This window comes from Calonectris borealis, chromosome 12, assembly GCF_964195595.1.
Source record: "Calonectris borealis chromosome 12, bCalBor7.hap1.2, whole genome shotgun sequence".
In the NCBI taxonomy this organism is placed as follows: domain Eukaryota; kingdom Metazoa; phylum Chordata; class Aves; order Procellariiformes; family Procellariidae; genus Calonectris; species Calonectris borealis.
In genome coordinates, this window is record NC_134323.1 from 8,414,793 (window position 1) to 8,558,971 (window position 144,179).

Below are 144,179 nucleotides of genomic sequence, written 5' to 3' on the forward strand. Positions count from 1 at the left end.
CTCTGATACATGAACTGGAATTGCAACTTCCTGTGCAAACTTCCATCCCAGTGCACCTACGTAACATGCCAGTGTCAGAGGGCTTTGACCCACCCATACTCTGCATACTGACCTTTTTTGCAAGCTGACTATAAAGTTAAAATTGCCTGTGTATTCAGTTCTTCTGGCCCCTTGCATGGGCCAAGGTAAGTTTAATGGCTGCAGCATGCTAAGCTCAGGTTCTGCAAAGGGAGTGTAATGCCAGCAGGGGAAGAATGGTGGAAAACATGTAGCAGCAATTGAAGCACAGTTGGCTTATGCATTTCAAGATAAATTAAAGGTGTTCTGACAGCACCTCTTAGGAGCTCCTAGAATCTCTGAAAAATAAATCTAAGTAAACTCTAGACTTTAAGCTTTCTCTGCAGTGAACTATAGAAGGGTAGTGTGTTAAAGATAGCAGGCATTTTCATAGTTCTCTCATTTTTATCCTGTGTGTATAATATTATACAGCTGTCTGCAGCTGGTATATGAGCAGAATATATTGAGTATATTTTCTTAAGAAGCATTTTATGTTAACATATTCTATCTCATCACTAATTCTTAAATCATATTGTTTTCATACTTGCTAGAAAGCATTTAATAGTAATTTAATATGCAGATTTCTAAATATCATTGCTCTTCTTGAATCTTGATTCACACTACAATATGTTGATGGTGTAATAATCTAGGTTAGGACCTGATATTTACTCTGCTTGGCTTTCCAGTTAAATGAGTTTTATGAGATTTTACCCTCTTTCAGCTGCTTTTCAAGTTGTCAGCTTTCACACCATTCACACCACTGTCCAGTTTCTACCAAAGTGATGAAGGTAGGGTTTTTTTCTTACTGTATTTGTGACAGTAAGTGATGAGATGCCACAAGTGCTCAAATTCCAGACAGGAGGCTGGACTTGATTGGTTTTACTGCTCACAGAGTGAATGTTTGTTAGTAATTATGTTTTCTTCTCATACCAACAAAATGCCTAATGTAAACAGCTGCACTAAGTGTCGAAGTATAGCTAATATAACTTGCAAAATTACTATATGGTATAACAGCTCAGCCTGCCTTTCTAACGGACCAAGCCTTGCCAGGACTAAATCTTCACTAATGACGTAACCTTTGCTAATGAGGCTTCAAAAATATCTAGCCAAATAGTGCAAGACCTTACATTAATAATAGTGAATAATCTGAGGTAGCTAACAGTTCATTATGGTGTGGCAGAAGCTTGATAGAGTGCTGACAAATGGGTAGCAAAAAAGACAGACAATGTTTCCAGAAAATGTGAAGTGGTGACATTGTTTTCTATTGTGGATTTGACTCAGAAGATTGGAACTTGACTTCTGGCCTTCATATCCAACACTTGTTGGCAGCATATCACTGTGTAAATAAATCCATTTAGTTCTTTTATTCTGGTTAGTTTCCCAGATCATGTCGAAGTACATGAAATACACGGTAAAAGGAAAATACCTTTTATCTTAATAATAACAATAAAAAACGCTTTAAATATTCTTCAATCTGACATATATAAAATGAAGAAACATGCATTTGATATGGTTATATTTAGTTTAAACAAACACTCATACTTTCTATGGGAAAGGTTATCTGTATCATAACACAGCTGAATATTTCTGCTTTGTATGATGCTGAGAGATTAGGTGTTCTTGCATGGCATACTTTAATCTATCCTGATCCATTTTGAACCCTTGACACCCCACCCCACCCCACCACCCCCCTTGTGAAAAGAATGCTGGAAAAATACAGAAGAAATAAAAGTTGTATTTTTGGGGAAAATCGGAATTATGAGATATGATTCAGAGATTTTGATGACAGATGGGCAGATAAAGTTCACTTGTAGGCATTTTTTGCACTATAAATTGTGATACAAACATTGGCAATCTCATAAATTTCCACCATGGAGCGATATATTAATTACAGGATGTGAGCATGTTCACTTGTAACTTGACTGATGACATAGAAAGCACGAAGGATGATGATAATGATAACAAATCAATACAGAGAGTTAAAATAAGATGATAGCAAGTAATATAATGCTCACAAAGTCTTTGTCTTGATGGATACTGCCTCCATGTTCCCTTGAAAGCCTAAGAGGATTTGCTTATTGTTCTGGTACATTCAAACTCTGACTTACATTTTAAAGTTTATGTTGTGGCCATTGTGTGTGGGAGAAATTTGTTAGTATGACAAACGTGTTCTTTGAAACATCACTGAGTTGTTACCCAAGAAGTTACTAATTTGTATTGTGAGCTGTTCCATTTGTAGGGGCTGTAAGCCAATGTAGCCAGAAAACTCTGGATCTGTTAAACTGGAGAGCACTATTCAATAGTGGGAAGTGATTGCATTTATCATAATCTCATCTTCCTGTGTGAGCTATATGAAAACATTCCCTCCATCCTTCATGATTAATTTACACATGTGCATTATATTTTACCTCTCTAGTAATGAAATTATTTCAGATCTTACTGTGGATGAAATTAGATTGTGATCACTGGAAAGGAGACCACATTCAGCTTATATGAAGTCCAAAACCTTATTATTTAATAATTTGTAAGTTCTTCAATTGTGTTTTTAAATAGAGTATTACTTTTCTATTTAGATTATGCTCTAGGCAAGAGGTGCAGATGCTACCACTGTTCTCTCTTTCTCAAGTAATGAACCCAATGCAGGTTTGCACCACCTTGAACAGAGGTCTTGGAATATAGAGAGAGCATATATGGTCTATCCGTACAATGTCTTGCTCTAGCTTAGAAACTCCTTTCTCGCTGTGTAGACTCTCATACGCTATTCTCCAAATTGGAACTTGCCTGCAAAATCCCCATATAAGGGTTAGTAGGATAAAGTGAAAACCTGGATGTTGACGATGATTTTAATTTCCTGCTGTGCATATCCAGATATACGTATTAGTGGTCCCTTCTATTTCTTCACAAGTTCTCCTTGCTTCCTTTTTATCTAGTCAGGCTTTTCAGTAATATGTAGAGGATAAGAGAAGCAAATTATGATGGATTGTGCAGTAACTGAGGGAGTTAATTCATAGCCACTTAAATGTATGGCTTTAAGATATATTATTCCCCTTCTTATCCTTTACTTAATTCCTGTAGAGAATTAAGGCTATGTGTACAGTTAATAAATTAAATTACAGGTATCAATCTCTTTCCAGTTGAGATATTCAAAGACTTGAGCAATTAGTCTGCCTGTTAGGCTCAAATCACTAAAGCCATGGAGATTCTAACACAGGCTTTGTTAGAAATTCTCCTGAAAATGGAAAAGGTTTAAAGCAGTTCTCTTGCCCAGGTTTCAGTAAAGGAATACAATAAAACAGAACTTTTCCTGAGGACTATCAACAAGTACTAGGGGAGCTCCCTGAAGATCTGATGCCTGACAAATTGCATCTGTGTTGATGCAGATCAAATAGGATTAATGCCCAAAACTACTGATGAAAATTGTAAAATAGCTTAACACTTTCAGCCCTTCTCTACCAATTATTGAAACCTGTGGGAGATTTTCCATAAATTATAGCTCAGGATGTTGGCAGATATGTACAGAAGAATTATGACAGCAGTTTCCATTCTCTCACCACTGCACCATCATCAGAGGGACAGAAATATTAATTTTAAATGCAATGTATGATTTAGCCTGGGAGATCCATTTGGCTATAGCTCAGCTATTCATGCTTGGCCCCCAAATCTTTCTGCGTGTCTGCTGTGTAGACAGTAAAGGGCTGTGCTCCCACAGCACGAATGGAGTACAAATGTTTCCTGCCATTCACACAATTTTAATATTGTGGGAATTCCAAGGCCTTTTATAAGATGGAATCAGTCCTGTGTAAGTTCATATATGTAACTCTGTTTATACAGAAGCATAAGCATATGACGATCTTCTTGGGAGGATGAAACTCAGGCTAGACTTTCAGCAAATGGGAAAGGCCTAACACAGTTTCTTAATGAGATCAGGATATAACAGAAGAAATAACCTAATCTTTTCCCAAACCAGAGAGAGGTCTTCTGGCTAAAATGGATCTCTCTAATGAAGGTCTCATGCACACCAAGCATGAAAATTACTCCTTACAGCCAGCAGAGGAATACAGTGAAAGGCAGCAGATGCTTTGCTGTGCCTCGGGATATAAAGTAACAAAGAAGAAATGGTAGGACCCAGAGAAAACAGAAGCCTTGTCTTACTAAAAAACAGTGGAGAAAAATCAGTAAGCCGTCTCTGTAAGTAATGTTATATGGCTGATGTGGGCACCTCATGAAAAATGGAGTGTGTATAAGTGAATCTGTGTGTAAGCCAGTGGTGATGCCAGGGGATTCTTCTGTTTAAACATGTAGCTGGAGAATGTGAAATGCTTTCCAAAACCACATTGTGAGGATTGATTCTCAGTACCATAATTCACTACTTCTCAACAAATACAGTAAGTCAGCTAGGAAAAAAAAAAAGCTGTATTTCTAAGGTTCTGTATCTGTGCTTCATAGTAAATGAACATATTCTGGTACTTCTCTCTGCTGATATCTATCTTGCTAAAATATGGTGTGTGGTGGGTTTTTTTGGGTTTTTGTGGTTTTGTTTTTGGTTTTGTTTGGGTTTTTTTGCCAACACAGCAACTTTGAGAATAGGATCCCTTTCTGGGGTCATGTGCTTCTGGTTTGCGTATTGCATCAAGCAAACAAACCATCTTCCTCCTTAGATCCATTCACAGCCTCTCCATTACTGTCTGTCACCTCTGAATGGTACTGAATGGTTAAATCCTTCCTCCAATAACATCAACACAGTAGGATCCATGTCTTTTTAGTTAATTTCCTCAATTAAAATATTCACATTTTTCTATGCCACTCCTCATGCTTCAGAAAAGGGTTTTGCACACCTGCAAAACTCTGTTATTTTCATTCAAATCCCTGTAAACCTTTTGCCCCTCTCCTCCCCCCTTTTTTTTTTGGTCATGCCTACAAAACAGAGGATAAATATCAGGATGTCAACATACTGTAACTACTTCCTATATTACTAGCTTTTATTGTCTTGCCACTTTCTTTTGTCTGTATTCTCTTTTCTCTCTCCCATCTTATACAAAAGTCTCTGTGGGGCAGGAAGTGTCCTTCTAACTTTATGTTCATTGAACAACTGGCATACTGAAGCCCTGGCTTATAATTATGATTTATAGGCATGGATGCATTTAATAAAAGAAGCATTACCTGTGTAACTTAGCCTGGTGCGAAACTGGACTTGATACTATTAAGGCTATGTAAAGGGATCTATGATCAAAGAAAGATCTCTGAAAATCCAATTGACAGGTTTTTACCTAATACACTTTAGTGTCCTGTAATTTGAAGAAGTGGTCAGTTGCAGTTTTTATAGAAGAAAAAACCAAATTCAGTCTTCCATCACAGAAACTGAGCCAACTGTGTGTGGGCTGCATATGTACGCCTTAGCCAGGGGGCTTGCTTGTAGGTAACTTCACTGCCTTTTCCTGTATGTTGTCTCAGATGTGACATCAAAAGGTTGAGAAGTTGTCCGTCAACATTCTAATGTCCTGGCTGTTCAGGAGGGTTACTCCATGAACTACAGTCATGAAGAGTTGGATTTTTTCCTAGTCCTCTTGTAGGTACTGTAAGGGTGGTGAATCAAACATATCAGTCTTTTTATGCACACATGAAGACAAGGAAAAATTGTAATTGGGGAAGTGCAGCGACTATTCCATCTTCCTCCAGGACATACAGAATCTGCTCTTGGGAATAGAGACACAGGATTTCAGGTCTTGTTTTGCTTTTCTTGTTATTTGTCTGAATTCACGGTATCCTGGAGTATGAAAGATTGGTACTGTTTGTATTAAATATGTACAAAAGGAGACATTAGAAAGGGTATTCCCAGGTTATGATTGTCTAGATCAATCTTGGTAGATTACTAACACAGTATAATGCATACATTACTCATAGTTTATGTTGTAGATAATGTAATCCTTTTGATGTAGGAAATAACATCTGTCAGATCTCCAAAACAGTAAATGATATTTTTCCATTAGCCTTGTAACTTGTCTGTATGGGTAATAGTATGTAGTTATAGCATGTGGTCTAAGCTAATCTCTGCTGGTGCACAAATAAAAAAATGCATACAGCAACTGATCTGAAAGGCAGAGGAACCAGCATTTCTTAGCCTACTGGCCGAAATTAGTTATTTGTGTAGTGTTTTAACATTCTTAAGTCAGATCACAATATTTACATCTCGGTGTCATTGTAACTGCAGTTCAAAACTCAAGGTAAAAACATGATAAACTGGCAATGGCTTAGAAAAGTGCCTCACCAAGAATTTTAGGGGCAAGATTAATTTTTTGCTTGCTTTTTTCCTTCATCAGCACAAGAGATTGCAGTTTATAACCTCTCTGCTTAGTTTGTATTGATAATCTGCAGAGATTTATCTCTCTTCTAGGCTACGGTCTTTTCACCATCCTCTTTGGAGTAAGCAGGTTTTGGGGGTAGTGTTTTAAATACGGTTACAGGTTTGACACATGCAATCTTAGGCTGCTGAGACCGTGTATTTAGCAGTACTGACATAAACAGGTGTTTCCCTGCCACCCAGTTCTCATTTGTGTTGGTTGTCAGTTTGTACTCTATAAAATCATGTTGAAAAAAGTTTTGCATAGTAAAAGGATTTTGTTATGGTTTCATTAAGTGCCATGTTATAACAAAGTTACAAAACTAGAAAGCTAAAAAGATAAATGAAATTTGAAATAGTTTGTGAGGATTTATGATAAGCATGTACATACTTCAGAAGGCCTCTGGCCCTAATAAGCCCCAGTGTCTATCCCCTAACTAGATTAAATTCATTTCCATTAGAATTCAGCAGATGCAGCAGCCATGGGTTGTTTTTCATTCCCAGGGGGTACTTTCTCCTTGATGGAAACTCCAGATACCCTTTTGCTTTTCAGTATCTAATTGTTAGACAGCAATCAGGAAGGTGACAATAAAATTGGGAGCTTATAGTAAACACCAGTTAAAAAAGGAGGAAAAAGTTAAAGTGGCCATGGCTTAAAGTAGTTTCTAATGGACTTCCTAACTAAGGAGAAAAAGGAACCCTGAAAAACACAATGCACAATTCAAAAAGTTGAATCTGAATAGCAGAATAAAACTTTTCAAGAGAGAGCAGTCATTGTAAAAGGAAGCTAAATTGTCAAAATGAAATTGGAAATGGGGAAAGGTGGCAGATTTAGCAGTTGGAATCAGGAAGTTCTTTCCTGTTTTCCAGGAATACACTGAAATTTATCTCTGCCTCAAAAAAAAACCTCCACAAGAAAAAAACAAAACTTTGGATGCAGCACTATAGGAATTCTACGGTCAAGGATAAGGAGAATTTTGTCAGGGTAAATTAGAGTTCATTCAAAAAATCCAACTAATTCCTTGTTAAAAGCAGCTTTACAACTGCTTTGATGTGCAGCTAGGGAAGATTCTGCTTTGGTTAGTTACCAGGATAGGTCACATTCCAGGACTTCCCGTTGTAATACACTTCTAAGGACTGTTTATTGGAAGTTCATGGATGAAATCTATTGGTTGTGAAAATTATTGTCTGCAATGTGATGACTAAAGGGACAGACGTGTTTGTTGAAACTGTTGGAATCAATTTATTTGAAATCGGTCCCCAAATAGTGTAGTTTAGGATACATATAGAGATGATTGATTTTATTGCTATGACAGTAGCTTTCCCTACCACCCCTCCAAACTTTCTAAACGTGTAGGATGCCCAATAGCAAGAATAGTTCTGCAGCAAGAAATTCCCATATTCTAGAGCTTATGTTCTTCTGAACAAAGTAGGGATTTTTTCCGTTACCACTCTTTTCATAAATTTTTAAGGAAGCATGTGTTACAATAACATATTAAGAAATAGCAAGACTGAGACTGTGGCAGGCCTCTGCTTGATATGACATACCTTCAATTGCATATTATTTAAAATACAAAGATGGTGATATTGTAGGTTTCCTTCATACTGTATATAAGGCCATGCAGGCAGACAGGATTATAGTATTTTATCATGTCTTGAAGTGCCGCCCTGGGGTGTGCCTGTTGGAATCCAATCCTAGCCTGCAGGATCCCTGTGATAATGGATGCACTATGCAATGCTTTTCCTTATCCGCACTGGGCCAGCCAGGGCAGGATTTGCTCCATAATTATGAAAAAGGATGTGTATTTCACTGTGCAGGTGTTCAAACTATGTGCTTGCTTTCTTTCATTTAGAGAGAAATAAACTTTTTAGCAGTATCACAGTGAACACAGGCATAGCTTGCAAAGGATTTCTGTTTAACGTCTTATTGAATGTTGTTACCATGTCACCCAAAAATACTTTGGAAGATGATATCTTTATGCAGCTGACAAGCTATAAATTTTCTCTCAGGCAGCTCTGTAAATGTGTGATCTTCCCAAGAGCTTTTCATTTTAAGCTTAAGCAAATGTACAAAGTAATCAAAACAAGTATGGATTTATTTGTAACTACCTAAGAGATTTTACATTTAATTTTGGGCTTACTTTGGTGTATGTGCTTAAACTTTAACGAATCAAGTCTAATAATTTTTAAAAATGAGAGCCTTTCACCTTAGCCAGGGGGCTGTCCTCTCCACACAACTGAGAGAAATGACAAAAAACAAAACAACAACCCCAAAAACAATAACAGGAATTAAAACCCCAACATCTTCAGTAGGGAAAATTATGGTAACATTATTGATGGTCAGTGTCACCATGCTAATTGGGATGGCCAACCTATTCTTGTCATATTACATTCTTTGAATTATCCTGTTGCAAACCAGGCTGTATTTTAATTTTTTTTTTCCCATGAGACCAGGGATGATAATACTATTATAATAACCTCACTGAATAAAAGGAAGCCTGTGACTCAAAAGCTTTCCTGTGCAGCACCGGCAATCTAGGGGGAGGGCTGGAAATGAGAGGTGCTATAATGGTAAATAATATTACAGTAGAAAGGAAAAAAGATGTGCAGTATGAAATAGGAATTCATATCAAAGAACATTATAATGCCTCAAGCTTTCTCTGTACTCAGGTGTGAAAAACAGAATGTTGTCTTTTGTAATTTTCCCTCTTCTCTGGTAAATCAGAAGTGTCAGGGATAATGCACATAATCAGATTTCTTTGTGGCTGACAGCTTCTTCAGTGAGGCGCCCCCTCCGATTTTATAATCCTCATTACACTCTGTGGTGTCTGCTCAGACTAACTCCCAGTAAAATTAACAGGAATGTGGCATGACAAATGACACCTGATAAAAAATATCTTCACTTTGTACTGTTTCCAGAACACCTAATGTAAGGTGTTATATTTAGCCAGTACATGATTTGCTGATATATTTCTTGTGGCAAGACTTTGTTGACAATGATAATGATTTTAAAATGCATTTTAAACATAAACAGGAATGTGAATAAAGTGGACCCTTACTGTACTGTACGATCTTGCTGCATTTATACCTTGGTGATCACCAGAACTCTGCTGAAAAATTACTAACAGGAGGAAAAATCAAGACTCTCCAGTCACCCTTCATTTAAAGCGGAATGCAAACCTTGCTTCTTTGTCCAAGCTTCTCCACAGTAGTTCTCTCATTCTTACTGATTCATGCAGAAAATGAAAACCAGGAGACGTTTTGTCCCTGTTTGTATGGATAGAGGAAGAAGAGAGGAAAAAAAGGGTGGAAGCATGATCATTTTCTTTGGAGGTGTTCTCAAAATGCTCTTTTTCTGGCAAATGTTTGTGTCTGTGCTCAGTCACAGGCCTGAGTACAGTCAATAAGTAAAAGCTGAATAGGGGAACAATGAAACATTCATGTGTACTGAGAGAGCTAGAACAGTAGGAACTGGTAGATGTGGCAGGATCTGAGCAAGGTGTTAATCATGTGCCTCAGGAGATTGGTTGCAAGTATAGAATTGGGGATTAGTATGTGTTTTCTCATCAGAAAACTTGAAGAGCAGCCATTAACTTCTGTCAGAGGTGCTTCTCAAAAGCAAAAAAAGGAATTTGTAAGCAAGGGAAGTGTTGCCACTCTCCTTTTCCCTCCAATATGTTCAAGGCAACTATTTCATAAATAAATAGGTTTATGCCAAAGACATACCTAAATCCTTTACAGGCCTCCTCCTGATTGAAATGTTTTAGGAAGGCTCAAAATGTTGGCTGTTTGCCTGAACTATGAGTAACAATATAATGAAACAAACTGTAAGAATTTAGATAGGAACTACCTATAATGCACTTGATATGGGACTCTGTTTGTATACTTCTTGGAAAACTAACTTATTTGTGCCAGCTACAGGTGTTTGCATACAGTCTTTGCTGTTTGTTTCTGTATGAAACTAAAGATGTGTTGAGTTTGGTTCAGAACTTTTAATATAATGTTTAGGCTTTGGCTGGCATCCAATTATTTGTGTATACAGATTATCTGTCAAACTATTATCTGTCAAAGGTAATAGTCTCTGACTTTTTAAAAAAAAAAAAAAAGAAAGAAGAAAAAAACCCCTGTTTAATGGATGACTTATTACTTGATAATGCTTCTAATTACCTATCACTGTCCAGTTATGTTGTTCTTCAGGGCATGGTGTAAGAATAATTTCTTCCACCCAGGCATAACCTCCCAAAAAACTTGCCAAAAGAAACCCCTCAAAAACACCTTCTTATCTTGTTCAACCTTACAGACATGCAAATTTCAAAACTGAAAAACTTATTATGTATGTTTCACACTATTTTTAAATCAGATTTTCATCTTGTAATTGACTTACTGAACTGCTAAGTAGTCATTAATTTATTTCTGCATAGTATCATGTGCTACATGTCCACAGAATTTTTCCAATGTTATACCATTTTAAATGTTATATAATTACACATTTCATTTTCGACTCAGAAGGAGTTAAATGAAGACCACATATTTACATAGTAAGAACTGGATGATTTAGGAGATTTTAATTGATTTTAAAGGCTTTTAAATTTAGTTAGTTGGAATCTAAAACAGGTCAGGGCTGACTGGAATTGTGTTTTGTCTAATGACTAGTTATGGATTCTTGCAAAATAACTTGGTGGTCTTAAGCCTCTCCTTGGATTCATACTGATCTTCAGGAGGACAGTGCTTGTGCTGGCTCTTTCTTTTGCTAATAGTGTACTACTTCTGTCTTGAAAATTAGAGCTTGTTGTTCTAAAACAGAATTTAGATTAATTACTTCACCCACACTGGCAGACATTGGCCTCTTGCTTCCCTCCTAAAACTGCAAGGTAATAATTGTCTAGAAATGTGCTGATCACAAATATTTCGGTGGAGCATCGTGACCTATCAGATTTACTAGATAGCCTACAATTTGTTGATAGAGTGTTAAAATGTATTTTCTAAATAATTGCTACATAAAGAAAAAATAACCTAATCCTATGATTCCTGTATGCTAGGTTATCCACAAAATGTCAAGATGTTGGCCGTTATCAGTAGGGATGAAGCTGGGGAAGAAGGAAAGTCTTATATTAACTTATATAGTCCTTCTGAAGAATTAGTAGATTTGGTATTGCCTAAAATCTCCAGTTCTGAAAATGCTTCTGTAATATACTTTAATATATTCATATGATTTAAAGGGCAATAAGGCACCTTTTCGCACCCAGAATAACTTTTAAAAAAGAATTTAGTATCTTTTTCACTTTAAAAAGATTCTTTTTGTTTGTCTCCCCAACACTGTGTCTATTGCTAAAAGAAAAATCCTTCTGTCTTCCTAATCTTTCTATAAAACCTGTCTTCTGCCTCTTCTTTCAATTTCAGCTTCTTTTAAATCCTAAAAAAGGACATAAGTGGTAAATAAATCAAATGCAGGAAGTTCAAACAAAAACAAAAATGGAAAATGTTTCTTTATGAAATAACTGAGATCAGTTAAATTAGTCAATTATGATAATTATTAAATACGAAACATCAGTCTGATATTTTTTCAAGGCTGTCTGTCTTTTAACTGTTTGAAGACTTAGTACATAGCTGCACTATAATTAATAGTAGACTATAACATACAGTTTCTATGAGCATATCCAATGAAGTCAACTGGTACATCAGGACCGTCAAATCCAACCAGACTAATGTAACATTAGCTTAAAAATGAAATATTTATTATTTTAAACATTAAGTTTTGGATTCTATTTATTTGCCTTCTGAAACTTTAGCTTTTACTTTTGAAGGGTTTGTTTGTTCACTTTTTTAGTGGAAACCAAATTTGAGGGAATCATTTGAATGCTGCAGGGTTTAGAGGTAGCATTGCATGAAAAAATCCCCAAGCCTTTTGCCATGTAAAGTATTCATCAATAAAATTACTGGAGTCAGCAAGTCCTGTATATGTATGAGGCTTTGCAGGTTAAGAGTGGGATATCACACATATTTCAGAGAATCTCATGACTTTCTTACAAACTAGGTATAGTTCAACAGTTTATATAAGAAGGTCTTCAGTGTATCCCAAAAATGCTTTCTCGTGGAATTCTTGTTAGCTCAGAATTTTGTTACTATACAAAATGTGTCGTCCAAACATATGAAACAGCTATCAATGTTTACCTGAAAAAGTAAGATTATTTTTTAATGAATTGCTTTAAGTAGTTTTGCTATTCTTTCACTTTCTTGCTGTCAGAAAGTCCCTAAATAAACTGTTTGGGAATAGAGATGTTTAGCAGCCTAGGCAGTGAAGAATATAAATTTAAAAAACCAAACTCATCCTACTGCAGGATTAAGAGATCAGTAGAGATCAGCAACTGATCTTCCATCTTAATCAATATTACCGTCTTTAAGAGCCCTCCTGGGTGTTTGAAACAAACTTTGAAAGTTTTTTTTCTTCCTTTCTGTGATACTGGGAAATTGTGGACGGCAAAAATCATTAGTAATGCATCTAAAGTGTTAATATGTATGGGGAAGTTATTCACTGGCTAGAAAAAATAAGGTAAAAATAATTTTATTTGTATTTTTGTAAATAGAATGTATCATTTTGCATATGAAGAATAGCCTTTTTCTTGTAAAGTCATACTGTATTTAGTACTTTGAGGAACAATTATCTTAGATGTCCTTTTGTAATTTGTGTAATCACTAATTTGTAATTAGTGTACTATGTTACCTTCAGCTACTTTGTTTACACAAGTCTGAAAGTAAGTGTGTTTTGTTGGACACTATGTATTCATTTTTCTTAAGGCCTTACTGTTCTCATTTCGATGCAAAAAAGTAGTTAGAATAGGATACTCAAAACTGGGTAAAAATGAATTCTTCATTACTTTTGGAGACTTTTAAAAAGCTGTAAGTAGAAGATTCACTTAAGCATGCGCATTTTTGCTAGCTTCAGTGTTGTTACAGACAAGCTTAGAAATGAGTTTATGTTTGGGTGCTTTGCTTAGGATGTAGGCACTTAGCTACCAGGATCAAGTGTTACTATGAATGATCAGAAGCAGTGTTTCTGCCCAAGAAACCAGATCCAGCCATAAAATTTGAGCATCCAGTTTATCCATTTATAATCATATTTCTACATCTCAAGAGAATGCTGCTATGTGTTGCTAATACTCTCTTCATTCTTGAAAGAATGTGTTTTACAGAAACATATAACTAATGACTTTTCACTTAAAATCTCATGTATACTATAACAATATATATGGACTTTATAAAATATTACAGCAACTCACAGAAATAATGTGAACAAGTTTATCCCTTTTACTAAATGAATATGAAATAACAGTACTTTTAAGAATGAGACTACTATCTAAAGTTTAGAGGAGAAAAAAGTATTTTATTACATCTTAATATGAAACTGAAGACTTACAGGTATTATTGCCTAGTAAGGAAACACAGTAATCCATTAAACTACAGGCCTACATACGTATAACTTTATCAACCACAGTGGTATTACACACTGCCATAGTGACAGTAGGTACTTTTCCTACTAAACAATGCATACAAAAGTAATGTCAAATAAATTAATAATTAGTAAAACTTGATGTCAAAGAGACTAACTTCATTTTGCAATGATTATATTGACTGAACTGCTAATTTAATGGCATCCCCATAGAGTCAGCCTTTATTACTCAGCATTAAAAAGGGCCTCAGTTGGAGCACTGTGTCCAGTTCCCAGAACTATAAAGAATAAAAGGAGCAGTTGCAGAGTATGTAGAGAGAAAAGACAAGAATGATCAGAGGCCTTACAGTGGTAACCTATAGATGGAAAGGAATTTACTGAAGATTAAAGTCTTCAAAAACAGAGAAGGGAAAAAAAGTTTCTGTGTTCACTGAAGTGTTTCAAGAACAGGCTAAAATTATAATGGGAGATTTAGGTTATATATCATGGGGAGAAATAATGTAATGGTAAGGACAGACAAACATTAGAATAGGTTTCAGAGGATGGTTTTAAAATTTCTACGCAGGAGGATTTTTATGAGCTGTTTAGACAAACATCTGTCAGGAATAATGAAGGCATAGCTGACTCTACCTTGGAGCAGGAAAATGGATTAGATGACCTCTTAACATGTCTTTAGACCTTTTAACCCTCATTTCCTACAGTAATGAAGCTTGTGCAATCTTGCTATAGGGTCTATTCCAGTCAGCCCTCTCTACTAACTTTTGAACCCGTGGGCTAATTTCCCCCCAGTTTGAGGGAGGAATGAGTCTCAAAGACACTGGAGTTCCTGCAACTTTTTTGAAAGGTCTAATGATGGATAGTGGAGGAAGACTGAGATAAGTGGCCCTATTGAGGGAAGGAGGGAAATGTGAACGCTTTGGTCAGCCAGCTGGAGAGCTCGAAGATGTGAACTGGGTGATGGAGCAGTGGGTGTGTGCACACAGCTGGGAAACACCTGCATTGGGTGCTCCCTCTGGGGCAGCTGTCAGTTACAGGCATGAGTGCTGGGGTGCTACAAAGGGTTAAGGCACATGGGCAAGCTGGAGGCATTTCAGAGGTGAGGTTAGCAGGAACACAGGAGTGAAGTGGGAGGTTCCTGTGGTGAGGAGAAAAATCCATTAGAAAAACTAGGCTTAATTACTTTCAAGGAACTAGTTTCTATTCAGTGAGAGGCACATGCTTGGCAATACGGACCAACTAGCAATGCATTGATCTGATATAGGACTTTGAGAGAGTGAGACCCTGTCAACTTTTCTTTTTTTAGCAAAAAGTTAGTGTGTGTTTGCAGGATCAAAGCCTTAACCACAGACGTATTTTGTAAGAAACCACAGAGATTACCGGAACTGATAAGCATTCTGGTTTTCATATCTAAAAATACTACTACTATTAAAGAAGCTTTTTTCCTTGTTGTCTACAGGAGACTAACTTTTATGAAGTTGCCACTACTGAATAGATTTCCATATGTTTAAAAATACATCACATTGATTGGCCCTACTCTGTACTAAAATCAAAGGTGGAAAAAAACCTCTAATATTGATAACATGTTGCTTCAGGATTGTGTCCTTCCTATCCAGGACAAAAATAATACTTAATCATAACTTATTTCCTTAAGTATTCAGTAAGTCAACCCAACTATGGGTTGGTAGTCATTGCTGTGTGTATGGCTCCTCATGAATACTTAAAGAAAAAGGCTCAATAACCACTGCAAAGCTACAAGGTATGCAGGGAAAAATTATGTGCAAAGAAGTTACACACCTGTAGTTGTCATCCTTTGACAATAAATAATTGATATTATCTGTACTTGGGAGGATTCTTAAATAGTGGGTTTGGTACATATTGTACTGCATTACTACAATGATGTATTTTTGAGAAGCTGCCTTAAAACTAATCCCAAAAATCTCTGAATAAGAGCAGACTTGGCAGATTCAACGTAAGAATGTTATAGAAAAAGAAGTGCTTTCTGGTCATCAGAAGGAATGAGGAGGATATTGAGAACCATCTGGATAACCAATTAAACTAGCCAAGAAAATGCTTCAGTCATTCAAAAACTGAAATAAGATAGCAAATACATATTTTTAAATATTTTACTGAAAATAAAATAAACAGTGGCTCTCCTCTGGCAAACTTCTGAATAGCTTCCGTAGATGAACAGGGTCCTAATCCAACAAAGCATATGTAAGCACACTAGTAGTTACATTGATTTAATCCAGTTTATGTGCTCAAAGTTATGTATGTATTTAGGGCATTGCTGGACTGGGGCCTAGCCTGAATTATGCAAAGTCTTTGAAGAGGAAGAGACTGGAGGAGGGGTTTGTTGTTAGCAGTCCCTTAAAATCACCAGAATGCTCCTGTGCTGGACGTTACCGGCCTCTGGAAGAAAGGCCGCTTTCGAGGGCTCTTTCATTTTTTAAAGTAGAATTAATAGTCCTTGTGACAGACCCCGGTTGGGCCTTTGAGGCCTTGACCCCGCAAATGCTGGTGTGCCAAAAAACTCGCTTTCAGCGCGGGAGTGCTCCCGCTGACCTGGAAGGGGCCGCCGTCTCGACCCACCGGGCGCAGGAGGGTGAGGGCCGGGCCTGGGCCTTCTTCCCTGCCCCAGGATGCGGCGCCGCCCCGGACTCGCTCGCTCTCGGGGCCGCGGGGCAGCCGGCTGACCCTGGCGGGGCTCGGCGGCGGCACAGGTAAGAGGCGGCCTCTCCCCGGACCCGGGAAACGGGTGAAAGCATGGAGGGGCCTGAGGGCCGCTGGCAGCTGGGCGCCAGCCGCGCAAGTTCCCCGCAGAGAGGAGCGGAGCGGAGCGGCCTTTGTTCCCCAGCGCCGCCGGCCCGCGCCGCGCCGGGAGCGGGGCAGCCCGGCTCGCGCGCCGCTGCCGGGTGCGCGTGCGCGCTGCCGCCCGCCCGCCTCGGGAGCGCGCCTGGCAGGCAGCGAGAGCTCCGCCGCAGCTGGCGCGCCCCCGTGGCGGTGTCTCCTCGGCCGGCAGCGAGAGGGAGGGAGCGCGCGGTCGGTTCGAGCGGTCGGGCCGGGCACCGAGCGTCTCGGCGAGAGCGGCGCAGCCAGTCGCCCCGCAGCCCGCACGATCGGGGGAGCCAGGCCGCCTCAGCGGGGTCCTGCCCAGCCCAGCGCCCACAGGTGAGCGCGCCGCGGACGGAGGCCGAGCGGCCTCGCAGGGGCGAGAGCGGCTCGCCCAGCAGGGCCCTCTCCCCGCCCGGCCTCTGCGCTGGGCGCCCGCCCGCCGCCGCCCGCAGAAGGCCCCGGCGCGGCCGCGAGGGCGGCGCGGCGGCCGCAGAGTCGGGACAAGGCCCCGCCGCGGCCTAGGCGCAGCCCGGGCGTCCGGTTTCCTGCTGGCGGCCGGGCCCCGCACCGCCGCCCGCGACGGGGTCTGAAGCAGCCTGACCCGAGGGAGCGAGGCGCGGCGGGCCCTTCTCCTCCCCGGCCGGGCCTGCGGGTCCCGAGGGGAGGAGGGAAAGGGCGGCGGGCGGCTCCGAGCGCTTCTGCCGGGCTATTGTGCGCCAGGCTGACGCGGCGGCCCGGCCCGGCCGGGCTGCTGTGGAGGGCCCGCCGCGCGCGGGCCTTCGCCGCCTCGGCCGCGGGGCTGCCCCTTTGTGGGCTCGGCCTCGCCGCGCGGTGCGCTTTGTGCTCGCAGGAGCGGAGCGGGGCCCGGCGCCGGCTGCCGGCGCGGCGAAGGTCAGCTGGGCCGCGGGGGCGGGCGGGGGCGGCCTGCCCCTCCGGGCCCCCAGCGGCGCCCCGCTCTGCGTGCGTCCCGGCGGGCCCAACCGCCGCGGGAAACAGGTTGCCGGAGTAAATGGGCCGCTGGGTGCCCCTCTGTGACGTTTCCTGGGAGGGCTGCTGTATCCCTCTTCTCTAATCCGGTGAGAGCAAAGAGTGGGGGAGATTCTTGCTCATCCCACAGGTTCCCCTGCGGAGTTAAAAGGCTGGAGACCTTCGTTCTTTCCCCTTCTCCACGGTTTTAAAAGGACAGGAAACAATAGCGTTTGTAGTGAAAGGCAAAGCATCCTAAGTATTTCTTCAGGAGAGGAACCAAGTTTCTTTTCCAGTGGTGAACTGGTGGCACTTTTATTATAAGCTCACGTTTCATTTGTAACTGTAAACATACAGTATTTCTCCAATATTCTCTCTTCAGTCTCTATTTCAACCAGTATTCTGGGTGAATACTACCTTTCCTTTGTAATAAGCAGTTTACTCATATGCTAAATAAATAGATAAAGTGGCTTAATTTGTTTAACGTGGTAGGTGAGTGGATATTAGGAAGCTCGTAGCTAATTGGACTAGGTCATGAAGGACATGGGACATTCCACGCACGGGACATAGTTTCAGTTGTCTGTTTATCTCCTTCTAAACTCTGCAGCTAGCATGGTACATTCCAGAGGGGGAGGAAAAATGGAAGGGACTCTTCTCAATCCTGAGTTATTCAAGCTGGTCTTCAAGAAGATTTGAGGTATTGGAATACAGGTAGACTAATACAGAGGCTTTTAGGATAAAACTTGGCTCTCTAGACTAGTCATCTGTTGCAGAAAATAACTTTGGGGAGTATACCTAAAGAATAAATCGATTAGTTCTACTTTTATCATTTGTTCTGCACTGTAACATTGATGTAAATACTGATTCCTAGAAATTATAATTGCCTTAACTTCAATGGAAACTAATGCTCTTAAATAGCTTTAGCACTTTTCACATTAGTGAAAAATTATACAGGAAAGCACAAGGATAAAAGTCATCCATCCATCCATAGTTTTAGGAACCTGTTGCGACCCAAGAATTCTGAATCTGATGAAATGATGAGCATTTTGGTCCTGAAAGTGCATGTCATGACAAAGTATCTTGTCCATTAATCTATCATTCCTGTTGGTAAGGTTTTAATGCTATAGTCTAATTAGACTGTACTAGAGGAGTTAGCTCAGAATTTTAGTGGCTCCAGCTAAGTAGATGTGAACTAAGGAAAGTAAATATTTTAAATAACACAAGTACTTTCCATACTTGGGTTTGAGTATAGTTGCTGCTGTCTGCTTAGTGTGAATTGAGAAAGAGGTACTGCTCAGATGTCAGACACCTGCCTCTAACGCGAATAGGGGGCCATGTTCATGTAAGAAGCAACTCTTTTTGGTCTGAAAACTCAAAGAAATCAAGTAGGGCAAGAAATCAAGTTTTATGGACTCTGGTCTTTACATGAAACATTCTGGAAGACTATACATGCAACTCCTATGAGAAACACGATGTTCTTAATTTTAAGTTAGAATTGCTTTGCTTTATTTTTCTGCTTGTAATAGTGTTTGTAGTCTTGTAACTGTCAGCTTTAAAACTTGGACTGAGTTTTGCCAAATAGATTATCAGTGTGTGTTTTGCTTCAATGGTTGTCTCATTTTCAGGAGCTAAGCTGAACCATAATAGTTGAGGTAAATCAATGGTATCTGAAATTCTGGACACATATAAGGAACTCAGTTCTGCAGTTGTGATGCATGTACCCAGTCTGCAGAAAGCCAAAGTGAAAATTGTGTTTCCAGCTGCTGACTGTAGTTACCTGAATCCCTGCTTGGTGCTGGTAAGTGCTACCTGCTGCAGAGAACAGTAGCAGTGAAGTAAAGGACGCTGGCAAGCTCTAGTTCATCTCAACCATCACTTAGGGCCTAAAGCTTAGGATCTCTTCTCTAAAGCTTACAGTCTTAAACACCATGAACATCGTAGATGCAGGAGATTGTTTTTACTAGGTTTTTTTCTTTTTTGTTGCTTTGGTTTTCGAAGGAAAATCGGCATTAAGAAAAGTGAAAACTAGTTGTCAAAAAGAATAGTAAGAGATATCTCTTTTGACTCTAACAGGAGTACACGACAGATAGAGACATATTTGTTATCTTAATAAAATGTTTTGTTTCATTAATAAGAAAGTTTGTTGTAAGCAATTTACTCTTTTTCAAAGTATGTGTAGTGTTCATGTCTTAAATGTACAACATCATGGTAAAAATGCAGTTTTAGTGTGTGTCTTCTGTGTGCAGTATCACATCGTGGACTAGAAATGGAGAGATGTGTGTAAATACTGTGGTGTTACTGTGAGATGTTACTGCAGGTTTACATGAGTTTTTCCTATTAGCACTTAATTGCACGTAACAAAAATCTTGACTTGGGGTTGTTTTATACCATGCTATAGTGTGTTTAGCTGTTAACTGTACTAGGTAAAGAAAGAAGACAAAAGCTACCCTTAATGCCCCATTAATACTCTCTAAGTTTTATGCCACGCTTCATATATGTATATATTTTCTAGTTCTAATCCAGACTACATACTATATTTCTGTAATGCCCAGGATAACTATTTTAAATATATGCCCATTTGAGTTAAGCTATAAAATGGTGATTCTTTGTGTTATCACAGGAATAACGAGAGATTTGGTTGCTAATTCCACAGTACTTTAATCAGATAAAGTGCTAGATAATTACAGTTAACCAAATGGTGCGCTTCTGATTTTGACTTGTTTCTCTTTGTAGAAGCTGCATACGGAAGCCGAGGTTGGCTGTGTTTTCAGTGGGGAAGTAAAATATTATTTGAATGGTGAAGACCGTATTTGTCCTTTTGCATCTGGAAATGCATTTTTAAAAGTTACTGTGGATGTATTCCTACAGGGAAATTGATGTAAAAAGAGAAGCAAATTCATCTACAGACAGTTTTTGTTGACCTTTTCCTTTTTTGTTTGCCTTATCTAGAAACAGGTTTGTATCTTTTCTTGTAACAATTGATGACCTTGCTGAGACATGAAGAAAAACAAGGACCCTGTAGTGATAACTTCTGCTGCTTAAAGAATTAGTTGTCAGCTCCTTTAAAGTGAAACAGCAGTTCTTTGAACTTTGGTTTGTGTGGCATGAAGTCTTTAAGTTAATATTTTGAAGTTCTTTCCTACAGTTCTTGCATATAGTACTAAATGGAGCAAAAATTCATTTAGTCTTTGATGAAAGACCACAGTGGCTTTTCAGGGTTTGTGGTTTTTTTCTTTGAACACTGTCACAGAGGAGCATTTAGAATGCCACACTTCTTTTAAGAGTTATTTTCAAATACGTGTTCAGATGAAATATGTAAAAGGAAAACTATATATGAAGGAAAACTGTATGTTAAATTTTGCTAATGTACAGATTGTCAAAAGGTTGAAAAGGTTTTAACTGGAGTAGGAGTATTTTAAAACAATTTGGTGTTAAATCAGAGGAGGGAAAGCTTGAAAATAAATTTCTTCACATAAAAACTGCTAGAGCTGCTGTCTAGCTTAGAAATGTAGGTGTTTCAAAAGGCTTATCTCTGTTGTTTTTGTTTACTCTATTACAGATCTTTCATAAGGGGAAGGTTCTATGTCTTCTATATTTTGCAAGGGGATGACAACTAAAATACGAGGTTTCTAAGTTCCATTTTGTAAATCTTAGTACATGTTGCTTTATGCTGAGATGTGATGTAGGTACTAGTTTGAAGTGGGTTTTGAAAGTTAGTTTTTCCTATGATTTTTCTAAAAGTCAGTTAGCATTATTTCTAAAATATGTGGTTAGTTGCTGTTAACACATCAGTGTTAGGAAAAACGAAATGATAGATGATGTAGCCCTGACAAGCGGTAGCACATCTAGGGTACAGTTCTGCAGTAGCTAAAGACAGTTTCTGTCCGGGCTACCAGTGACAACTTGCGGTGTTGCTGTCACCAATGTGAATGTGAAATGGGCCAGTTTTAGTCCTAAGTTTAGTTGAAAACTAATCGCCTGTGAGGAATGGGTAACTATTATCTGGTTCACTTCCCAGAGCAGCTTGCTGCGTGGTATCGTAAGAGCCAGTGCTGCTGCAAGAGATGTCATCCTCTGTCATTGTGGGTGCGCTTGGGATCAGTGTAAGTGCAGGCTTACAGCTAAGAAAGAATGGTCTCACCCTCCATTGCCAACTTGTTTTTGGTGTCTTCCTGGTGTGCCAGTGTAAACACTCATGTAGTTGTGCAAGACTGATCTTGCTGAATACGTTACCTTAAAGAGAAAGAAAACTAGTGGGTAAAAGGCAGGCAGCACAACCATTCATTTTGGTGGCAGCTTGCTTTTGTTTGTTGTAGAAATGGTGGAATTGCACTCTGACATACTGTATGTGCATGCGTGCCTGGAGTCATGGAGCCTGTATCTGGTGGATTGTTCTTTTTGCTATAGATGAACCATTTTTTCAGTTGTTTGTAATGGTGTCTGAAAGCTCTTAAGGAATACTATAACTCAGCAGTGCTTAAACGTGCTATTAAAATATTTAAGAACCTTTAAAACATGTAATGTTGCTACTTTCTCTTTGAAAGATAGTGACTGTAACTCCATGTAACAGCTTAGAACCAAGACCTTAATCCTGTCCTCAGATCTGTGAAAATGGACTCTGTGATTTTTTTTTTTTTTTAAACCTCACTACCTCCTGTCATTTTTTTGACCAGATATAAGACTCAGAATTTGCTACAGTCTTATGACCAGATATTTTAATCATCTTAAATTACCTAATGTTGCTTTGGAAATCATGTTCGAAAAATGCTTTCATATGCCTTTGTGTGTTGACATATATATAACCCCACTTTAAGGTGTAAAAGATAAACTTCTCATGTTTAACTAAAGCTAGTTTTTAAATTCATGTAAACTTGTTCACTTTTGCCTGTATATGAGCCTTAAGTCTTGTTCCTTTCTTTCTTCTTATGTGCATGTGCAGTTGTCTTCCTGTAAAAACTGTGAAAATGCTCTGCTCAACTAATCTTTTGATTTCTGAATGACTGTTTATTTTGAAATATATATGCATGTATATGTGTGTTTTATATATATGTAAAATTATTAGAGTAACAAAATTAGTTTCATTCACAGGAATTTTTCCCCTTTTTTGTGCATGGAGGTGTCAACGCAGTTGAGAGTTAATTTGTGTAGGGTTCATCTCTACATGGCTGATATCTGTGTGATTACACAAGTACATTAAGGATGTAATTTGAAGACTGGTTGCACAGGTGTGACTAGGGAATAATTTGGCTGGCAGATGTTGATGGTGTACTATAAAATTTTCGTCTGGCTTTGTGCTAGGTCAAGTATAATAATTAGAAAAGAAATTTCACAAATAAAAAGTATGCATTCTGTAATAGAAGTTGAGACGGACGTTCTTCTAAAACAGCACCTGTAAAGCAGTAATTTTGAGAGCACTTTTTTGCACATTAAAACCAGCTGCTGCCCTAAAACCAGCTGCTGCCCTAAACAGCTCTATTTTAAAATCAGGTGTTCCATTTAAGGAAAAGTTGTTGTTCTTTGCACAATCATAATTCTTCCGTGGACGTACAGGTGCTCATCTACTAAAGGAGTTGAGTGTGGGGAAAAAGATTATTTCATGAAGGCTGTTCCTTAATATGCATATGAGGAAGTAGACTTAGGGTTGCTTGTGAAACTTTAAATTTTTTATTTCCTAATTTTTGAATGCTTGATCTTCCAACCTAATGTGTTTTTGTAACACATCTGTAAAAGAAAAAGGCTAAAAAGTACTGAAGTTTACAGTTACACTCTAGATAGTGAGTCATTGTTAGGATTTGATGTTCGAGATTCAGCACTGCAACTGCTTAAGTTTTGGTTTAACTACATAACAGAAGAGAGGACAATATTTTGCGGAGAAGGATGTAGTGATAGGTGTTGAATTTAGAAAGTGCTAATAAAGAGAGCATGAAGTAGCAGAAAGATACATCTAGTCCTGTCATTTCCAAACCACTTATAATATCTTGTGTTTTATTTTCCGATGCAGACTCAGGCCTGACTTCAGAGTGATTATGGCTGAATTTTAATTTTGTATGAAGCATTTCCCAAGCAATACAAATAAGAGAAATAGTGAGTGCATTTTACTTAGCATTTGAGATATACCTTATCAGAATTTAATGGCAATAAAAGAACATATAATTCTCTTGCCCAGGCGTTCTTTTTCTGCTGAATTTGAATCACTTGCTTCAAAAGCTGGGTAGTTGGATCTTCACAAAGAAAGCTGAGGGAATTTTTTGGTAATACAAGGTTCACTCTAAAGAAAGGTTACTTTATTTGCTTTCCATAAAATGTCAATATGGAGTTGATGTCTCAGAAGGAGGCCTTCAGATTAGATACAATATAATTAGTGAGAAGGGTGTTGCCAATGTGTCCCTAATTTGTCTCTTTGATGTACAAAATACTGGAATGAATATGTGAGCAGAGTTGGAAAGTAAACTGTGATTGATGTTTGACTATTGCTGACTGTAAAAACTGAGACATTAAATAATTTAACATAGTGTCCTTTAGCGTGTAATGGTATTTAGTTATTACTAACCTGAAGTAAATTTGAATAGGGTCTATAGAGTTAATTTAGTATCTTTATCAAGATAATTAATTCCCTTTTGCATTAATGTCTGAGACTCATAGCTACTTATGGTATTTTAAAACCTGTAAAAGGCAGGGAAGTACTTGCCTGTGGTGACTCAGAAACTTGTGACAGAGCAGGAACTAAACCAAGGTCTCCCATGCCACAGACTACTGCTCTAGTACCACAAATTTTTTTTTTTTTAAAGACTGCAAGGAATGCTTAATCCTTTCATGTAACATGATGGTCTTTGGAGTCAGCAGTTCAACCCATTTCTGTTTGCTATGCCTCAGGTTGATAATACTTGCTGGAAGAGTGCTCTTTTTTGTGAGATAAAGCCGCATTCTAAAACGGATGTTTTCATATAAAGCAGTAGAGCGGTTGCTCTGTGCAGGAGTGACCATGGTAGACTTGTCAGTAGCCAAGTCTGAGAATTTGAATAACATTGTAACAATGATTTTAAAAAAGATTTTTAATGGTGGCAGTTGAATCCTTGTGCAACAATACTACAGAAACAGTTGATTCAGAACTCATGAGCAGGGAAAACTTAAGTCACTTAAGTAAACTGTATTGGTTTTAATGGAGGCACATGCACTTCAAAGAATGGATGCTAGAAACACAAGACATGTAGAAGATGGGAGTTTAAAGAAATGAAGTACTGAAAAGTTTGGAACCATGAGAAATGTGAAAATGCCACTGTGTTTTTGCACTTCTTTTACTAAGGGCTTATATTTGTTACAATGAAAATAATTTCAGTGCTCTTTATTTTCTACCTGCAGTATATCAACAAAATACAAAAGCCTCTGTCCCATCTTAGATTTCTATAGCTTTCCTTTTGAATTAGGTATCCATAGTAGGAAAATCTTACTTCCAAAATGTAGAAATGTCCATTTTAAAAATATGGACTTCATCTTTTACATTTAAAATGTTGTGAGTTTTCTTCTCTTTGTGTTGTGTGTGTGATAAAATAAGGACATTATCTTTATCCGACATTCTTCTAAATATTTTTGCTTCTGAAGATTAAATATCTGGATTTAAAAAAAAAAACAGCTTGTAAAAACTCTCCCTCAAAATGACTAGAGATTCTATGTAGGTTAGTACTAGAAGGTCTGAAAAATTAGTAATTTCTGATGAGTTAAAAGTTAGGCTTCCAATGTCACTACTCTGTGCTCTGTGATGCTAGATGTACTTATGTGTAGATTTCATGTTTGACATACCTTGGGGCACCAAGATCTGTACTCTGGAATCAATATCTCCGTTCTCCAAGCCCTCCCCTACATGTTCACCCACCACAGGTCAGATTGCCGTTCTTCACAGGGCTCCACTGTCATCAGGACTGCATACAGGAATACAGAAGAAATTAAGGATCGCAAGAATAAATTATTATTTAAGACAGAAATATGTATGAACCTAAGCAGTGCACAAGATGGAGAGATCTTTATAAAAATAGTCAATGTACGTAATCCTGTCCTGACTCCTCCTACAGAGCGGCTTTCTGTGTCATGATCAGTCTCTTTTATAGGCCAGGTTCTCCTTGATCAGGTCTGGTTATTTTGATGATCTGCTCCCTAGTACTATTTAGTTATGCAGGAAAAATATTGAGCATAAAATAGGTCTTGAATTTGAGTTGGAATAGTTATCGCAGAAAGACTTTGTATGTGAGGACGCATCAAAGTACAGGTACTTCTTTCAGTTTAGCCTTATTGAATTAAGGTAGGCACTTCCATGCCACACCCTCTTCTCTGTGTCTGCCACAGACACAGGAATGGTGATGCAATATTGTGTGGCAATTACAGTATGCAGTGAAGAATACAGTTTTTGCAAAATCAGGCTGAGGAAAGAAACACAGCCCCCAAATTGTCACACTCAGTAGGATTTGCTGTTAACATTTACAAAGGGTTTTTTTTTTCTTTTTTTTTTTTTTTTTTAAGGTGTAATTGTATACAGAACCCATCTATGATATCTTATAGAACAGAATTAAGTGCTTCCTGCTTTAGATACTTACGAATGGTAGTATATGTTACAGCATGAAAAACAACTTGCTTTTTTTTCTGATGCTGTTACTAATTCACTTTGTAGCTGATCCTCCTGTATGCCTGCCTTACTTTTTATTGCAACATGCTGTGTTTGGAACTTTTTAAGAGTTAACTGTCTATCTGTGTTTATAGAAATTACTGGGCTGAATTATTGTTGGAAGATGATGCTGATGCAGATCATTTCAGTGTGCTCTGTGCACAGTGAAAGGAAATTAGATATTACTAAAAAACAAAATCAAAACTTTTTGCTGTTAATTTATTGTTTGCATAGAGTTGTCTGTATTTTCATATAAAGTTTTTCTTTATTTTGTTAGATTCTGTGGTTTCTGCCATCTTTATTTTGAAACCTGTACTTCTGCTTTATCTCAGTTAGCTTTACTGTGCTCAAACTATGGCAGGCTGCAGAAAGGCACGTTCAGTTTGGTATCTGAGAAGGCTAGTGTGGGACAGCTGCTGTTCTGAGTTCATACCATAGTTTATCATGCTATAGGTTCCATGTGTGGGTATGACAGAGGTTCAGGTGTCCTATGTCAAGGAAGGCTCTGGCTGTTGACTGACTACCGATACTGGCACTGAGGAAACAGAGCTAGTGAATGAAGAAAAGAGAAGGCTTTTGTCACAGAGCACGGCTTCAGGTACAGGGCAAGAGTGTGCAGTACACAGCTTTGAGCAGTGTTTCTGTATCATCATCTTCACGCTGCTGTAGTAGGTGGGATTCGGCAGTGTCAGCGAGATAAGTTATTTGCTTGTTTTTAAAAAGGAAAAATATGGCAAAGTCCAATTTGCAACTGGTCCATGATCTTTTTAATGCAAGTGTTTGGTTTTGGTTTGTATTTAAAGAATGATTCTTTTTCTCTGTATTTTTGTTTAACTATATATAATGGAAAAGGTTGTTTCACTAGCTAGTTTGCGGCTTAACTTTCTTTTATTACAATAGATTACCAAATATCAATAATTTTTGCTTTTGTTGCTTATACCAGTTTATTTAATGTATTGCTGCATTTTCTTTTTCTAGCGGTGGCATTTGATCAATCGTTTTTAGTATAGTGTGAATTTTCAGGAATTTCCTTTATAGTTCCCCTAGCTTTTGCTTTCTGTCCTGCTTCCTCTCCTTCCAAGCTCAAAAGATGGGAGAGATAAACATCCTGTTTTGCTTTATAATTTGTTGATGGTATGAATTTACAAAGAAACCTGTTTTCTTATTTAATGCTACATATAAATAAGACATGTGAAAGCTGGGATGTTCTCTGATTATATAGTATACCAAGAGGGTGGTCCAAACTCAGGTTTTTGCTATTGATCAGACATTTCTAGTTTTCATTCTAGAATGAAATTCGGGGTTTTATCAATTAGTCATTCTTTTCTCTGAACTTTGTTCCTCTGCTTGTCTTTCTTTGCAAGACTGGAGTATCATAGCAGTATAGTCTCCAATATTCCATGCTAATTTGGATCTTGATTCTCTAGAATATGGGAAATTCTGGTTTGTTAGAGTACAGGTTATTCACTTTTTTAAAGTGAAGAAGTTCTTTGTTGCATTTAAAAATGAATGCTATAGTCATGGTAGTAGTTGCTTGCTAATACGATTTTTTATGATAATATGATCATATAAAAGATATATATGTTGTATGTCTTCTATAGGACACTGTTACTTCTTAATTTTACATTATGAAGTTGTTGGAAAGAAAATACTTGATAGCTAGAAAAAAACACCTCCTGGGTTGATGTTTAATATTCTGGCATAGATAGGCAGGAGAAATAGTTAATGATAGTGATGAAGCAGAAGTCAAACAGCACTAGCCAAGGCTCAAGTTTTTGTATTGGGTTAGAAACAGGTCACTATAATTTGATGGGCATAATAATACTGTTTGTTTTTACATAGTGATGTTTGTATCTGCATCTGGCACATAGTATGCGTTGAATTTGAAGAAGATCTGGATTGCCCACTAGCAATGACTCAACTGGTGATCACATTGTGTACAAGAGAACATACATGATAGCATCAGAAACATTGAGTGTTAAAGCCTGGTGGTTCACTGCAGAGGTAGCCACGAAGAGGATGACTGATTCCATGATTATATAAATCCATTGGGATTTCCTTTCCTGATGATTGGAAAGAGGGGTTGGCAGGGAGTGTCTTGAGGTGCAAGAAGAAAACTACCTGCGATTTCAGGCAGGCTGGGTCACTAGAAGGTAGTGGAAATTGTTGTAATTTTGTATGAAAAGGAGATGAACTGGACAGATGACATATTGGAAAAGGAAATCATCATGAGTCTTGCCTCAGTTTTGTAAATTTTTTTTGTCTTGTTTTATAATGTTCTGTTACATTGGATTGTTCTGGCTTTTGGTTATTATGCAGCAAAAGAGAAGCCCTGAGGTGCCTGAAATAACAAACTGCATACAGTTAAGGGCACTAAAGAAAACAGTGTCTGGAAGGGTTGAAAAAATTCATAATTCATGAATCAAAACCAGAGTGTATAGAGACTAAATTGTGTTATGTAGTTGATTAATAATTTATGTCATGAACTGTCTTCTAAAAGTTTTGAAGTAGGCCACTAGGTACAGAGTCTGTGTATAAGCAAGGATGTACATTTCTATGTCCAGTGTTGTCAGATTTGCAGGAGCAGGCATGCATTTGATATTAACCATGCCAGGCCTTTGTGATCTAACATCTCCCAAGAGCTGCGAGAGATAAATTGATAGACTTCAAAATGGAAAAACCTTGGGCCCTGAAATGTCTTTTAAAATTTAAATAGAAAGTAAAAATATTAATTTAAAAAAATATTCACAAGCTATTCTTTGAGACACTTGTGCATAATACACTTAATGTTGTATATGTTTGATTGCTGAAATGTGGTTTTGGTGGTAGTGAGGGCAATATATAGTATTTTCACTAGAGCCTGCTAAAAACCTTTTTCGCTTCTGTTTTGCTGTACATTGATGATTATGAGTGCAAGAGGGGACAGGGGAAAGGTAGATTCCTTGGAAAATTATTTTCAGAAATAGTAAGTACATGTAGTTGAAAAGCTGGCTTTTCTGTAGTGCTATAGATGTTGTCCTCAGCATAATTGAGCAGTTATGGTACAAAAATATGGTATCCTAAGAATTTTTAATGTAAAATTAACCAAATGTTACTTTAAAAATCGCAAGAAAGTTCCCTACTTAAAATACACTGGTGCCCCTTTTTAATCGGAACAAAGTGTGCTTTTTAATTACCATCATTCTCCAGATAATATTCACTTGAACTTCTGTATCAGTAACACTTGCAGTTTCTTGGGCATGATATTATGTACTTTGTGTATACTTGTATATGTGGACACACCCTCCCCCCATTCTTGTTTATAAATATACAAACACTTCTTTTTTCTGTTGCATTCATAAAGCCTTCCTTCTGCCACCAAAGAAATATTGGTGACTTTAATATTTTCAATTTATTGTTTATAATATTTTACAGAAGTTATCAATATTGAATTGTACAAATATCTGATGATATTGGCTAATCTTTCTGTGTATTCTTTTAAGTTCTTATTTACACCTGTTTAATGAGTATTTTCAACAGTTCATTTAGCTTTCGGGTTTTGACATTCTTTGGCTTATATCACATCTTGAAAAAAGTAACCTGTCAGTGTTTTTCACAACTTCGAACACTGTTGTGAAATGTTCTCATTTCCAGTGCTCTGCAACAGGGTATTGTTTTTTAAAAAGTCTCATTTTCAAATATGATTGTACAGTTGAAAAAGTTGAAAGATTTTGTATTACTTTGTTGATGACTGTAATGCATTAAGAATGCATTTTGAGTGGAAGTCTTTGAATTCAATTAGTTCTGAAATGTGATTGAAAAAAGATTTTATTGCATCACATATAGACATTTGTGATAAGGCATTTTTTTCTGTCCTTGCATCACTCTTCAGCATTATATAATGAGATCTTTTCCCCTTCCAGCCATTAAGATGACAATGCAGAAGTTTTGTGTGTTTTTTTCCAAGACTAATATTCGGTTACCCTCTCAAAAGCAAATTAAAATGTTAAACCCAAGTCTAATCTATTTGATATGAGTGAAGATTTTGGAGAAGCAGATGGTGTTAACTTGAATTTGTGAAAGGTGCCCTGTGTTTCAGTGAAATGCAGGAGATGTGATTTCTAGAATGGTGTCTGAAGCTAACGCCTCTGGAAGATGAGAGGCTGGAAAGGGTATCCTAGATACTGTTGTTAATTCCATGGCACGTGGGGTACATCATCTTTTTGAACTTCTCGTGAAACTGCTTTTCTTATGTCTGCACCTCAGAGCTTTTTAAACAGTGAATTGATTCGCATTCTCACTGTAATTTTTTTTACCCATCTGGGGTTTCAAAGGCTTTCTCTCTTCAGGCATTGTACATTATATCACAGTACAGCAAAGAGCATACAGCATTAGCTAACTGTGGAAGGGCTCGTGGTTTTGTTTTGGGGACAGCTGCTTTGCTGCCAGAGAGAGGCCTAGGGCATGTTCCAGACACTTCAGAACATGCTCTTCGTTTCTTGAAAGCCATTTCTGTGCTGGTTTTCTTCAGCTTTTCTGTTTTGCTTGGAAACTTTCTTGACTTTTAACTGGTGGGGATGTTGTATATTGCACATTTGGGGGTGAAGCTGAAGCATATACTTTGTATCGAGTTAGTAGTTTTTGTTAATAGTAATTGGGCGTTATTTGCATGTTATAGTGCTGATACAAGCTTCCACGGTCTTCCTTGAATAGGACTTGAATTTCAAATAGTAGGAAAGCATTTTTAAAGATGGTTTTCTTTACTCAGATACTGTAGCCTTACTTTTTATGTGACCAAAACAATTCATTGCAGTGTGTTGTTCTGTTGCCTCCAGTGAAACTTGTACTTCCATGATCTTATCATCATTACATCTGTATTCCATAATGCCTAAGCTTTTCTGAGCCCAGCGTGTGCATCATGCAAGCATGTTGACTTGGTTTCCAACTCCTTTATCCTTAAACTGTTAATTTTTTTAATAGTCCATGTGGATATTCAAATATGCCACATTGTTCCAAATCTGTTGGTCTTTTATTTTCCTTGAGAATTTTATGCGTTTGCTTAATTGAATGATCTTTACACAAATGGAGAAAATTCCTGTTGAATGGGTACTTTATAGATCCGCAGTGGAAAATGCCAATTTGAGCAGTATCCTGAAACAGCAGGAACAGGAAGTGAAAGCCATGTAGTAGAAGAGTTTTGAGTGGAATCTATAGCTTTTAAAAGCAGTTCTTTAGGGAAGATGGTCAGATCCGTCAATCTGTAAGTCTCTGAAAAAGCTGGTTGTGACACGCGTGCAGCACATACTGTTGTTGTTCCACATGACACTGCGGTGACACGCGAAGGGAGCTGCATGTACGAGCACGCAGGCTTCCGTATGAGCGTGCGGGAAATGGAGGCGATGCGGTGTTCTGAGGCCGGAACGCGCTCTGCGGGGAGGCTGTTCTGGGGCAGAGCCGCTGCCGGCGGGAGGGATCAGTTCCCCCGGTTCCGCGGACGGCTGAGCCCCTGGCGGCGGCGCGGCCGGGGCGGGGTCCCCCTTCTGCGGCCGGGCCGGGCCCTGCCCTGGAGCGCGGACTGCCGCCGGCGCCGCGCCCGAGCGGGGCGCCGCGCCCCGCCCTGCGCCCCCCCGCCCCGCGCCCCGCGGGCAGCGGCGGGGCGGGGCCCGCGCCGGGCCGGGAGCGGGGCCCAGCCCGGGGCAGCCAATGGCTCGGCCGCGTCGCGCGGGGCCGGGCCGGCCCGGGCCGGGCCGGGCCGCCGCAGCCGCTGGCCGGCAGCCGGGCGCGGGGCAGCGGGCAGCAGGAGCCGGCCCGGCCTGGCGCGGCGCGGCGGGTGCCGTTTGGGGAACCATTTTGGGGCGCCGGGCCGGAGCGTGGGTGTAGCCGGTGGATGCGGAGTGTGCGCGGCCGTAAATGGGGGGGACCGGGCCCGAAGCGGTAACAACGAGGCGCGGAGCGGCGCGGGGTCCCGCTGGCGATCGCGGGGGCGTTCGCCGGGGGCAGCGCCCAGCCTGCGCCCCCAGCCGCCTCACGCCCTCCGGGCTGCCCGCGCCCAGGAGGGGCCGCTGCCCCGGGCCCATCTCTTCTGCGCGGAAACGCGATGAGCGCCTTCACTCCCCATGACGGGGAGATCTGTCTCCAGCTTTCTGCATTCGTGGAAGGGGGTCTTGTGTGCATGCTTGCCGGGAGGTAAAACCAGCAAGGGGAAAGGTAGTGACTTTTAAATTGCGTTATGCGCAGTGTTTTAAGCTGTTCTTGTAGGAGCTGTGAAATCGTGTCCCTGGGGAGATCTCGGTACGCGTGTATTTCACCCTTCCCCAGAATGGGGTTGAGAATAGTTTCATCAACAGGTCGGTGCATTCTGATGTCATCAAGGACAGTTTTTCTCGATCTAGAACTAGGAAGTCTTAAAATACATTTTTCCCTTTCCTCTCTTTCTGTTGGTTAAACTTTTTCAAATTTGTACAGTCTTTTGAAGATGACACCTAGTGTACCTTAGTTTGTCACTGTTGCTTAGAGACTTATTCCCCATGTGTGCGAACAGAGATAACATAATAACAAATATTGCACATAGGGATTTTTACCCATAGTAAAGTGTTTGTAACTAGAAATATCTTTAAACTTTATTTCCAGTTCTGTAATTGTTTTTACTTGGTTTGTAATTTTACGTTTTTGATAGTTTGTTGGATTAAATGTATTACATTGTTAATGCTTTTACTTGTGATTAACTTGTAGGTTTTAAGATAGCTATGAAAAAAGAACAACTCTGACTTTTTCGTCATGATGCATTATTCATCTTTGTGTTAACAAGAGTGATGAAAATGTAGGCTTTGGGCAAGTTTAGGCTTGGTAAATTACAGTTTATAGCTTTATCCAGTTTCTTCCTTGCGTGCTAATCTCAATGGTCTGGTTCACAGATTCCTGCTCATTTTCCTTCCCTGCTCATTTGGATGGTCCCCGGTTGTGGAAGGTGTGTGTGAAGGCTGGTCACATACAGAAACGGTGATAACACAGGGCTGCACGGTTCTTTTCTCTAGTACTTCCGTAGCTTAGAAAGCCTAAGTGGGAAGTACATCTGTGCATAAGGTCTTCTGCACAGTTTGTAGGTTGCTTAATTTAACGTTGAATGGGCTCTGAGAGGTGTAATTAGAGAAACCAGAGCTCACCCAGCTCGTCAGACTGCCTAGGGAACTGGTCTAACGCAGTGGTTTTCACCAGTGTTATCTGTGGGTTACTGGGAATCCCTGGATCAGGACATATAGGTTCAGGTAAGATGAAGCACACACGAACTTTTCTGAAATGTGTGTGTTTACAATATTTGAAGGGAAACACTTTTATAATTTTACATGTGAATACGCATGTGATTTCTAAGCTCTTTCCAAGCGAACAGCGTGATCAGACTTTGTTCTCCCGTGTACAATTATTCTCTGTGTATAATTTGTTCTAGAGCGTAGAACTGCAGTGTGCCATCATGAGCCTCCCACCTACGGGTGTTGGGGGAAAAATAGCAGCAGTGCTCAGTTGTCACAGAGGCCTTGTCATTTGAATCTCCTCGCAACAAGCTGGTGTGGCATCACTTCCCCAGAACATATACTTGATTTGTCACAGATATCTTAAACTTTTCATCTAATCTGGAATTAGTAGGAAAATGAGGCCAAAATATACAAACATTGCTGTCATATCTCTACGGTATCAGTTAAGGCCCAGCATTGAAAACTACTGTATGGTTTTTTTTCTGAAGATGGGAACTGGATATTTCTAATCCAACAAGCCTGAGATGAAGGAAGAGACTTTGGAGGGGTGAGATGATGCTATTATTGGGCATGTGAGACTCATAAAATCAGTGACTGAATACTGAATCTTAGATGCTCATGTTTTTCTAGACTGGGGAGAGGTGCTTCTGTAGAAGAATTTGAAATTTACTGTCCATGATTACTTTTTGAATGTCAAGGGATAAGTTATTTTGCATGTTGGAATCTCTTAGTTCCTTCGCTTCGTGCCCTGAACAGTGCATGTCTTGCAAAAGCATGCACAATATGCTGCTTTGAGGTATCTAGTCCAAGTATGAGTAAGTTTGTGGGTGAAATGATGCTAAATATGGGAAGCTTGCCTATTGCCTAATATTCCCATGTCAAATAGCAAGGAGATTAAAGATGAGGTTTATTTTGAGAGTTTTATACAAACGTGACAGATACAGAGCTGGTGTACTTGCAGAGAAGCACGGTGGTTGAGAATTTTACTGTGTAACGGAAGCCAATTCTGGATAGCATTTTACTTAGCTTCCCTTAACCTACGAAGGTAAGGTGTATTTTTTCAAAAGGGATTATTTATTTTTTCTGGTATTACTAGTAATTCCTTTTGCACAAGAAGGAGGAGAGTTAGGGAGTGCAGGAAAAAGCGTAGCATCCGTAACATGCTAAGAAATATGGTACTTCTACCGTATCTGTTGAATGCTTGAGCAAGCTGTTTGGTCAGACAGCTGTTAACTTTTGTCTGGGGACATTTGAAAGAATAGAACTTCAGTGTAAACTCCACTGAATATAAAACTTCATCAACACTGCCTTTTCAAGTTACTGGAAGTGTTTGAGTACTTATATGCTGAAATTAATTCTCAAATTTAATCTTTTGAATTTCTTCTCTTATTTGGGAAATTCAATAAAATAATTGCTTTGTTTTTCTTTTCTGGTGTCTTCACAAATGGTTTAGTTCAGGAAGCTGAAGCAATGGATGCACTTTACAAGCTATGGGACTTCGTAACAGAGTAATGAAAATGAAGAGTCACTATCCTATCCTGGGAAAAAAGCAGTGTACTAATCTTCTTAGCTATACATTTCCTTGCTACCGTTTTTCCGTTTTTTTTTTTTAAATTATACAGTAAACATGATTACTGAGAAGGTCATGTCCAGAAGTTCATTTTTTCATTAAAAATGGCTAGTTTCTTATCTCACACAACGATTTAAAATTCAGCCTTAGAATTGTTCCATAGTGCTCCTAGTTGTTACATGCAAGTGAGCTGGGTGGAGTATTTCATAAATGCAATATTAAAAAAAAAACAAACCAACAACAAACTTTGAGGATTTCAATTACATTTTTAGCGTATCTTCACTTATCTCCTTTGCAGCTTCCAATAGGTAAATTCCACTTCAGAATAATTAGCAGAATTTCTTCACTTGTTAAATTCGCGTGTCATACAAGTGTCTGTATTGTATGCAGCACAATTGATATTCCACATGTAACATATCCACAGTTTGCATTACATTTTTTTTTTTTTGCTTTTGTTTGTATCTATTTTCTTTTGAAGCTTTTTTGTAAATGCAGAGGAAAATTAAATGTGTTTAGATACTCATTCTTTTTTCTTTCTTCTGTTACAGAAATGAGCCGTCAGACTGCTACAGCACTACCTACAGGTACTTCAAAGTGTACGCCATCACAGAGGGTGCCTGCACTGACTGGCACTACAGCTTCCAATAATGACTTGGCTAGTCTCTTTGAGTGTCCTGTATGTTTTGACTATGTGCTGCCACCAATTCTTCAGTGTCAGAGCGGCCATCTTGTTTGTAGCAACTGTCGCCCCAAACTTACGTGCTGTCCAACTTGCCGAGGCCCGCTGGGCTCCATTCGTAACCTGGCTATGGAGAAAGTTGCCAATTCTGTACTATTCCCATGTAAATATGCCTCTTCCGGATGTGAGATAACTTTGCCACACACAGAAAAAGCAGACCATGAGGAGCTGTGTGAGTTTAGGCCTTATTCCTGTCCATGTCCCGGTGCTTCATGTAAATGGCAAGGTTCTCTGGATGCTGTAATGCCACATCTGATGCATCAACATAAGTCAATTACAACACTTCAGGGAGAAGATATAGTGTTCCTTGCTACAGACATTAATCTTCCTGGTGCTGTTGACTGGGTTATGATGCAGTCTTGTTTTGGCTTTCATTTCATGTTAGTATTGGAGAAACAGGAAAAATATGATGGTCACCAGCAGTTCTTTGCAATTGTACAGCTGATAGGAACCCGCAAGCAAGCAGAAAACTTTGCTTATCGACTTGAGTTAAATGGTCATAGGCGGCGATTGACTTGGGAAGCAACTCCTCGATCTATTCACGAGGGAATTGCAACAGCCATTATGAATAGTGACTGTCTAGTCTTTGACACCAGCATTGCACAGCTCTTTGCAGAAAATGGCAATTTAGGCATCAATGTAACTATATCCATGTGTTGAAATGGCAATCAAACCTCTTCAGGCCAGTGTTTAAAACCGTTGCATTTAATTTAGCAGAAACTAGGGTAACGATCTTTGACTGTCAGACAAATTATTTGGTAGATGGAGGGTAGACATATATGAAGGTAAATAAAAGGAAAGGCTGTTAAATTACAGGAATCAGTTGCATGTAGTAACACTAATATATTTAAAATAAGTCAACAGTAAACCACTGAAAATATATATACACCCAAAATGGGCATCTTTTGTATTAAGAATTGATTCTACAGGAAATGTTGTAAAATAATTCTAAAAACTCGTTTGTAGATTGATTGTACTGTTGAAAAGGATACTGTTTTGTGTTTTTGTTTGTGTTTTTTTCCTCCCTCCTTTGACTGACAAGCCATGTTGAGCGGTCTGGTCTCTGGCCGCTGCTTCCCTTCCTCCCCCCCCTCCCCCCCCGTAAGTCACTACATAGTATTGCTGCTGTTTGTGTATATTTTTTGTGTATTTGCTAATTTTTATTAACTTCTAGTTTTTCATTAAATAAATATGACTTTCTTTTCTGTAATTCAGGTTTTCCTCTTTTTTGTATCTTTTTAAAATTAATTACAGGTGTCATCTTTTGATATGCATAATTGCTATGGTAAAACTTATATTTCTGTATGTTTGGTAAATTTTGTCTCTTTCCAGTAGTCAATTCATTGGTGATACTGTTCTTAATTGAGCTATTTTGTGAATGTACTGAACTCGAAAGGAGTAATTATGTTCAAAGATGTATCAGGAAAGAAAGCTCCTTTAAAAACAGGTCTAGATGTTGTTGTACTTTGAGTTACCTTCTAACAAAAATGAACAATTACTAAGAATTTTCTGAATTAAAAAAAAAAAAATTCACATTTCAAATTTAGAGATGCTTAGAAACTTGATTGCATCCTTGTATTTGTTGGTTTTGCAGTACAAAGAAGGTATTGTCTTACACAGTATTTGTAATTATAAAGACGGACCATTTGTTTTTTAAAAAAAAAAAAGGCAGTCAGAATGAGATGTTTTCAGTCTTTTTATATTTGTCATTAAAAGAATACCTGGCAAATTAAAAAAACAACTTTTGCTTTTTGCTTTAGCTCAAAGTTTGACACATTGATGCTCTTGCTCAGTTTCTTGTGTTCACGTCTTTTGGTTGTTACTAAAGTAACTGTCTTGAACTGATTTTTGTATATCATTTTAGTGACATGATACACATTACAATGCAAATAATCTCTTAGAGGTGTGATTCACCAGCCATAAAGGCTTTTGAAGGATATTGGGCTTTATGCAGACTGCCTGTATGTGAAAAATTTAACCATGAATGTGTATGGTCTTTGTGTTACAGAAAACATAGACATGGAGATAGAAAAAAAGAGTAAGGTGGAAAGCTGGTTCATCTCAAGCTACTTGAAAGAAATCTTTGTCAAACCCAGTCGTAGTGGGGATCTGTTTGGAGAGGTAGTCTGGCTATTAACTACTTTTGTAACACATTAAAATACAGTTTATTTACTGTGCACTGTCTTAACTTTCTTACCGGAAGTTGATCTATTAAGACAACACTTCTTATTATTTTGATGCATGATGAGGTAAGTAGTTCTACAGGTAAGGAACATAAAATCCATCAGGTTGGATTAATAAAATACTACAGCAATAGTTGGCTTCATGTAGTGAAAACAAAAAGTTTCATTTAAAATTTGATATTTAGGCTGTTCGAACTGTGCACAGATTTCATTTGAAAGCTGTACTGGTACCTTGTGACAGCAGTTAAACGCTTCAAAAAATCCTGCAATCTAGCATTTTTTCCTTATGAATATACAACTAATTGTTTGCAGTCTTCTAAATTCAGTAATTATTCTCACCTAATTAAGCTCGTCTACATTTACCTCAGGTTTGTCTTCTGGTCTTTGACAGAAACTTGGCTAAATACTTAGAGGAATACACTGACTCACCACCTCACTTGCACTTGTGCTTGGCTGGCTTGGACTGAAGCTTGTCTGCCAAGGTGATCTGATTTTCAGGTCTCCAGTTTTGTTAAGAAAAACTAGCTAGGAACCTGTAAGAACCCTCAGCACTCTGATACTTACAATTAGAGTAACAGGGCTGCGTAAGCACGCAAGTTGCATAAGACTGTTCTTTGCTGCTGCTTGTACTTGGAATGGGTCAACTTGTGTCCCCAAAAGAACTGTGCATCTTAAAACCTTGTTGTGCTGATCTGCAGTGATTTTATTTAGGCTAGAATGGGCTGAAGATCGAGACTATACTTTTGAAGGGGACTTTAAAAATTGCATTTGTAATGACCTTTAGAAGCTAACTGGTATGGTCAGACAGTTTTTTGTGTTTTACAGATGACAAATGCTATAGCATAACTAATGTATGCTGACTTATGTAATGTAAACTAGTATTACTCCATTTGGTGTTTTAAAAAAAAATCTGTATAAAACATTTGGATGTCCATCATTAGATGGAATAATTAATAAATTATACTTAGGCCCAGATCCTCAAAAGTATAAGAAGCCTAATTCAGTGGATCTCCTCTAAAGAGTTTGAGGATCTGGTAAGTCAACTATACTCTGTTACCTATGAAAAAAGAAAACATACCAGAAATCTGTACAGTTTACTACCTTATCTAAAATAAATGGTGTATTAAAGCCTGGCACTGTCTTAACATTAGCTATTTATTTTAGAAAGTACTATTTTACTTTGCTGTATTGGGAAAGAGTATTCAAATTTGTCTTTAATAGATGAAATGCAGTAGATCTTGCATTTGTCCACTAGCACTACCTCCATTGTTTTTCATTGCCCTTTAAAAAAAAAAAAGCCTTCAAAGGAAAATGTTTGACAAACGTGGATGTTAATATTTGGGTTCCGTTTTGACATTTCTTGCTAGTTCTTGTTTGCAGTGGTGCTTAAAAATTAAAGGAGGTGAACTGTTTTGTATTGCTGCCTATACTGTTGTATTATCCGGTATCTTTTTCAAAGCTACTATGATTAAAGCATGAATTGCACTAGTGGGATAGTCGTTATCTGTTTACAGTGCAGATAGAGGAGCTACCACTGCTTGCTTTTTTACCTTTGATAAGCTAGTTATCTTATTAAACCTGTCCCTCAGAATATACCATGTCAGGTCTATTTAACTGTCACTTGCAAACCAGAATAATCCCTAGTGTATTGAAATTACTTTAAAAGTTCTTTACTGTTCTGGCTTGCTGCTGCACAGATTGTTACTCTTGACAGTGTTCAGTGAAAGCAAAAGAAAAGGTACTAAAGTGTGTCTGTAGTTTCTGATTTAATGGATAATGCTTAAGTTTTATTTTAAAAATCTCAACAAAGTAACATAACCAAGTGAGCTCTGCAAGCAGGAACATGAAAGGCTGTAAGTAAATGCCTATTAGTATCTTCAGAGTGGCATTAAAACCCTCCCCTTTCAGATAAAGTCCATGTGGACAAGACTTACTAATTGGAGTGGTGTGGCAGACAGAAAGTCATTGCTTAATTTTTCTTGGGAGCAACACCCTGTTCTTCCTCAGTGAAATCGCTGTGGAAACTTTCAAAAAAATGTTTTTTCTACATGTATAAACAGACTGCGCTGGAATTCCATGCATGTCTGTTTTCTCACTAGTGCAAAGTAGTGCAGGATTGTTATCTGATCTGCATTAAGTTTGTTAAAGAATTTTTTTTCCCCTTACTGGTTTTGATTAAAGGCAAAGCAGCACATTAGTGATCGTACCTGGTGTTTTACTGATTGTCTAGTTTCTTTGCGCTTTTTGTATTCAAGTAAGGCAGAAAGTATCCTGAGACTCTGTGTTTGTTGCCTCTTACCCTTGGAACTTGGCTAGTGAGTGACCAAGAGTAGAATTCTTAAAATAGTGAAAAAAAAGGGGGGTTTATTTTTACTATTTTATTAGATGAAGTCTTCTGGGAAAGTTATAAAATCTTTTGTAAATCAGGTGCAGTGAATTTATTACTATCAGTGCTATTATGTTCCAGGTAAATCAGCTTTCTATCTATGGAAATGAAAGCAAAACAAACAACTATTACTTTTGATTTATAGGCTGCTTCTATAATAGGCTTTTGTCACTGATACAATTTGCATTTCATAAGCACATTTGAGTTTGTTTCAGAAGTAATGAGCAAGAAGGGAATGTAGCATGCTGGGTTTTCTCTTGTGGTTGACCCTAGTATAAAACAATGAAAAACTCAAGGATCTTAAATTACATAAGTAAGTTTAAATTTCTATCTTCACTAACATTCAAGGGAAGAGACAAAGCTATCAACTGAGATGGGATACTGACAGACTTTCTTAACCCTTAAATTATTCAGAGTATGGAGTACCTAATGCAATTTAATGATCCAGTATTTTCTCGGCATTGTTTAAATGGATTTAATTTTTATAGGCTAAACTCCGAACGTAGGCATCCCAGAATCAAGTTGATTTGTATCAGGTAAGAATGAAGGACGTTACTTTGTCCCTCCAAAATGTTACCAGGCTTTTTCATAAAGTCTTCAAGTATGCTCCACCTACTTCTGGTGCTGTAAGTACAACTGTGCATACGTAACTTCAGTGCATGATCTCCCTTCCTATACAAGAATTAGTGCATTTCAGTTCTTCTGGAGTTGCTTCCTGTATTTAGGTTTGAAACATGTCTGCATTGACCTTGCTACAGACTAGAACTGAGTGCTGAAAGGACTTACTAACTTAATTTAGACCATATTGCTTCTGTTCAAATCCCTTAAGCGTATTTTTTAGATTTCAAAAACCTTATTTTTCCTGTGATGCTACGGCTCCTTAGTATATTGAAAGTTACTTCCTAAATAAGTAAACTCTTGCGCCAAGTCAGTTTGCTTTTCGGTAACAACCCCATCTATTAGACTCTTGCTGTGCTGTGTTTGCTGCCATTCGTGTTCTCTGAATATAGCTCACAGAATTGCACATTATTCCCTGTTTGTGGGTGTGTCCTTTTTAAAGATGTAATCAGCTGCTGACATTTATATACATACATGCCAGATAAGCTAAGGAGTTCTTTCTCAACAGCTTCAGCTTTCTCATGCTTGAATCTATCAGGAAATGAATATTTTTTTCAAGATTCTTTGCTGATGATAGTAAAAAGCAGCAAATGCCCGTAAAATGTGGTTTCAGGTTGTTAACCCCTGAAGTAATATTTTTATTTTGATTGCATTTACACCCACATTTAAACAATCAGGTTTAGCTCACAGTTATACTTGATACATATGTAGCTGATAGTTATTGATCTCTATGAAATTTGATACAGAAGTAGTCTCAGCCTGTCTGCTTAAAGTTTACTATTCAAATGCTCAACTCTGGGCTTAACTGCAAAGCCTCCATCAAAAGCTGCATTAAGAACTTCATCTAGACAGCTTGCCATAACAAAATTCAAATCCTGCCGTACATTCACTGCAATTTCTTCAAGATCTTTTTCATTTCTTCGAGGAATGATAATTCTCTTCAGTCCAGCTCGGTGTGCTGCCAGGACTTTGTCTTTAATTCCCCCAACCTAGTAAGAAGAAATACATATATGAAAAAAATCCGTGACACTAATCTAATACAGTAATTATTGTAACAAATCACATCAGGAGTTAAATTTTAATGAAAGATTCTCCCTCCCCCAATCATTTAGGAAAGCAATTAAAAATGCAGCAGTAGTTTTAGCTCATTATATGCTTAATGAGGGAAATATGTTAATATGCTACAGTACCCTTTCTCTAACAGTTAATAGCAAAAGGAAAAAAAAATTAAAAATAATATTGTTGTGCAGGTACAAGAGTATCAATAGTGGAAAAGTCATTACTTCTCAGGATTTTTTTTTCTTAAGAAAGATGGCCTTAACTCAGTTTTTTCATATGATGTGCTGAAATCCTGCACCTACATTAGAACAGAAGATTTTCACAATAAAGGCAGTATTAGGTTTAGGGGGAAAATAGTCTTAAGGATGCTTTATCGTACCACACAATAAATAGCTTGAGTTGTACAACAGAAAATGCACAGAAAAGCAAACCTGTGCTCCAAAACTGCAAAGATGGCTTTGTTGTAGAAAAACAGGCATCACTTCAAAAAGCCACCTGTTTGAGTTTGTAAGGAGATGTAAAGAGGGGGTTTAAATTAGTTTTTCTTTTAGTCACAGCTGTAGCTTCTTCCCCTTGAACTCTTTTCTAATCCTATTTAAAGACCCTCTTACAGAAGAAACTTGTAATTTTACAATGCTTTAGAGGAAAAGAAAGCCTTGTATTACAGCACAACGGGCAAAATTCAGGCTGCTCTAAAACAAAGTAGTAGTGAACCTAAGTCCTCACGGTGATCAGTCTAGTCTGGACAATGCTACATACTTACCACATTGCTTGCTTTCAGGCAGCAGGTGCAGTTAATGGCATGGTCGTATCAATTAAGTTACTAATAATAGTAAGATTCTAGACAACATTCAGCAAGAAGGTAAACCTGGCTTAGTATTTAGAGATACCTAATTTTTGCACCCACCTTAAACAATAGGAAAAACTCGGTCGCTGGTGCAATAAAGGCAATTTATTTGGAAAGCTAAGATCAGAGTTAGTGCAGTGTTTGTTTTTCACTAGAGCCTTGAACAGCAGGCAATCTTGTCAGTCTAACTGCCACCAGAAAGCTATTTCAGAGATCCTTCTAGTCTGCTACCTCACCATGTTCTCTCTGGTTTACTCTCTACTGCATGAAACAAAATACTATTTTCCAGCTTCATCCTTCCTTTGTCCATCATTTGGTATGAGATGATAACTCCCACATCTGCTTAATCACTTATGCCAGGCTCCATTTGATACTTAAAACTAAACCTGTATTTGTCTGAAAACTTTCCTTTGCCCTCATGCTTTGAAAAAGCTTTGTGGGAACACCGTTCAGCTGAACTATATACAAGGAACAAAATTTAAGAAGAATCTAAAAATACATGTATAGAGATGGTTTCAAGAGTAACCTATAGGCAATTACTGAAACTGGAGATACTTCTGTAGTAATAGCTTGAGGAAGCACGTTTAGAAATTGCAATACATATTTTGAACCATCTTGAATTTTAAGATTTCTAGGTTTCCTTTCTAACTAGACATTGTAATGTGCTTTCCCTGAAAACAGCATCAAGACTAGCTTTAACATTAAATGCAAAGCAGACAGGCGTGGTACAGTACTACAGCAGGCTGGCTTCCATCAGCCTCTTACAACTGCGCCAGAGGAGATGGGATTGCTGCTAAGGAACGATCCAGCGAGACTTTGCTTTTGTAAACGGCTATAAACAGATTTTATATCCAGAATGTGGAGAATTAATACAACTTAGCTCTTTTCTCAAATTACACTTACTGGAAGAACAAGGCCTCTTAGTGTAATTTCTCCTGTCATGGCTACATCTGAACACACCAGCCGCCCACTGAAGAGTGAAGCAAGACAGGTTACTATGGTAACACCAGCAGATGGTCCATCTTTTGTGACAGCTCCAGCTGGGAAGTGCAGATGGATGTCAGTGTTGTCAAGGAGATCAAAACTTCCAGAAGCTTAAGGAAAAAAAGAATGGTTTGAATGTGAAAAATCTAAACCCATTTTGTTCCTGGTCTTTATTCTTTAAAGCCCACCAGAGAACTGAAAGTCTTAGCACTAGTTTTTAACAGTAGGCTGAAAAAACAACACTATGTTGCAGAGGCCCTAGAAAAACAAACAGAAAGAAAACCCAACAAGCTTTCCTACATCCAGATTCCCAGACAAAACCGTAACAAGTTAACCCATAAGGCTCAGCATTTGCATGTGTTGGGAAATTCAGAGTGGGGATTAAGGTAGAAATCAAGGAATTCCTACATGGAAATTTTAGGTTTTTTATGTCACAAACCATAAATGTCAATTTTCAGAGAACATACCATAAAATCAACACTCCACAGAAACCCAGTATTGACCACTATTAAGAAGTAAATATCTCATTTACATCTTTTCACCTTACTTAACCTGTAGGACATAACAGTGTAAACTACAGAGGTAAATGCATATACAGGTAATGCCAGCAGCATTCATACATTGATTCAATTTAGTTTTTTAACTATCTAAACTTCCATAAATAATGACAGATACTGGACAATTACTTGACTATTCAGCAGATGATCAAACTAGAAAGCACATTTCTAGAACTCCTGGGAGGTTCAAACAAAAAACAAGAGTTACAAAAGAACTGTTACTGCAGTTCAACAGCTGCCATGCAAACCCAACTAATTCTCAAAATATTAAAACTTAGACTACGAAAACCTGCTTTTAACAGAAACTGTGTCTTAATTTTAGAAGACGACTACAGACTTGTGTATCCATATCTACATCAGAAAGTACTGCTGTAAAGCTTGAATGTAAAAATGAGTAAGAGGCAGTGTCTGCCACAGCTAAGGAGAAGCACCTCGGCACAGAGGCTGTCCACAGCCTTCCGGGTTGTTGCAGGGAGGCACCGGCCAGGGTGGGAGAATCTGCAGTGACAACTCGTGTTCTGCCTAGACTGACCTGTTTGCAGGCCACTATCGCCTCAGCTGGGCAGGAATCAGGAAAAGAACTACAAAAAAGGATCTCTAGAGCTGATTTCATCTTCAGTGCAGCACTGATTGCTGGAAAACCCTTCCTCGGTTAAGGCAACACTTCATACGTTTCCACAGTGAGTACAAGTAACTTCCACTGTTACTCAGCAATGTTACAATCCGCTGAATTATTGAAAAATATCAAGTTTTAGGACATTTAATTTCCATACAATATTAATGCTTCCTTTATGTGCATCCCGGCAGTAAGAGGCCAATGGCTGCATACAATCTCTATGATGCAATACAGCTATGCATGGTTCGTCATTTTTTCCCAACCTACCGTTGGTTAGCTGGTATCTCTTTGCATTGCTGCGCAACCAGCTAATGGCAAGATGCGCCGACTCCTTCATAACATCTCCGAGCTGGCCAGTCAAAGTAAGCTGACCTTCTCCATCCATGCGACTAGCTTCTACAAACATGATCTCTCCCCCTAAGGGAGTCCAAGCCAAGCCTATGGCTACTCCTGGCTGACTTAAGCGTTCAGACACCTGGAGGAAAATAACAGAGGAAACAGTTTAGGAAACAGTCATAACAAAACTATTGCAAAAACAATTTGGTAGTTGATTTTAAAACAACTGTACCCATTAAAACACAAAAGTTAAGCCCCAGTGTCTGATCTCTTTTTTTTTTTTTTTAATGCAGCAGTAATTCTGCCTTATGTGTAAACATTAATTACAGAATAGGAGCCGTATGTGACTGCTTAGCTTAAGGCAATGGCAAACATCTGGGTATATCATTTTTGAAACCCTCCCCACTCCCAAAAGTTCAATGAGAATCTTTCTCTTCAACGGACTTCAAGTATTTAGTCAATCCTGACTGAATGCTTATATGACTTAATCCATCTGCTAGAGGTATATTTGCCCTACTCTGTTTGTTACTTACACAAAAAAGCCAGTTTTGCTCCCGAATGTTACCTAAAAGCCTTTTTAAAGGAGGTTGCGTTGCCTGAACTAGTCAGACAACGCACTGATTTTTGTTTATTGCAAACATTTATAAATAATTTTGTATAATGAAAACACGAGTCTGCTAGCAGGCTAGATATGAAAGAGGATGGGAAAACTCACTGACTCCCATTAGTAATTACAAGTAGTTAAGCAAGCTCTACCCCGCACAAGACTATGATCTACTTATCTAAAAGTCTGCCTATGCCCAGTTACTGATGAGAGTAACGGAGGTCTCTGAATCCCAGTCTCTGTGTTTAAGAGAAGGAAAAAGAGGCAGGATGTCTTCCACGAAAGGTCCAGGGTTTGATTTTTTTTTTCCTTTGTCTGAGAGAGTCTTTTAGAATATACAGAAAGTCCTTTTGTCTTCCTGAGCTTCAAGGAGATGAAGAAACCCCGATGAAAGATCATACAGCTATTCAGCATGTTCTGAACTACTAAGTTATGTATTTATTACGAGGCAGAAAAGAGACTGGATGAATTTTTACTGTGTCAGGCAGTGACTAGAGCAAAAGACAAATACTCCTTTGTTAAATAAAGCGATAGGCCCATTTTAAAATAATTTTGTCTCTTACTGAAATGCAGAATCGGAAGTTAATTTGATTCATTCCTGAAAGGGATGAATTCTTCATTAAACTGTTTAGAGAATTTAAAGAAATGTTTCATTTCTTGGATAGAAAACAAGTCAAAGGAGCCTCACAACAGAACCATAGGAAAAGAATTCCAATTCTGAAATCTGCATTTCTAGTTACATTAACATTTCTCAAACTATTTTTTTCCCTTCTAAGCACATTTAACATTCCATTTTATACTACTTGCAAATCCAGAGCAATAGACTGGGTTTTTCCCTCTAGCATCAACTCATTCTGCACTGCACAGCCTACCATAATCTCAATGCTTTCATTTTGTTTCTTCCCAAGAGTTAGCAGAGAAGTAAACTAATCAGACTTTGTGCAGACACTGAAAAGGCAAAGCTCTGTATACACAAAGTTGACTTGCTTTTAACCATCAGCGCAGCTGCAAGATCAGAGAAATCTGTACAGAAGCCTGCACAGTCGTGTACCTTAGGTCCGGAGGCGGAAATACTTGTACAGCTCTGCTGTGAGCTGGCTGTGTTAGAAATACTTCCATTTGTGAGCTTCAAAGATAGATAAAGTTATTAAATATTCTAGTCCCTTACTAAAATGCCTCTCTGTAAGCCCACTAGAAATGCTGCTGCGAGTCCCCAAGTAGTACACGGGCCTGAAGTTTTGTAAGTCAAAGAGCAGCAGTGGATTACCTAAGCAGAACAACATAGCCTCCCATGAGATTATCAGAATAAGAACTCTCTTCCTAAATAGGAGCCAAACATTAACATTTCAGTATTAGGCTGAAATCCATCCCCATCATAAAAATAAAATAAAAATCAAGACCATAAAATTCTTAATGCTAGTTTCTCTCTCCTGTTTCACAAATAGAAAACGGCTTCCTTTATGCAGTAAGAGTGAACAACTATTCACTCTACAGCTGGTACCTCTGGTTACTGGCCAAAAAGAGATGCACATTTTAAATAAATAAGCTCATTTACAAACACACAAGTTGTGCTACTTGTAGCTGTAGACAACTCAGATATCTGACAGGAACAACTTGCTCATGCAAGAGAATTGGTGAAGCAAAAAAAAAAAGCATTTAAAGTCCTACAAAATGAAATTAAATATACATGCTTCTTGTTATAATTTCTGGTTTTGTATCACATGCTTTGCCAAATGCTATACTGAACAATCAAATGCTGTCTTCTAAGTTTGATGACTAAGATTCAAAATGTGACCCTTGCTCAGGATCTCTGTTTCTTGGTTTGAGGGAAATTAGCACACCGCAGAGGCGCAGTGCAAGTAGTGCCAACTCTGGCTACAGCAAAGCTATGCTGGTACAGGAGCTCCTGGCGCAACGAGACTCCAGCCCTCAGGAGAGACCAGCAGCAGAGGCCCGTGGGACTGGTGTTACACTCCCGGATCTGGCTGCCAACCAGGTAAGTTAGTAACTATACTGATCTCACGCTAAAGCAAAGGAAGCCACACAGCCCCTCTCCTTGGTTCTCTTGTGGCTCTCAGTTATCTACATATTTTGAACGACATCATGCCATTTGCTTTTATTAGCATAATTTAGCTAGAACGGCTGTTTCTTTTTCTAGCATTTAAGAAAATTGTACATAATAGAGTGTTTCACTTTTATGATATCAAAATACCTCATCTTACCAAGCATTTTCATTTTTGTTAACATAAGTTTCTATATCCATTCCCTGTATTTTATTACTTACAGTGACTTACTCTGATTAGCTTAGTAATTGCTTAGTAATTCAGGTTAACAAAATCAATTCATCCTGCTTACGCTGAAATCCAACAACATTGAAGCATTCTCCTTTACACGTGAGATAATCCTGTATTTTGGCAACCTCTCATGGTTTCAAACATTTCGAGTATAATGAACAAAAGTAACTGTCCGTACCCTCTCCCATCCCAAAGTAGCCATCAACAAGGTTTGTTGGTTTGGGATTTTTTGTTTTCTTTTCCTTTTTTTGGACTCGATGTTAGCACTGGCTCTAACTGTGTATCAATTCAAAACAGTTTACAGACTAATTCCACTGTTTGAGAGCTCAGGGGCAGAAAATAGCGAACATGACTAAAGATCAAAAAACAAGTGGTTCTAAAGACTCATAATTTATCTCACCTCAGCACAAACTCCTTCCTCTACCCTCAGACTAGGTAGGTACCTCCTCCTACTTTCACAAGTAAGTTGAGATCTCGTAAGAGAAACTAGGTGTGTAGTAAGTGTTAATCACCTTTCGACCATCGTTCTTCGCACTAACTGGTAGACTCAGAGGCCAGCAACTTCTCTTGCTGTGCTACTAGAGACTGTTCTACCCCTGCTGCAACCTCCTCACCTGAACGTTAACTGATGCGTGTTGACAGGCGTATGTCTAGAGAACGCCCTGGCAGCTTTGATAACCATCTTCAGAAAAGACCCCTGAAAATCCCTAAAAACACACACACACAAAACCCCATACAATCATACAATACCTAGTGGAAAGTGCATTATATTACATTAAACATACCTATGAAGTGTTACAGTGAGCTCCACAAGACTCAATCACTCCTGGCACCTCTGAATAATTTCTTCTCACAAAAAGTCAGAAGAATTTAAATCAGAAAAAATCCTTACTTATACTTTTTAAACAACTTCAATTAAAAATGACCATTAGAATCAGCTGATGACTGGTCAGGTCTGTCAGATGATGAGAGAAGAGGTCACTGACCTGCATAAACAATCTTGTTTTTTGAAAATTTTTGTAGATGAGACCAACCCAGCTACGATTTAGCTGTAATCTGAGTAGACGAACATATTGTCAGATACTTTTTAGCTGCCTGGACACCGCAAAATTAAAGTCTTAACATTTAGCGCAGTCATTCATTTTAAAATATTTAAGGTTATTCCAAGATAAAGGAAAAGAGACATCCGCAAGTCCGCAGTTTTGGAGTTACTTTGTAAGTCAGCATAACTGGCAAAAAGCTATTAAGTCACTGATTCATAATGGGAAGATGAGAACCAGTCCTAAGTTACTTGCTGGCCTTTAGCATCTTTGTTATCCTTCCACAGGTTCTCCCAATCTAACTGTACAAACCTTTTTTCTAGTCTACTCTTCTGATGCATTCCCTAGCAAACCACTGCAGGCAAAATATATAACAGCAGCTTCCCTTTAAGGGAGGAGGATTTCCCAGAAGTATCACCACAAGACTGGTATTTCTTAGATGAAAATGCCTATCTAAACCCGTGCTTTGTACAGGTTTTGCTTCTAAAAGATAACCTAATTCGTTCCTTAATTAGAATTGTGTATGTCCCATGAAATAGAGCTTCTTTTATGGCATCTGCACTTTCAGTTCCTAGAATAGGTAATTTCACTGACCTAGAGCTTCTGTCACTTCAACTTCACTCACATTATGAGGATACCGACTAATTCTGATGGGCCTTCCTGTGGTGCCAATAATGTTGTTGTTAACTGAACAGAACTAAAGGTTGAAAGAAAAGGGGGGGGGGGGAGTTAAAATCCAAGTCAAAAGAGAAATACTTCATTATAAACACTCTGGATATGTTATAAATCCTTTCCCCCAAAAGAGTGCTGTGCTGAAACATTTCATTAAATCTTTTACACTTTAAACTACTGTCAAGATTATTCTTCCAAAGCTTTACTGTGTGATCTATTCCAACATTTGTTCTGTACGGTGACACATAAGATTATTTATTTGTGATAAATGAATTAATCCTACAAGTATGAGCCGAGTCTTCTGTCATGCCCTTCTGCTGGGAGACCTCTGCAGAAAATATACAAGCAATGCACTGAAAAGGTGAAAGATGAATCACTTATTTTAAGGTATTCCCTGAAGGACAACATATCAATTAAGTCATGTCATGTTTTCAGTTGTATTTCCTCAGTCTCATCCAAATTCTGACATGGTGGCTGCCTCCGTTGCATCTTTATTTCAACTAATTATAAATGGCAAAATGCAGGTCAAAGGTGAAGCTTTAAAGACTAGATATTGAGAGAGAGACACACTGCAGACTACAAAACCAGAAAAAACACCAGTAGCCAATCTGAAACGCCTGTCATTGAGACAGGAGCGATACTCTTCATTTGAAAGAACTTTGGGGGCACTTGAGAAAATTTGGAGAAATAATAGGTTAGTTGGGAAAATTCATTAAAACAGGAGTTATGTGGCTATCCGAGCAATTTACATTGAAAAAATCATAAAGTGTGTACTGAAAAATATTTACTCATTAATAAATACAGCAAATAGTACATGAAAATAAATCCTGAGCTGCTGAGGGAATTGATGCTGTGTGGATTCATTTCTAGTTCTATTTATACACTACTTAATTTGCCTGCTAAATATGGAAACGTTTAAAAAACTTTTGATACACAAGTCAAAAGCTTCAGTCAGTCTTACTTCAGCTTATATAGGCCAGCAGATCCATGAAATGCTTATATGTATATTCATGGCAACTGTTCATGCAAAAAAACCTGCCCAACCCAGCACTCATGTATTTGTGTATTTGGAATTAAGAACCACACTTTAAAAATTTTACTTGCACTACTTACTCCTGTAGAAAAAGGACAGAATAGCAGAAATTATTTGCCAACACAGCCACGCTACCAAATTTAAATGAATAATCAACTCCAGAAAAAGTTCAAAACTAGGCAGAACATCTAACGAAGGTCACATATTAGCATATTTCTTGGCCTACAATCTAAGTTTTAAAAAGTATGATAAGCTCATATTTATTTAATTCTACTCTTGATTGGGAAGTAGGAGTACAGTTGCAAGTGACCAGAACTTTTGTACAAATCTACAAAATTCAATTTATTTTTTAGCACCTTTATGAAACTAATAAACACCATTTGTAGAAATCAGAGTAGTGGCTTGAATATTAAGTTCAATTTACTACAATGGCTTTATGTGCATCTGCAATTCAAGCACTAAAAAGCCAAATGATCCTGCAGTGCTTTAGCTCCAAAGACCAGATATCTGAAGGACATAACATACCTCAAAATGAAAATTTGAATAGAATGTTATTTCTCTGAAAAAAAGTCCACATGCTATTTTCCAGTAATTGTTTCCAAAAGTCAGGTAGCGAGAAAAAGATAGACAGATTAGTAAAAATTTCCATAGGAGTATTACAAGTGATCTGATGGCTACAGTCATTCCAAATCAATCTTAAGTATATCCACGCTACCTTCTTAATTAAAATAGCCTTGAACTGTCTTGTGTGATTTTATTGTTGGGTATAGCGACTTCTGACGGATGAAAAGAAAGAACGTAAGTTGCTTACAATAAAGTCATTTGCCTAAAGAGCAATCTCTTCTAATTTCTGAAAGTAAAGAAAATAAATCAGAACACAAATGACCAATATGAAAAAACTCAGCCAAGAGAGTCGTAACGTCCTGCTCTATTGATCACTTGATCTTCCTTGCCTCCCATTCCCCCCAACTCCCACTGCTACCATCATCCTCCTCTAACACAATCAATAATGCTGTCTTCCTTCAACTTGTTTCCTCATTTCTGTCTCTTCATTAAGAATCTCTTCCACGATAAAATCTTCGTATCAAAAAACCTCAGTTCAGGTCTGAAAACTGACTCATTCCTTAATGATCATTCATTTTCTCCTGGTTTCCCCACATATCTTGTCCCCTTTTTGTCCTCCAAATCCCACTGGAGTCTAGTTCTCTCATCTAGGAGAGAAGAATTATCACAGGAAAGTTCTTAAAAGTTTGAATTTTGTCTCTTCTGGAGGTTTTTCCCTTCATTTCTATTTTCTCCATAACTTACTGGTTCACTGATCTTTTCTCCAGGATAAATACAGAAAAAATTTAGCGTTCCATCAGCAACTGGTTTCCTGTAATAGTGTTATATATGCTACTTATACTTGGTCAGTTCACCTGGACCTGAAGTAAAGCAGAGAATAACTGCAATGTAAATGGTGAAAAGAGAATCCCAAACTAACAAACTATTTTAATTGATGGTATTTTCACAGAATGTAGCAAAATATAGATGGGGGAAAGAAAAAATTCTGGAATATGCCTACTGAGGAACAGAGCTGGTACTAGGAAGCTGGAGGTGCCTGACTGATCATAAAACATTTTTAATAGCTAAGAGTCACATTAATCTAAAGAATGTCTGAGAACTTCTGGTGCAAACTGAAGTGGTTTTAATACCCAAAAATGCCGACTGGCTTTAAGGAGGTATGTGGGACAGTCCTTAACACAGCTGCCTCAGAGATGGGATTCCTAGGTTCTACTTTTGGCTTCTTTCCCAAGACCACCAAACATCCCCCAAACAAAAGCAAAGTTGTTATAAACTAAAAAAACACCACCACATTCTTAAGCACTGCTGCAGGCATCTTTGCTAACAGAAAGTCATGCCATTATGTTATTTACGTACTCTGAATTAAAACAAAATAAAACAAAAACTTCTTTAGGTGAAAAAACACTTGGTGGAACACAAAGAAACACAGTTCTGTTACTAATACATTTTTTAAGAAGTTAACATTGTATAAACTCAGTCAATAGCAATAAAATAGACAACTAGTCAAACCAGACAAAAACAGCAGCCAGGCAGAAACAAATGAGGATGTTACCTCCATTTCATACATGGGTGGCCCCAGGATATCTTTTAAAGCATGGAAATCAATTAAAATTGGCATTTCAGGTGGCAGAGCCAGGTCAGCTGTGTCACTGATGGATTCTGGTTTTGCGTCTTCTGTGACATGCTCTTTGCAATCTAAGAGAAGAAAATCTAATTTAGTATTTGTGGCAGTCTTTCTTGACACAGGAATTAAAAAAAATCATGACAGAAAAATAAAATACTCAAAGAAATGCTCAGAAAGTTCATGAAAGTGTGCTTAAACTATCTTTCACAAAAATCTTGTCAAATTAAAGATAATATGGCATCAAATTTAATTATTAAGCCTAAACATGTTCTAACTGTTCAGCAAAGATAATAAATCTAGAGCACTGACAGAGATGCAACTGACTTGCTTAAATGCATTTTGAACTAAGTCAAATAGCAAAACACATTAAGTTCATTTAGGACTTTGCACTTTTCATCAGATTGGTGCACAAAAACAGTATTTGTAGGAGATGATCATGTTTAATGTAGCGTAATATAGACTATAGGGCTGAATGTGGAAATACTGAAAGTTTAGTAACTACTGTTCTTTTTACGTACCTTTACAACTGTGCTCTCTGTGGTCTCTTTCCGCAAGGATTTAAATGCTTAACTTCTGACACTAATAATTAAGTCTGTCAAATAAAGTAGGAGTATTTTGGCCAGATTTACATACATTGCTTTGCCACATGGCTGCATGACTTATAGCTAGCTTGCATCACATTCAGTAACATCTCGTTTCCCAGTATCCAACAAGGATAGCGTAACTTGCTGCTCTGTAACTGCCTTCCTCTCTCCACACCCCAATCCCTCGCACACGTACGCTCAACACCAGCTGACCGGGCACTGGAGAACCTGCTGCATGTAGGTCACACAGAAACCAGCTCCCCTGAACCCTAGCTCACCCAGCCCTGGTGTGCCGCCTCCTTCCAGGCTGTCAGATGGAACCACCACCCCAACACAGCACAGCCCACCTTCGTTGCAGCCTATGCAGCACGTATTCTGACATTACGCATTTTACTTTGATTTTTGTCTCTTATGACTATTATGGCTTTACTCAATCATACAATGGTTTGGGTTGGAAGGGAGCTTTAAAGATCACCTAGTCCAACCTCCCCCGCCATAGGCAGGGACACCTTTCACTAGGTCAGGTTGCTTAATTCACAAAATTGACGTCCCTCATTTGTTCAACAACCAGTTCGGCACACAGCATATACAGTCCTTGCTAGTGGAAAAACCTCAAACAATTTCAGTACAACAACTTCATCTACAGCTTTTGTCTTGAAATATTATGCTTACACAGGGCTCTGCTCTTCTCTTTGTTGGATGAGATATTTCTAGGGTGCTTGACGAATAACCCCTAGCAGCAAAAAATTCCTCAAAGATCAAATTATTAGGCATTTTCAGAAATACCTACAGGTGTGATATACTCTTCAGGAAGGGCTATAAAATCTGACACTTTTGAATGCAATATACTCAAGCATCACCCAGAAGGGACCACATAATTAAAGCAATAGTTACGGATTCAAAAGTGTGCTCTTTCCTTCCTCCATTTATAGTATGATTGTATTTCTTACCTATACAATTGTTTCCCTAGCAGAATTTCCTTAAAATTTCTGTTTTCTCTACAAATGTGTTTTCGATACAAAAGTGAACTGTAATGGGGACCCTATAAATATCAAAGCCTCAAAATTGTTTTAAACCAGACTGCACAGCCAGTTGTTTGCATGAATAACTTCAAGAACTTAAACATCATTTGTACTAGGCCTACACTGCACATTTACTTAAGCGACTGTATACAGAAGGAGAATGTAAGCAGAGTCATTTCCCCACAGAATTTGATCCAGATGCAAAAGGCTCATTACCATTTTCTTGAAAGCCCTAAGCAATATTTTAGTGAAACATATATCAGAGAAATGAAAAATACTTGAACAATCCAGATGTTTCTAAGGTTCTGTGGCAGTTTTATGGCAGTGCCTCCCAGCCCTGAGGCTGCCATTATGAGAAGCATTGTACACATACATATAGTGAAGATATTTCTTCCCACCCCAAAAACACAAGCCTAAGATACATTTAAAGCGATAGCCTATCTTACGCAGGAATGTACACTGAGCTTCAAGACTTCTGCACCATATCTTGGGGAATTACCCGCTGTTGCTTCCTTTCTTTGAATTCTTTTTTACTTTCAACGAAGAAGCTGTCTTCCTTTGCATATTAATGCATGCACAATAATTGAAGATCCAGCAACTTAAACAATTATAGAAAAACACAAATCACTGATCTAACCTATTTAATATAACATTAAGAGGTGTTCTGTGCTGCAAAAGTAATTCTTGGAATGGATGAGGAGAGAATGTCTCCTTTCACAAGATACAAACTATCCTTTTATTAACCCTGATATATAAAGGCTTTTTTACAGTTAATTTTGTTGCAGTGCAATTCTCACTAATGCCTTCATACAGTATCAAGGAAAACATTCTACATCACTATTACCATAATAACACCAACTCAATTTTCATTCACGACTCAAATCTAATAGTTATTATCCAACAGACACTAATCTTTCCATTGTACAACTCATTGCTCCATGCATAAATCCCATTCCCTTACTGTAAACACTGCCTTAGTCAGATGGCCCTCCTGTTGTTCCATCATGTCTCTATATTTTTGTTGAACTACTATTTCTGTACATAATAAATTCAAATACATAAATACTAGCAAGTCTAGGAAACACAACCCTGCATGCTATTCTTGCAACTCTGACTGCAATTTCAACACTACGGATTTTCAAAACCTGAGTAATTTGATACGTCAATTCATATTTTAAAACAAAACTGAGTTTAAAAACAACTGTTTTTGTTCTATACCAAGATTTTACTGCCTAACAAACACATTTTTCCATTTCCGCTTGCTCTTATTTCGCCTAGTTCTACGTATACAGCTGAAGGAGAGAGATGTCTCATAAACAAATCAGCAGGTAATTTTTGAGGCCACCGGCCCTATTAAAAGAATCAGAAACTCTTTCTTTAAGTTTATGTAATCTAATTAGTAGACCCCATTTTATAAATATGTAACAATAACAAAGTCCAGAATTTTTCTAAAAATATTAACCTAAATTCTGACATTATCTAATTTTCTATAAAAGCATACAGTGATGTTCCAAAATATAATTACATACACTAACTTTTTCTTTGAAGGAAAAAACATTTTTTCGTCACCTTTACAGAAGTGCTGAGTATGAAGAATCTATAAAGATGCAAGTAATTGAGATTTCCATTAATGATGACAAATACATGTTCCCTACCTATGCCAGATGAATAGCCATACAAGTTAAATGACACATTTATCTAAAACAAGACAGTTAAATTCAAGTTTCCGTAAACAGAACTTTTGGTTAGGACCACAGGTTAATCATCTTACATTTTGAGTTAAGTTGGGGAAATAAGCTAAAATGTCAAAGAAGTGCCCTTAACAGAGCTCCACACTGCACTGGGGGAACCACCTGCTGATCTACTACTACATTACTGCTTAAACAAAACAAGCATGGTACTGAGTTGTTTTAACATTTAAAAATTGGAAAAACTAAAACAAACAAACAAACAAAAAACCCCCCACCAAAAACCCAACAAACACCCCTCTCCCCAAAAAATCTAAAAAGCAACCAATCAACCACAGAACATTAAGTTTGTAAAATTTTCAGAGCAGAATCTGCAGCTACTCATCAAAGATCACGACAATGTTCCTCAGGAATTTGCCTTTGCAAGTTCCCAAAACAAAACAAAATCTTGCATGTAAATACTGGATTTGTAAGGAAATGGACTCCTAAGAAAACATACTGACAATGAACTAATATGTAATTCAGGATTTAATCTAAAAAGGAACTCCATGGCACAAAGACAAAGATTTAAGAATTTAAGACTGCTACTTTCTTCCAGAGATATAATGGAAATGAGTGAATAGAAGAGCCTAAAACTTCCTCAACATGTAGCAATTTCTCAGCTCCTCATAAAATGTATTTAAATTAAGCACTAGTAATACATAAGTCTTAAACCTAAAGATTTCTAGCCATACTTACTGGCCAAGATAGAAGAATATAATAGAAACCTAAAATTTTTAAACAGCTTTTAACATAACATATTCTGATTTGCTGAATTGCTATGAAGAGGTATAAAAAAAGAACATAAGCATGAAAGAAAAGGTTTCAAGTTTGTTGGCAATTAAAGGGAAAATAGCATGTTCTTTTTTCTCAGCTGATTTACTAGCAGATGCTTCAGCTAGTAAATCAGACCCAGAATTATTTTAGCCCCTCCAAACTGACTTACAAACTCCACAAAACTGCAGTTAGGTAGGAAAGAATGAGATTGCCCTTGTTGGACCACAGTCCACATTCAAAGCCAGGGATAACATGAAACTACATCTTAAAAGCAACTTTCCATTGTCCAACTTAAATCTTATGCACTACATACTTGGGAAGTGTTACTTCCCAAAGATTTTCTTTTGGAATGGAACTCCTTCCTGGGACCCCAATCCTACTAATGCTTACTTGTATACTTAAATTTAATGCTATGTGCTTTATTCCCCACAGGATCAGAAAATTTCTCTTTTCACAAAATAATTACATTCCATCAATTTTGATCTAGAATAACAACATGTACTTGAAGCACTTGAATTTGAGGTTTTCATGCAGGAATATTTAGATAAATTAACATGGTAAAAAAATAGTTTGTATATAAACCCAACTTTTTGTAACATTTATGCCTCTTTGGCCTAAAACAGAAAAGACATTCCAAGCAATTTTTAGAAAGAACCACATATTACAGTCTGCAGAACTGATAAGTATACTAACGCCAGCACAGCTGAGCTCAAACTTGAGTGCCCACAGTCATACCACCACAGGATTTATGCTGATCAGATTTCATAAACTCATTTCGCAGCACTATGGGAGATCCCATGCTCTGGAAGTGCTGAGTTTTGACTAGAACATCGAATAGGTCACTTTTTGCAATAGCAGTCATGTTAGCCCAGCTGTATTAAGGCCCTTATACATACTAAAAACAAGCGAAACTCCCCACAGTCATGCATAATAATGTTTTGTGAATAAAATGCATTATGCCCAAAAGTTGAGGGAGGGAGAGTAAAGACTACATGTTTCAGTTCACAATGACCACTTCAGTCAAACTTGCATTTAAACTCAAAAGCAAGTGTTGTTTCATCCTCAAGGAGTAGAACAAAGTGTATTGTATTACTGGGTTATGGAAATGTTTAAGTATTTTCAAAGCCTTGGTTTCAACATAGACAGAATCCTCATTTAATCACTTCTAGTTATTAAATATTACCTGTCCTAAACCTCCTTTCAAGTCTGAATTAGACAAATCATTTTTCACTCTGGGTTTCAACTGTCGTATCATGATATGATGCCTTAGTGCACAGTTGCTGCATTGTATTCTCAAGGCAGTTGCACTAAAATAGGAAGGAGAGTTTCACATATTTTTGTGACTCCTAGAATTTCTTCTAGTGTCAAAGACTAGATGAGTGTCTCATAAATCTTAGATAGTGTTTCAGTAAAATATCAGATAAAATATCAGTGTTACTGTACACAAGGATGACTCCCTGGAGAGGTCTGAAAAATGACTCCATTTGCTTTTGCTGAAGTTCACTGTACAAATTCAACGACTGACGCAAACTAACACTCCTCCACTTGCCAACTTCATCATAAAGCGCAGGAGTCAAAGGAGCGAGAAAGGCAATACAAAGCTGCCAGTGTATTTCAGTCATGCATTTTTGGAAAGTGCTAAACACAGCTTGACAGCATATCTCCTAGCATCAGTTCTGCTATAGCAGGTATCCTCCATTTTTAGAGCCTACTATCAAACAGTGTCAAAAGCCTGATGTTTACAAAGCCTTGAAAACAGATGCTCCACTTTGAGTTAATAATCTGATATAATCAATATAATGATGGAAATTTTGCGGTTCTACCACCTAATGACTTTCAACTTTTATTACAAACCCACAAGCCAGAAGGCACTCAGCTGAATAAACACAATAGGCACCATGTTACTATTCTGATATGCTATGAATCATATACAAATTATGCTTTAGCAAGTTAGAATCTACAAGGCAAGCCTGTAGCTTGCTCTCTCATATTCACAACTCATGACATGTGAATGCACTAACTGCAGAGTCTCAATCCCACATCAGTAACTGACAAATGTGTAAAGCAAAAATGAATTATAGGTCTTTCTATACAGATAAAGAAAAAAAAAAATCAAGAAATAATTCTAAATGAAACTATTAAGAGACAACAACTTGATTAACTATTATTCCAGAGTAATTCATTATACGAAATAAAAATTCATCATCGCTATGCACAACTGCACAAATGTCCACTGATCAACAGGAAAAAAAAATTCCAAAGAAATAAATTTAGGCTACAAATCCCATTACTTGCATCAACTTGCAAATATTTGGGGATATTTCTGGGTTTTAAATGCTTGGTTGTTTCCAACAGACTGAATGAAAACTAAACAAAAATATTTTTTTAAAAGTGTCCTACTCTCATATACTGCCAACAAGTGACATATTCTGCTAAAAATACGGCAGGGTATAAGCGCATTATTAGTACAAAATAAAACACATGTGGCAGACTCCACCATTCTATACATGTCTTCATAATATCAAAGTTTAACTATAGAGCCACCTGTCTCTTGGACTCCCTTTTATTAACACAGCTTTTTCTTATGGACAGTTTCAATTCCAGAAGTACAAAGGCTTCACAGCTCATTTCTTCTGGGCTTACTCCAAATTGTGCGTCAACCAAAAATGCTAGCATTTTGCCCTCTTTTGAAGCACTTAGCTTGCTGTTTTCACTTAGCTTTGGTAAGTCGCAAGTCCAGTACTAATTTTAACAGTGTATAATTTTAATAGTGTAAATACCTAAGTTGCAAGTACAGTGCTAATTTTAACATTGTAAATACCTCTCTCACTGGATTGAGATGTCTAATACAGTTCCTTTTTGTTCTTTGCTTTAATAGCAAAATGTTTCTTCTTATAGTATCAGGAGTTGTGCTCTGAACCTACTTTTCGTTTATTTTATCAGAAGGCTTGAAGAGCAAAATGACAATTTTTTTTATTCAGCAATCGCATTAGATTTTTTAAGCACATTTTAGACACAGCTACCCTTCAGTGCAAAGAAATACTTTAAAAATATGACATGCTCATAAGCCTGGCCACCACAGCCCAAAGGCTCAGCATTCTCCTTCCAAAGCAAGTTCAGGTATCACAGAAGTAACGACAAACCCAGTGTTTGACTTCAGAAAAATCCAGCACAGAGGAGAGAAGGTAGACAAGATGCACATAATATAAATGGAAACCATTAATAAATATGTCTTAAAAGCTCTTCCTTCTAATGTAGATGGAACAATTTAAACTGCACAGTCATTCACACATGCACAGCCACTGCTACTGTGAGAATTCACTTTCTTTAAGCCAAACACTCAGAGAAAACTGAGCTGAATCCACTTAAGCAAACACTAATCTGTAGACCAAATTCAATCTTCTGATACTACGGTTCCTACAGACATTATGATGATCTTAGAAAACTCAACAAGGTATAAAAGAAGATTTAATTTTCAGAAAGGAAATACTGAGTTAGGGAAAAAAGGCAAGGTAAAGCTGAAAGACCTTCAATAAACAGATTTCCAGAGACAAATTACAAAAGTTTTTACTATGGGTAAAACTCTTCTTCATATACTTTTCTAATTAATACAACTGTTTTTACAAATATTGGTTATATTTCGCCCCCCAGGATTTACTCTCTGAAAGTGGGGGGGGCACCATTCAGACTTGTAAGCTGCCTTATTTTAAAGGAACAGATAACGAGTCTCCTTATTTGTCCTCCTCCAAACCGGTCTGGAACTATTGTAGCTGTACAGATGTTAAAACTGAAAGGTTTTTTCCACATCAGCTTAGTTGTGGAATCTTTCAAAACATCAAACCAACAGGGGTCTGTTTAGTATTTTAAGTTTGTGAGTATTCTGGAGCAAAAGTAAGCAGCCATTCTGCAGTTTTTGCTTTCCGGTGTCCTCTGGCATACAGTTGTTCTCTGACAGACTGGCAGTATTTCTTGTCAGAAAGTGTCCACTGGATTCACTGCAGTCTTTAAAAAACAAACAAACAAAACAACCGACACCCAGTTTGCTAGATTTTATTGAGACTAAGGACTATCCACATTTTAGAAGTTCAGCTTCAGATTCAGATTCTGTCCTTTCACATTTCTCATCTACCTTGAACTGTGGGCTCCTGCAGAAATCTAGGGCTGCAATGAGCACTCTGAAGCCTTCAACAGAAAACTGCGGTGTACAGTGAGATCTTCCATCAGCAACTGGCTGGAATAAAACCATAACCGTCTATGCTCTGCATGGTATGTTTCACCAAACACAGTATGGATGTTCATTCTTATTAAGAGAGAACATTGATTTGGGGATAAAAAGGGAGCAGTCACCAGTTGTGTGTTGCACACGAATTGGATAACGGGCCAGACTCATTCCTTTCCCGCTTCTATTTCAAGACTAGAAAGAGGTCTACCTTTACTGGTGAAGCAGTTACCTGAGTATTTTTGCTGTTTGAGACTTTTATGTTCAGTTTTCATACAATCTGTTGGATGACATGTCTGTATACATGGGTAACAAGGACAGACTTACTGAAGTTGACAAGTTATCAAAGCTCTAAGAGACTTAGAATAAGCGCAGTCTTAAAAGGCATGTAAGAAGAGCCCCTAAACCTTTCTAATTTCAAAGCTCTTCAAGCAGACATTTATTTTAGAGTGCAACAAAATAACCTGATTGAGTTCTGAGCTTGTAGAGCATGCACAGCACAGTTAAAGAACCTTTTTAAAAACAATAATTAAAACCATGCTTAGTCTTTTATTAAAGAAAAAAAAGTGAAAGATTTGCGTAAAAAAACCTAGGAAGACATAAAAAGATACACAAATCGTAATTGCATATCTAAGATATGAAACAGATCCACTGTACTTCTCAATTACCAACCTGGCAGGTTGAAATTACTCTACTTATGTATCCCAAGCCATAATGCAGCACTACTTGAACCATGCATAATAAGAATGTCACTCTATTTGCAAAGCTTTTAAAAACAGAGCCCTTAAAGAAGCATAAAAAAAGAGAAAATGTTGATAAATCAGCCTCCTAGTGACTACGTTAGAAGTTTCCTTTTTAATAAAACGTGCAAAAGATACACACCTTCTCCTTCACCCACTTCAGCACGATCTGGCTTTGTTTCTTTGTGCTGTCCTTCTGCCACTTTCACAGCCACTGCTCTGCAAATAGCTCCCAGCTTCCGATCCAGAGAGCGGACTCCTGCCTCTCTAGTGTATCTAGCGTAGAGACAATTGTTTTATTGGTGAATATGCTTTGTAAGAGAGATTTCTTTTGAATGTAAACACACTTTCCTTTTAAAAATACATCCAAATAAAATGAGACGTGAAAGCCAGTGAGACCTTGGGCTACTCTAATAAACAGGAAAAAAATGTCATGTGCTTTTATCAAAATAATTGTGGTTTGCTAAAAAATTGTAAAGAAAGACAAACTACTGAGTGGAAAGAAGACACGACTAACACCTGGTGTCAAACCTTAGCGAAATGCTAAACAATGCTCCCATAGCACTGAGCTCTTCTCAGATGCATAAAAATTAAAAGGAGGAACTATTTTAAAACTCAAAATACAGTTCACTGAAAGTTGAGGAACCGATTGTAAAAGAGTATTTTCTTTTAGTCTATGAATTAAAAAGGAACACCAGACAGTAACACTCACTAAATGCCAAAATGCTGTTCCTGGTCATAAAATACTGATACACTTTGTCCGTTGGAAATAAGCTAGTTTCAAGTCCAAAAGATGTTCTGATCAATATCTTTGCTTTCACATCCAGCAAAAAAAGTAGTTCTAATTAATACAAGCTATTTAAAAAAACACATTTTAATTTTTTTACCCTAATTCTGATTTTTAGATAAATGTGGTCCATCAAGTCACAAGAAACAAAATGGTAATTTCCATTTTTTCTATGAAAATGACAGAAATAAAACTTCATTCTTTAAAATAAAGGTTGTCTGCTGCCAAGATCATAGCTTCACACACTGAACACTGCAGCAATACTAGCGTCAAGTGTTTCTATTTATTCATAATGCCTTGCCAATTGTGTCAACACAACTGATTGTGAGCCACACTCTGAGAGCTAGAGCAAGGAGTTCTCTAGAGAAGGAAGGATGATTCAGTTTAGACACCAGAGCCAGACAGAGCTCAGGAAAGAGCAGTTCCATAAATCACCAATTGTTGAACTTCTGAAGTTATTAAGGACAATAGATCTTAAGAAATGTTTTTTGTTATCACTTTATAAATGATTTACTAGTTACCAGAAAAAGAAGTTAAACTTAAAGCAATGAACAACATACTTACCTGGTAATTATGTCCAAAGTGGTTACTTGTGGAATCTGTATTTGCTGTGGAGTCAGGCCATGTTGTTCAAGCTGTTTAGGAATCAAGTGTCTATGTGCAATTTCAATTTTTTCTTCTTGTGTGTATCCTTCAAAAGAAAAAGCATATGTTTACTAATCTTTTTGCTCCTAGACTACGATATAATCAAATTTCTTACCATTTATAATTGTACCTGATTGAATTTAACAAAAAAACCCCAGCTATAATTTAAAAGGCTGTTGGTATGATACTTCGTGGTTATTCATAACTTCATGTGAACAAGAAGAATAGAATTTTAGTGTTTCAAAGATCCCTTTCTTCATTGGAATCTTAAAAAGATGCATCAGCCAACAGCCAGTTAGAATACAAACACATCGATTAGTGAAAATATTGTTATAGAATGTATCGATGTTATCTCCATATACCCGGAACTGAATTTTCCTAAGTGCAATGCTAAATTTCATTCTCATGACAGAGGCCATAATGGAGGCATCCCGACTAGTCTCTTTTAACGATTCTGGCCATTCAGTCTAGATTCCTGGCAGGCTTACCTTAAGGAACTGCTTTTCCTTTCAGGAAAAACACCCCAACATTGTTTAGGACTTGCAATAGCCACTTTAATGAAAACACTGTAGCGTTACCTGGAACTTGAATAATTTCCATTCTGTCCAGCAGAGCAGGTGGGATAGTAGCTGTAGTGTTGGCTGTTGCTATAAAAAGGACTTGGGACAGATCAAAAGCTACATTTAAGTAGTGATCGGTGAAACTGTGATTTTGTTCTGGATCCAAGACCTTAACAAGAGTGAACAGAAAATTGATGCAGTTGCTCAATTAGAAGTAAATAAAATTTTTATATTCCATTTGGATCTGTCAAATCTGACTTTAGATTCATAAATATGTTATGAATATTACTAAAGCCTGACCCTCAATATCCTGCCTCGGTCTGATTACTCTGCAACTACATTCCACACCACATGCAAAAAAAAGTCGTTTCCCCATTAGTTCTTTTTACCCTTTTCTAAAGATGGCTGCAGCATTTCTCCAATCATCAAGTACCTCCTGCAAGCTACATCCATGACCTTTCACAGACAGTAGAGAGCGGCCTTTTAAGGACTCTCAGCACCCTTGGAAAAGCAGCCCATGTGGTCCCATGAACTTGTATGAGCAGAATTCTCTCAAGTAACCCCTGACTCCAATCCTCATCTGCTGCTGGTAGCTGTTCTTACTCTAAGCACACCAACCTGAGAGATGTCTCTGTGAAGACCAAGGGGAAGAACATGGATTATCTCAGCCTTACCTGCTGTCACTAAATCACCTGCCCCACTCATTCAGCTTTGTCCAGCCTTTTACTCCTAATATAGTAGAAGCTCATTGCCCATGACATCCCATGCAAGTCTTGACTGTAGGTGAGCCCTGGCCTTCCCAACACAATCTTTGCATTTTTCTTTTTTTCCCCAAATTTTGTGATAAAAAAAACAGAGACAAAATTAAATAAGCACTGAAGAACAACAACACACAGTCTGACCAATCTCAAAAATTTACTGCACAAGTACAACTACGGCTTAAAATATCAGTGTTGTCTTCCTATTGCTTTTAGTACTACTTATGTGTGCTATTACGACACTTGCATATATTTAAGCTACTACTTGACTAAGCTATTTTTCTGCATTAGGTGATAAATATTCTATATATGTGGATCATGAGTGTACTAAGGTGCTGTCTTGTAGTTTTTTTAACAGTGCTGAAAATTGTAAGTTCATTGTATATAGCAATCTACACTTGGCTTCTATATCACCACCTATGAATCACCTTCATTCCACCCCCCCCTTAAAGTACTGCCACACTTTTCCTTCCCAAATGATGAATTATCAATGCTACACCGACATGAATAATTCTCATGTTACAAATAATGGGACCTATGCATCTCCTGAGAAATAGCCCACTGCTGTCAAAATAATTTATCTGCCTATACCCAAATGAATGCACCCCTTGTCTTAACAACTTGAATTATAGCCAAGAACAGTGTTGATAATTCTAAAAAACTGAATTTGAGCACTTCTTAGCTGGTTATGAAAGAAACAATTCTGAATTTTCATTACTCTCAAATTCTGTTCAGTCTTTGAAAAGTTAAAAATCTTTAGAACAGAAATGTTTATGATCACAACAAACTAGTAAAATACTTTTTTATGGAATGCCAAAAACACAGCAGAACTTTTAAAAACAAAGAACAATTTCTGATTTTATTTTGAAGTACTGCACAGATTTAAGACTAATATTTGGAAATGTATTGCGACTGTAATAAAATACAAGTTATACGTTCCCCTTAGTAGTGAAATCTTAAAACATACTGAAGCATATACCTAAATTCTAAAACTAGGGTTGGAACTCAGTGAATGCTATTGTTCATTGGCAATAAGCTATTCAAAAGCTGCTTTTCTTACCCTCTTCAGCAGGCAGCTGCTATCATTTACTCCCTTATGTACTGATGAAGGCAAAGGCCTTGAAGTATCTTGACTAGCCAAGTACACTTATGCATAATTCAATCAGTTAAAGATGTCTCTTACCTCAACTAGTCCTACAATCTAGCCCTAAAATGTAGGGGGACACAACAATAGGCAGTGTTTCCAAGCACAGCATCTACAAACTTCAAAGAAAGTAGATCTACACCAAATATTAATCTCCCATTCAAAGTCTACTCTTGCAAATTTTTCAAAACTGATTTAAACAGCAAATCCTAATTCAACTTACCCTTTTTTTTAATACTGATAACACAGTATTTCCACAAAATTCCAGTCTATTAGCTGAAGCGTTTGCAACTACTTCCAAAGATGTTGAAAAACAATGTATTCTGACAGACCAAGTTGTTTTTTTATAACATTTATCTACACGCATGTTTATCTCTTTGTCCTTCCAGTCTGCAACTAGAAATCCTTACGAATCCCACTAGTGCTAAGCTGGTGATTATAATATTATTTACAAAGATACATAAAATGCATGCACAAACAATACTATCCAATAAAGGTAAAGGAAACTGTAATCAAAACAAACTTGGATTGTATCTAAAAATGTGAATTATCTGAGATTTTCTACAAAGGCTAGAGTTTCTCTGGACTAATAATTCTTTGTCATGGTAACTATTTCTTAGAATAAGACATAAAACAATATCACGCCTATGCATTTAAAACAGATTTTCCAAAGCAAATAGAACTGTTCTTCAGCTAGGTATCTCTGCTAAAGTTCAAAAGTTTTCAAAGATATTCAACTAATACAAAAATATTAATTACAACAAGAACACTCAGGGAACAAAATATCTTGGTTAATTTATGGCCGACAGCTCACATGCACACAAAGGCTTCTCTGTACCAGCTTTTTATTACCACAAAATCCAGAATAAGTTCCACGAACATTTAATTGCCTGGCTATGCTCCTGGTCTAATTTCCCTGCATACAAATACTCACTATCAGGCACTTGGATCCATTTCTGTTTTCTTCTCTTTTAAACAGAGGTCATCTAAATTTAGACTAAAACATTCCCTTGTTGATGAACAGTAACTGGAAATAGGAAGACATTCTGTTTTGCTTAAGCAACAACTCTGCAGAAGCACTGGAACTAAACATATATCCGGCGATTATAAAACATCAAGCTTTGCTTCCAAGCTTACAGGGTATGGCAATTTTCTTCTTGAATATATCCGACTGTAGACAGTCAGTGAGAATTTAACACACCTACACATTAAGGAAAAAAGGATGTGCCTTTTATAGTTAATGATGGCACTTACCAACAAGAAGCAGCAGTCTGAAAAACAAATGTGCCAGTTAGGTGACCACTTACTATTGTTTGTTCTCCTACATAATAGCCACCTTTGCTCATTCCAGATGGACTTTCCAACAATGTAAACCACAAAAAGCAGATGAAAATTAAGCTAATATGTCCAGGCATGAGTTCTCCATTAGAAGAGGTAAAGCACCTGCTTCAGGATGTTTAGACAGCAGTAGAGGGATATACAGATCTCACATGGGAGCAGCCCAGACATGGTTAATAGAGCAATTACTTCTCCAGATGCAACTAATGGTCAATTAGCAACGAGTTACATAAAGACTGCAGCCCAGGCAGACAGTTGGAAGCTAACCTGACAAGCCTCAGCTGGAATAATCCATGGCAGGAGCTGAGCTGAATATCACTGAGACTGGTTTTAAAATATGGAAACCAGAAACATCCCAAAGCAGCAACAAAGTATCAAAAACTCAAACACAAATAATTAAAAAAAAAATTAATTTCATTTGCCCTCACACACTTGTCACGACAGAAGAAGAACAGAAATGCTAATTCTCTACTGCAAGACAGGGAATGAAAAATAAATTAGAAGAAACAGAAAAGGTTGAGTAAAATTAATATTAATGTACAGATCTGGATTCATGATTGGAACACTTCCAAAAAAAGTTATTCTCTTTCCAAGAAAAGCCAAATCATTGCTTCATTACTGACTCTGACTGCCTAGCAAACAACATTCAGCTAGCTAACAAAATTTGATTTTCAGGTATTTTTTACCCATGCATTGACTAGATTTAGGCCAGTTTAGTTCAATATCTAAGGGAGAAATGACGGAAAAAATATCAGCAAACTCAAAACCAGAGCTCATTACCATTAACAGCAAAGAGTAAACAAAATCCCACAAATGAAAAGTACAAAGAAAATGCATTTGAATATTTGTTACACTCCCCTGCTTGTCTTCCTTGCACTTAGAGGCTTTTCATGCACTCTAGAAATGTGTACTACACACTTGAGAAATATGCAGGTAAAGGACCATAACCGTCATTTTTAGAAGCTAAAAAAAGTGAAGCCATGGTATTTTCTAGCACATTTAAATTATTACTAGCTCATGTTAACATGCAAAGATCAAAACAGAGCTCTCAAACCACAGCCTGTTCATATGCTGATTTTCAAAGAACTAGTTGGCCTTGTCAAAACAGTAATTTTACACTATCTAGCAGGAAGAAAATCATGACATTTGTAGAATGTCAATTGACATTTCATTTGCAGAAAGTCATACAGCATACAGATGAGCTCAAGTCACCTTAATTTAAGTAGCATTTTTCAAATTCAAATCACTGTATTAAGCACTGTCAGTCAAAAAGAGTCACTAGAATGACTCTGTAGGCTAATATTACCAGAACTACTTTCATCCCCACCCAGAACCGCCGAGCTACAGAAGTTACCATACCTTAAGTCTGACAACTGAGATGCTTCTAGGATTATGCCCTGAATCATTTCAGTGAAAGTGAGCCAGGCTAGCTCAAAAAATTTGGATAAATGTCGTTTACTAACCCAACTCCTTTTGACTGAAACAGGTAAAGAACAATCACAGAAGCAGTTCAGCTGAAACAGTCATAGGATGATAGCCCCTACAGCCAGAGAGAACATAGAAGAGAGGTAGGCAGTGTAAAAACACAGCAGTATAAGGAAATTCTAAATGCGCACAATACCAAAACCATTAAGTGCACTAGTTCTACATCTGATCTGGACAGCCTCAAGCGTTTCAGCCTAGCCCAGCCTTGCTGTGCCATTACTTTCCTCATTCTCTCCTTTCCTCATCATCAGTGCTAGCACAGGAAGATGTACACAGCCTTCTGCACTAAGATGCTGGAGAAGGGCAATGCTCTTTGTCTTTTCCCCATACAGCAAACTGCTAGAATAAAACCACTGAATATGCAACTCAGTGGAAGAAGGAATTGTATTGGGATATCATCGTGTGTCATACTCCAGGGAAAAAGAAGGCAGAAAGGAGGTTATGGCAACTCATTACTGTTCTCTGCTGCAGAGTCCTCTGATACATGAAGCCTGCAAGGCATAGGTCTCAATTCATATTCTTCATAATCACTCAAGTTTTAGCCTCCTGAAATCCCAACAACTAACCTAATTAATAGCACCTCAACAGTTGATGGATTTACGAAATATTCCAACAGTATCTCGTTCACCACAGTCCTTACTTGTATCTCCTCGATTTTACTTGTGTCTTTAAGCAAGTCAACTTTAACACCTCTAAACTCTTTGTGATAAAATAACTACACCACATACTTCAAAATTAGATTAATTTATATCTTGGTCTGAGTCCCAGAATTTCAGAAAAAACACACTTAATAGCTGACTCTCATGGAAAGTGAACACTCACCACATCATAATCAGTCAAGGAGCAGGGATCTGTGACTTAAATGAAAAACTTAAGTTCAGAAAATTAATTACAACACTAATTAAAGAAATGCTGCTAAAAGAACATGAAACTAGTCCATATTACATACTAGATAAAATGTTTAGTTCCAATATAAGCTTATACCATGAAAAGCTTCAAAAATATATTGAAATTGTTCCAAGAAAGAAAGGGAAAACTTGAAAATGTCCAGCTACCATCTGCCGCCTCTACAGTTCTTTCTCATAGCTAACAGCATTTGGTCATTAAAAATCTGTGTCTTGAAGTCCCCCAAATACGTAATGTTTAAGGCTTGAACAGTCTTTAAATATACAAAACACTTAGCACAAAATACATCCTTGTGTTTAAGTACAGATCACTGAGATTAAAGATATCTTAGCATAAACAGCATTTGCGTTGTGCACAAGTAATTGACAGAAATCCAACAATGTCAAAACATCGCAGCTGGTATTTGAATAAAAAAGCTGACACTGTCATGTTATCTTTTGTCCAGTGAATGTTCCTTTCTGAGTCCAGTATTATAATTCTTTTTAATTACAAATGAAGCAATGCTTGTAATTTAACATCTTTTACCTCAAGCAAGGCTGCTGCAGGATCCCCCTGCAAGCTCTTCCCCAGTTTATCAACCTCATCTAACAGGAATACTGGATTGTTAACCCCGACAGTCTTCAGTCCATTGATTATTCTGCCAGGCATACTGCCAACATAGGTGCGCCTGTGAGAAATAAAGAGGGGACAGATCCGTGTAACAGGAGTAGAAACACCAAAACTAAACTGAAAGAAAAATGGAAAAATAAGCGGCATTGTAACAATTCTTGCTTTTTTTGCAAAACTTTTTTGAACTAGTTGATAAAAATATGGAATATGCATCTGAACTAATATAAGCAATTATATCAGCAGATGAAAATTCCAGTTCCATGGTGCACTAGTTGGTCTGGAAAGATAAACATATGCATTAAAGTATATGCAAACTTTATGGCTTGCAGGCATGATTCAGTACAAGCATGAATCTCATTAACACTAACATTTTAATAATGATGATACTGGGTTTTTGTCATCACAACAGAGTTCACACAGCATGTTACAAATTAGGGCAAAATTCCAAATATGCTGAACCGTCAATGTCCCCTGTATATACAGCATGCTTTAATTAATACTCACAAAAAATAATTGTATTTACTAGGTCATTTCAACATGAAATAAAAAAAATAGAACAGTGCAACGGTACAAAAAAGTTATGAGTCTGAATTCATTCAGCAAAGATGGTAAAAACTTTTTTTCACAATGCATAGAGCAACATTTTACATGCATATACATCCCTTGTTTGCTGCATTTGTCATAGCCTTTTCTGCTTGTGCCACGACTAAAAAAAATACTATAATTAAGAGTATGAAATGCTGGTCACTCAAGAAGAGAGAGATACATGAAGTGCTGAATTACAGTACCTATCTCATGACCCTCACAAAGCAGATATGCAGAACAGGCCTGCTTTGCCATATGATCTGTTTTAATACAGTCCAAAATAAACAGGATGACATTTAGAAAGACGAAACCAAAAATACCATGGGAGTAATTTCAAAAGATACTAGAGAAGACTTTAAATATAAAAAAAAAACCCAACTCAAACCACACAGCAATGATGTTAGTTCCATGTAATATTTAACCACTGAGGGAACAAATTGCCATTACTGTATTTAATTCTCGATCTGAGCAAAAATAAAAGTTTTTAAGATCTTTTAAATAGCCAGAAATGCAACTGAATTTCAGTTTGCCTATTGCCACCTTCATGAGACAGCTGCTAAAGACTGGAGCAGCCAGCATGCAATAGTTTATCAACTCACTGCTTTTGTGTAGAGTCTTTGCAGTGAGTGAGTGGATTCCTCTCCACTGAGGATCGCACCATGTAACATTTATTACAGCTCAAGAATCTGCATGGGGGAGCTATTATAATAGCATGCCACTTCACTCTCCATCTGTACAGAGTCAGCCTTGCCAAAAGAATGAAAGGATCCTATAAAATGCAATCAGAAAATTACAAGACTGAAGCAGAACTGAAGTTCACAGAAGTAAATCATTTACCAGTGCAACCAAATTAATCATTGTAGCAATTTTGGGGGCTTTTGGTTTCTTTGGGGTTTTTTGTTGGGTTTTTTTTTTGTTTGTGGTTTTGAGTTTTGTTTGTTTGCTTGTTGTTGGTGAGGTTTTGTTGTTGTTGTTGGCTTTGGTTTTTGTTAACAAAAGGTGCTTACAGCAGTAGTAAATAATTTTATATGCTTCAGAAACAATGCAGCCTGACTTTTAAAAATATTTCTAATATCCTATTTATGCCAGTAATAGGATAACATAATTAGGTAAACATTAAACATTCTTCTTCCTTGCTTGGTACATTATTCTCAAGTGCATGCTTAAAGACGTCACACTTTTTTAACGCATGTTTGTGTTTTTATATACACAAAGTTTTATCTGATCCTTCCAAATTCTATAAAATTTTGAGATACCTATGTTCCATCTAGTTTTAAGAAACAGCTTTGGTATATAAACTGAATGAAGGTAAACTGGGTTTCTCTAGTCAAGGGAAAGCACTGTGAATAATCACTCTTCCTCTCCCTTCACCATCCAATTGCAACAACACAGGTCAAAGGGTAAGTGTTAGGTAGCAAAAGGTTTTCTGAATAATAAATCTGTTTGTTTATACCCATGCACACACACACACCACTTTAAAAAACTTTTGCGGAGTTTTTCCAAATAGAAGCACTTAAAAAAAACCAAAACAAAACAGGAAGAGATTTTTCTTTCTTGAGACACAAAAAAGCTGTTTTTATTAATAGATTGAAATACCTTTTTTCCCTCAACTCTGAAAACAGACTTCAAGTCACAGTCATTTTAGATTCAAGTAGATTTGGGTGTTTAATGACATATTTACACTTGTGGAAGATTCTCACAGATACAGTATCTTTCAGTAAGACTTAACTGTTGTACACTATCAAGTTTCTTAACATTTTAAAATAAACCATATGCTAGGTAGGCTGGAGCACAATGTATCAAGACCTGTGGTGAAGAAAAAGCAGAAAAAAGCAAATATACTCAAGACAACATATGACAAGTCAAGTGAGATCAATACCTTGGAGAAATACAATTTTAAGAGTATAAAAATTAAGTGGCTTCTAAAGCAAGCAATAAGAAAAACATTCTAACAGTAACAGAAAATCATTAATTTAATATTTTTTTTATGCACCCTGTCCCAAGTAAGCCTTGGGTCATGAGCTACCGTATAAAAAACTTAAATAGAAACCACAGTCCAACTGAAATGGATCCAATGTTACGAAAATGATTAAATGGTTCCCTATACAACCCAAGAGTTGTTCAAGAAACTCAAACGTCACAATTAAAGGAACTATTGTTGGAAATATGGAGCAGTTTTGCAAAATACTCAGTCTCCACAGAATTAGGGTTAACAGATGAGAAAAGCACACAGTGGCTAGAAACATTCTGCTCTTCCTTTCGCTACCTGACAATTGACTATTCTCACTCTTCCACTCTCTCATACTTCCTTCTTCTCATTTGTATTTTCAATCATCTCTAGACATAGTAAACCTAAACAACTAACTCCGATTTAAGTGTTTAATTGATGCACTAAATTTCAAATAAAAACATGCTTAAATTTATTTACGTAATTTGATCAGGTATCACAAAATAGAAACTCGGGACTATACATTTTAGGATAACAACTACCTAGGTATCAACTCTTCCCATGTGTAACAGTCTAAATCTGTGATACATCTTCATTTATTAGAGGTGGACCAGTACCTATTTTATTATACTATTAATCAAAGACTCAAGATCTCCAAGGCAAGTAAAGAATGCTAATGCAAATGTCATATGTAGAATGACAAAGAACAATAACGTAGTATTTTACCTTGAAAATACAAACATAGGAATCCTGTTTCCATTTCTAAATGGTTATTATGGAACACATCTCAACACAAGACTCCTCAGTAAGACAGACCCTGCAGATATTTACATATAAAACCACTACAATATATTAAAATTACAAGCAGATATGGCCATTTATCTGCCTGGACATTAACTTTTGCCTTGTAACTTGTGAAACTGAATACTGTTGTTTGTGAACAGTAGCCACTGAATGTGATGTTATTCTTCATTTTCATTATTTTAGCTAGGGTTAAAAGGAGGAAAAACAATATTCTACGTCAGCATTTTTTATGATACAATGTGGCTTTGCTCATTTTTCAATGCACTGTGTCTCTCCATGCGTTAAACCTAGAAAGAGAGTCAGCTGCTTTCCATTCACAACAGGAAGTACAGATCAAGTTTCCCGGTTATCTCACTTGTGTAGTAACAATTAAAAAAAACCCTTAAGAGCTCATGCCACAGAAGGTCTGTAATTTAGTAATTTTTTTATTTATTTTTAAATCATTGAAAAGGTACCTTTAAAAAAACACTCGAGTTGTACAGCATGTCATTGGGAGCTACGTATCCTAGAAAATGCCAGACAGACAGCTGGGAAATCCAACCTTGTCAGCTCTCCCGATGTAAACTGGGAATGTGTATGAATCAGAACCCTTAAAGCAGTACTAGTATTATTGATAAAAACATGACCCACTTTCTTCATACTGTTCTAAAGACAAAAAGTTTTAGATTGTTTTTAACTACAGTGGTTTTCAAACTGCAGAGGTAGGAAAAGATAACAAAGTTAATGCCACCAAAGAAACTATTCCTGAACATACTTGCACAAGGTCACAGCTTGTTTTTTTGCAAGGACAGAGGCTGCATCTACTCAAGTGCTTTACAAATCCATGCTTTATACCTGAATAAACACAGATATTCCCATCATAGGTGAAACTGTTTGAGGTTTGGTTTTTTTCCAGTGCAACAAGGCCTATGCTGTGAACTTTCGCTAGCATAGCTGTAGTGCTGGGGAATCACACCTTTTCTCACACAGATGCACCTGAACAAGTCTTCAGCACAGGCCTAAGCCAGAAGTAAACTATCCAAACTTCTAGAAACTGAAAAGTGATGATAATATAAGAAAGAGTGCTTCACACAGAGGTGAGAGAGAGAGAGAAAAGAGCTTCACAGGGATCTCACCAGCACTACTATAAATAAATGGCACAATTACATCTTTCCTTTTCAAAAATAGGAAACCACACACACACACGCAACAGAGAAGATCATATATAGTTCCTGTATAAAACAAAATATCAGTACTGAGGAGATCAGTACTTAGGGTATGCAGTGAGCTTCTTGGAAAAAAATTCTAAGTCATCCTTCAGGGTGGTTTGGGGTTTTTTTACCTTTTTTTGGTATAAGTTAACAACAAATGTAAACCAGCAAATTTTTACATATGGTATAGATGACTGGTAAATGTGAACAACAGCTGGAGGATGTCTGATAAAGCAGCTATTTTTGTACGAAGATGATTTCATTTTGGGAATGCAGAACAGTAGTAGCTACTCTTCACCCAATCAAAAAAGGATTCACAAACTCCAGCTGCAGGCACGTGATCCACACTGAAATGGCAAAAACTGGGCGTTTCCGATTGCCCTAGTTACGCATCACATGGAACAGCACACTTACTGAAACACCACTCCCCACCCTGCTCCCATCTAATATGTTTTATTTTGCTTGCTGAATCTATCAGTCTGCATCTTTCACTTGCAACAGTAATAAGCGGCCAAAGTGAATGCTATTTCAGGCAATATTTGCTCGAAAGTGCAATCTTCTAGTATATTTAGTACATTTTTTTTAATGTTTAGTACATTAGTAGGTACACATACTATCATTCTTCTGTAATGTTAATGGATCCTTAACTTAAGTCTTAAAGCCTAATAAGGAGCTTTTAGGAGAAAAAGAATGGCTCCTAACATGTAATATTAGAAAATCAGCCCAATTAAAAGTAAAACTCAGGGAACAGCAGGCTATGTCTCCTCCACTTTTAGACCACCTCTGTAATTCCTCTCTATGACTGCCACCAGATGCACAATATGGATTCACTTGACTGGGAATAGCTTGAAGGATTTATTCATGCAAAAGGACATTAGAGAGAGACGTCTACAGAAAAGCTGCAGTTCTAATTTGATTAAATCTTATTCTGAGAAGCAGAAAAGCAGGAAAAAAATGAAGCAGAATTAAAAAAACAGTATGCAACAGTTGGGTTTGATTTTACCCACAAAAAACTTGCAAAAGCAATCTTTTACATGGGACTCCTCATACTAACTGCTCTAAAGTTTGTTTTTAAACTATACACTTGTTTGTTGAAGAGTAATCACATGATACTCTTGCTAATTCTAGACAGTATTTTCCTTTGCTGATGAAAAATAAACTTACTTATCAAATACTTCCCATCAGCTAATTTCAAGTAAATTTTTTAATACGAAATTTATCATGGTTACCTTCTAACACGCATTAATAATTTTAAAGTGCCCTCAAAAATACTACAATGACAGCCACAAACACCTGAGTTTAAAAGTTTTTAAAAGCCTCATTATCACATGACTGTAGCTGTCTTTACTCTTTACTAAAGTCTAAGCACAAGATAGAAAGCCAAACGAAAAAAAAGAAGAGGAAAACAGTAAGGAATTACTGGCAATTGAGTAAGAGTTGATGACAGTTTTACTTTTATTTATAATGTCAATTTGACAGACGTGGTTTCCCTGTTACAAAGGCTTGAGTGCTGCTCTGCCCTAGAAAAGCTACTTCTGTCTCTAATGCTTAGTATTCAACAGCCTCTAGTGGTTTCAGTTCAAATAGCAACATGTTGAATCACATTTTAAATTGTTTTTATGATGCATACCATCTGAAACATCAGAATACCTACTTATTAAGCAGTGATTAACAACACAATTTATGAATTACAGGAATAATACATAGTGAAGGAGGAGGACAGAGTTTCGCTTCTTTTTCCATTAACGTGTAAGTTAAATTGGTAAAAAGGCCAGCTATTACAAAGTTTTGCAAAACAATCACATACACATGCACAGAGTCCTGCTATGCAGTAAAAACTGATGTGTTAAAACAAATGTATCTAGAAACCCCCCAGTGGCTGCTGGGTATGTTGACCAAAACTACTCTAAGAAAAAACTGACAGATTATTCTTTCAAGCTACAAGCTCTAGGTAAGTGTCAAACACTCTGGAAAACAAAACTCCTGCAGGAAGTGCACAGGAGTAAACGTGTTGCTCATTTGATAAAGGGTGCTGAACTGAAGGTTTACAAACCAACTCTGAATTTTCAAGTTGTCATCAAGTACAAAATCACCATTTTCTTGCTTTTTCATCTCTCATGTTCTGGTCTAAAAAGTGATCAATAGTGTATTATACTCTAGATTCCTAGAAATATGTTATATTCCAGATTCCTAGAAGTTTATGTATATGTTCAGCACAAGATTTCCCACTGAGTCTCCCGCATTCCTTCCAGTTGGGACTGTGAGCTTCTACCACTCTAATGTATTCACACATGCAACTAGCTCACAGAGTCAGAAGTCTGATATCACAAAATGAACTTTTATTAGCGCATTTCTTGTAAGTGTTCATTAAAATTACATAGGGAAATGATAAGAATTCCAGGGTCTTTTTTATGCCTTGAAAACAAAAAGAAATTACAGAATAACCTGGAATTGAAGCAAGAATGATGGTGTATTCTGATGATTGAAAGTAGCAGCATAGCCATTGGGCAAAATTAACTGCTACATGGCATCAAAGAAATAACTGATAGCTTTAATTCATAATAATTTACCTACTATTGTAAGGAGAAATTCTATTCAATACCGTGACTTTAAAAAAAAAAAACAAACACATAGTTTTACAGATCTTTAGAACACTAAGAAATTCATTAGTCCAAATTTCCTACACTGCATGTGATAAGCATAAAATAAGTTTAATGCAACCAAAAATGCTGCACTGATGTTTGGCAGTTACTTATCTACATTACCCATTTATTATGCTTCCAGTTGCAAGGAATGGGGAATGTTCTAATATAAACAAATGATTTAAAAGACTAAGAAGTAGATACATAGAGAGACGCAAGATCAAAAAAAAAGTCCTAAGGAAAGTCAACCAAAAAATCTCCTTTCAAATCTTCCAGCTTAAGCATCCCTGTAAAACCTTCCTTTTGAAACAGGAAAACAGTACACTACCAAGTTTGAGATACTAAGTAACTCTAGCAACTTTTCAGCATCACTCTCAGTTTTCCTCCTGTTTTAGGGACAAACATGGTTATAAAGTAATGCATTGCTATTCATAGGCTATTTTGTATAACTAAATCTTTACATCCTTCTTAAAAAGTAGAAAAATCAGATCCAACATTTAACAGTTTCCATTAGACTTTCTACTGAATTTTACTTCAAAGTGCCAAAATGACTGAAGATGAAATTCCATTCTCCACAGTGACAATAAAGGGCAGCAGCAGAAGGAAAGAATAATGGCTGTATCTCAACACTAAACATCCATTCCTATTACTAAAATTCTCTCCCGAATAATACCGTTGAATAACAAGAAAAATCAGTGAATAACTATCATTGTTTGAATAAGCAAAATTTCTCTGTATTAGCTAAACAATGAAAATAATCAATACATTCTGTAACAAACAAAAGAAAAAACTGCAATTAGGAAAGGAAGAAGTAGTTACCTGTGGCCTCGAATATCAGACTGATCACAGACTCCTCCTAAAGCAATTCTGTGAAATTCTCGACCCAAAGTCTTTGCAATTGATCTTCCAACACTAGTTTTACCAACTCCTGGGGGCCCCACAAAACAAAGAATGGGTCCCTTGAGGTTGTTTTTAAGCTGTCGGACAGCTAAGTACTCCAAAACTCTCTTCTTCAACTTCTCCATAGCATAATGATCATTATCCAAAAGAATTCGAGCTGCACGAATTTCAAGGCGATCTATCAATCATTGACAACAGAAAAGATATCAGCACATTTACCTTTAAAAATGGAAACAATTAATTCTACGATACAATAGAAACAAACACATTTTCAAACATGTTCATCAATGCAATCCCCCTGACACACACACATATTTCAGACAACGTTTTCCTAAAACAAAGCCATTATAATTCTCCTTAATAAGGAAATTAGACATAAGCTAGAGAGATCATAGTACTGACCAACACAAAATTTTAAAAACCCCGCCTTTTCACTGTGTCATAGATGGAAATCTGGTTCAAATGAACTTAATATCTATTTTAGAACAGCGCATCAGTCATACAGAAATTTTTCAGCATTTGCTTTCTCACAGAAATAAGTCTGATCCTGTAAGGTCTTCTCAAAAGACAAATTCATCTATGTCCTCATCATCTACTTATGGTAAGAGTCTATAACCATCTCACAAACAGAGCAAGATGCTATTGGCTTGAAGGGCAGGCTTTACTTGCTATGCAACACTTAAAGTGATTCGGCACTGTAAAAAATACTCGTGATACTAGCACTGGAAAATCGGTTTTTTGCAATTGCCACAGTTTGAGATAAATGGTCAGGCCTCACCGATGGACATTAACTAATGCTTTACACAGAGCAGGAATTTCTGGCACAAAGCAGATGTCTTCTCTTCTGCTCTACAACATAAAGAGAGTAGGCAGGAAGCAGTGAAGCCTGTCAACTCTACACACACCCATCCTTCAACTTCTGTGCCTTCCAGATGCAGACCCCTCATACCGGTAAATGTGCATATTTCACATACAGACAACTGTGATTAAATTCTCATCGTCAACCATGTAAATTTTTGTAATGAACTATTGAACAAAAAATTCACTAATGATCATAATGTTCTACTGGATTTTCTATTTTTATATTCATGTATATTTTTATTCACTGTACCTATGGAGTCCAAAGCATCACTCACATGAATGTGAATACAAACTTCGCAACTTTAAAGTAAAAACTTCAAACTACATGTGACATGGCATAATTTTGCAAGATTAAAGAGCAGCTTTCACCACAGAACCATTCTGTTAGGACGAGTGTCAACAAGTACTTTACTCATTTTGGGATTCTTTGAACAATTATGTAGAGATCTGCAAAGATCTGTAGGTAGATCTTTTTACAATTTAATGATTAAAGAAAATATTTACAAGAAGATTTGTACACAGCCAATGCTCTAGTCAAAACGGCCAAAATTCATCACCATGCATACTGAGAAGGCAAAAGATAGACAAACATTTCTGCTGGTGTGGTATCTTAAATTTCTTTTAAAATCGGATTGTTTTAAATGCCATTCAAAAGCCTCATTCTTCAGTAGCTGCTAGAAGGAATTAAAATCCTTTTCTCCAGCAGTACACCTTCTGGAAAGTTATCTTGCCCACTTAATCTACTTGTGTTGGTCAGTAGGAAAAGTCATATTTGATTTTCTACTCTTTCCTCGCTCTCCATTTTTGCATACTGTTTCCATATTAATAATCACTCTCTGCTCACAACTTTTGAAAACTGTGGTACAAAGCCGACGTGATACTCAGTTTTTCTATTGTACCTGAAGTTATAATTATTAAAATCAACTATAATTGTGATTTTTCATCTTTTTGTTCCTTACCAAACTTGATTAACTTAAGACATGTCAGAACCTTCTTCAGGAAGGTCAATGCTACAAATATGTCTGACATATAAAAAGTAATTAGCTGCTCTTTTCTTCATTATTTTAGACACATGCTAGCACAGATTGTAAGTAGTAACACCTTCATTTTTCTGGGTAGATATTCGTAATACTTTTCACATTCAATTCTTAGATGTACAACTGAACTACATAGGCTATTCACTATACAGATATTACTTTAAGCCAGGCAGACCGTAAGACTTGAGTAATGTATTAATGACATTTTGATGATCAGACAATGAGACAAACATTTACAAGACAGAACTAAGTACATAGTGTTTACATGATGGCTACTTGTCCTAAAATGTCTGTGAAAGAGACAATCAACAATAATAGAAGGGTTTACCTTTTGTACTCTTGTTCCATGGCAATTCTACCATCAGTTCCAAGTAATTTCTTGTCAAAGCATATTCTGGCATTGACTGAGGCATCTTCTTTAATCTGGAAATACACACACAGAATTCATAAGGCTAATCAGGAATTAACTGCAAAGTAAGACTCTCCTGCACCACAAGATAGATATTTAGCAAACTTGAGGTCATCAGCATACCCTCTTACTTTCTGACAACCCTAACACTAAAAAAGCAAGTCACTTTCAATGAGGAGATCCTCTTTGCATAGTAATAGGTTATTTATAGGATACAAAGAGAAATGAAAAAAAGTGTCAGTTCCCTATGCATACATTGCATACGCAATGCATACACCACTATATATGCATCCTCACTGAAGAAGAAGTTGTTAACCATCATATCACCATGGATAGCACAGTTATCCCCTCACTTAAAACTGGGTCAGTTTATTCATTAATTATTAACAACTGCAGTGTTAGTATTTTTTTTTTCTTAGATCTTCACTTCATAACCTCTACAGAGGCTTAGAGCTTACAGTTTAATGCTATGTTAATGTGTAAACCGTATCTAGCAGACTTCGTATTTCTTTGTCATCACCTCTGATGTTCCAAAAAGATGAAATGATGAAATTCCTAAGCAAAAAACAGTACCCTACTAATTTTTTAAAAATCTTTTCCAAAACACAACCAAAACAAACATATCATCAAATAAGAAAAGGTTAACGCAAGATTTGTTTTAAAAAATAAAATAAAAGACTTTCACCATCTGAAAGTCTCCTACCTCTTTATTTCCTTAAGACAAACTTTAAGAGCTTGTTCTGACATACTGGATGTTCTAATCTTTTTTTCCAGCATGACAACATCATCATGATCTTCTTCTTCCTCTTCATCTTCTACAGTGCTTGGAATGTGATTGATTCTTCTATTAGGACGAATAGCTACAACCTACGAAATGAAAAACAGAGCCAGAGAATAGTATCAATATGGCATCAAATGACTCTTTAAAGGAACCCGAGCATTTATTCAATGTCAGAAAGTGCTCAGATTTTTAAAAAAAAAAGTTTCGGCAGTTTTAAAAGACTATTTTCTTTTTTAAGTATCTAAACAGCCAAAGTTGCCAGCTGGGTGTTCTCTGCAGCTCCAGACTGACCGTGAAAAATTATAGCTATAGATTAAAACTTTGCACAGATTAAAATCATGCACGTTCATTAGCCTGTTTAAAAGTGCATCTTTGTACTTATTTAGGATGTTTAAGTATCCCACATTTAAAGGTCCATACCCTTTTATCATCATCCTGTTTGGGCTTTCTTGTTTTCTGAAGCAGCTTCAGGCCTTCAATCTGTCTAACAAGCAATGGTATAGTCATCTTGAACCGTTCTTCCAGCCTAACAGCATCTAAAATCTAAGAGCAAGGAGTTATAAGTAGCCAACAAGTTTGTGCTGATGGATCATCAGTTTAGGGGAGGGGAACATGGAGGGTACTGTTACTGTCCTTTGATCAGTTACAGAATAGATGGTTTAGGAAAAACGGTAGCAAGAAAAGCAATGAGAATACAGCACACAAAATCTAGCCTCAAGGGTCTGGATGCCAAAACTACAAAGCACTCCAAAACCAGAAGTCTTTTATCCTGTTTTTAAAGCATCTTATTATTTCAGTCACATTTTCTGTAGCAAACATCTATCAGCATTCTATTTTTCAATTACTGAGCCTCAGAAAAGAGCTAGCCCTCTAAGAAAGTTACAGCATGATCTTCTTGGTTAATCCAGAAAAAAATCACCTTATACCTTAAGGTTTTTTTTTGTTTTGGTTTGGGGTTTTTTATTTCTTTTGTTTGTCTTTTCAAAATTTTATACACCATTCCATTTTCATGTTTAATGATGTTGATATGTGGAAATGGGCAGAATTTCGCTCTTGTATATTTCCACAGCTTCCACTGGCTGCTCTTTTCTTTATCACTTCTAATAAAAGGACGTGGTAAATTTAATGACTAACGTACCTTCCTCCAGCAGGATATTCAGCTACAGTACACACCTTCACTTCAAATTACTGCATTATTTTCTATTTGTTGTTTGAAAGAACAGCTTTGAAAAAAACTAACTTATGCTTTCAATTCAAGGTTGAACGTGCAGCTGGCAGTGACAAAAGAAAAGGAACAACAAACACAGCAAGCAAATGCAGAAATCAGACTAGTAAGCGTCAAGCCATAAGCATAAAGTTATTTTGACATATGATGCAAATTTAACCAGTGTCTCAGTGTTTAAAAACCCCCACACTTCACATGTTTTTAAAAAGATAAAAAACCCCGTGATTCTGAAGCTGTTGGTATTAAGAGATGTATAATGATCTCTCAACTGTGATAAGTAAGCAAGATTTCAACACAATTTGAAGAAGACTTATCATCTTTACCACGAGAAGGGGAAGTCCACACTGTATTTCTTGTTGTTTAATAAAATGAACGGTTTCCAATGCTAACTAGATTCATTTACCTATTAGGTGAGTTCTGACATACAGATATATAAACAATTCAAACAACAGCATAAGAGCTTTCTACAAGTATTCATGCTCAGTTATAAGAGAAATACCTTTTGACACAACATTATCACGGTACAGTCTCAAGTGTAAGCAATTTCAAAATTATCTAAAAGTGATTAACTGTAAAAAAAAAAAAAAAAGCAAACACCCAACTCCCCTTAAAAAAGTTTAAGAACATAATACCTGAAGCTTCTCTTGGTTGGATGTACGGATGATAGAAGTCAGTATATCTGGCAAAGCTTCTCTAGGCAGATTGTCCAAAAGACGTCTCAGCTTTGCAACTGCAGGAACGGACATATCCAGCATCTCAACCAACTGCAAGGAACACACAATGAACAATATTCATGATTGCCATGTTTCTTTTTAAATTATTTAAGTAAGTATCTGAGTTAAAAAGGATTGCATCTTTCAGTATGAAATGTGTCTAGGTACCTGCCAAAAAGCTACTGAAATAAATTAAAAAAAAGTTCACAGAAGAGGCACTAACTCAGCATAGGGCAATTAAGACTTTGGGCTTTCGTCCTGTTCGAGAAGTTCAAAAATACCATCGTTGTTTGCAGCACTTTTTTCAATGCCTACATCTCTTATTCCCCCCACACACCCTGATTAAAAACTTTCACAGTTAACACTATGATGACTCTTCTTCTACACATTATTTAAACTCAAATTCCTTATACCTGGGGATATCTGTCTATAATCAAGGCTCTAGAGGGTTTTTTTTCCCTTTAAAAATTAAAAAAAATCCAACCTCACAAAAAATCAATCCATTCTATATATTATTAGTTCTGGAAAAAAAAAATTCAAAAGTATTCCTTTTACTAGAGTGTATTTATAGTATCGCTGTATATGAAATAATGGCAACTTATCATAGCACTAACATACCCAGTTAGACTTATCCAGCAACAAGCTGTATAGCCAGCCTAGAACTCCATAAAGAAACCTTAATCTGTAACAAAAATACTTATTTTGTAGCAGAAGCACTGAAAATATACTAGTCGCTGAAAAATCTAAGAACTATAGAGAGAGAAGGGCAGATAGGAAACAAACAAAACCCCCAAATATACCTATAAATATGTCGATATATCATACATAGGATTAAAACAATTTACCTGCACTGCATACTTGTAGAATTGTTCTGACAACTCTCCAAGTTCCTCCTCAGATTTAAGCTGATTAGTGAACTGCTCAAGTCGATCTAACTGTTCAACTTCAGCAACAGGATACGGCTTCTCTTTCAGCAACTGCAGGATCTGGAATCGGCAGAGGCCAGTAACCAGCAACGTATAATGTGGCTTGGGCCAGTTGCTACCAACCACCTGAACTGCCAAGGCAGCAGTGCCAATCCTAAAAACAGATCAAATCTTCGTATTATATGTCACTTTCCACAGAACATTTAGTGTACCTCTTATCAAGAAGTAATCGAGCTATAGGTTGCAAGAACCTCCTGGGTCATAATTCCTTATCATGAAAGGCAACCAAACTATATACAATTTCCTTTGTAACACAGATTACAAAACCAAACCCTAAAACCTGAAAACGAGTAAGCTAACTGAAAAACTGACTAGGATAATACAATACAGTCACCTGATTTAGAAACATATGCCATTTTTTCATAAATAATTTAATGGATTTTGCTGTGGACAGGAACGCTGACATTTCCGCTTAAACTATACGCATTGGAAAATTGAGTGTTTGTAATTTACAGTTCTTCAGTGAAATTCTCAGCCTCATTCTGAACAAACGTTTTAGATCACATGTACCTGTGTAGGCAGATTTAAAAGAGAAGTTATCTTCTTGCAAAACCTTACCAAGTCCACTGATGTGGTAAAGTTTTGAGAGTAAGAGTTACAGCATGTTAGTTTTACTCATGCTTTATCCCACAGAAATACAATTCGTTTTCATTTTACGTGAACTAGGTAACGATCCATGCTACTTTGGCGAAAAATGTTGTCGTTAACAACCGCGACAGCCTTAATGCTCCCGGCCTGCGTTCTTTGATTGTATTTCCCTCTTCCACCTTGGTCTCCTTTTTCAAACTTTTCTCCCAGACGTCTGTCACAGTCCCCGTCATCTCCCCCCCCAACGGACGCTCGTCCGGTGCAGCGAGAAAAGTTTCTCCGAAGGGAGAAGCGTTTCCCACAGGGCGGCGGAGCAGCACAGACTCGCCCCCGCGGCCCGGCCCGCCCCCGCCAGCCCTACGCCCCCGCGGAGGTGACAACATGGCGAGCCCGCCTCGGGGCAGCACCGGCCCGGCCGGGCAGGCAGGGTCAGGTTCAGCGCGCTGCGGTGCGGCGGCAGCTCGGACAAGCGCGCCAGGGCGCGGCGTCCGAGGCCGCGAGAAGAGTCAGGCCGAGCCGGGCCGGGCGGCACCTGTGCAGGGAGGGCAGCTCGTCGCAGTCGGAGGTGGGGTCGCTGGTGTTGGGGATGACGCCGATGATGGTGCTTCTCAGCGAGGTGCCCTTCAGGAGCCGGCTGCGCACCAGCTGCATGTTGCGCGGCGAGTCCACGCTCGTCCGCATGGTCGAGCCGGGCAGCAGGACGCCCTCCTGGGTGAGCAGCAGCGGGAGGCGGCTGGGGATCTGGATGGCGCTGCCCGCCGCCATGGCCGCCCGCTCCGCTCCCCCGCGCGTCGCCCACACGCCGGCGCAACCGGGCAGCCCCGCCGCGCGGCTCCGCCCCGCTACGGGCGCCCGGAAGGGACAGCCCGCGCTGCACGCCGCCTCCGCACCTGCCCCCTGCCGGGCCGCGGACGGCAGAAGACAGGACGGGACGGGGCGGGCCGGGCCGCCAAGGGCGCGCTGCCCCGGCCTGTCCTCCGCCGAGGGTGACACACCTCCGCCCCCGCCTTGCGGGGGGGAACCTTCGTCTGCCTGGCCTCACATGCTCACGAGCCTTGTACAGTAAAGTAACTTCTCGCTTGCTTTTTCTCTCTCGTTTTTTCTTTTCCTCTCTTTTAAAAGACAAAGCCCGCTGCGGGCCAGGGCCCGAGGAGCGCGCTGGGCCCCGGTTCCCCTGAGCGCCCTATGGCCGCCTCAACCACCAGACGTCGGGCCGGCACTTACAATTTAGGCAGGCTCTAATTTATCTGTAAAAAAGAAAAAAGTGCTAGAGTCTGACATAGGAGAGGGAATTTATCATTTGTTAATTGGGATGGTTACTATGTGAAACCCATTTTTTGTTTGTCTTTACAAAAATCTGCTCCCCTGCATCTGCACTCATGGCCGAAGGCGCAGGTCAGTGCGGGTGCTCTCCAAAGCGCCCCGGGCAGCCCTAAAGTGAAGGGAGGAAATCGAGGACACATCATCTCTTCTGCAGGCGGGGTCCAAAGTCTGAGCCTTGCCCAGGCGCTGGGGAGCAGGGCAGAGCAAAGCACCCACTGGTGCTCCCCACTGGTGCTCCCCGCTGCCCAGCCCAAGCCAGGCAGGCTGCCTCCGGAGACAGACCCTGGGACCTCGCAAGTGCCGTGGGAGTTTTACTGCGGTAGAGTTGTTTTCAGCAGAGCTGGAGGTATCAGCCAAGGTGACAGCTCACTACGATCAGTAACATTCCTTTGCCCAGTCCTGCAAAAGCCTGCCCAGGTGAAAGGGCTCTGAGCACTCAGGCCCTATGGAGAGTTCAGATGAACAAGCAGGTTTTAGAAACTTTCCTTTTTTTTTTTTTCCCCACTGGTGAAAAGAGGTGCAATATCAAAATTGCATAATGTAACAAACTACATTAGCCAATCCCTTGTTAATCGTTGACTTGCATGATATGTTTTGAACAAAGGTAAACCTGTACAGAGGGGAAATCTCAGTAGCGACAAACTGAAAATTTGAAATGCATAAGTATAGCTACAGTGAAAAACTTGCTTAGTCATGCAGTTTATTAATACCTCAATCTGTTGGCCTACAGGAAAATGTCAAGGTAACGGGATATATGGAAATACTAACAATATATTTAAATGCAAGAAGTTATTACAGCTGAGAAAAGTATCTTCTGAAGCAGCCACCTCAGGTACCTTAGAAAGAAGCTGGAATTTAATATACTATTCAACATGACATTTAGAAAACATTAATACAAAAGGGCACATAACACAGGAATATGGAAAGTGTTTTGTGATCTTCCTGATGTTAAATATAATTACGCTGTAAACATATGTTCAACACTCACAAATGTTTAAGCGTCTCAAACTATATTAGTTTGAAATGGGAACACAAACCAAATCTAAAGGTTAAACATTTGCTCATCACATTTATTGATGAATTTTCTCAGTCTGAGTATTTTCATTAAAAAGAAGAACCTACCAATCTCATGTTTATTCTCCAGGCTACCATTTTTTCCCTTCCTCAGAGATGACTAGTCCCTGTGGTGATTAAAAAATAGTTTCTTAATTCATTCTGAAGCTGTATCAAAAAATCTCAATGAGTGCTTTTAAAAATCCTTTCAATTTCTACTGAACAACTCTTAATACCCAGGGCTGTATTTTACTGCATGTACTAAGTGTGCAATACAATAGGGCCACATCCTGATTAGGACGTCTAGATAGTATTTGATCTCCCAAATTGTTTTTTGCTTAAATACAACCAGTTCACATTTGAGCAACAGCCTTTTGGAACTTTTTTCTGAACTAGCTGAACATTTCTTGATACATGGAGAAACAGTCTAGCATTAAGTATTGAGAGAATTCTGTGCCTCCAACTCAGAGGATTTAAGATCAGAAAGGACAATTGCCATATGGTCTGACCTCCTCTGACTCTGACCAGCAACTTCTGCATCAAGTCCACAGTATCTGAGTTATACTGTTATTATAAAGGCATTCAGCCTTGATTTAAAGACTGACTGTAACAGAGAATCTAGCACCTCTACAAGTATGTTTTTCAATAGTTATGTTGTTAAAATTTGCACCTTGCTTGTAATCTCAGTTTCCAGAGACTGACTTTTGTCTTATCTAAGAAATTAAAGAGTTGCCTACTATGAAAAAAATCTTTCCTCTGTGAACACGACCAATACTCCATGATCAAGTCACCACTTAACTTTGAGCTTCTCTATTAGCCATATTTCTCATCTTTTAATAAAATCTCATCCTCCTTAAAACGTGGGTAACCTATAACTAGTATTCCAGTACTGGTCTTGCAAGTGTTATAAAGGGGTAATACTCTCTTTGTGTTTCCATTTAATAGTCCCTTCTTGTGAAATCAAGCCTGAAGTTTTTAGTCCTGGGTATAGCACCGCTTCACACAGCTTAAGTACTAATACTTTGGTATGGATGCAGCACAAACATGACGGATGGAGATGGGTATCAGTGTGGTATGGTACAAGATGGTGAATACTATACCAGACGGTATAGTGCACTTGTGATTCCCACCTAATAAATCTGTGCCCTGCAGAGTCTCCTGCTCGTACTCTCTGAAGCTGGACTGACACAACAACTGGACCTCATAGAACTTTCATTGACTGAAACAGATGGGCACTGCTTTAGATCCCAGTTCAGCAAGGTACAAAACCACCTCATTCACATTAAGCACGTAAGTAGTCCCATTCATTTCATATCCTTCAATGACTGAAAGGATAGCAACGCTCTTCCTGAACTTACTGACAACATCATACTAATAATTTTGCAATAATGATCTTCGGCAAGACATATTTCTTCAAAAAATAAAGCAATTCACAGATGCATTTATTTCACACCTATAAAACTCGGATAACTTTTTCCTCTCTTCCCCACCTCTGCTCTATTTCTTCCACTTATATGAACATGAGAGAATTCAGTATCTCCAAAAAACAAGACCAAGGTACCTCACAATGAAGACTTGAGATTAATATGTGTTGCTGAAGAGCTGTTCCCCAAGCATACAGTGTATCAGAACAATCATGATCTTAATCCAGAATTCTCTACTTTCAATATATCTAATCATTTCCCTTGCATCATATATACACCTCATTCTATATAGTGTTCCCAATTGTAGGCCTTAGGAATCCACACTGTAGCGATTTTTGTACTGAAGAACAAGTTGATAGATAAATAGAAATTTTAGCCCCTCACAACTCTTGCTGTTAACTTTCACAAACACTAGACTGACTTCCATATAACTGAAGACATTTTAGTTCATGTTAATGCTGTACCTGGGAACTGCATAAAATGATTGTCTAAATTAACCTAACTTGACCTAACCTTTAAACTAATGACACAAAGAATTACTATAGTACAACTGTATATAAAAGCGTTTGCCTCAAGATTTATGGCCAATGGAAAAAATATTTTAATAGAATAAGTTAACTACTTGAAATTCACATGACATTTTAAGTTTTACACCATATAATCATGATTTGTACTATAAATGAAAATATATTTAAATTGAAATATTGAGTATTTTGAAATAAATATATTCTACAGAAAATCCAAAATTAAAATTCAAAATTGAAACAGTGATATCAAAATTCAGCTCCTTTTCTCCAGGATCATCATTCTTTGAGTTTTAATAGGCAGGTATAGATGCCTATGCCTGCCTACCAAGTACGCCTGGATTCCTTTCTCAGTCCTTATCTAGGTTGTTTGACACCAGACAGCCAAGCAATAAACAGCACAAGAGAGAACCGGAGCACCAAGCAGGCTAATTCAGTAGCTGGTTGATGTCAAATACAACCGGTAAGGCCTGAGTTCTCCTTACTTTTTCCCAGTAGGAGACCAATAGGATCCTCTCTGCTCCCTGGCCACTGCTTCTGCCCATATTCGTATCAGTGTAATGCCTTTGAAATCTTGAACACTTAAATGTTGTAGAAGAGCTTCAAAATTTATTAGGACATGAGGGTTGGAAAGATTTGACAGATAACGTAATATACGCTAACTAGTTTTCCTTTAAAAAAACTGATAGCTTCTTTCTTCTTATTAATCTACTTTATACTTCTGGAAATTGGCATTGTAAATTACTAAAAACATTCAGTTGAAACAGATCATCTGTACATCTACTTATTTTCATTTGAAGTACATTCCTATTATTTTGCACCCACTGTTACTGTTTGGAAATAATATTATCATTACTTTAAAGTGGAAGGAATTTAATACAAAGACAGAAAATACAATTATAGCAAATATTATTCTTATAGATGCACAGGAATTTTAAACCGTTTTGCATTTTGATTGGTTTAACTAAGACTGTGCATCTTTGATGTGCTACAGGTTTTAAAGTTGCTAGATCCTTAACGAGCTCTCATTAATCTCAATGTGATAGATTTATTTTTACCCACAAGATATCAATTATTACTACCTCTCTAAACTCAATTCTCTCCCCCTAAGTAAGATGTACACACACTTCTCTTCTGTCCCCTCACTGGCACTCCCTAGAGTTCTCAAGCCCTCACTCCACCTTTTGCAGCTATTTTGCAAGACAAGACACTCAATCTGTCATCAGACTTTCCCTTTCTCATACTGATTCTATTTTATACTTACAGACTGTTTGATGCGATGGTGTTCTTTAGGAACTAATTCTCTCCAGTCTCAACTGCTATGTCTGTAAATGAAAGAGAAAAAAGAAGTTTGCCCATTTTCTTTTCAAATTCTCTCTCTACTGTGTGAAAATTTAATAGCCTCTCTAAAACCCATCAGCTGGTTCCAAAACCAACAAAGCACTTACACTTAAAGATACCATGAAAAGATGCTTTGAATTGATTCAAGCTGTATTTCTATACATTAGTTAATATGAGACATCCAATAAAGAATATGCAAGACTGGTGTAGTATAAAGGACTTACTGTCAGGATTTTGCAATACATGCGATGATACAATGTACATTTTGCAGTCTTCTAAGGTGGGAGATTATATGGAGGCATGATCAATCCCCTGTGCACAAGATGGACTACATAAATTGTCTGTTGATTAGATTATTTTCCTCAATAATATTTCCTCTTCCCCAAGTGCTGAATGAACTCTGCTGCTTCCTACCATCTTGGCATGCATCACAAATGCCTCAAAAATCTTTAAAATACTGTAACAAGGAAGAAACCTTATGTAACGCTATTCAAAGGATGTCGCAATATAACTGAACTGCATTTTGAAGTTCATTTGGTTTAATGTCTAATTTTTCTACTCTCTGTAAGGTTGCAGTGGAAATTTTAAAATCTGTTTTTTAATGTAGGATTTGTATGACATATCCCCAATCATTCTTTCTTCACACAAAAGAATCTCTGTTTTTTCACATCCAGCTTGATTAAAAAGCTATCAGTTGGTTAGGTAAGTGCAGCACATGGAACACATGCCAAGAATTGCTGGCAGCACATTACTGACTGAAAGTGCGAGGCCTTTCAGAAATTTCTAAAGCTGGGTGTCGGATTCTTTCATGGCAATTGTAAAATGCATTTTAGAAATAAGTACTAACTGACTAACAGACCTCACAAGAACAACTGAACTCAAAGACTTCATCTTTTATTCAAAAGTGTGAGAGAGCTCCAAAAAGAAAAAAAAAAACACAAAGGCGGGGTGGAGGGAGAAGGTACACAGAAAAAGAAATTCAAACTTACTGTTCAAATTTGAAACTTGAGCTAGAATAGCATGGGGCAGAGAGAGTTCTTGCCTGTCTTGCCTAGCCAGACAGGATTTTCACACCACATGCATATCACAAAAATAATAAGGATTCAGAGGAACTTCTGAAGGATAGGAAATATCCATGGGAAATTAAAGAAATGCCATCAGTAGAGCTGTGCTGATTAATGCTCAGATGAGGATACAGCTGTAAGGAATTGAAAGAGAATCTCGCTCAAACTTAGTTTTGCTGCACAAAATGTCATACTACCTGGAATATGATTTTTTTTCTCTCTTTAATCTGCATATTGCTAAATCAGCCTTTTTATGGGAACTGCTAGTAAGAGATAAAAATATGTTTCCTTTGTATAATGTAACTGAATGGCAGAGCTGAATAGGCCAGGTTTGAGGCTCATGTATCTTTGGTAAGGTTTTGTAAGCTTTGCCCTTTTTTTTAACCTCATAAAGGGGAAAAAAATGGGCTTGTAACGAAGAGGAGTAAATTCTCTCCTGAAACCAAGAATGTAGCCACCAAAGAAGAGAAACGTAGAGAATAATGGAGTTACTGTCACAGCTTATTGAAGTAAATACTCTCCTGAGTCAAACTCAATCGTATTTGTAGTCCATGTTTTAACGAAGCAACAGTTTGAAGGAGCTGAAGAACAACATTTTTATGTTCCTCTTACCAGAGGGAGCATTTTCTTTTCCATAGCTCAAATGAAATTTGCTGACTGCAACCTAAAAATGGTATGCTAATATTCTGGAGTAATTCTGGGGTTTGATCTTAAAGAAAGTCCACACAGTCTGTGGGACAGAGTCCTCACGTCTGTTTTCAAAATTACTACGTAGACAAAATTGCAGTTAAATTTTGGGATGAATGTGAGTTTTGCCTTTGCTTCTTAACAACAACTTAACACTCTACTACGGAAGAAGACCTGAACATCTCCCTAGCTCCCAGAACAGCAGCTAAAATACATGCTCTCAGGCTAGGTTTACTACCTTCTTTTATAAGATACAACGATTCGATCTCATGCTATCAATACAGGATGCTACTAACAAAATTCTCTTTCTGTATTTTTGCACGTGTTGTCTCTGTAGGAGTTCAGCATACACTGTATCTTCCCAAATTGATGTGTCCTACCACAAAAGAGGGTGTTTGGCTGTGTCATGTAACTAATTTGCTTTTTCAGCATAAAAATCAAGTTCTCTCTGGCTTTTTCTTCCAGTAATTGGGATAGTGCTTCTTTAACAGGATAGAAGGGAACACCATTGCAAGTTCCTTGCACGTTGAAAGTGGCAGTTGACTAGGCTGCTGGAGAGCAAGAGGACAGTATAATTCACAGCAAAAAAGCAGAAAGAATAGGAAGTGGCAGGCAATAAGGGAAATGATCATCAGAAGAAACAGAGAGACAGAGTAAATATTAAGTCAAGGATGAAAAAACAATATTAAAGGAGAAAGAACAGATAGGAAACAGAAGTGCCTTGTGTTGCACCTTTTACAGACTGTCAAATTCTACTGCTGTTTTCTGAGCACCTGATTATTCCACTGTCTCAGCCTGGGGGCATTCAGCAATTTTGAAGCCTGAATATTATATTTTTACATGTCTGTAATGAGAACGGAAATGTTCTTTTTTAACTGGTTTAACATTAATCTAAAAATATTTTAATTGATTTTTAATTAAAAAAAAATGTGCAACTTCTAATTTTGATGATGCCAAAAAGTGAGTAAAAAGATTGTGATTAAAGCTAGATGCTAGAATAAAAAGAAACCATTAATGCTCCATTTCTCTAGTCTCATTTAATGATAAATCTAAAGCAGGCCCCATTGGTTGTGGGGTAGGCTCCTAGAGATCCTGTAAACCTTGGAATCATGTTCCTTTTAAAGAACATGAGAAAAAATGAGATTACAGCTCTCCTAATTGTAACATTATTATCTAATAGTTATAATCACAAAACACTGTTCTAACAATCTGGGGTTATCTATGCACTAGGGGACATTCTGTTTTTCATAGGAAGCAGGGAAGTAATGCACAACCTTTATGCTACTGATGGGCAGTTTGGTTTGGCTCTTCATGGTAGCAGCACAGAGTAAGGCAGCCTTGCCTTCACATGATCTGCTAACCTGTCCTTGTTTTACTAGTGCTTCCAAGTTCACAACCTAATCAAGTCACATAACAAAAACATTTTTGATTGCTATTATTTGTACATAGTCCCTTTTATTAACTTAATTAATTCAGTGCGGTGTCACAGGGGTTGCATCAATACTAAAGCAATGTTAGCTTGGTGTTTACATGAAATTCACTGTGGTAAACTACTAGTACAGTATTTTCTTGATTTGCAACCTTATTTGAGAATTAAATCTCCTTCAATTTCAGTTATTATTACTCCTCAAGCCTCTCTTGCAGTATTTTCATTCAAATATTATTCCACTCACATTTCTTGCCTAGATTTTCTTTTACCCTAACCATTTGGTTGCAGAGGTACTGCTGAACACCTACAACTTCCAAGGAAGAAGTTTAGCAATCCTTATTTAAGACTTGTTCAGTCCTTCCTTGTATTTTGCCTTGATCGTTTACTTCCCTTTCCTCTTTGGCTCACATTGTATTTTTGCTCTTTCTCCCTCTGTATTTGCTTCTCTTTATTTTGCAACATAATGTACTTTCGATCATATCCATTCAGACAAGAACTCTGAATAGACTGCCTGGTCTGGATTTAGTCACTCTTCTCTTCTCAAACTGTTTTCAACGGTTTGATAGCATATTAACTGCACACTGTAGGTCAATCAACTCAAGAATGTTTCCCTACCTGATCTTTTTCAAATCTGCAGGATAATGATTCCCTGCATGAAGCATGATCTGCTCTGCTTTCAGTTACTGGAACAAATTTTATCTATATTATTCAATTTTCCAGAGGCAAAAACCTTCAAAAATAAAGTTGAACAGAAGCAGTTACCTATCTCTGAATTAGCGAAATAATCCTTTTCACACTGGTCATTCTTTGTTATTGTATCTGCACACTGCCATTTGGCAGAATCTGTGCTACATAAACACGCAGCTCTTCATTACTGGTTTTGATCACCACACAAACTGAATGGAGTCATTAGCCAAAATGTTATCCATAATTTTATGTTTAAAAATATTCTTAAGCTGCCAAATATTACAAATATTGTTCCAGCTGCATTGATTTAAAGCCACTAAGTGATCATAACTGTGTACTCCCTGAGGATGTTTCAGGAAATTATATACTAGAACCAATTTCCTCTCTAATATGGTTGTCCAAATTCAGGTCAGGTAGCCACTGACCTTGTTATCTGAAATTCTGAAATCTCCATAGCAGAAACATATCATGTGTACATGGCAACAACACTGCTATTTCATGCTGATTTCTCCAATGTACATATATTAAGTTAAAACCACCTTGTTTTTCATAGAAATGATTGTATTAGCTAAGCACAACAGCATCTACATTTTTACATTTTTATCCAGTTGTAGAATATTATGGTAGAGAATATACAAAACATGGCAGATATAGGTACTTTTTTTTTTTTTTTTACATATTGCCTCTTTGTAAAACTTTTGTGTGTACAAACATTTCTTCAGTATCTATTATAAAAATTAAAAATGCTTATCAGTGTTCAAAAATTCCTGGGAGTCTTGCAAAAAACTGCTGTAAATAAGGACATGTAGAAAAGAAAGAGAGTACCATTAGACATTATAAAGTATACATTAAATAGCTGAGAATTTTCTATGATTTACAAATATGAGATTAATCAAGTCACTGTGATATGCATCAATTTCTTAAGTTGGACATACATTGCACTATTCAGCTTCATGATTAAACATGAAGGGTACAGTACGCTTACCAGAACTGTGCTGAGTAAATGGTCTTCCATTTAGTTAGCAGCTTCTCTGATAACATCCAAGACAGCAAATCATGTTACCAAAATTACTTCCATCTGTAATTTAATCACCATTTTGGGATTAATTCTTCAGGCTAGGAAGAAAAAACACAATCCCGAACCAGTGCCAAAATGGACTACAAATTAACGGAAGCAAAAGCAAGCTTGATTTCCCATACAACTCTGCATAAATCTTGAAATTTTACTTCACTTCACTCTCCTCATGTTCCTTTACTTTTATGCCCTCTTTTACCAGAGAGGCAAACGATCTCTGTTGATGTTTCTAATAATCTCTGGAAAACATTAATGTTGATATAGTAAAAACATAATGTAATGTAGGTTCCTTTTCACATAAGCTATTTTCTCCTAAATTACGGAAATGTAGAACAGGAGCAGAAAGAAGCTGGTTTTTTCAATGTTTATTTATATGCTATTTAGGAAGGGAGGACCATATTTTCCTGTCAGTTGCATTAGACAAAGCCCATTAGGTTCGATTCTGGCATGCAAGTGTTAATGACAGCAATGTTTTTGTCCTTATCCATTAATTAAATCTAGGGAGTATTAAATTGCTGTGCACTTGCATATTCTGGAGTAATTCGTGAGCGTAGGTCTGAGAGGTAGCCCAGTGAGAACAGTCTCACTGAGCGCTTTGCTTGGTCTGCAGCTGTATGCAAACTAATTGGCTACTGGTAGCCAAGAGTCTGTTGCTACACAAAATGTATAATAACGGCCTTCTGCTTATCTTTCTTTTAATTTAGACACTAATTAAGATCTCTTTTTACTACTTAACTGTTGTTTTTTCACAAAATTTCACGAATTTATATTTAAATTTTTTAAAATTAGTTTCTATGTAGAAACAGGTGGAAAGCCTGACTGGTTTACTCCAAATGCAGGGAGTATTCTCCTTTAGCCTCATCTGTTTTAACATAAATATTCATAAATAATACCTATACTAGATCAATAAAGCTTGAACCTATACAATGTAGTTTAATATAGTTTTAATATCAATCACAATGTCCAACAGTAGGTGGCACATGTATTATTTGCAGTATGAGTATTTCACCATCTTTCTTTCTGACTTAATTCCATAGTAGTTTTAAAACCATTTACAGTACAATTGTTGAAAAGCAAATATCTTGACATAACTTAAAGGGATAATTATTTTTAATTCTTAATTGCTACATTAAAAAAAGAAAGGAAGAAACAGCAAGCTAGCTTTTCAGGAAATATTAGGCTATAGGAAATTAACTGACAAAATATGGTGACGGCAGATAAATTAAAAAAGCACCATTTAAAAATTAACAGAAACATACATGTTCTGATTCTTTTTAGGCTCATTTTTTGTCAGATCAGCTATTTCAAATAGCTGATGATTATTATCTCAGCCTCCACAATTTCAAGTGGAACAGGATTTTCATATGGGAACAAAAATGTGGCCAGAAATAAAAGCTAATAAAACCAGGTCCTATGAACACTAATACAGAAAAAAAGCAGACTTTCCCTATTTCTTTTAAGATATGCTTTATTTGGATTATTGAGGACTCAGGATATGATATTCAAATATCTTTTGATATATGAAAGTCTCAGACCTGGTTCACCAAAAAAGAGCTCATATTTATTTATTGCATATTCAGTATTCAGCTTGTTGCACCAAGTGCTTTGTTCAAATTTGCCTGTGACATCTAGTCTGTTCCATGAAAAAGAAATTGTTTCATACATACTGGATTTCTAGGTTTCAGGTACACTTTATCACTTAAAACTTGGAAGAAAAAGATGAGAGGCAGAACTCGTAGCAGACACTACACTTCTAACGCTTCCAGGAGCCATGCCAGTTCTTTATACTTTTCTTCCGAATGCTGCTTTAGTGAAAATAATCTAAGACAGGTTTCTTGAATATTTGAAAATTGGTTAAATATTTGAAAACTATAAACAGTTCACACCAAATTAAGCAGCATAAAGAGAGGAAAAAGTAAACAGTATAGGCATTAATAACCTGACTTTTTCCGTGCTATCAACATTTACATGTTCTAGTAAATTAGTGTCAATTTTGCACTAAAAATACCAACTCCTGTAACATACGTGGTATGAAACACAATCACGGAATAGTTAAGGTTGCTGTAGCATATCACTATCTTTTTTTTTTTTTTTAACTTGTGAAGTTGTATTTTAAATTCATGTTAATACATGCTATAAATTTAGCTTTAATGATGATTTAGTAAGGTAACAGAACTGTCAAAGATACTGGCAATTTAATTGAACACAACAAGGCCAGGTGATATGCCTTCAGGATTTTTTCAGTAGAAAACAGAGAAAGACCAGTCGTTCTTTTTACAACACTGAATACAGGTTAAAGTAAGAGTTGTAAGCTCAGATATGCTAAAAAAATAATATCCACTAGTCAAATAAAATGACAAATGTCCAGCACAAATTGTCTTTTCCATTGTGAGAATTCCAAGAGTAGAAAGCATGATCAGGAAAAAGTGTAGAGATGTAATACTTCCCCCCACCCCCCCCCCCAGTGATGATTAGGTTTAAAGTATAGCATCCTTCACTGAGTTCTAAACTACTCAAAGATCCAAGTTACAAAGCCAGCAGCCTTTGAACTTTGATCTGCATACTTCTCAGGTCTTGTACTATAATCATCTTCCCCAAACTGGAAATTTACTGCTAAAATTTTATCAGTGGTTTCAATATAGCTCAACAAATCTACTTTAAGGAGAAGGAATAATGCGACTTGAACATGAATATAGCAGTCTGAAATACATAATTAGCTGCTGGACTATTATCATAACAATTACAAATGGCACAACATTAACTAGGAGACAATTTCTGGATATCTGCTCTCAGAGTCACAAACACTAGATCTCTTTGAATAAATATTTAATATTTTAATTTTAATTATGATTTACTATTTTATTTAATATTTAATTAACATTATTAATATTTATGAAGATTGGAAAGAGCTGTATTGTGCCTTGATCAGATATGCAACTGATCTAAAACTCTGTAGAGGAAAAAGATATGGCACTTGATACAACAGAATTATAATGACAGAGGAACCAAATAGGAAACAGCAGGATTTCTGCAGTGTTTGTAAATATATGTGTGTGTACATGTAGATATATATTATAAAAATATGAACTATCTGTGTGCATATATATACATATATGTACACACCCACATACCTATATGCATACACACTTTAGCTGTTAAAATACAGCTTTGGCACAAGCTGACTCTAGTTACAGTTTGAAGACTCTTGAGCAGAAAAATCACACGAAGAAATCTGCATAAATAAATGAGATAATGTAACCTGGAGGCTTAATTCTAAAGCACTACTGGGAAAAAATCCCACTGATTCCAACTAAAGTCTACACAATTCAGACACTGAGGATGTTTTTGGGCATGATGTGGGTGTAGCAACACACAGAAAGACAACAGAGACAAGAAATAAGAACATTCTAACCAAGCAGTAAGATGAGAAAAGGGTGTAGCATTTTTTTTTTATATCTAGTAAGTATCGAATAATAAAGAACAAAGATTAACAAAACAGAAGAAACAAAAGGCAGACTTTTCAGAAGTTTTATTCATTTTTATCAGACCAATGAGACATTGGATTGAGGTCAACAACTTCACTGGAAATGTTAACCACACAAACAGACCAAATTCTCTCAAATTAAAAGTTCCTAAATTTAAGCTCCTCTATCATCAGTTGGACACTGTAATAATGGCATATTTTAAGTAGGGAGAAAACAAAAGTCATGACAGAGAGACTTCTGTAGCTGAGGCAGAGGCCTGATGCATCCCTAAAGCAAAAGCAGACTAAGATATAATTAATATTTGTTTGTCTTAAACCTAGACGTAAGAACACTAGAACAGCCTAACCACTGAGAGTACATAAGGATTTTGTAACATTTTAACAATATGAACAACAAAATCAAGCAAAAAGCATTTCTGTAACACAGCTAAGCATGTATATATTTATATATATGTATATACGTACCGCAAAGGGGCATACAGAGATTTGTCGTACAGCTGCACAAATGGGGTAGAGCAAGCAGTAAAATCTGCACAAAAGACAAAGCATGTAGAGCAGGCAGGAAAGATGTCCAGGGAAACCAAAATTATCCTGCAGAAGAAGCAGAAAATGTCTCATAAAACCAGAGTAATCCTGCAGAATAAGCAAGAAACATGCCTGGCAAAAGTGAGAATTCCAGGACCACAAAATAAAAAGAACTATGACAGGATGCTGTGAGAAGCATAAAACACTAGGGACAGAGGAAAGACTGCAGGGAAAAAAAAGCCTGCTTCAGTTCCAGCTTTCCTTGTTGAAGAGCTCTCAACTCTGATCACCTTGACTTCTGTGACTACGACCATCAAGGACTATAGCCATCAGCGCTAACCATACAGTTATGAGGTCCATGGGTTTTTTTTTACACTCAGCTAGTTTACAAGATTGTTAGGACTAAAACTTTGAACATGTGTTGATAATGATTGACAGTGATTAAGAACTAACCATTAGCAATGTGTATTGTTACTGAATATCAATCTAATAAAAAGTTGCTTTGAAGCTGGCCTTATTTATTGGCCCTCTAAAGATGTTCCCATCACTGTGATTTCTAATTCTCCAATACACGCAAAGATACACAGATACAACATATATACGCACATATGCATATATTCAGTTGGAACACTTTCCATGTTTATCCCTAATGATAACATTCTGTGATGTCTGGAAAAACGCCAGGCAGTTTGCCACCAGGTTTAAATAGTTACTTAAAAATTGTTAAAGCTAATTACAAGCTTTTCAAATTTTTGCTCCAAAAAAAAAAAAATCTGAACAGGGATAAGAAACTCTGGAAATGGAGTATTGGCATAATGACTAATTCAGCACCACATGAGGCAGATGGACAAGTAAATAAAAGCTCTGTTCTTCAGAAATATGAACCCAGTTTAAAAACAATTATTCCTATTCACATCAAAGCAAAGTAAGTCACATCTGTTTGTAACTGAAAAATGAAATGCAGAAACATACAGGACAGTTGAAATTTCATTAGCTACATTATTATCAAATGGTGTCTTAGTTTGGTTTTTTAACTGGGTCAATATGTTGTCAAGATAATGTTTAGCCCCAACCTGAGCTGAGTTACACTCACAGAATATGACATTTCAGCATTGTTGAAGGTAACGTGAACGTATGCCCTAATACTTTGTGCATGCCCTGTAGCAGTATGACGAGGATATTGATTATGTGTAGCAAATGCCAGTTTTCTTCAAGAAGGGGAGTCTCCTTTGGCTCAGAAACAGAGCAGACAGCATGCACTGGAAAGAAGGGCTTCGTTCTTAGCCCATGAATGTGATCTTACCTTATCATTAATTAGTAAATGGTATATTCACGTTGTCTTTCATGCTCCTAAAAAAATGCATGGTAATCTCTGTCTAGAAGTGTCAAAAGATCTTTATATGCTTCAGAACACATAATTTTCTACAGTTAACATTTGTAAGGTCAGTCCAACAATCACAAAATTACCTTGATGAATATGTAATAGTATCTTCTGTTTTCCCTTGGGTTGGCTGTTGATCCTATGGATGATGCAAGCCTGTTCTCATCTGCTACATATTCTTGGCTTTCACCTTTAATGATGAAAGGATATAGACATAGCTCTTAGCTGCAAAAAGTTTTGCGCTGTTCCCATTGTTTAACTTAGTACATGATTCTCAGAAAATAATAAAATAAAAAAGGTGGGAGGAACATAACCTATTTAACATATAGAAGAAAAGGATAAGTAGGAGTTGTGTATAATATACAGAAAAACAGAGAGCAAAAATAAAAAATGTTTGCTGCATCTCTCCTTAAACATTATGCAATAAGATCTAGTCTCTACCCATAAAATTAAAAAGGCTGTGAAGAATTATTCTCAAAATTCATCAATCTGCATGTCTCCCCAGCCAAATTAGCATATGGTCCTAACCAAAAACCAGCAGAAACTGCAAATGGCTTTTGTGTAAGTTGAATCTGATCCAAATGTCCTGCTCATGATTGGCATGAATACTTAAGAATACTGTAAAATTTATTTATAATCTTACATTCATGTTCATAGCACCATGGAGTGGGGTCAGAACACTCAGAATTTTATAGTATTAAGTCCAAAGCTTTGTGAAAAGAAATGAGTGAGTTTTACATTTCGTATTAACAACCCCATGAAACTTCAGTTTCTAGTGCTAGAAGCTGACATTCATTTCAACTTAACAGTAGCACTCTGTGACTTCACTCCAGGAGTTGAAAAAAACCCAATGATTTCATCCTATTCCCCTGTGGTCTACATTTAGCTCAAAAATAAAGACTGTCTTGTCCTCATGAAACAAATCCTCAATTAATGCTTCATTTTAATAATTTTCTAGAGGAGTCATTTTGCATAATAAATTTGTTTCATGAGATGTTGCTCTGTGGAAACGTGCTCTGTATGTTACTTATAAAGATGTCTTCAAATAAACTGATTGACAGAGCAAGAAGATGAATTTTATTACTTAAGCAGTTTCCTACACAAGTGTCTTACAAATCTTTGGGATTGGAAAAAATTCCATCAAATATTTCACTTTTTAAATCAGGGAAATTTACTTATTTATTTACAGATTTCAACATCTTTGGAAAGTACAGCTTGCAAGAGTTGGGCCTGAAAAAGGCTTTATTGGGCAAAGTAATATGGAAATTCCAAAGAACAAGACTTTTGGTGGATATCATCGCACATTTAGTTAGCATTATATTTGCTGCTTTAATTCCTGTAAGTTCTACTTCATATTTATGAACAATTTTACTAATATTCTTATTATACTTTATTACTACATAAATACTTAAAATCAAAAATTTTTAAACATTTAAAATACAGTCTGTTTTTGGAAAGGTAAGCTATAAGGTTTAGGAATGAATATTAATATACTATCAATCCTTTTTTGTGGGTAGATGAATGTTATCCTCAGCTACAATTCAGGGTTTGCTTATGCAACAGCAAGATGAACAACCCAGGAGATGAATATATCACACCTGCCATGAATAAGTAACAGCACAATGGGAAATGTTGTCCCAAAATGTCCTCCAGTGTCCATTTTTTAATAATTTGCCTTCATTTTTCTATAGACGTATTTGCAGAATTGTTACAGGAAACCATGAACCTCACATGAAAATTGAGTAAATTTTCTGTATTTTCATGCTCTTAGAATCTGATCAATTAACATAACCTCAAATCACTGAATACAAAACCATCTGCTCTACAGAAGTTTCTCTCATCCACATACCCATCTCCTCTCACACATGAACAGACATCACAGAACAGAGACTACAGAAGACTCTGTATACTCCAATTGCCTTAACTATATATACACAAAATACTTGTGCTCCACAAAGAAACGGTGCATCTGTCAGCCTGCCTGCTTTATACCACATCATACCACCCTAACTAAAGAGATATAAAACCCCCAAAGTATTTAAATTGATGCAAAGGCCCTGCTGTTCAATCTCTAACTCACTTAACCTCAGCATTTCCTTAAGTCTACATTGCATGGTGGAAAGCAGATGCTGAGTGTATCTTTGTCTCTACATCTCTGTTTTGACACTCTGCTTCTGTAATGGGGAGAAGATGGCAAAGAATAACAGCAACAGACCTTTTTTTCCTCATCTTTCCTTCTCAAATGTGTCATTCTCCATTTGCATCTTGCAGTTTGCACGTAGTACACAGATCTGATCTTCAGAAGCAGGGATATGCTGTTCCTGCATTCTGTCGTCTTTGCCCACAACCAGTTCCATTGAAAGCTGCCATGATCAAGACAAGAGCAGGTTTTGCGGCTACAATGGAATAATTTCAGTATGACGAAATTAACTATATCTTCTGAATAAAAAAAAAAAATTAAACCCCAGATGACTTTTCTTCCATACTCATTGAAGAACTTTTCAAAAATTTAAAAAGACTATTCTCCCCACCTTTACTGTATGTAAAGAGAGAAGCCTGTGATTGCCCTGAGCAAAACAGATCTATTTCTCCACGTTTTCCATAAAGTGACATCTCATTGTGAATTACAGAAGTCATTTTTTATCTTATAATATGGAAGCCATGAATGGAAGCTGGTGTTTTAGTCCGAATCTAAGGAAGATTTCTAACAATGGAGAACATGAGTTTTTAATAGTCTGACTGAAGACCAGTGAGAACTTCAGTCATCCAGAATCTCTGTATTCTATGTGTGACCAAACAGTGGGAATTAAAAGTAATTTTTAATGCTAAAGCACAGTTTTCACAAAGACTTTAGCAGTACTTTTTCTTTATTCTAAAAAGGGTCTGAGTCCTTCTCATATTGTTACAGTATCTGATGTCCAGCTCTTCAAAGGCACTCAAGCATTATGTGCTATAGAAATCAGTAGCAGTAAGCAGCTAAGTATAGGGTTTACCTTCCATTTCTTTGATGAGTTAATACTGATTTGAAAAGTGCTCAAGTTCAAGGAAATATAACTCAAAAAAGCTAGAAAATAAAAGATTAGTAAAACATTCTACTACATATAACTTCTAAAAACTTTTTTCTAAATTAATTAAAAATAAAACTTATTGAGTATTTATTGTATTATATAAGTTTTCATGTGATTCTTTTATAAAACACATTTAGCATTTTTATTCAAGTTACTCTCAAATACCCTGGATGCATAAGTAATGATAATTAAATTGGGAATAACTCCTATGCAACTATTTGCTTATGGTGCCACAGGAACCCTTCTCTAACCTTTACTCCAGTATTTCTACTTGAAAATTAATGCTTTTGTCTACAGCTATTTCACCAAGTAAGAATAGCAAATTTGCTCCTAATGACTGAACATTATAGGTTTTAGAAGAATGACTGTGCTTAGCACCAGCTTACAACCAGGTAAAAACACCACACCAAAATATATGCATCGTTCATAGGGATAACTGCCTGGTGTTGTTCTGGAAAGAGAATGTGTGCATCAAACGTGACTTAGTTGCTTGATACCAGCCAGTGTCATTGATTAATGCACAAGAAAAGGCAAAGCCATGGCATGCCTCCTCTGCATTTCCCAGAGTTCAATGATTGCTCTCCTTCCCAGTGCTTTCATGGATCTATTCCTCCCTACAACATCTGAAAGAATCTAAATAAAAATGTCTTTCCAAGAAATAAATGGCCTTTTCATACTAAAGTGAACAATGTTTAATACTCAGCTACTGTAACCAGGGACAATTCTGTAAGGAGTAAACCAACAGAATTCCACTTACATCCACTTCTTCACATCTACTGTAGAGTGGATAATTTGAAGAAAAGATGCGGGCCAGATCTCAGGTACAATGGTCAGAGGAAAATAATTCTTCAGGTTCGCATCACTGCAAAAAAAATTATGCAGGAGCAAAAAAAAACTCTTAAGATATTAAGCTATACTCTAATGTTTACATTTTTTCATTTAAAGAACACATTTTACATATTAAGTTTATAAAGCTTCTTGCAGTAGAATGGAACTTCTCTGTTATTTAATATAATATATCTCCTTTATTTTTTACTAAGAAAGGAGACATTCATGTGTTTTGTTAATCAAACGTTCTTTTGCTCATCTAAGCATTTACAGCCACTTTGCAGCATTTCTAAAGCTTCCACTTGATCCACAATGACTGCATCAGCTAAACCAAAGGAATCCTATTCCACGACTCACAACTTTGCACAGTATTAAAAGACAGGCTGTATTGTATAATTTGAATACAATTATTTGCCAGACTATTTATTAAATGCCCATATGTCTGTCAAACCAATTAATCCCATGACAGTTGTTCTTAGGGCGACAACAAAGATGATGTCGATGAGGTTCTGGACAACAAAGTCATCTGGGTCATAAAAGCCGCTCTAGCCAGTTACAACAATTATCTAGACAGTCCCTTCAGTTAAAAATAAGACGCAGGGTAAAATCCTAAGAAATTTCTGGAACACACAGAAGAACTTCACATGCAAAGGATCACTTTTTATTTCAGAAGTTCTACTTTTTCTGTATGTTTGTAAAGCATATGTATATCTCTAATATATCATATATATATCTAATATATAAGAATATAAGAATATATATTCCTATTAACATGGAGCTCTTTTCTTAAATAAGCTTTGTTTTTTTAAAGCTTTTTTTCCATGTTCATTTGCTAGCATACAGCGATGAGTACAAAGAGGGAACCTTGACTAATATTCTTAGTGAGCAACAGAATACTGCAATAAGAAATAAAATGTAATAGAAGTCACAGGAATAAATGAATATTCAGTAGGGAATGTGGAAGCATATATGCCTGAAAAAAAAACATAAAAAGAGATAACAAATATCACATTAAAAAGTGTGGCACATGTTTGTAACATTCCTACTTTATAACACTCATGTTCAATTATCTCCGCTTACGTTAATTTTTTGTCAGATATTTTAGTATTAAGGAAATGCTTGAACAAGATTTTTACAGTTTGATTCCAGATGAAGATGGCTAAAGATGGCGTCCTGAGGGACGGGACGCCATCCAGAGGGACCTGGACACGCTCGAGAAGTGGGCCCGTGTGAACCTCACGAGGTTCAACAAGGCCAAGTGCAAGGTCCTGCACCTGGGTCGGGGCAACCCCTGGTATCAATACAGGCTGGGGGATGAAGGGATTGAGAGCAGCCCTGCTGAGAAGGACTTGGGGTACTGTGGATGAAAAGCTGGACATGAGCCAGCAATGTGCGCTCACAGCCCAGAAGGCCAACCGTATCCTGGGCCGCATCAAAAGCAGCGTGGCCAGCAGGTGGAGGGAGGTGATTCTGCTCCTCTACTCCACTCTGGTGAGACCCCACCTGCAGTACTGTGTCCAGCTCTGGAGCCCTCAGCACAAGACAGACATGGACCTGTTGGAGCGGGTCCAGAGGAGGGCCACAAAAATGATCAGGGGGGTGGAACGCCTCTCCTATGAGGAAAGGCTGAGAGAGTTGCAGTTATTCATCCTGGAGAAGAGAAGGCTTTGGGGAGACCTTATTGCAGCCTTTCAACGCTTAAAGGGGGCTTATAAGAAAGATGGCAGCAAACTTTTTAGCAGGGCCTGTTGTGACAGGACAAAGGGGAATGGTTTTAAACTAAAAGAGGGTAGATTTAGACTAGATCTAAGGAAGACATTTTTTACAATGAGGGTGGTGAAACACTGGAACCACCTGCCCAGAGAGGTGGTTGATGCCCCATCCCTGGAAACATTCAAGGGCAGGTTGGACAGGGCTCTGAGCAACCTGATCTAGTTGAAGATGTCCCTGCCCGTGGCAGGGGGGTTGGACTAGATGAGCTTTAAAGGTCCCTTCCAACCCAAACTATTCTATGATTCTATGAAATTCACAACTGAATTTCAACAAGCAGCAATTTCAGTAACTGATAAGTGTATGCAAATAAAGAATGAGATTTTAACATGCATTAAATGGACTATAATGTACCATTGGGAAACAGCAACAACCACCTAAGGTATAGAAAATTGTGATTTCAAAGTAGCAAACACAATTGTAATTGTGGTTTTCTTTCCAATATCAGGAGTTCACAGAAACAATATGCATTATTGTAATTTCTAAAACATTTTATCTGGAAGGATCTTTATACGTTCCTCTTCTGAGTTCTCTTTCCTAATAAGAGGCAAAGAGAACAAAACATCAGAAATTATCCCAAGAGAGTAGTATTTTTTTGCTCCACCCCAGAGGAGCAAAAGTCCTCTGCATCAGTAGGAAAGAATCTCCTACGATGTGAAAAGCCAATAGTAACAGATCTGGAGATTCAGGTACTACAGATTTCTCTTCACAGTTCCATTCCTCTGAATTTAGTTTTCTAAATCACTGGGGGCTTTTTACAATTTTAATCCTAGAGTAAAAAAAAAAAACCCAACACAAAAAAACAAAAACCCCCAAACACCAAACTCATTTATGCTAATGCTTTCCCAATGCATACTTTTTCCTAACATATGTTATCTAGTAGTTGATTCACATCCAATTCAAATGTTCCAAGCACTTAAACTAATTATACTCGTAATTCCAACCATTTTAAAATCAAAACTCTGTCTTAAAAACCATGATAGATAATGAAATGTGATAACAGTCTCAAACTGCCACGATTCTTCAGAGACTTATTTTCATTTCATGACCCTGATCTCAAAGCATGCTAAAGGTTACATGTGCTGGCCCAAAGATTTAATTTTTTATACCATTAATTTTCCTCTGATTTTCAGATGATATTTGGAAAAAAAATGCTTCATTTCCTTATTCTAGTCAGATGACTGACAGTCCCTTAATAATTCTACTCACACTCTCCTTGCTGTTTATACCTGTTAAATATCTGTAGACCTTTGCAAATGACATAGGTGTTTCTTTAACTAAGGCATGCATATTTAATTCATTTAATCTTTTCTCATAAATTATTCCCATACTGTCCAAATAACTTTTCATGCAGTTTTCTAAACTCACTCCAATTTCCCTAATAAGCATCAATCTTGAAATGTTGATAGGTAAGGAGCAACTCAGTCTTAATGGAATCGACTTCTCGTAAATTATAGGAAGATAGGAAGTATTGAATATATGGTTTTTAAGGAGTAAATGCTATGCCTCAAAATTTTGGTCACAAGATCAGTCTGTATTAATTTGTATTCACTTGTGAATGTGAACACTTAAATTGAAATGGATGGAGTGACTCAGTGGAATGATAAAGAACGATATATAATGGGGAATATGCAGGAAAGGATGGTATTAACACTTCTCTCGTTTCTAAGTTATTCATTCATAAAGCAGAACTAGTATCTACACAGAGAGAACAGAATATTCATATACATGTACTTAGAAAGTTAAAAATATGACAGAAAGTAGTGGAGAGGGATTCACCTTGGAATAAAAATTGAGCATGCCACATGCAACAAAATAAAGGGGAATTTGTAGAATGGGCTACCATACCCATATTGGCTTAAGATAACTAGCAAAGGTAAGAGTGTCTGTGAAAATGCGATGGAACAGGAAAATAATCAACCTGGTAAATTTGTACCCTGACTGTTAAAGCAAACTGGCCTATTACAGGAGAAATTGTATACCTTCATTGTGCATTGTATACCTTCAATAAAATCTTATGTCAAGTCCGTAACTTCTTGGGTTTTAAGTGCTCAAAATTTCAAATAGATCCAATGTTTCTTGTCTAAAACGTAAGCTAGAAAGTGCAACAACTTATTTCTTCTCATTAAAAAAATCATATAAAAATTAAATAGAATACCACAGGTCTCACAGCATGAAACAACTGCAATTCTACAGAGAAAAACCATGAGAGCTAGATGAAGGACTGAATTTTAGTCATATATCTGTACGGTTCAAAGCACTGTTTTGGAGCACAGATGCCACAATTAATAAAAATGCATGAGATTTTTTTCAGATGATGAAAAATAAGAAACGCTGAACTCTTACTTTCAGATTCAATTATGCAGTCAATGTATTCAGCCTGGAGTCAGGTATGGAAATTCTTCCTCATGGAGATATGACTGAAGTAAGTATTACAATTCATACTAAAATGTAAGCAATTATACTGCCATTTAACAAAAAGGGAGAAAGAATAAAGGAGAAAGACTAGACTTTAAAACGCTTATAATTTTTTAAGTGAAGAAAACCCAGAACTGTATTGTAGGAGCGATCTTGCTATACCAAGTTTATTAATACAATTAACTTTAAGAACTGTTACCCAGAAGAAAAGGCTTTAAACATAGTCACTCACTTTGCATCCCAGGATTTCTTTTATACACTTAAGTTTCTCAAAAATTCTGCACAGCAGCACACATTCAATTGCACCAAAGTCTATTTCGGACATAACCCACTCTAGCTTGTTAGACACCTTGCCATATTAGTAGGCCTTAGGATTCAACATGCCTTTTGTGTGTATGCATGCACTCTCTTAAGAGCACATCATCTTTATGATATATTTTCCTTATATTGGTGGGTTTGCCTCTACGAACCTCAAACTATTCAGTATCTATGCCTTTTGGAGGTAATACTGCATATAAAGAGCTACAAGTTTTACCACCTTTTAATATTTTTCTTATACTCTTGTCAATAAAGTTACATCACATCCTATCAGATTAAGAAATCAAGATGGTAAAACAATGAAATATGGAGAGGTTCACTGAGTGTCTTGATAAGAAACTCTTGTTAGCAGAATTAGGAGAATGATGATATTCTCTTCTGCCATTTCAGTGTGATTACTGTTTGTAAGTCATTATAGTTCATTAACAAGGGCCAGTGTCTCAGCAGGTGTAAACTGAAGTGAATGAAGCTATACTGTAACTTCTGAGCATCTTTTACTGAATGTTTAAGTCAGTTATTTCCAAATGGTGAATTAACTAGTGAATTTTGTCTTTTTTTTCTGATCATGCATGTAAGAACAAACATTCTCAAATGTTTTGAAGGTAGTATGATTTTTTTTTAAAGTGACTAATCCCTTATCAGCATTTAGGGATTCAAAATGCAGATGAAAAATTTTACAGTAGAAAATTATACTATAACTGATCAAGCTAATTCAACTACTCTAGAGGCATGCATTTCAAATTATATAGTTGTTCCTAATAATCAGAGCAAATGCTAATGTGATCAGTCACAAAAGTGATGCAACCAGAGCACTCTGTTACACAGTCACTTTGTTCCCCTTAAGATTTCATCCTCCTCTTTCAAAAATCTTGGAATGAAAATGACCCACTTCCAAACTTCAGAAGTGGAGACGTCTCTACGCCAGCTTATAATAGATCAGTTATTCACTGACCTGACCTGACACAGACCCAAGAAAGGTCTTTTTCTCTTCCTTGGCTAGAGAAGTAGCTGTCAGAAGGATATATTTAAACATAAGTTTTATAAATTTACATCCCTCTTGACTCCCCATTGAAGCGCATATACTAATTTCGTCAGGTGTACATTGTGGTTAAACAGTTGATAGCTGCAATTCTTATTTCAGATTTGGGAAAAACAGGATTAAATTCTTCAGAAAGATTTGGGATCAAATGCTGTACTGTAGCCAGAAAAATGTTAAATTTGGGGGGCAGCTGAAATAATGAAGAACCTTTTACCCAATTTGTTTCTGCCCCTTTTACCACCTGGTGATCATCTCTGAGAAGTACTGAATGACTTACACATTTTGAAAACTAAAATAAAACTCGTGATCCAGCTGAAACAGATCAAGAACAGCATGCAGAATTTTAGTAAATATGGAGCAGTTTGCCCGAGCAATAGCCATTTTGTAGAATGCTTTGAAATAATTTTAAATGCAAGGTACTAGTGTACACAAGATTCCATACTACCTTTTTTTTTCCTCGCTCCTGTTAAGATAGTCCTTTAGTAGCTTTAGACAGCCACACTCCATTTTTCAGAATTCACTGCGGAGAGGAGATACGTGTTGTTCTGTTAAAAATTTTCATTTCAGTGACTCTTGGATTTAAAAGATGCGATAGCTGAAGTAACGAAGACATGAAATTGAGGTCTAAATTTGCTACAAATTCCCTTAAGGTTCAGGGACATGTATATCAGGCTATGTCTATCTCTGTGAGGGAATACTTTTTCATAACCATAACATTACCAAAATTATCAAATGTCAGGAGACAGGTGATAGTGCTCTTTTATGAACGTGTGAAAGCCAACAACTGCAACACTAACACAAAGAAGACCGAGGCACAGAATCAAGCCTCACAAAATTTGTGTGCGATTTGATGTATTTGTTCCATGGAAGACTAAAACTACATTAGGTAAGTAAATCCTCATCTGATTAAGAACACAGCCTTATAATCAATCTAAATCATGGATCAATTGTTATTATGACTGCAGAGCTATCTTCTGTAATAGTGTTTTGTCTAGGTGCCTGTCCTCTAATTTATGTAGTTCTCTCTTCCTCTTAGATGAAAGAGGTCTAACCCTTTTTGGTGATCAGAAACACAAGATCATCTTTGTGCATGTTGTTTATGCCAACAGAGATATTTACTTGTTGGATGATCCCCTACCAGCACATGCTGGAAAGCATACTTTTGAACAATGCATAAAAGAGGCCCTTAAAGGAAAAAAATAATACTGTTGGTAATGCAACAGGAGGTAAACTGCAGGAGGTAAATAGAGGGGTTTTTTTCTTTCACTTACGAATATTGTGATATAACATGTGTATATGTATTTTTACAAAATAGTAATAATTCTTCAAAAAATATATGCAAAAAGTATCAGAGGGACACCGCTTTCTTTTTAGAAATAGAACAGAAAACGAGCAATACATCTGAGATTACTTAGGTGCATTGGGGATAGAAAAGAGGGAATAATAGATAAATACAAACTGAGTACATTTTCAAGGGAACATAGACATATTTCTGTGGCAAATCCACTATGAAGATCAGTAACAAGATGATGTTGACACAAAAAAGTAATTTTTAACTTCACACTTAGTTATCTATTGAGATGAACAGAGTTTCCGAGTTTTATCAGTCTCATCTCAAAAAAAAGACCAACCTGCATGGCTTTACATTTGTTTCTTTTGATTTTGAGTTTTCTTCGTGGCCTTAGGGACTAGAAATGTGTTGTTTGTTTGTTTTTTAAGAGCAAGTGCCTTTCAGGAAATAAAAGGAGTGGCAGTAAAAAACAATTTGCTGATGTATAAATGTCTAAGTGCACAACTGTTTTGAAAGATAAATCATTAAATAAAAAGAACCCTTTTTTTTTTTTGGCAAGCTAACTAATTTTCTTATATCAACCAGGTAAAATAAGGACTCTAATGAGAGCAAATATTTACTAGTTGCATCACCTCTGTGGGTTCTGCCCACTAATGATTCCAGAACAATTTAAGCAAAGGCTTAAGCTAGTTGTCTTCACTAACAGCTGTTTTCTTTTGAACTTGTATACTAGCTTGACCTGATTCCTCCTTTGCCCCCAACACAATCCTGGACTCTGAAATTCCTACAGCCTCAATGGACAGGCAGAACCATACTTCTACTTAATCTACTTCACTTCTCCATGGTAAAAAAACCCTACAAGTCTTTATGTGGGACCAATATTATTTTAACGTTTCCGTTAATGACATGAATAGTGGGATTAAATTTAACTATGTAAATGCCATGTTACCTAATTCCTGAACTAATTGTAGTTTCTGAATATTTAGTAATCCTCAATGGATTTCCTTCTCATGAACTTGTCCAGTCTGCCTTTGAAACCAAGTAAAGCATCCACAGTTAAGTTCTACAGATTTACTGCATATAGTATGAAGAACCATCATCCTTGGCTCAGTTTGCTTCACCTTGGGCATTTCAGTTATCATATTAGACACTGACCACTTAATTCCTACCCATGTTCTTCATTTTACCCTCATCTTTGCAGATCTCTATTACATCATCTCCTAGTAATTTTCTTTATAGCTTGAAGGTTCATTTCACAGATGACAAATCACTTCTTAAACTGTAAAAACTCTGCCCTCCTAGCTCAATTCAGGAAAAAAAAAGGGGGGGGGGGGAAATGGATTTATAACTACTTTTTCATGGAACAAAATTTGGGTTTTGCATTTCTTTCTATTGACATTTTGTTTTGTCAGGGATGAGAAGGGAAAAATGGAATATCGATACAGTTTTGTATGCAGACCGAAAAGCTACTCATCATTCTTAGTAAGTATATATAATTTATCACAATTTGTTATTCAATAACTGCTACAGAACTAGAAGGAGGTTAACACTGCAATGAACTCCTCCCCTTGCCCCTGCTCCAGCTTGAACTTATCCACAGACTGCAGTCCCTTAGGGGTGCACCTGCTCCAAGTGGAGCCTTATCTATGAGCTACAGTCTCTCCAGGGGTATACCTGCTGCGGCATAGACTTATCCACAGCCACAGTCGCTTTGAGGTGCACCTGTTCCAGCGTGGCTTTATACGTAAGCCACAATGCCTTCAGCGATATACCTGCTCTAGTGTGGCTTTACCCACAGCCACAGTCCCTTCAGGAGTGAACCTGCTCCAACATGGCCTTACCCATGGCTGCAATCCCTCCAGGGGGGTACCTGCTCTGTTGTGGGCTTATCCATGGCCACACGCTTTGAGGTGCTCCAGCATGACCTCATGCACAGCCACTGACACTTCAAGGTGTACCTACTGCAGCACAGACTTATCCACAGCCACAGATGCTTCGAGGTGTACCTTCTCCAGCGAGGACTTATCCTTGGGCCACAATCCCTTCAGAGGTATACCTGCTGTGGCACAGACATAACCACGGCCACAGACGGTTTGAGATGTACCTGCTCTGGTGTGGACTTACTCACAGCCACAGACACTTCAGGGTGCCCTGCTCCCACTTGGACTCATCCACAGGTCACAGTCCTTTCGAACCAAGTTCACACTGGAGTTCCAGCCTGTCCAGTACAGCAGCGCAGAAACAGCAGCGATGCCCTGGCCATCTGCCAGCCCAGGCACATGGCCATTGCTGTTATCAAAACATTCCCAGGCACAGCAGAGTAAGATGATCAGCAGTACAGCAATACAGCAAGCAAAGAAGGCAAAAAGAAGCCACTAACGAGCACTAGACTCTAATATACAGTCAGGCAAGCAAGCCCTATGGCAAGCACAGGAGCCTGCCAATTAATAGCTAAACAGCAGTAACAGCTATAAATTTAATCTAGCACATTCCAATCAAATCTGTTGCTATCTCGAATCCTTCGAGCCTCATGTTGGGTGCCAGAAAGGACTGTCATGGTTTAACCCCAGCTGGCAACTAAGCACCACACAGCCGCTCACTCACTCCTCCCTGGTGGGATGCAGAAGAGAATCAGAAGAGTAAAAATACTTTCAATACTAAGGGGGCTTACAAGAAAGATGGCGACAAACTTTTTAGAGGGCCTGTTGCGACAGGACAAAGGGGAATGGTTTTAAACTAAAAGAGGGTAGATTTAGACTAGATATAACGAAGACATTTTTTACAATGAGGGTGGTGAAACACTGGAACCACCTGCCCAGAGAGGTGGTAAATGCCCCATCCCTGGAAACATTCAAGGTCAGGTTGGATGGGGCTCTGAGCAACCTGATCTAGTGGAAGATGTCCCTGCCCATGGCAGGGGGGTTGGACTACATGAGCTTTAAAGGTCCCTTCCAACCCAAACCATTCTATGATTCTACATAACTTGACAGATGCATAGGGGATGCATGGAACTTTAAATGTATTATTTCTAGAAGAAGAGACGTAGCAACAAGAAATACATCACAACCATCTGAATCTGGTTACAATAACATGGAGCTTAGACATATCTTTAAAAACTCAAGAGAATTATCCTCTGTAACTTAACTTCATACTGCCTGTGAAAAAACTTCACTCTGTTTAGTGGAGGAAGTGCCACAAATTTCCAAGCTATCCAGAAACCTAAAACAAAAGTCTGAAAGCCTAAAAAAAGGAAAATTGACAGTTATAGCAAATGGAAAGTGAGGTATCAAAAGAAGAAGAGAGTATGATTTGGGTCAAAATGCAGTTCTTAGATGGTGAAACTAAACACTGTAAAAATTTCAACTAATACATCAGTAAAATTATTACAAATGTTTCATAACTCAATACAATAAAAATGTGGCATCTGTGTGATACGAGAGCACCTTGTATAAAGCCTATAGATCCACGGCTTTTTCTACATAAAGTAGAAGAAGGATTTACTACGCATGAGATGTCCTCAAACTGCTTTACACAATATCAGTCTTCCTCAGACCCATTTTTCAATTTAAAAAAAAAAAAAAAAAAAAGGGAAAAAGAAAAAAAGAAGGTGGGGGAAGGATAAAGCAGTGTAGAAGAGGTGCCTTCTATTTCAGCTGCCCTGTCTTTGTCCACTCCTAACTATCATTGTATCAGTGAAGATCAGTGAAGATTTAGATCATGGTTCTGTTTTTGTATTTTTTAAAGGAGAATTACAGCATTTTGGATAACAAAACAAAACCCGCTGTGCTGGAAAGTATCTCAGACAACCCTAGAACATACTTTTATCTATTAGTCTACGGAATCAGCATGGTGACCATGATCATACTAAGCATCATTAAAGGGTTTATTTTTTACAAAGGCAACATTAAAGGCTCCTTCTGTATCACCTGATAATTTATTTTATAAGGTAAAACAACTACTTTGTTCCTTACGGTTAGTAGAGAATACTTATTTAATATTTATCTAGACTTTCTTAACAATTGAAAGAGAAAATGAGCAACTTAAGTGAGTTTCATCCTGTCCTGAGATAAATGTCTGAAACATGTCAGATGAACAGTCTCTAGAAGTGTGTACTTATTTCCACTGATTATAAAGAGAGCTTAGATAACAGGCTTGGATGCAAACATCTACATTATAAGTACCTGAAGTAGATTATATGAATCTCAGTCTTTTGCACCAGGTTTTCTATTATATTACAAAAAGTACCACCTATAAAAACCTCTTAATCAGTTAATCTTCATAAAGTGTCTAAAACCCTCTGAGAAGGTCTCTAAGTAAAAACTATCATTCTGTGTAACCTAAATCTATAACAGCACCTCTAATCTGCTTTAAATTAAGTTGCTATTATTTGTGTACAAGTCACAGAGCTGAGTGGAGGTAGCAGGTTTTGCTATGAAATCATCAAATCCTTGATACTCTGACTCTCATGCATTTTGTTTTTTGCTTTACTTATGAAAACAACAGAAAGACTTTAAGATTTGAAAAAAATTATTTTACTTTCAAAGCATTACTTTCAAAAGCTGCTTTACAAATCCTAATGTTGTAAAAGGTGTAATAAAATTGTTTGCTACTCCTGTAATTTTAATCTTAGCCAAGATTAAAGCTATTGTATGGATCACTACATAAACTCTAACTACAGTAAGAGACAAAGACTACCATCTGATTCTGCTCTTTCCCTTTATCCACAGATCTTACAGACTCCAATGAGTTTCTTTGCTACAACTCCCACTGGCAGGCTAATGAACCTTTTTTTCTAATAACATGGATGAATTGGATGTGAGCCTTGCATTTCATGCTGAGAATTTTTTGCAGCAGTTTCAAGTCTTCTTTATTCTAGTCAAAATAGCTCTTGTTTTTCCTTTTCTGCTAATTGCAGTTACTATCACAGCTATTATTTTGTTTTTTTTCTTTTTAAGTTGATGTATTATTCCTTCAAGGTATTTTAAGTAATTTGAATTATCCTTTTGTTTGACCTACACAAATTTACAGTGTATGCTTTTGTATTTTATTCTTAAACTTCAATTCTGCAGATTCTTTTGTAAGGGCTTACCAGAAGCTGAGAACTGTAGAACCAAGTATCTTAAATAGCAAGTACATCCAGCATAGCAAGCTGTCAATTATTCTCTGCTTTTTGTATAAAGGGCTGCATTCAGGCTTTGATTAAACCATTTTTTCCGAATGTAGCCAAGTCTCTTCATCTGTGCAGAGTGTGATTACAGAGGTATATGTCAACCACTACTGCCTGTTCACCCAGAGTCCCACAGCTAGCAACAAAGATCCAGAAATAGGCCAGGTTAGCAGGAACGGCAAATTGAAGTGGCTGGAAATTCACTACTGTGGCACATGATAGAGAGCATCCAGCACTGCAAGAATTTAGAAAATTCAAAGATACTTTCTCACATTCAACCACTACTCCAGAGACTCCAGGCTTTTCTTGAAGGGCATATGCTTGATCAAATGTGTTGCTATTCTTCAAGCTTCTCTCCCCTTCTGACAGAATCAATTAAAGCATTTTTATTGTTTTTCTTGTATGTTTTGTCATACTTCAATATTCATAATACATCAGTAATGAAAGGACACAAAACAGTGTCAGAGAGATTTTTCAAGGGTGAGGATCTTGCATTATTTTGTTACTAATGCATTATGAGTACTGAAACATGACAGGAGATTCTGAATACGAAAAATGTAGCAGTAACATTTTTCTATGCTAAAACCTTCAGGGAGGACCTGAGGAGAAAGTAGGTACAGAAATAGCAAGTGTGGCCAGAGTTTTCAACGGACTAGTGACCTGAGATAACGTGAAGGGAACCAATTCAAATATTGGTAGCTACTCCCTCAAACAGGCTTTTAAAGATGTCTTAAGCTAGACTCCTAAAATGGGTGTTTGTTGAAACTTCAAGCCAGAAGGTTGTCCTAACTTTCTACTATTATGCCAAACCTAGATAAAATTGCTGTCACTCTGCTCAGAAAATATAGGCACTGCTTCCTGAGGGTGCAAAATATTTTAAAAGTTAAAAGTAAGAGATAAAGCCACAGTCTAAATTTTCTCTAAATTGAAAGCAGAACTCAGCTGATAAGAAAAAGCAAAGCAGAGGCTGGAAGAATATATAGAGTTCTGCATTGTTGGGACATTCAGGCAAAATTATATAGCACAAATCATCTGAGAGCTGTCAGTGTACGTACATTGCAAAGCTTCAGTTCAAATCACCGGCATGAGGCAGTATAATTACCAAATTATCAGCTGTGGTTTACACCCAGGGGTTTTACTGGCACATGGAATTAGTACATTGTGTTTCTATTGTGTTGCAGATTTTTCTGAGAACTACCCAAGAACTAAAAAGAATGAAAAATACCAGCAGATCACCACTGTTGTCTCGTATAGCCTCCTCTGTGCAAGGTCTCAGTGTAATTCATGCTTGTGACAGAAAAGACAACTCTATCAACCAGTAAGACAAATGCAATTGAACATTCTTTGTTTCATTTTTGCTCTAATTTAGATAGGTAACACTGCCTTTAAATTCAGCTGATTGTGGATACTGCAGGCTTATATCCCCACTGACTTTGATGAAACCTCAACAGGGTGATAAAAGAATGTTTCCATCAAAGTTACCATGCTACACAAGCAGAAAAGATCCCATAGCTTTTTATATTTAGAAAATGAGCAGCCACAGGGATGTTACCGGTTTCCACTACAGACCTTCAAAAGAATTTAACAGACACCATTAAATCCAATCTTACTGTGCCAATTTTTAAACATAGCACATACTTTTACTTTTGATTTTTAAGCAATCTCTAGAACCCTTTTAAACAGATAAGGTTCAATGACTCTCAGTAGTGGATTCTTAAAGCAACAGATATTGCTGTATGTATCCTCAGGGAAGCGGTCTCAAAGAGGGTAAGAAGGTTTGTCCAGAACCCAGCATTTAGGACGAGAGGAAATGGCCTCAAGTTGCGCCAAGGGAGGTTTAGACTGGACATTAGGAGAAATTTCTTTACTGAAAGAGTGGTCAGGCCTTGGAACAGGCTGCCCAGGGAAGTGGTTGAGTCTCCATCTCTGGAAGTATTTAAAAGACATGTAGATGAGGTGCTTAGGGACATTGTGTAGTGGGCATGGTGGTGTTGGGTTGAGGGTTGGACTCGATGATCTTAGAGGTCTTTTCCAACCTTAATGATTCTATGATTCTATATAAGGGAGAATGCATTGCATGGCATTTGTTTAAATTGGTAACCAGTGATCCATTAGGCTAACTAAAACATACTGATCTAACAGGATTCTAAACAGTGAGATATCAATATAGTCAAGGTATGCTGTGCAGACTAGAGGCGCTTTCATTGCTCGACAGAAACGTTAAATAGGATAGTTCACATCCACACAAAGGTTTGATTCTCAGGAACAATGAAAGGGCCCTAAACTGCATGATTACATTTAGCTGTAGTCCCTTTATACTTGTAAAATCTCAAATTTGTACATACTTTGCCCCTTTGAGGACTGTGCCCCTTTGAGGACTATCATCACTTCAAATACAGTGAAGATATCACATGCGCTTTTGTCAATATAAATGAAATTTATAGATGCCTATCACAATTTCAGCAAGACAGGATCGTTCTCAAATTTATAATCTCTAGAGTTCCTTGGCTAACCTCTTGCTAATCTGTATACAGACACAGAAATAAGTTACATACATAATTTTCTTCTCTACATTTGAACAGATTTCAGCTTCAATTTCCATACTTGCACAGAATTTATCTTTCAGAACCCAGCATGTACTGAAGGCTGTACTGAAGTAAAGTTTACCCACCGATCTGCCAGACTTCGTAAACAATGGGTTTATTACCCTATTAAATATTAGTCCTTTCACATGTGCATTTACGTTCAGTAAGATGAGAAAAGATCAAGTATGCCCAAGAAGAATGCTTCTCAAACTGATAGGGTTTAGCCGGAAACACAGAGCATCTGTTAGAAAATATATTCCCCAAGCGGCAAATACCAATCCAAGTATCTTCATCATACAGGAACATAGTAGCCTGACCTGCCAGATTCTCTTCAGAACTTAGTACTTCCCTTAAAAAAATGTGTCAATCTAAATTGATTCTTCATAAGTTCATAATCAAAATGCCTGCTTCAGTAAATGGCGCTTGCACAGTATTTTGAGTGAAGACATTCATAAAGCTTGTGTTTAAAAATCAGCACTTCAACATTTGACATGAAACTTCTGCTTATGTTAAAAACTTTTATATAAAACTGAACGTTCATTTTTGCTTTCATTTCAGGTTTAAAAAGTTAACTAATGAAAATGCCAAACATATGCTGTTATTCAACTGTGCATTATTCTGGTTTGCAGTTAGAACACATATACTCATGAGCTTTGTGACTTTGTGGCATTACTTGTTGTTTTGAGCTCCCCTTTCTTAAGTGACGCATCAAAATATTTGACATTACCTTACATTATCCAGGTAAAACAAATTATTCACAGGTTAACCTTGTTAAATTATGTTGTTACATGTAATTTTCTTATTCTAGCTGCTGTTTATACCACACAGTTCGAGACTTAAATTCTCTTGGGCCACAGTCTATCCTACTTATATTCAGACAGCATTTTGCAGGCATGCCTGCAAGGAGAGAGGAGAGAGATAAAAAGTCCGTACTTCGGAAAGGGTTCTTGTACAACTCAAAGTTATATACGTAGCTAATCTGTATGCCATTGTTGCTGAATACGTATTTCATTTCACATTAATGCCCTTCTACAGCTTGTCAAACTCACTTGTAATATCTTTTTAAAATGAGATTGGAAGTATTTTACTAAGGGCAAAGCAGAGACTGTATTTTCTTTTTGTATCTGTATCACATTTAGTACAGTATGTCCCAAATCTTATTACTTTCTTTGTGTACCATTAAATAAAAAAAAAAAAGTAACTGTTCTAAACATGAATGTTTAGAATATGTAAACATAACTCAGTTTTTTTTGAATACATAAGAAAAAACGAATCTCAGTTTGATTCATTGCATAAAAAGAATTAGAATTGCTTCCTTCATAATAAATAGAGTTGTGTTATTTTTGTCTTAAACATCATCATTGGACAATCTCGGCTTAGTGCTTCAGTTGGGCTTTTTTTTTTTTTTTTTTTTTTTACTTTTTCAGTCTGCAAATATTTCAAATCATAACAAAACCCTGACATGCAATTTTTTCCATGTTAGCCTTTTTTCATCTGTCTTACTTCTATTTATATTTAAAATTCAAACATTTACTAAAAATTAGCGTAGAGAAATAAACACACTATAGTAGCATCACTACTTGATTGTTAGTGTTGTTACAATATATACATTTAGTTAAAATTTCACACTAAATATACTGTTTATTGCATTTTATCAACTATGCAATATCTCCTAAAAGTAAGAAGATAGGCTAGAAAAACACAGGACTTCACATCAAACTGTGAAAGATATTTTTCTAGCTACTGCAGCTTGGCAGTCTCCACAGGCAGTTCTAATAGCTTGGAAATTGCCTCGAGGCCTATCACTGAATTCTGTTGTTGATAAGCTTTTACATTGCTTCATTTTTAAGCAGCCTTTTACTTTGATTAGTGACTTTTCTTTCCTCAACAGAGCTATTATAGTTAAAAATGAACAAAAGGTGATTTTCCAATAATTATATCAGAATTCTTTTTCTGGTTAAATTATAGCTGAGTGGACTTCTCAAGGTGTCTGTGAGAACAGAAAGACTCAAAATTTACTTCAGTTGCAGAGATAATGGAGTATGTCTTGATAAGACCTACCTGTAAACGTGGCAGCAAGACTACAGTTTATACAGATATTTTAAATTTGGTTAAAAAATAATAGCATTATTAAAGACACTCTGCATGCATTAAGTAATATACTTCCCCCCCTCCCCGCATTTCTGAGACACATTCCTGAGACCCCAAAACAGTGAGTCACTGAAATCTCCCAAAGGCTGGCCAAGTCAAGGAGAAATTATATTTAAAGATTATCAAAAGAAATACAGAGAAAACAGTTCCATGGTTCTCACAGGCCTAAATATTAAATTTAATGGTCAAGAAACTATTGATATTGTCAGAAGAACAACTTTTGATAGGATACACAGCTTCTTTTTTGTTGGATGTGCTTTTTCTTGTGCCACCTAATGGCATATTTCTCAAAGGTCTACATTTCTAAGTAGATTTATCTGTAAATTATTATTTTTATACTATCAAGATCCACACTACATATTTCAGGGCTATAAAATGACATCCTAAGACAATTCTAAATAAGTTAGCCTAAGGGAGGAGGAAAAAAATAAAGTGATGTGTTAAGTGTAGTATACTCCATACACGTTAATAAATGATGCTGAGAAACAGGGGTTATTAACATATGTGAAATAGTATGTAACTATAGCACCATTATTCTTAATATCTCAGTTCACACAATTAGATCCAACTTTGTTATCACCATGCAACATTTCATTATGCCATGTAAACATATCCAGAGGGATGGCAGTCTAGAAGCTTCATCTTTAATTACACACAAACTACGAAGAATGTTGCCTATTCAGCAAGTAATGAAAATATCCTAGCACATGGGTATTCTTCTGTCCATTTACAGTTGAATGAACATCACAGGTGTCCTGGTTTCGGCTGGGATAGGGTTAAATTTCTTCCTAGTGCTGTGTTTTGGATTTAGTACGAGGAGAATGTTGATAACACACTGATGTTTTCAGTTGTTGCTAAGTGCCCTCCTAGTCCAAGGACAGCTCCCGTGCCTACTGACTGAGCTAGGTGCACAAGGTGGGAGGGAACATAATCAGGACAGCCAGCCCAGCTGGCTAATGGGGTATTCCATACCATGTGACATCATGCTCAGTATATGAAGGGTAGGCGTGATCCAGGAAGTACCGATCGCTACTTGGTTATCGGTCAGCGCGGGTGGTGAGCAATTGCATTGTGCATCACTAATTTTGTATATTTTATCATTATCATTATTATTTTCCTTTTTTTCCCTGTTCTATTAAACTGTCTTTATCTCAACCCACGAGTTTTTTCCTCACTCTTACCCTTCCGATTCTCTCCCCGTCCCGCTGGGGGTGGGGGGAGTGAGTGAGAGGCTGCGTGGTATTTGGCTGCCTGCCAGGTTAAACCGCGACAACAGGTTAAATCAGGTTTTATCATCTTCAGTTAATAAAAAAAAGTTTAAGAACTTGTGCATTTTTATGGACATTTCTATACTCTTTATGAGTTGTGAAACTGTCTAATTCAACAAAGTGCTCACACAGTCTGCTGTACATTAATTTAATCTTGTAAATTGTCCTATAACAAGAGAATCAACTGTGTAGGCTAAATTTTTATATTGCTTCTCTAATATATTAATGTTCCTTTCTTAAAATTAGAAACCTTCTGAGTAGCTTTCAGCAAAATTTCAAAGAATGCCCTTATTTTAAACCATTTTTAATATTACTGGTGCACTTATTAACATGTTCAACAGAGAGCCCAAAAGGAGCGAGTAAGCAGCATGAACAAATCTCACATACCTTAAAAATCATACATTCCTCTCTCGCAAACTCCAAATGATGGACGTGTCATAATGATAGGATGGCAAACAGACATACTCGTTACCATCTTGCAGTCACGCCAATTATAGTCTACTTTATTCGTAGGAAATAGAGCACAGATATTTCATCAGAGGTCTGTCAGTGTAGACCCCCTCAATTATGGGCAGTATCCACTATAAATAACTATTTAAAACATCATTCCATGTTTTATTTCCTGCAGACAAGTCTTCAGTATGCGTAGCACTGTTTCAGCTAGTAGAACCAACTGCTGGCACTATCCTAATACACAACGTGAACATCTGCACAATTAGTTTGCGAGACCCAAGAACAAAATTTTTTGTCATTCTTCAAGACACCATTCTGTTCATAGGTACCATAAGGTAGTTGTTTTTATGATTAAACACTCTCGTTTTTTCCCAAAGGAATATAGAAAATTGTAATACAGTATTTTTAGCTTACGCTGAAATTTCCACTGCTATTATAGAAGCTTAAAGCCCTGAGATCCAAGTTCTGTTTTGTTTCTAGTAATAACTCAGCTAACACTGAGATCCAAACTCCATTACATGGTTCTAAGATGAAGAGTGTATGTGGCAAACAATCAAAGCAAATAGAAGGTTGGAGAAGGGAAGTACTAATTCTCATTATCTGTCCTTATTTCCCATCTGTAAAGTGACTTGGTCAAGACAAAGCTGGAAACTAAATCCAAATCTCAGATCACTTGCCTAGGCATCCACAATGAATTAATTTTTTGAGAACTATATAAAGCACAAACTATTTCAAAATATTCGAAATATCTCCCTTTCTACAGTAAATTTTTTTTTTTATGGATGAGTGAACCATTTCAAAAAATTCTCTCTCTTTGGTAAGAAATGACTCACCATGTACTACAAAAAATTGATTTGAATAGATGTGATTTCTAGCTGAGTTCTTAAATCTTTTCTAGCAGCCTTTTTTCCCATTACAATGGATGCTCCCTCTTCTTCTACTGTACTAGCCTATCCGAAATGTTACTCTAGCACAACCTCTGGCCTTTCTTTTCAGTGGCTTCAGGGTGTGCACAACTGTTCTTGAACCTCCCTTCAGAACACCGAGTAATGGTATCTAACCACATAATGAATTAATGAATGCCTAGTCTCGACTCACTTCCCCCCGCCCCCTTAAACTCTTCTCCACCTACTCTCAGTACCCACTTCATTTTCACAAGACCATCAGTTTCACCTTTCATACTGTTACGTAGTCTTGGAATACCTTGCTCAATTTGTTGACAAAAAGTTACCATTATGACCTTTGTAAATATGCCATCTTTTCAGGAAAAATAATTAAACAGAAAGGTAAATGAAGCCATTCTTAGAAGTGAGGCAGGGATTAATTATGTAAGATTGCTTGTAGGAAGCTAGTATACTTTATAAAAATATAGCTTTTTTCTTTAGAATAGTAATGATTCCCAAAATGTTAATACTTAAGACACTGGAAAAACTTGGAAGGAGTTTTTCTGCCCCCCGTTAGGTTTTGTAAGTACTTGAGTACACAAAAATTTGAAGTAGAAAAACGTTAATGAAAATGCTGTATCATAAAAGTTAAAACTAAATGCATGGTTATTTGACCAACAAATATTTAAAGATAATTGGTAGTAATCTGGCTTTACTATCTTGCATTTTGCCTTTTTTAAAGGCTATTTCTTCCTCTTTCAGATACAATTTAGATCCTTTCAGCAACTGTACAGATGATCAGATCTGGCAACCACTTGAAGTTTTATGAAAGATACGGTATGTATTTTGGGTTTTCAGACAGTTTATTTTCTGATAGAAGTACTAAAATGAATTGAAATGGATTATTTATTGTTTACTATGGCAAATAATTATTCATGAAGGCTATAAAAACAATATTGAATGAGTGCTCTCACTACTGTGAGTATACTATAAAATGTGCTTTCCTCCTTTCATTTTTATGTGGTACAATATAGCTAGAGATACATGACACAACTAATTATAAAATCAAATGTGCAGTGGAGCACAACTAATATAAAGAACATAACAAAAGGCTTGTCTTTTTATTTCATCTTTTTTTTTTTTTTTTTTTTAAAAAAAACACATTCTAGATGTTAAAACTGCCAGGAAACCTACAAACAGCTATTCAAAAGTAACTGAAGTGAATTTAGTAGAGTAAGAAATCTGACCACTGTAAATATCTGAAGCTTCAAATCAAATTCCAGATCAATGTTGCATATAATTCCACAGTTTAATCACACTGAAAGGTGTTGCTGCAGTGCTGCAGCACTGGTCATAACCTCATGTATAGTATTTTTCTTAAACTGCATGAATTATGTAAGATCAAAATTATACAGCACAAGTTGCCTAAATACAGAAATTGTTTAATCAAACTGAAATTCACTGCTGATTGCTCCAAATCCACTTATTGCTTCCAGATGCCAGTATTTGCTCTGTTTCCTTTATGGTAGGGATACATGGATTACCAGCTAAGCCCCCACTCTCTGAGCAGCTAGCAAGAGAGCTCACAGGAGGACCAGGTTTAGCAAAGGCTCACTAGGGTTTCTCGTTTACAGCACATTTGTTCAACCAAACTGACACACACAGACCAGCAAAGCTTCCAACTATATTCCCTTCATGCAGCTGTGCAGCCTGTAAACTCCATGCAAACAGAACCATTATTACATTTCTTCTTCTGATTTTTGCTTATCCTCCCTCAGGGTTGCTCAGGCCCTTTTCAAGTTTTGAGCCTCAGCAGACATAGTTGGAACAGCCTGCTTCAGATCAGAGAGACCCCCTCCGCTGAAAATCTGAAATCTTCTCCTGACATTTAGTACTTCAGTCCAAAACAGAGCACGGCTTTTCCCTATGGGGTTGGCTGGCCAACGGTGTACAGTATAACCATCTCCAGGAAACAGCAAATGACTCATATGTTCATTAAGGTGGCACCCATTTCTAGTCTGGTACAGATACTGTTGAAGCAAATTTCTGTTGCTTGATGCTGAGCAGGAGGTGTTGTTTTAATGCACTTCGGTTTAACACTGTAGTTTTATTTCTGGTTTTCTACTCATACTAATCATCTGAAAGATATGCTACATGTAACTTACTTAATAATTTACTTTATCAATCCATTAGGAGCTATGGAAGGAAAAATCCAACTTCAACAAAACGAGCATTCCTCAATTATAAATCAACCTCCCAAAAAGGCAAATATAAATGCTGGAAACCTGCTGCATGTATCAGATCAGTTCTCTGTCTTAGTTTCTGCATGTCTAGAATTTGACAAATAGCACAGACCAGATTTACTTAACTTCAACCCCAAATATCCAGAATACTGAGTCCTTTGCTTTCCCACGGAAAGCTTTCCCACACTTCAGTTTTTCAATGCAATTCCTGTGGGCAGAGATTCTCAAAATCTAAATTTGAGGCAACTTCTCATGCAAAACACTAACACAGCCACTCTGAACATCCAAGCCTCTCCCACTGTTCTAGCAAACAGACATTGTTCTTTAGTTTCTGTCTGCTTACAATCAAAATTGACAACTATACCTAGTCCATAATTCCCAGGCTTTTACAGAGATTACCAGACCTCTCCTCACCAAGAGCCAACAGTAATACAAAGCTGGCTAGCCACTAGCCATTAGAAAGATCTGCTCCCATTAATTTATAAAGCAGGTTTGTTGCCTTATCCCTGTTTCCCCCAAGATTCCAGATATGTAAAACTTCGCTACTGTTTAGCGTCTTCCTATGTTTGTAATCAGTATTGTATACCCTACAATGATGCAAGGGGCTGGAACAGTGTGAAACTTTTTTTTTTTAATAAAGAAATACCCAATTCCTTTACGAGTTAAATAGTCTTTCATTAGCTAACCTCACTTGACCAGACTAATTGGCATAAAAATTACACATCTTTGTGTTTAGGTCTATTTGAATAAATGTGAACAATGTCAGTGTTAATTAAGTGTAGATCAAGAGCTATCGTTCCACTACTCAAAATGCAAATTTCCCCTCAAAAAGAATTGTAAATAAGCGGTTACTGCTTTACACTGCAAAGAACTGTAATTGGGCAAACCTTCAGAATCAAAGAGCCGATGTCAAAGAGCCTTTAACAAATCACAGTTGGGCTGAAGAAGGACATAAATATGGATACGCTCATTTTTTCCTTATTAATAGTCAATATGGTAGACTACACTTCATTAGCAAATTAATTTCAAAAAGGAATCTAATGCAGCCCCCAAATCCTGTCTTGATTCTAGTTTTTTTTCACATGTGGCCAGATTTTCAAAAATCACTGACACCTATGTTTGTGTATATACAACTGGAATGAATTAAGAGAGGAAAAACCCTCAGTTCCAACTTCAACATTTAAATGAAGTTAAACTTTCATAACTAACTCAGCAGCTTCCATTGTGACAGTCCATGCCAGGTTTTTAGGAGTTCAGCATACGAGTTTTCTGAGTTCTTTAGAAAATAATCTATTCTTAGTCCTCTATCTTGCTAAAGTGCTAGAAGCTTCCAAGATAAAAACCAGACTGAAATGGTCTTGCTTTACCCCTGTAAGTTGTTACACTAAAATCTGCAGGACTGCCTACAACCTCAAGCAGAGAAAGGCTCTGTCAATATCAGATAAAAGAAGCAAATAAAGGAATAGGATATGAATGACATTTTCTGACTCTTCCCCCAGTATAACCACCTGAATCATCCTGAGTTTGTGTGACTGCATCCCAGCGCAGAACTGATGCATAACTTACAAAATGTTTCTCTTTAATGTAAACAAACATAGTATCCACATAAACAGACAAGCAATTGGATTTTAACGTTGTCTGAACTAAATGAGAGAAGGAAGGTATTCCAGGATCAAAGTGAACACTGGTTTCAAACTATAAACATAGTGGTATATTTTTCACCAAGGTCAAAGGCAGCATACAAACATGAAATAATATTTAGTATTTAAACACCACTTTTCAAACCTAATCTTTTTTACATAGAATAGGTATAAATCCTAAAACATGTTGAGCATCTGCAATTTTTTTTTTTTTTTAAAAATCACTGACTTCAGTGATTATCAGCCGCATCGGGTTTGTCCAAACACGTTTCGAGATTTTGAGCTGAAGATACTACGAGACTGATTTTGATATTTGCAATCAAAAACATTTAAGATACTTCAGCAGAAAATATTATGTAAATTACTGTAGCGTTTAACGAAGCCATAATAATCGTACAGTCACTACTATGGAATCATTCCATGCATGGTCAGAAAGTCTCTCTCCCGCTCGCCGAACACCAGGACCCTGCTCTATTTCCGGAGCTGGGTATTTTTCTACCACTAGGTGCTGCTCTCGTTAGAGGAAACGGAACATTCAGAACCATGAAAAAGAAAACTCGGTGACCATTTCATGACATGAATGTGTAGTTCCAGTATTTACTATCTACCCCGCTATTTCCTTTGTAAAACAGCTTCTTTTAAAACTTTATCCCAGGTTTAGCATTACGATTGCTTCCACTGGCTTCTTTTAGCCTGGGCTGTGACAGATCTTTCATGAGATACTAAGAATGATGACACGAAACCTGATTGTGCTCTAACGCTTCCTTGCTTGCATTACAACATGTAAAACTATGCTGAAAATCTTTATCTTTATATTGAATTCCCACAGTTTAAAGGACTTAGCAACTTTGTATGCACTGAGGTTTTTATGCAAAAAAATTACCTGATGAACATTTTCAGAGATTACATAACTTTATTAAAAAAAGTAAGTAGCCTAAAGTAGTTTCTTATCTCTTGCCAGTTTCAATTTTTATGTAAATTCAACAGAAGTCCTGTAATGTCATTCCAGCTTTTTCATTTTCTCATCACAAAATCTTCCCTGTTAGAATTCAGGGTACATAAAAAGAAAGTCTCCTTGCTTAATCAGAAGGCTTAAGGAATCCACAGAAAAATGACAGATTTAATAATTGGCAAAGAGTGTAGGTAATGCAACATTTTGTTCTGGGATAAAATCACCATACAATTAAAAAGAGGAGCAGACAAATGTCTCCTACTGTCTTCCTGATATGGTCAAATAAGAATGAATTCTCTCTTTTGAAGAGGAATCTTCACACATTTATCCCATCCAAATTGTACAGTAAAAAGCTAGGTAAGTGATTTTTTTTTTCCCATATGCAGTTATCAGCATCCATATCTTAAAAATCAAGCTCCACATTTGACTCTGAGAACAAAATCACCTGTCCCAATAATCACCTCAGAGGAAGTATTTACTTCTCCATACATAAAAAATAAATATAATTTAATAAAGTAAAACATGTAAAATAAACCTGGGACTCTGTCCTGGAACCAAAATATACTATTTCTGCTTTCTTTATGAACACCCATATCATATCTCTGTTTCCCTTGATTTGGGAGACTTCTGTTTATATATATATAACTAAGTTCTACCATTACAGTTTTAAATTACAGGCCATAACTTACATCTGAGACCCAAATGAGGATACTTATATACGTATCTCTGCACAGATCCATATAATTACATGTGTGTGTGTGTATATATATAGCTAGATCATATATCAGAATAGACATATCAGGTATATGAACTAAGATGCAAATTAGAATTTCACAGTCTCTGCATTTAGAATAAATGTTCCTTGGGGCTCAGACTGCATCTTACTATGTATACGTTTAGTGTGTGGAAAAACAAAACAAAATACAACATAAAATGAGAAAATTCCTATTTGGTTAAGAGCACTCTGAATCCAGATCATAACCCAGAATCATCTCTAGTCTGTGCTAGCTCCTCTAAATCTACCCTAATTTGTACAAAATGGAAGAACCTAGATCTTGACTGAGGTGACACAGCATGGCAGGGCTTGGTATCAGAAAGGGGACTGCTCTTGCCCAAAGAACTACAGTCTAAGCCAAACATAGATGGTAAGAGATGAAAGAAAACACAGAGGTGAAATAACTGGCCCAAAATCACCTTACAGATTAGCAACCAAACTCTATTTGCCATGTATTGTTTCAGTGTTTTTTCACTGGTTGTTACCTCACCTTGATTTTCATGGGAGTTAAAATCCAGATATTTTGTATATTCCAGATATTTTGTGTATTATCTAAATATAACCCCACTGTAATATTCTAGGATAACGGAGTTGTAAATACAGTAACTTTGTCCACTGTTACTCAGTCTAAAACTATACTACGGTTTGTTGGCTCGAAGAGCTTGTGCATGTCACCAGTTTATTTTAAGACTGCATTTTGGGATCAGGAGAAGAAAATGTCAGATTATAACCAGCCAAGCATCAGGAGTAAGTAGAAGTAACAGCAACAGGAGGAGTATTAAATGAGGACACAGTGTAATTCTTTTTGTATGGAAACTGCATTCAGTACCATCCTTGCTACTTCACTGAAATAAGGGTAGCACAGTGCAGAAAACAATCAAAGGTATTTCATTTAATCACTTGAAATGCACAGTATCTTCCAAAATGGAGATTAACATTTTATTTTATAAAGGTGGCAAACAAATAGTAATGCTATGCTTGGGAGCTATATTCTACCAAAATTGTATAGTTACAGTAACTTTACATCTATATAGTAAGCTGTAACATGATAACTGAATGCTTTGGGGTTAGCATCCATGACACCTGGCTAAGCAACAGCAAAACCAAAAAGCAACAGGAACAAAAGCAACAAAAGTCTCTAAGCAACAGCAAAAACAAGCAACCCCATCCCCAAATCGTAACAAAGCCATCAAAAATCTATACTGTGCCAGTTAGGTGTTTTCCTGCAATGCATATCTGTGCTAGTAGAAGCCCCTAATGCTCATACATTTATGTATTAGTAAAGGTGAGCTTTCACTGATCTGTTTCACTACATCAGTATAAATTGCAACTTTGCTGGTATCCTGAATCCACATAAGAGGTTCTATGGAATCTAGTACACCAGTAATGCAGTAGTATGAACACCGTTTTAGATTAAAAAGTCATAATCAAATACTAGAAAACTGTAAATGTTTTTTCAGCATACAAATTACCTGGAGTGTTTGTTTCTGGAAGCCAGACCTAGAGTACTTTCCGCACAGAACTTAAACTGATTTAATTCTGTGTGTTTCTCTCTCAAGAAGAAACAAGTCTTTACCAGGCAAGAACAACTTAGAGCATTTCAGGATATCCAAGGCAGCTGCTTCAAGCCCCCACCTGAATCCAGATTACCATCATTCTTGAGTAAACTTGCAGCAGCACCTATGCTGTGCCTGCACAACCTTCCAGAAGGAAAATTACCTGATGGTCAGCTAAATAAATTACTGCTTTGTCTGTGAATAACTTCTCAAATAATTTGACTATCAGTATTTGTCTTTCAATCACTCCTGAAGCACCCCCCGGACCCCCACTGGCTTCTACTGCAAGAGGAAAAGCTGTGGCACATTCTCATGTTACACTCATTTAATCCAGCACACAGCAAACAGTTTTCAGATGCGCTGTTACCAGGCTTTTGCCTCATTTCAAGCTTCTAAAATGAATTTACATTAGGTAATGCCTGAATAGCTATCTGATATGCAACAGAGGTATAACTTGTCTCTCTAATTCACTTTTGATTGATGTTGCTGAGCCTATGGGAATAGCAACCACACAGCTGTGGATGCAGACAGCTTTATTACTTTATTTATCCCTGTTCATTATGTTGAAGTGGCAGCACCACCCCATTTGGAGAGGAAATCTGGAAAGAGCTGTTTGGGACTTCTTGAAGTGCTTCCTTTCCTAGCTTCTACATTCTACTCTGCAAAGGACTCCTCAGAGGGATCTATCCTGTTCTCATATCCATACTGTATTAAATGTGCTTGAAAGCATGCTAACAAAATAAAATGAGCATGTCAAAGCCCTGTTGGGAAAAAGCCTCATTCTTCTCCTGGCTGCTTCACCAAAATACACAACAGTGGGGGTTTTGAGATTTAATCTCATCACCTCTTTGGGGCTTTTGTTTGTTTTAAACATACCAGAACTCGAGAAGGATGGTCTCCTTACATATCTCTTGTAATCTACCCTCAAGCCTCTGTACCTGTCTTGTTTGAAGCAGTTCATTCTGTCTGAATCTTTGAAAGAACCATTTGCTGCTTCCAGGATTCCCTTATATAAAATAATAAAAATCACGCCTACAAAATGGAGCTTTTGTCATGACCATTTTACTGACTTCACTGGTGACCGCAATTGAAATGGTCTGTATATCCCAGTCACCACGTACTATCACCTAAGGTTTATGAACTTTTTTTTTTAAATAAGATTTGTTTTGATTTGGGTGTGTTGTTGCTTTTAATGCAAGAATGTGATGAAAAAAATGGAGCAACAATGAGCAGATTCGGTAACTGACTGGAGACCCTTCCAAGGCTCATTAACAAATAAGAAAGCCTAGAAGTCAACTGCAATTTGTAACTCAAGCTTTTCACCTCATCTGTCCACACTTTCCAACATTTGCCTTCAAGCCTGTGATGAGCGCACAAAAAAGGCATAGAAGAGAGCAGGTAGCAGACACACCGGAGAAGACTTTTTTTCTTTTAAAACAGTGACACCATTCATAGATGAGGCAAGTCATTTCATCCAATCTGATGGCTCAGATTTTCAAATTGAAAGTTACATACTCATATAAAGCCTTCCTAATGAATAATCTAACAAATTAATTTTTGTACACCTAAGATCCATAAATCTTACAATTTCAGAAATTTTTTACTTTCTGCTCTTTTGATCAGATACTCAAAATTGTGCAAATTATAAGAACTAGGAAACATTTAGGGCTTCAGGCATTCATTTTATATCCATTAAATATAGTATTAGTCCTTCAGTCACATTATGTCTGTAACACTCCATGAAACATAAAAAGGTGGTTTTCTTGCGCTCCACTGGCAAAAGAAAAGGTCAGGCAAAGAGGGAGAAAGGTGTTTTACACTTCTTTCTTGCAAAGAAGACAAGCAGAAACAGAACACGAACTCATGTTTATTACCCTTAGGTAAAAGAATATATATAAAATGCAGATTGTCAGCAGTTGAACTTTGTTTAAGCAGCTAGTACCTCTACAAATATGTTTGTGGCAGTGAGGTGAGGGCTGTGTGGATATGAGAATCTCTATGCCCTGCACATTATTACTAGATGAATTTATTATGATCACTGTTATGTCAGTGATCATAATAAATTAATGTCAGTGATCAAATGAATTAATGATGCGATGGGATAACTCAAAATGTCTGTCAACCCCAATGCTGTTCATTTCAGACAGGAAGGGCCAATCCTTCTGCACTCCGGAATGCTGTTTTTAGTTCAAGTTAAACTACATACTTGGAGCCAGCTCTCTTGTTAAAATTATTTCTTCCTTTTAAATTATTTTGACCTCCATAAAGTCGGTGCACGTCTCAGGAAGTTCCCTAGCTGGAGGCAGTAGCAAGAGGATTGTTTGGAAAAGGTAAAAACTGTAAAAAGGCAAGCAACTTAAAGGAGCTGTTTCCCCCAATCTCCCGTTTTCTGTTGAAAAGATCCAATAAGTAACAGCCTGAGGTTATTTTCAAGTGATGTGTCCCACATCACTGTTGCCAATGGAATTGCTTGGTTACTGTTTTTAATCACACCAAGAAAATTCAAGTCCTCCCAGACTTTCCTCACCAGTCAGCCCTAACCGAAGAAAAATCATTTACCTAACACAGAGCTCATTACATTTCTGGACGTAACTAAACAATCAATTTTTAAAATTCTACATAATGTTGAAAACATCATACTAAAATACTACTGGAGAATTCTATTTAAAAATCAGGTGCTTTGATATTAGCAATAGTCAAGCTAGATCTTGAGCTTTACAATTTGTTCCTGAATCTCTTCTCATTAGTCTGCATGCTAAGCCATATTTACATTAGACGTCTGCTTATGTGATTATTTGGAAGGTAAAGCTCTGCTTAGTGGTAGGATGTATAGTAGAATCTAGTTTGTGATAACTCAAACTACATAGTGCTTCATTTTTAAAATAGCCATCACAAAGTAATGAGACATCACGATTAATTCTATATCCTTCTGAGCTAGGTAAATAGTAAACATTTTACAAACAGGCAGAGCGCGCTGCTATGCGATATGTCCAAAGTATCAGACAGAAGCATGTTCCAAAATAAGTAAGATCGAATTCCAAGAACTTCCAGGCATCAAGTCACGATCCTACGTAAGTTTTCAGATTAGACATTCAAGAAGGTGAAGATATTGTGATACAAAGGTGTATAAAGGCTTACCTTCCTTCCCTTTTACAATACAGTTGGGAAATGATAGGCACAGACAAAGAGGATGTAGTGATAGACTAGGAGAGAAAGCGCAGAGAGAATTACAGAAAGAAAGAGAAAGTGAGGGAATCTGTAAATTGGACTGGAATAAAACAGAGTTCCAACCACAAGACATATAATTTTGAACTGGGAATGAATAGGGAAACAGTGTCAATGTTGGAGATAGGCTATAGTACAGCTGTTAAGTTGGAAGAAGCCATAAATACATTACAATTTACTGTAGCTCCCTATGATTTGAAAGAGAAATGCAGCAATCCTAGTTGTTACAAAAGACTTTCCTCCGTAAAGTAGAATGTGAGACCAGTGGCTGGGACCCTGTACAACAACCCCTCTTTTCAGGCATTACTGCATTTACTCTAATACTTTATTAAATATATAAAGATAGGCAGATGACTGCAGATGGAGAAACTAAGGCCCTGGTCAAATTAACTGTTGATTAACTGTTAACAAATGATTTGTTCAAAGCTTCCTCCTTCTTCTTCACTGTTGGATTGTTAAAAATCACCGTGATTAAACATCTGTCAGAGATAGTATGGGCATACACAAACTGTCTCAAAGCAAATGACCATGTAAGATCTCTTCCAACTTTACATTTCTAGGATGGTAAACTATGACAAGTAAGAGGCATCGCCTTCGTCAAGATTTTTTTATAAAGCATGACGACTGCAATAAGATTCACCATCTATGTTGCTAAGTACAACAGTTGCTTGTACATATGTTCAAGTTCCCATGCTTTTTCAGAGGCTGAGATGGGTAGAGCAGGAACAGAATTCCCATTTGTAAATCTGCCTAGGAAATTTGTAGGCGAAAATGTTTACACATGTGTAAATAGTATATAGAAATCAGACTAGATCAGTTAAGAGTTCAGCGTGTGGAATGAATGAAGAAAAAGACATCTTTTAAAATAGAAATTATTAACTTTTGAAATATTGTAAGCTTCAGCTAGAAGACATACTATCAAATTCATTTTTCCACTCCGTGGAAAGAGCATAGAGCTTTGCCTATAAAGTGCACTGTTTTAAAACAACTGAATCCTCCACACTGATTATTTTTGCCTCAAACACATTAACCTTTTGACCACCAGATATGGACATACGCTGAAATACTGTATCAACATTGCTGAATGTTTTTTTCTGCTTCTCTTTGAGGCACAGTGAATGATCCCTTCACAGACCTAAAGGGAAAAATATTTGTATCTCTATTTTTCCTGATGTTACTTTACAGCTTAAAAATATAGTATCACTGAAAAAATATTCAAAACACTTTATTGAGCAACAATCTTACTGTATTATGTGGGCTCCCTGCTGGACTTACAATCACAACAGGCAAAGCAACACAACAAAGGAAAAAAGCACGTTTTTCCAGGATTATTTATGCACATTGTCCCAGCCTAGCACAAGGAGATTCACATTAAGTACAAATGTACAACTAATGATCCCCCTACAAGCTGCCTGCAAGTGTAGCTGGACTAAGCTGCAGCTATAGAAACTTTTGACACCTGCAACAGCCAGCTGAATTCACTATCCACCACTCAAAATCTGCATCCTTCAGTAGCTAACTGGTATGTAATACCAGAATCCAGAATCTGTAGAACAAAAATAGTGTCTTAGCTCTCTCTTCAATACAGGTCCCAAATTAGACTTAATCATAAAAGCAACTATCTAGCAGAAATAGTCTCCTAGAATATATCATAAATACTTATTGGCTTTAATTTACATCAGGCTGTCATTTACGTACTATACACTACTTTAACAGCTTGCTTTAGTCTTTTGGGAACGCAAACCCAAGAGGTAAAAATACAAGCATTCTCCCAGAACAGAGCCATTCATTGGCAACATTCATGAAACGTACTGAAGAAATGAGAAAAATGTAACAGATCCAGATTTTGCCTTCAAGTGCATGCACATAATTCCCATAAACCCATTAAGTGTTAGATGCAAGCAGGCAGAAATAGCCTATGTCTAACAGAAAGATATCAGGCAATAATTAACCAGTTTGATTCTTGAGAATTTAACAGTCTTTTATATATTTCTGTAAAATATCTAGGCGCCTTTAAAACAAACACACACATTATTGTCTTCTGTTCATAAACAGCACACCCTGAAGAAAAATCCATTGTCTACTGGGATTCAAGGTTCTTCATGAATAACTCAGTCGCTGCACTAAAAATAGTGCCAGCAGGAGAAATAATAATTAAGAATCCATATTCCATTTTATATCACTGATGCATCATCTTGATTAATTGGTAGAATCACAGAGCTACCGACCAGGGAACATGGATCACTCTACCACTGGTGCAGTGTTCTTTCTCATCCAGAGTCACTACATTGGATAGAGCAAATTAAAAAAACCACACCAACAACACTATTTCAACCAGCCTTTTTACATGTGCACAGACATTCTAGAGAATGAAGGAAAAAAATCTGAGACTAGATCTTTGCATTTAGATGCATTGTATAAGGAGGGGCCTTCTATGGCTCTGAAAATAGAGAGCCTGGGGTAGACTGTACATCTTTCATCTTCACCACCTTATCTGCTAGTTTCTGTACCAGAGATTTCTATCTTCTTACTCTATCCCCATCTTGTCCTCCAGCAAGACAGCTAGTATAGCAGTCATAGCAGTATATCCCTTATGTAGCAACACAAATGTACAAGGCACAGGAAACTAAATGGTCCATGCTCTGAAACTGTACAGTCTATGCAAGCCATAGAAAAAGGCTAGACAATTCGAAAAATGCAAAGAGCTGGTCAGATAAAGGACCAGGACAGCAATTTGGTTGAGAAAGGATTCTAGGCATATACATAGTTTACAAGGAAAACATGGCCTTTTCCCATTAGTCTTCACTTTTAAATATAATTCTATTTGGGGGGAGGGAGGAGGAGGGTTGAGGGGTGACACAAAATACTATTTGTGAATCTGAAAGCTGTAAAGGATAAAATTGAATCCAAGTTTGTTTGCAAAGCAAACAAAGCCTGACTGGATTTTGTGTTCATCTGCAGTAAATTTTTGCAATGTCTGCATATATGTATTTAAACACATTGCCTAATATATAATTATTTTTTCGGTTCTGTGTTCAAAAAGAAGAATGACAGATGTACTCTGAAAATAAGATGTATTTCCCACATGAAGAAAAAGCAGAAGGGAAAGAATGCATTACCATCATGAAATAGGATCCTACAGTGACAGCCACAGGTCCCAAAACAGTTTTTTCCTGTGTTCTTGAAAAGGAGAGGCATGAAAGCAATGAAACCATTAAAAATTACTTCTACATATCCACTGTAAAGACAGTATAAACTAAAACTTGCCAGAGAGGCCAACATGATTTGATTTAAAACGCAGTTCCAGGAAATGGACTTTTTTTAAAAACAACCCTTTTTAGAAATATTGAGGAAGATAATAGCAACAGTAGGTGGAGTCACAATATGTGTTCAATCATATTTCTGAAAAGCTTGAAGATGAGTTATAAAAAGTTAGCTTAAACAACAAAGCCCTTTCAAAGCAGAAAGAAGGAAAAAAATAATTTTCAGATCAGTTCTCAAAGTAGCTCACTAATGGACAAGAGTGTTAGCAAGTGAAGAATTTCTTCATGATCTGGATTCTTTCATTTTTCATTAGAATTATTAAAAAGTCATTGATAAAGAGCTTAGCTTCTTTAGCATCGTTCTCAACTCCTCTATTTCAAAACTGCCTCTGTTGCTGGAGACCGAGCAGCAATTAAATTGAATTTTCAACAGTCTGCTGAATATGAGCAGGACTGGAGCTCACCATCTAGCTCTTAATAAGCAACGGCAATATCCCAGAATTTACATTTAACACCTACCAGCAGCGGAGGGACAAACTTATCTTGGTACCCCTTCTACACCTTCAACTCATACTGACTTCTGCTGCAAGAAAGGTATGTGCAAGTAATTCAGGAGTCCTTCACTGAACACATCCAGAAGCTAAACTTTAAACAAAAACAGGATTTGGGAACATAAGCATGTTAGATGGGATAGTATCTTTCCTAAAAGGATGTGATGCCTATTCTCCATATATGCCACTTGGCAATTTTCACTTTCTGTTGGGGTTTTTTGGTGGTTTTGTTTGTTTGTTTGTTTGGTGGTTTTTGTGGTTTTTTGTTTGTTTTGGGGTCTTCTTGTTGTTGTTGTTTTGTGGGGTTTTTTTGTTTGTTTTTAAACACAAATAAATTATGACAAGTAAATCAAAAACAGGGGAAGAGAATCATTCTCTTGACAAACTCAGCCCCACAATATCAAAGCAGAAACTGACCTAGACTCCTAGAACATTTCCCAACCCAATTCTGTAACTGCATTTCTGGTAAAAGTAACTGCAAAGATATGGTAAAAGTTGCTGTGTTTCTTTGAAAAAAGGGGAGGGGGGAGAATATCTGAAATATTTGTAACTATCACTGTGATACAAAAAACAGAAGAGTTTTATGCTAGAAAAATCTAAGGGCACAGAGGTTTGGTTCAGGAACCAGTTACTGGTTTGAACTGTGTATATACTGTGAACAGCATACACACACTATTCGCTCACAAATGCAGTTTAAATTTACAACATGCACCAACATCCTAACCCAATACTAGTTATAATCCATCTGAATGTGCTTTTGACCCATGTGCAACTACTAAGGAATGTTTTGAAACTTTTCTAAATGCTCTGAATCATTATGATTATAAATAAATGGTTTGCTTCTTGGAATACTGCAACAACTTTTTTCTGGGAAGATGCTTATTTTCACCTTATCAGCTGGCATGTGAAAAACAGCAGTGGAATTCTACAGAATATTACTAGATCACATTCATTTTCATTTATTCTTACAACAATAAATCAAATCTATCCAAAGGATGCACAACATTACAGCATTATTGTCAAACTTGTAGCTAAATTATTTTCTTAACTGATGCAGTAATTGAATAACAAATTTTACTAGGACAGTAGTATCAGTTCAGATATCAGCTACCACATTATTAGCTAAAAGAATGAACTAAGGCTTTCTTTTCAAGGAAAGTCTGAAGTACTTAGCGTAGTTATTCTTCTGTTAAATGAAATCAGTTGCCCTTCTTAAATTAAGAAAAATATATTCACTCAATTTAAATAGTCACTGAAGCAAACACTTCTGGAAAATACATGATACAAGCTTTACTGGTTGTATCAATAAAAACAGTCATTCCCAACTTCCAATAATGCAAAACTAGCATTTCGAAGTTTCTTGTGGAATTAAGGTAGCGAGGTCAGAATTGGAAAACACGTGTTACTTACAGAAATAATGTTCTGCTTTAAAGAACGAAAGTGATCTAAAATTCAGAAGTACCATTACAGAGTTCTTTTTCCTAAAGCTTCCAATTTAACAGTAGCAAAGAAATTGCATAAGGTTTCTTATCCTTTTATTGAAATGTTTGACATCAAGCATTAACTCAATGATTATATAAAGCTCTCAACTCAAAATTTGTTTCATTACTTCTATTTTTGCCTATACTGCTCTTTATTTCAATTTTTCTTTCCCTTCTTTGCATCTCCTTGTGTTTTTCAGCATCTACCATTTATTTTCTCTTTACCCTCCACCCGTTTCTCATGTCTTTGTTTAGTACTCTTATTTCCTTCATCTTGTTTCAGTTTATCTACCGCTTCCTGCAATAGCCACAACTCCTATGTGGTAGCCCAGTGTGTTAACACTACTGCCGTCCACAAGATTAATTGTATTTGGGCCCAAACATATAATACACACATCTCCTGTAGCAGATAAAGAAAAAATATTGTCCATATGTCTTAATATAGGCAGACAAAACTTAAAAAAAAAAGAATCTACATGATTCTCTTGCAGTAGAAAGGAGAACATTTTCTAAGCAACGTAAGTTGACAATAATTTAATCCCTTTTAGGCCTTAACAACTCCAATTTCTAAAAGTGCAAAGTATATTCATGCATCTTTTGAAGAGGGGGATTTTACTGTAAAACTTTTGGGTTTGACTATTAGACATGTTTAAAACAAGCATTCTGTGAATTAAACTTTTACCTTTTAAAGATCTTTACTATCTCTTGACACTTCTCCCTTCAAAAGCTACACTCTTATTCGCCTTTATGGAAGTGAAAGAGGATGCGTCAGAAAAAACTGCAAATTCAGAACCTCTTACAATAAACACTTTCACATGTACATTTCTTTCATTTTTGTGTATTCTTAACAATGGCTTTTAACAGAAGCTTTGATATTTTTCTTTCCTTCATGATGGGACTGAATGTGTCCTTGCCCACAGCAGGGGAGCGGGAACTAGATGACCTTTAAAGGTCCCTCCCAACCCAAATCATCCTATGATTCCATTCTATGACTAAGTAAACCAAACAAGAATACTTGATTTAACGTGACTTTGCATGGCAGGACATATCTTACATTTTTTTAAGTGCAATACTAATATTTAGTATTGCAAATCTAATATTTAGATACTAGACATCCTAAGTAAGATAACAAGATAAGTAAGATACTAAGATAGATAAGTGAGATAGTAAGATATTAACTGAAATTTTAATGCCTAATGAAATCCTACTACCTAGTGAAATCCTTTTGTAGCTTTTGAAGCTGTTCTCAGGCTGGACAGAACACTACTGAATAACTGATGAACACACAAAATGCTGAAATCTCAAAAGCTGTGATTTTCGCATAAGAAATAGCTGAGATCAAATAAAAATTCTGAGCCTTGATAAATTACTTAGCAATAAAGCATACTAGTCTGAGAAGAAATTGTACATTTCACAAGCAACAAAAAGATGGAAAACTAGCAAATGCTTTATCAGCTACCGGCAATATTTTTAATGTAGCCAATAACGGAAATTTATGCAACACCGACTGCATTTGATTTTACCTTATAGACTACACAATAATATCCCTCAATTTAGATTGCAGGTAAATTTTGGGGCTAAGATTTTTCACAATGAGTTGTGCCATTTTAAGAACCAGCCAGAAATAACACCTATTTGAATAAAACACTGGAATTACAGGACAATATTCTGCCAGTTTTTCAGTCAGTATCATTTGCAATGAACAAGTTACAATTAAAAAAAAACAACAAAAAACCCCCAACACCACCCAATGCATATGCTTCTGTTCATGCTCTCCATGAAAGTCAAGTTAATCACATATGAATCAGAACAAAATTGAAAGCAAATAAGAAAATTTTATATGACACTTAAAAACATGTTTTGTCTTTGTAATAGTGAACTGTTTCAGATACAAGGCACATAAATAGGAGAAGGATGAAATGCAAATTAAACTCAAAACATCAATAGGTCCAACATGTCTGTGCTGAGAACAAAACTGGTAACTGTTCTTAATTCACAAGAAAACTACTGAGTTGGAAGACAGGAGAAGGACCCCATTCTCTTGATACTTAAGCCTACACTACAGTGAGAGTAGATCACAGTAAGAGAACAGAATGCAGCACTTTCACTCAGGTGCTGCACCAGCTAGAAATGGTGTTTCCAGTTTAGCCAAGTCCTAAGCCCCAGCTCAGCAAAGCTTCCTATAAAACTCAGGACCAACATTATCTTAAGCATGACTGCATAGTTCCAACTTGTGCCTGGATAGCTTGAAAGACAGACAGAGCAACCAGCAACTGCTTTCAAATACCATGTACACACACATTTTAATTAACATAATGCATCATGGTTAGGTCTGCAGTTAAACTAGAATAGGTTGATGTTCTCCAAAGCCTAGCCTTAATTCTACTCTGACCTAGGCAAAACTCCCCTAGATTCTTAACAATAGGCAGACCTGTTAATATTGAATGTTTTATATTTGAGGGATTGTCTTCATGGGAAATGAACTTTTGCAGAAGCGGACTAATTTAGATAAAGTAATTCAGTTCAAAATAAGGTTACCTACAAAGTGTTTGCTCTTTCAATTAGCACCCCCTCCCACATTCTTATTTCTTAACAGCTTGCTTTAGGCTGGAATAGGACATGCTTGGTTCATTACCGTGGGACTGAAAAATTAGGTTTATATTCGATAACCCTTAAAAGAGTAAGAGAGAAGGAAAGGTAGTCTAACAGGACTACCTTTAACTAAACAGGAATACACATCCTTTATTCTGGCATAAGAAATCACATCTACAGTTTATCATGAAAAATCCATTAGGAATATCCCACAGCTAGAAAAAAACTCAAGCTGGTGTTAGCTTTTGATTACAGAGGAGTAGAGCAGCTCTTTATAGAAGGGAAAAAAGCTACTTTCTTATTCCGTTCTTTTTCACTTTGCCAATAATATAGCTGCATTTTCATCTTCAGATAGGTAATTTTCAAAACTGACTAGCAGGTCAATAATTAACTCTTTTTTTTTTTTTTAATTTAACAAAAAAGCCTACTGATATTCTGCCCAGCCATCTCAAACTGTCCTTTGTCCTTGTACCAATGTAATTGAGCCATTCAAATGTCACATTTTCATCTCAAAACACACAGAGAACACTTTAAATTAGGTCTTCAAGCAAACAAACCAACCAAAGTGTCTGTACTTGCCTCTTCTCCCCTTTCCTTCTTACAACCAAAGGAATTGTTTTAGGAGAAAAACCAAAAGCATATCTGAACTTGCCAAACCAGCCATTTTCTCAAAATTAATTCTTTTCATTTATTTACTTCTCACTATTGTGAAGTCTAAGTTTCCCGAATCCAAGAATTACCAATGGCTGGAGGTTTGGCATGGAGGACTCAAGAGAAAAGCACTTCCAATTGTTAATAAGTAAAGGCTACAGTTGGGGATTAGAATCTCCACAGATGTTCTGATTATAAATTCACACCTCTTGCTAGAGAAAACAGCTCTTCCAGTGCTCCACTGCTCTCCTTATGGCAGCTCTCATTATCCACACACCCTCTCAGATTTGCCTCATCCCCATCTTCTCCTGCTAGTTTCACCCTTTGTCTTCAGAAATCTCTGCTTCTCTTCCATCCAGCTAGCTTTGCCAGAATATATTTGGAGATAGCTTACTTCACTGTTCTTCAACATTTCTGAGTTTCCAGACCGCAAAAATATTTTCTGACAGAAAAAGAGAGTCCTATCAAGTGAACTAAAGCCTAAGAGGAATACGCTTCATTTTCTTGTTTACCAGTCACAGGCTGTTTTGAAACAGGGCACTAATACCGCTTTCTTCTGCGGTCTCCAGACACATGCTGAAAGCTACTGGGCTAGTTCTTAAAGAACAGTAGGAGTAAAAGACTTATTTCTGGCTTGGTCAGCAGCTCGCTGGGTTACTTTGTTAACCTTTTTCTCCTTTGGTTTCCTTCTCTTTCCCATATCACTTGTTCCTTTTTTTGTAATTCTGCAAAACTATGCTGTTCTACAAAACTTTGCTCACAATGGGGATATGGGAGAAAAATTTTCTATTCCCAG

General features: G+C 37.2%; 2 protein-coding genes and 1 long non-coding RNA gene across 11 annotated transcripts; 2 read left to right on the forward strand and 1 right to left on the reverse strand.

Moving 5' to 3' along the window:
* Positions 1-16,790: 16,790 nt before the first annotated feature.
* SIAH1 (siah E3 ubiquitin protein ligase 1) lies at positions 16,791-40,219 on the forward strand. Of its 9 annotated transcripts, none has more exons than XM_075161232.1 (3): positions 16,791-17,009; positions 33,186-33,238; positions 35,640-40,219. In XM_075161232.1, the coding sequence occupies exon 3, from the start codon at positions 35,642-35,644 to the stop codon at positions 36,488-36,490; it is 849 nt and encodes a 282-aa protein (XP_075017333.1). In that variant the 5' UTR covers positions 16,791-17,009; positions 33,186-33,238; positions 35,640-35,641; the 3' UTR covers positions 36,491-40,219. The 9 variants fall into 9 exon arrangements, 8 of the variants coding, with proteins under 8 accessions (XP_075017333.1, XP_075017327.1, XP_075017332.1 ...); XM_075161231.1 differs by lacking the exon at positions 33,186-33,238 and adding an exon at positions 19,265-19,437 and having other exon boundaries at positions 16,962-17,009; XM_075161228.1 differs by lacking the exons at positions 16,791-17,009; positions 33,186-33,238 and adding exons at positions 18,247-18,336; positions 19,265-19,437.
* Positions 37,223-86,038, reverse strand: LONP2 (lon peptidase 2, peroxisomal). Its single transcript, XM_075161224.1, has 15 exons — positions 85,750-86,038; positions 84,489-84,723; positions 83,563-83,694; positions 82,126-82,248; positions 81,628-81,791; positions 80,844-80,938; positions 78,537-78,795; positions 70,465-70,606; positions 64,327-64,477; positions 63,668-63,794; positions 62,459-62,592; positions 53,176-53,318; positions 45,348-45,555; positions 43,827-44,017; positions 37,223-42,006 (listed from the first exon to the last, which is right to left on the reverse strand). The coding sequence occupies exons 1-15, from the start codon at positions 85,980-85,982 to the stop codon at positions 41,785-41,787; spliced, it is 2,559 nt and encodes an 852-aa protein (XP_075017325.1). The 5' UTR covers positions 85,983-86,038; the 3' UTR covers positions 37,223-41,784.
* LOC142087231 (uncharacterized) lies at positions 47,807-76,807 on the forward strand. The gene is made up of 3 exons (XR_012675385.1): positions 47,807-48,016; positions 56,132-56,181; positions 76,770-76,807. It is a non-coding gene; the product is annotated as an uncharacterized LOC142087231 (long non-coding RNA).
* Positions 86,039-144,179: the final 58,141 nt, after the last annotated feature.

Coding starts and splice junctions, on each gene's coding strand:
- SIAH1 (XM_075161233.1), top strand. CDS start 32,388: ATGACGGGGAGATCTGTCTCCAGCTTTCTGCATTCGTGGAAGGGGGTC. Junction 32,477..33,176: donor GGTAAAACCAGCAAGGGGAA/AGGTAGTGACTT, acceptor TCTCAATGGTCT/GGTTCACAGATTCCTGCTCA. Junction 33,239..35,639: donor ATGGTCCCCGGTTGTGGAAG/GTGTGTGTGAAG, acceptor CTTCTGTTACAG/AAATGAGCCGTCAGACTGCT.
- LONP2 (XM_075161224.1), bottom strand. CDS start 85,982: ATGGCGGCGGGCAGCGCCATCCAGATCCCCAGCCGCCTCCCGCTGCTG. Junction 64,478..70,464: donor CTGCAGCAGCCTTGCTTGAG/GTAAAAGATGTT, acceptor ACTCTTGTTAAG/GTCTTGGATCCAGAACAAAA. Junction 62,593..63,667: donor ACTTTGGACATAATTACCAG/GTAAGTATGTTG, acceptor TCTCTACGCTAG/ATACACTAGAGAGGCAGGAG.